The 121,896-nt window shown below is 37.2% G+C and overlaps 2 protein-coding genes and 1 long non-coding RNA gene across 10 annotated transcripts in view; 2 read left to right on the forward strand and 1 right to left on the reverse strand.

Moving 5' to 3' along the window:
- LOC105481352 (uncharacterized) overlaps nucleotides 1-4,405 on the forward strand; it is an 8,008-nt gene extending 3,603 nt beyond the window's left edge. Inside the window, exon 4 of one of the 2 annotated variants that reach the window (XR_011609309.1) lies at nucleotides 3,119-4,405. This is a non-coding gene — a long non-coding RNA (uncharacterized lncRNA). Of the gene's footprint in view, nucleotides 1-2,155 lie in introns of both variants that reach the window. The other variant, XR_011609308.1, reaches the window with a different exon arrangement.
- A 62,238-nt stretch (nucleotides 4,406-66,643) lies between these two features.
- LOC105481385 (capping actin protein of muscle Z-line subunit alpha 3) lies at nucleotides 66,644-67,715 on the reverse strand. The gene has a single exon (XM_011740949.2). It carries the CDS (start codon nucleotides 67,562-67,564, stop codon nucleotides 66,665-66,667), a length of 900 nt encoding a protein of 299 aa, XP_011739251.1. The 5' UTR covers nucleotides 67,565-67,715; the 3' UTR covers nucleotides 66,644-66,664.
- On the forward strand, nucleotides 67,656-121,640 carry LOC105481365 (phospholipase C zeta 1). 7 transcript variants are annotated; one of them, XM_011740940.2, is made up of 15 exons: nucleotides 67,656-67,901; nucleotides 68,327-68,475; nucleotides 69,510-69,633; nucleotides 82,614-82,848; nucleotides 86,499-86,700; nucleotides 93,765-93,909; nucleotides 100,603-100,752; nucleotides 104,310-104,394; nucleotides 104,491-104,558; nucleotides 106,102-106,258; nucleotides 109,750-109,866; nucleotides 110,940-111,109; nucleotides 116,289-116,418; nucleotides 120,540-120,689; nucleotides 121,496-121,640. In XM_011740940.2, exons 4-15 carry the CDS (start codon nucleotides 82,794-82,796, stop codon nucleotides 121,579-121,581), a joined length of 1,515 nt encoding a protein of 504 aa, XP_011739242.2. In that variant the 5' UTR covers nucleotides 67,656-67,901; nucleotides 68,327-68,475; nucleotides 69,510-69,633; nucleotides 82,614-82,793; the 3' UTR covers nucleotides 121,582-121,640. The 7 variants fall into 7 exon arrangements, with proteins under 7 accessions (XP_011739242.2, XP_011739204.2, XP_011739196.2 ...); XM_011740902.3 differs by having other exon boundaries at nucleotides 82,617-82,848; XM_011740894.3 differs by having other exon boundaries at nucleotides 82,617-82,848; nucleotides 104,310-104,558.
- The last annotated feature ends 256 nt before the right edge of the window (nucleotides 121,641-121,896 follow it).

Consider the following 121,896-nt stretch of genomic DNA (forward strand, 5'->3'; position numbering starts at 1 on the left):
GGCATCAGAACACCTCACAACTGGAAGGGCCTTAGATTTTTGCTTTGCCTAAGTTACTGGAAGAACCACTTCTAGCGCTAGGTCTCCAACTCCACTGCCCACACACCACCACTACTCTGTGTCCAAGGATAGTTATTTTTAATACAAATATTTTTCAGTGGAGACATAGGCTGTCATTTATTTATTATTTTCTCAATGAACAAAAGGATTTGAGTCCTTCTGGCTCTTCCTTTTACCAGCTCTGTAAGTTTAATCAAGTTACTAGTCTTCTCTGAGCTTCAGTTTTTTATTTGTTAAATGATATTAGATAATTTCTCAGGTCTCTCCAGACACTCAGATTATCTTTATATGCTACACTTTTCACTACTGAATATGTTACGTTTAGTATCAGAGAAACATTTATTGGACAGTTTTCTGAGTCCATCTTTCTATAAACTGAGTCTTCATAGCTCATAGAGCTGGTTAAAATATCAAAAACCAGAAAAGGTCCATAGTGTTTGGCTTTCCTGGATAAAAACTGAACTTCTATGGATGTTCACCATTTTCTTGGACAATTATGGAAACGTCTTCTTGATATTTGCTAACTGGGAACTAGACGTTTCTCTTCTGCCCAGTAGCATAAGGTTCTTTCCCCATGTGAGTTTCACAGAACCCCTTCTTGCCAGTTAACATCAAGACAGTGGGAGTGCGGTGGATTTAGACTGAGCTCACTGTAGAGAAAAGTTTGTAAATCTAGTGGGTTTAGAAACTGGGCTGAGGTGGTCTCCAGCCTCTGGTGGATATGAACTTCCCTTCCCATTCTCTGCTATCTATTTTTTATTTGGGATAGTCATATTTCAGATTCTGAGACTATAGTCTTTTCCCCCCAATCACATGTGCAGGTGCGAAACACCACGATTCTTGTCTTGAGAAACACACATCTAGATTATGGTAATACATAGATAAATACGCTGTTGTGATTTAACTCTATTAGACATTGTAAATATCTAGACAAAAGGACATGAGCAACATTTGGAATACTGTGCATGTGGGGATCTCCCCATAAGCCATTGAGTTCTAATATTTAGTGAGGGCAGAGGCAGGGAGAGGGAAGTGATTTTTAGGAAAAGGTAGTGTTGGAAAACTGATTCCCAAGTTAGGCAAATACCATCAAAGCATTTGAGCACTATTTGATTTCCTCACTTTTTAAAGATAAGAACAAGGTTAAGGACATTAGGTAATTTATCCAAAGTCATATCATTAATACGTAGCAGTAGGTTGCAATAGTTAAATTCATTACCACATAATTTCAGAAGACATTACTTTCCTAATTTCTTATCCAAATGCCTTGGTGCCACATATATTTTGGGTATCAGAATTTAGAAGACAACAGAGTGCAAATATCATGTACTATATAAAAAGTCCCAGCAAAGTCTGGGGCTCCCTGTAATCAAACAGATTCATATTTTGGCAGAAAAACAATAATGTTCACCTAATGTGAGATAAATAATGTCTATAAACAGCCTCACACCAGTTCAGGTCATATTTTGCAGCCAAATGATTCAGGTCATTTCAGCTTTGCTGCCAAAAGAGTTTGGAGCTTTACAACTTTTTGAATTTTAGGATTTTAGATTTAAGAATTGTGCCCTTGATCATTAGCCTACCTGAGTCTATTCAGGGAGTTTTGAGTAGGCTCTGGACCAAAGCTGAGTTTTCCGACTGGGGAAACTGTTTCTATCCCAGGCCTCCATGCAGCCCTATCTGGACTGGTGAGTGTCAGGACCTGCAGCTCTCACCCTCAGGGGCATAAGGCCCAGGGGCTTTTCCCTCAGCAGCCAGAGCTGAGGGCCTTTGGAAACACACAGCGCTCCATGGCAAGTGCTCCATGGCCTCTGGCGGCCATGTTCTCACCGCACCTGTAACATGCTTTGTGTCCAGAGTTGACAGAATGAACTTTTCAACGAAATCACATGTTCTATTATATTTGGGAGGTCACTGAAAAACATCGGATTTAAATCTGCATAAATTCGCATTGCAGCCAAATTCAATGAAGCATATCTAATTTGAAAAGTGATGGATATCTATAGTTAATGAGCTAAAGCTGTGTTATGCTAAGGTTATTTGAAAATAGAGTGAGATTAGAAGTGGAAGTGACAATGTTTTTTCTTTTCCACAGGCCAGGCTTCTGGGACAGGAAAAAGCTATTATGTACCTGAAATATTTTAAAAACTGATGTACAGTATAATCACTTAAAAAAATACACTATTTGAAATATAACTAGTTGATAGTTTTTTTTGTTGTTGTTCTGTATCTCCAATTGTTTCTATATCTTAACATGGTATAAACATTAATACTTTCTAAATTGTGACCGAACATAAAGTTAATGTTATGAGGATATTAAGAATTCATGCCATGACAGCAGTCTGAAATATAGAGGTACATTATGTTGTACCCAAAATAAATTTGACCTTGGTGCTTGCCATGCATTAATCACTTTCTTCTGGGCACAATAGCAGAACACTAACTGGATATGAATAATGGATGCAAAATTTTTAGACCAATTTTTAGCTCTTTAGTCTTTGTATGAACACAAAATGAGGTTAAATTCAGATTCTCATTCAGTTTCAAGTGCTCAAATTTAAGATATTTATAATTTATTAGGCTTAGAGGTTTTTCATTAGTTTAAACTAAATAGCTGCTACAATAAATATATGGCCGTATGGATTAAAATAGTATTCTATAGGTGTGTTGCCTTCCCTTAGCTCTATAATCAAATTCAGATTGATCAATTTAGGTGATATGAACTGATTTGTGAAACCCCAACAGAGCACAAAGGATAAAGTAGCACACAGGATAGATAAATCTATACCATGATAGGTGAGAGCAAATTCATGTAAATGAGAATAACTGAAGACATATCTGATGATAGAGTTAATCTAATTATGAAGTTTTAAAATCAAATTAAGTCTTTTTCATGAACTTCATGACTGAAAAGTATATATGCTAAGAGTTAATTCTATCTTCCGGCTGGATAAAGACTAGTATCTCAGGTTCTAGAGAACCTGAGATAAAATACAAACTTTGGTCACTTACTCATGTATGATTGAAGATTTATCTTTTGTTGATTTTATTTTAACAGAAATAATCCTCATAAAGAATGAAGAGGCAGCCAAAAGGAGCCATAAAGGAGAACCTGAGATTCTACGGAACCTGAGATACTGGTCTTTATCCATTGTATTCTAAGGCTTAAGAGCATAACTTGAACTTAATTTAACTTTGATGTGCTCAAGAATGCTAGATTTATTTTGTTAATAAACATAAACATTATCAATGATAGTTCCTAAAATACCTTAGTTTTTGTAATCATATCATATACAGCAGCTTCATCATGTGTCTCAACTTCTTTGTAAAACAAAATAATGGGAGGTGAATATAAATATATGAATAAAAATAGAAAAGCTAAGTCAGTTTCTATGATGGAGAAAGAATACTTCTGTATTTATTTTACATTTAGAGAAATAATGTTCAATAGTCAATTCAATTGTTATTGGACATTGCTTTTCCTACTAAAGTTTGATTACATAAAAGTGTTCAAAAGATGTTTACCCATAAATTATATTTTCCTTCCTGCTACCAATATATCTATTTTCAAATTCTCCTTTAAGACTCTTTTTGGCTGCTTCTTCATTCTTTATGAGGATTATTTCTATTAAAATAAAATCAGCAAAAGATAAATCTTCAATCATACATGAGTAAGTGACTAAAGTTTATATTTTGCATTAAAATTAGAGCCTAGAGCTAGTTAACAACTGTTTTATAATTAGGAGATGTTTCAGTTTTCTCAGATACATTTTCTCCTGAAGGAATGTGTGGGTCTATTCTCTCAGGATGGTCTCAGTATCATGCTGGTACCTATTATTTATATACATCTAAGTAGAAAATATTTTTAAAAATCATTGTGGAATGAGAGTGGCATGTCTCAGTATTGTTTTCAGTTTGGGGCTAATCATCATGATTATTACGTTATATGTTAAATTCCACGTAGTCCATAAAATATGACTATTTCCTAATTTAGTCAAAAAATAAAAAATAATGCAGTGCATGATATGGTTTCTAGTGAACTCACTATACTTTCTCAAAACAACATAGTAGTAGTGATTTACTATGTACTTTATTGATGTCATCAGCAGATGAAACAAAATCACAGTCCTTTCTTGTGAGATGATATACCATGCAGACTGGGAAAAGTAATCCAGCTGCAGAGACTGACAATCAAGAGCAATTAGTAAATGGTTGTTTTAAATAAAACGTTTTAAATAAAGACTATGTCAAGTACTTTCAACATGTGCATGTGCATTGATTGCTAAGTCTTGCTTTTAAAAGGGCCTTCTTCTCTGAGACTTTAGCCACTCAGTAGCCAGTACCAAAATTGTGACCATGGATTCTTAAGTAGATCACCACTTTCCAGGGGAAAGATCTTATAAATTGAACTTATTTATATGAACTACACATGAAATGAAGTCACTTTTTTTTTTTCTTTGAGACAGAGTCTCACTCTGGCACCCAGGCTGGAGGACAGTGGTGAAATATTGGCTCACTGCAGCCTCCACCTCCCAGGTTCAAACGATTCTCCTGCCTCAACCTCCCACCTCAACCTCCTGTGTGGCTGGGATTACAGGTGTGCATCTCCATGCCCCGCTAATTTTTATATTTTTTGTAGAGACGGAGTCTCACTGTGTTGCCCAGGCTGTTCTTGAACTCCTGGGCACATATGATCCACCTGCCTCAGCCTCCCAAAGTGCTGGAATTATAGGTGTGAGCCACCGCTCCTGACCTGAAGTCACATTTTTATCAGCTCCTAAGACCTACTATAAAGCTGGCCATATTGCAATAAAATAAGAGCTTTTCTATATCTTAGATAAACCTTGTTCAGAATGTTCATTTGGGAGTATAGATTATCTTGGTCTAGACTTGACTGCCCTGATATGGCATGACAGTAAAATCCTGTAAATTTATATTAAAAATATGAAAGGGGCCGGGCGTGGTGGCTCACGCCTGTAATCCCAGCACTTTGGGAGGCCGAGGTGGGCAGATCACAAGGTCAGGAGATCGAGACCATGGTGAAACCCCGTCTCTACTAAAAATAGAAAAAATTAGCCGGGCGCAGGGGTGGGCGCCTGTAGTCCCAGCTACTCGGGAGGCTGAGGCAGGAGAATGGCGTGAACCCGGGAGGCGGAGCTTGCAGTGAGCCGAGATTGCGCCACTGCACTCCAGCCTGGGCAACACAGCGAGACTCCGTCTCAAAAAAAAAAAAAAAATACGAAAGGAAGAGAGAAACAGGTGACAAGACCACTTTGATTCTCTGGGTAGTTTATTCTCTTTTGCACGCCATTATAATCAGAAAGTTTTAATAACATGCATTCAATATTTTGTTATATATATCTATAGATTTTGTGATATATTGTTTCACGCATTAATTTCCACAATAAGTGGGTTATATACAACTATGGAACAAAGCCGATCCAGTCACTAAGCTGGGGAATTCTTTTGTAGGGGTGTAATGCTAACTCTTGTAACCTTCCTTTTTCTCCACTTCCATTGCTGACAGATGCCTTTTGCAGGTATTCCTTCAGGAGTAACATTTGTTCATCTATTTTTAAGATTTTGAGAGTCCTCATAACATTCCCTACAGATCAGTAACAGAACTTAGAAGTCACCTCCAATGAACTGATGAACTAGGAGCATTATAATATTGAAAAATAGATCACCTTATAAGAAATAAGATAACAGATACCCCAGATTGGCCTAGTTGAGAGCCAAATTCAAGAATTCATAAGGGTAAACAATTGTTAATTATTTGCCAGAGTGGGCTATACACAGTTCTGCAGAATGAGAGTCTTTATTTAATGTAAGCTTTACAATCAACAGTGCTTTAAGAAACCATTGTTGGCCAGGTGAGATGGCTTATGCCTGTAATCTCAGCACTTTGAGAGGCCACGACAGGAGTATACCTTGAGGCCTAGTGTTCGAGACCAGCCTGGGCAACTTTGTGAGACCCCCATCTCTGTAAAAAATTTAAAAAAATAGCCAGATGTTGTGTTGTGCACCTGTAGTCCCAGCCACTCAGGAGGCAGAGGCAGAAGGATCGCTTGAGCCCAGAAATTTGAGGCTGCAGTGAGCTATGATCGCACCACTGCACTGCAGCCTGGGCAACAGAGGAAGACCCTGTGTCTAATGAAAATTTAAAAATCATTGTTAATGGTCAATTAGAAAGAGATGTGGGGTTGCTGAAGTTCATAGCAGTATTTCTTGAATTATTAAATTGAGAAAAATGGGTCTCCTAGATGACAATAGGGGCCTGGTGTGGTGGCTCACACCTGTAATTCCAGCACTTTGGAAGGCTGAGGCAGGAGGATGGCTTGAGCTCAGGAGTTCAAGACCAGCCTGGGCAACATAGTGAGACCCTGTCCCTACTGAAAGGAAATTTAAAAACGATGTTAAATGAGATGTCTTCCATGGACTCAGTTATGACAATTAGGCCATTGGTAGTTATATCCCACAATCTGGCCTCATTCCCTACTTTAATTGCCAAACCCCGATCCTCATACTATAATACTAAGAAGATTATAGTATGATTTACATTACTTAAGATTGTAGTATTTCTGAATTATGTGGATGATGACAGTAATGATTTTGCTTCCCATTATCCCTATCAATATAGCAACTAGCAGGGAGCGTGTCATTTTTACCCAAATGTAAATTAGATATATATATATTTTCATTCACTACTTCTAAAACACAAACTATACGCTCCATTTTTCTCACAGAAAAAATCCCCACACTCAATGATCTTACATGATAGTGGGAAAGGACATGTAAATATAGAAAGAAGTATACAATATGTCAGATGGTGATAAGTTCTATGAAGAAAAATAAACAGGATAAGGGAGACGGAAATACTTAGGCAAGCTAGGGATGGGGTTCCTATTTTTTATAAAGTGGTCAAGAAAGCTAGTATGGTGAAATTTCTGTATCTTAGAAATAGCAGAGACAAGAAAGAGTGACCCTTGTGGCTGTCTGGGGTAAAAGCACTTCAGGGAGCGGGAACAAGAAGGGCCAAAGTACTGAGATGTGGCCTGTTTTAGTGCCCCATGCAAAACACCCGATGTGGTGACTGACAACAGGGAGGAGGGGAGAATCTGTATTCAGAGAGATCATAGAAAACCAGATTATGTAGGTCACTTTAAGAATTTATGAAATTATTTTAAATGATTTGGGAAACCACTAGAGAACTGGGCAAAGGAGTGACCAGATCTAATTATTCTAAAAAGATCAGTGGGCTATTTGTAGAAATCCTACTGACTAACATCCTACTGAGTTGCAAAAGACTGAATGCTGTTCCTTCAAGATGAAGCACAAGGAAAGGATCTCCATGCTAACTACTTCTATCCGACATTGTACTGAAAGGCATAACCAGGGTAATACAATAAGAAAAGGAAATTAAGCGTTCAAAGTTGGAAAGAATCAAAATTATTTATTCTTAGATGACTTTCTTTTTAAAGTGTAGAAATCCTAAGGAATCTGCAAAACAACTAACATAACTAGTTGAATTTAACAAAGGTGTAATTTTCCAGGTCCATATAGGTAAATAAATTATATTTCTATATACCAACAAAACAATTGGAAAATGAGATAAAAAATACAATTCATAATAAAAAAGAACCATGGAATACCCATGGATAAATTTTATTCTACCTTTCCAAAACCTATACACAGAAAACTACAAAACACTGTTGAGTGAAACTGAAGAGGACTTAAGTTGGAGAGCTATATCACATTCATGGATTAGAAGACATACTATTAAGATGGCAAGCCACCATGAAATAACAGCCAGTCTAACACTGAAATGAGACTTCAACTAGGAGAAACAATCTCCTACTTGGGAATCCAGAGTGCTTGGGAAAATTCCTCTGAGATTTACAGATATATGTGTGAGTAGTACTTAGTGAAAGTTTTTTTTTTTTTTTTTTTTTTCTGGGAAAAACAAAAGACTTACGATTGTTTATATGAGGTAAGGAGTTTTTAAAAACCCTGCTTTTTAGCAAACATGTAGTATTAACCTTCATTACAAAGGCCAGTGCCTTGAAAAAGCTTATTTTGAAATTAAATCAGCATAACTTGAAGTAAAAAAAAAAAAAAAAATCTTCCCCACTGAAGCCAGAGTTCAGAGTATCTCATGTTTAAAAACTCAATTTGTTACCTTTCCTAGATTATGGTTTTATTAATTTGTGGTGTATTCCATCCAAATCTGCTACTTGCTTCGAAGTCTGAGATTCTCAGGCCAATATTTTATGTGAGTAACAGTCAGGTTTTATATATGGCCACTCCACACCTAGTAAATCAGGAACAGTATTAGATAATTTGTGGCATATGTAGATATTCAGAATCATTATACTTCTGTGGATTAGAGTGATTAATGAGTACTCCTGGACCAGGGAGTTAGAAATTGCCAACACGTGGTTATGTTTTGCCTGCTCCTCATTCCTTTCCTGCCCCCTTCTTATTTTATGTTTATATTTTCATCTTCTAGTGCCACTTTCAGATGGTCTAGATGCATACACTTGCTATGAAAGACAAAAGGGTATTTTAAAAACTGTCCTGACAGCACAGCCTTGCTAGTTCATTATTGCTAAAAAAGGACATCTGATCCTCTTCCTAAAACAAAAGTGTTGTTTCTTTTTTCTTCTTCTTCTTTTTTTTTTTTTTTTGGTACTGATTCTTTAATTTTCAACTGGGCAATGAATAACAATCCCATATAAAAATGACTGGTTATTCTGTTACATATCTGGCTAATAGTTTATCCTGGAAAGAACACAGGAAAAAAAAAAAAAAAAAGCGGTGTTCAAAGTTAAGGATCTGAGGTTACTTTACTGAGAGTTTATTCTGCCAAGGCCGAATTCTGGTTTTATCTGCCTTCAAAGTTTTACAGGCTAAAATTATTTTGACCATGCTCTTTAGAAGAGAACTTTTAGACTTTGCTCATTCGTTTATCTTAGTGCTGGAGGAGATTGGGAATAATTTTCTGAGAAGAACCTTGGTTCTGCCAGAGGGTGTTCCCTCTGCTCGGAGCAAAGGCAGTTTAAGTTGGGCGTTTTGATTCATATCATTTTTCTTTGTCAAGAAACAGACACCCACTCAAATGAGCTCACATGGATATGCGGTTATAGGGGTCGTATTCATTTTCCAGAGCTGCCATAACAAAGCACCACAAACTGAGTGGCTTAAACAACAGGAATTTTGTATCTCACCGTTCTGGAGGCTTCACGTCTGGGGTCCAGGTGTCAACAGGGTTGGTTCCTTCTGAGGGCTGTGAAGAAGTAACTGTTCCATGCCTTTCCCCAGCTTCTGATGGTTTCTGGCAATCTTTGGTGTTCCTTGGTTTGTAGATGCGGCATCTTTTTTTCTTTCTCTTGAGACGGAGTCTCGCTCTGTGCCCAGGCTGGAGTGCGCTGGCGCGATCTCGGCTCACTGCAAGCTCCGCCTCCCCGGTTCCCGCCATTCTCCTGCCTCAGCCTGCGCAGTAGCTGGGACTACAGGCGCCGCCACCACGCCCGGCTAATTTTTTGTATTTTCAGTAGAGACGGGGTTTCATCGTGTCAGCCAGGATGGTCTCGATCTCCTGACCTCATGATCCGCCCTCCTTGGCCTCCCAAAGTGCTGGGATTACAGGCGTGAGCCACTGCGTCCTGCCGATGCAGCATCTTGATCTCCGCCCTCATCTTCACTGAGTGTTCTCACTGTGTGTACCTATTCCTTAATTTTTAACTGGGCAATGACTAGAAATCCCATATGAAAATGAATGGTTACTCTGTTACATATTTGGCAAATAGTTTATCTTGGAATGATAACTATTCTCCAAACTTCCCCTTTGTATAAGAACTACAATATATTGGATTAGGGGCCCACCCCACTCCAGTAGGAACTTATCTTAACTAACTACACCTGCAGTGACTCTATTTCCAAGTAAGGTCCCATTCTAAGGTCCTGGAGGTTAAAGCTTCAACATATGAATTTCTGGGGAATACAATTCAACCCACAGCAGGGGTTTTCCCCAGAACGCTCTTCTCTGGTGCACAGCAGGACCTCACGGAAACTGGAAATCTGTCTGGCAGCACTGGAATGTCTATCACTTTGTCTCAAGGGTCACGTGGTGCCTCTCTTCTCTTCTTTCTGCATGTGGGTTCTGCTTTTTTCTCTCCAAATCTGCTTCTTCTGCAAGACTTTTGGTTTTTGCTCCTCCATAACTTTGGTTTGGTATGGTACTGACCCTGGTTTCTGGCGGCACACCTCCTTAAAACTGACTGGGGTCTCTGTGACTTTTAATTAACATTCCTTAGAGAGACATGAGCCTGTGGATTGCCTGAATCAGGAATCCACCTGGAGCTCAATCAGCTGAGGCTGGAGGTGGGGGTGCAGCGGTATTGCAGGTGGGGGATCTTCAACTCCAGTTGAAGACAAATACCTTGAGAAGGTTCCAGGCGTGGGACATGGCAAAAGAAATGACGTGGTGATTTAAAATAGCCACAAATTCTTTGACTCTCCTTCCACTGAAAGGCGAAATTTTATATGAGTATGAGTATAATATACTAATTTATATTAGTAGAGTATAATATACTAATTTGAGAATTAGACAGCAAAATAGCAGTAAATAAGCAAGGCTTTTATTACAGGCCATGCCTATGTGACTTGTAGCCAGATTCAAAAAATGCAAATATATATCACCTTGAGGCATTTATAAATCTGGTACAATGTGTTCACCATTGTTACCTTTTTAGGGAAAAAGAAGTGCTAAAACTTTTTGCCTATTCTTTTTATTAAGCTCCACCTACCAATTTTTTGATTTTTATTAAGTAGCCAGGGGGTAGTCATTTAAGTCCAGCCTCTGTCACTTACTACTTATTGATTATACACAAACAACCTCTTTTATCCTCAATTTCTTTGTCTGTAGAGTGAGCATTAGAATATAATTTGTCTCCTAAGACTAGTGATTAAGCAGAAAAGGCAACTAGAGCCCTTTTCATAATAACGGCGTCATGCTAAGTAATAAATGCTATCTGTTTTTTACCATTAATGTGTTATTTATAACAACCATAGATATTGACATCTACCGTTTAATATACCCAATCAGAAATATAATATAGTGCTACAACTATTCATGTCTTTTCTGTTATGCTATTAAAAAAATTCAAACCCTAATGACCTAAATTAAATGAGTATTCTAGCATTTAAATATGTTGACCTATATTATCAGTGGAATTAATTCTTCTTCTCAATTATTCTAGTCAGGTATCATTTTATAAAGAGATGCAATTAAGTTTGGTGGATTCATCTTATAGTTTGGACCTCAGTGGATTATTGTCTCTAGTGATAATTTTATTATTATTATTTTTTTGCTTCTGGCTTTCCAGATACATATTCATGCCATCTGCAAATATGACTCATTTATATTTTCATTTTTATGTTTGTGTGCCTATTTCTCTTTTTGCTTGAATAATATTTCCAATGATTTTAACATACAAATTGCCAGGATTATTAACATATTAAGTAGAAGTACTAAAAAGGAGCATTTGTTGTCTTTTTTTTTGTATGTTTTTTAGAGATAACTTCAATGAATGTATATTAAATATATTAACATGCAACTTGAAATATATATACTCTTTGAAGGTGAGTTAAGGAATTCTCAGTGACTCTAGTTTTAGACTTAAAAGTTGGAATAGATATTGGATTTTTGTCAAATGTGCTCTTGGTGTTTACTGAGAAGCTTAGAAGACTTTAGCTTTTTCTCACCTTGTTAATAGATGAGTCATGTTGATTACTTTCTTTGTGCTACATCAATTTGAAATCCCAGGGTAAATCATTGGCACTTTTTATAATTCTTGAATACATATTATAATGCTTGAGTATTCAAGTATTATAATATATATATAACTTATAAATGATTGTAATTATTATTTATAATTGAGGTTGGCCTAGTAAAACTTTGTTGGTATTTCTCTTTTAGGTTTTGAAATCAAAACAGTTTTTGCCTCATAGAGAAATTTGGGGTACTTTTTCATTTTAAATAAATTTGGATAATTTTATGTATGTATTATTCAAAAATATTTTTACAAAGCTTTGCAATGAATTTATGACAATGGAATATATATATACAGTTATAAATAGCATGTATAAAACTACATATACTATATATTTTTCATTATATAGTATATTTCATATATACTATGTATTTTTCATTATATAGTATATTTCATATATACTATATATTTCATATATAGTTTTATATATACTGTATAGTTTTATATATAGTTTTATATATACTATAGTTTTATATATACTATATATGAAATATACTATATAATGAAAACATATATAGTATATATGAAATATACTATATAATGAAAACATATATAGTATATATGAAATATACTATATAATGAAAACATATATAGTGTATATGAAATATACTATATAATGAGAAGTATATATAGTGTATATGAAATATACTATATAATGAAAAGTATATATAGTATATGTATAGTTTTATATATATAGTAACTAGTTATCAGTGCTACTTGGTTCTTCAGTTTGAATCAATGGTATAGTGAGAATACCAATGCACAGGATTGGATTGGAAAGTCAGCCCCATGTGAATCAGAGAGCTTACCTTATATTATCCAAAGGAAGTTAAGGAACAGGCACTCAGTAGGTTCAGACGCAGTGAGAAGTACTTTCCATGTTGGCTGTGTCCCTCTGGCTCAGGATAGGCTGGTTTGCATGTGAGGTTATGGGAATATCTCCCACAGTGGGAGACACTCCAAGGGAGTTGAATAGCCATGAGGCATTCTCCAAGGGATCATGTCCCATAGATCCTGGATTCTATTTACTATAGGTAATCTGTAGCCAGAGACTTCCCATTAAAGGTAATTCAGAAATAAGTTCTCCTCTTTCTAATAAATTTCTGTAGTATATTTACCCAGAGGTCTAGTTGACAAGGAGGAGGTCACCTGCCTTCTGCCAGGGAGTGGGTTATGAGGATATAGTACCCCCACCCCATGAAGAGAGTGAATCAATTGAAGGCCATCTGCTTCGACCTTTTCCTACCAGTTAATTAGTGTTTCTGGTGATCAATTTTTACTTATTTTTGTCTCCCCTTTCCCAAGCAAGCTTGTTTTTGCTCTTTGTTGTATCATTTCTTTTTTCCAACTTTATTTGGCCTAATTGCTTCTTTCCCAAGTCTTAGGGTGGTGTCAGTTAGTACACATATTCAGAAAAGTACATTTGTTTTTAGATATTACTTTGGCAATATCTTATGAATTTTCATACATTTTACTTACATTTTTACCATTCAAATATTTTGATATCTTATTTCTTCCTTAAATAAGATTTTGAAGTGCTATTTTTAATTTTTAAATTATTAGATCACTTTCATTTTGTCTAATGTATGACAATGAATGCTGTGAGTGTAGCATATCAAGTTCTGCTTTTTGATACCTTCTAAGCAAATGTTTGAGTTTCAAAGTATCATGAATTTATGGTGTCTGTAAACATTTATCAAGCACCTAAAATGAAGTATCACTGGAATGGAAGAAGTGTCTCTGAATCCTCTTTTCTCTCATTTCTTAAAGATTTTGTGGTCATATTTTCTTATGCTGGCATCACTGTATTATCCTTTCTACTAAATTATTCTAACTAGCATACCCCAGTATCTCTCATATTAAATGGGATGGGAAAATTTGGGGAGACTCAGTATGTTTCCTAATTCCCAAACCTGTGAATCTGTTACCTTACTTGACAAAAGGGTCTTTAAAGATGTGACTTGGTTGAAGATCTTAAGATGAAGAGATTATCCTGGATTATTCTGGTGAGCCCAACACAATCAAAAGGGTCCTTCTAAGAGGAAGGCAGGAGGTTCAGGGCCAGAGAAGAAACTGTGATTAGAGAAGCAGAGGCTTTGGAGTGAAGAGAGGCCATGAACCAAGGGATGCAGGTGGCTTCATATGTTAATTTTGTATCCTCCAACTTTACTGAATTTGATCAGTTCCAATAGTTTTTTAATGGAATTTTTAGTTTTTTCCAAGTACAAGATCATATCATTTGAAAACAAGGATAATTTGACTTCTTTTTCAATCTGGATGCCCTTTATTTATTTCTCTTGTCTTATTGCTCTGACTAGGAATTCCAGCACTCTGTTAAATAACAGTGGTAAAAGTGGGCATCCTTGTTATGTTCCCAATATTAGAGGAAAGGATTTCAGTTTTTTCCATTTAATATGATACTAGCTATGAGACTGTTATATATGCCTTTTATTATGTTGAGGTATGTTCCTTCGATACCCAGTGTTTTGAGGGTTTTTATCATAAAGGGTTGTTGAATTTTATCAAATGCTTTTTCAACATCAATTAAAATGATCATATGGATTTTGTCTTTTATTCTATTGATATGATATATTGCATTAATTGGTTTGTACATATTGAACCATCCTTGAATCCCTGGGATAAATCCCACTTGGTCATGATGAATGGTCTTTTAAGTGTGCTCTTGAATTCAGTCTGCTTGTATTTTGTCAAGGATTTTTGCGTCAATATTAATCAGTGATAATTGGCCTGTGGTTTTCTTTTTTTGTGTGTCTTTGTCCAGTTTTCATATCAGGGTAATACTGGCCTCATAGAAAGAGTTTGGAAGTACTCACTCCTCATTTTTTGGAATAGTGTGAGTAGGATTGGTATAAGTTCTTCTTTAACTGTTTGGTAGAATTCAGCAGTGAAGCCATGGGGTTTCTTGCTTTTCTTTACTGGAAGACATTTTATTACAGCTTTGATCTCATTACTTGCTATAGATCTGTTCAGGTTTTGGACTTCTTCATGGCTCAATCTTGGTAGGTTGTACACTTCTAAGGATTTATCCATTTCTTTTAGATTTTCTAGTTGATTAGCCTATAGTTGTTCACAGTAGCACCTAATTATCCTTTGAATTTCTGCAGTATCAGTCGTGATGTCCCCTTTTTCAACTCTAATTTTATTCACTTGAGTCTCCTCTCTTTTTTCTTAGTGAGTTTGGCTAACGGTTTGTAAATTTTGTTTATCTTTTCAAAAAAACAATTTTTTGTTTCACTGATCTTTTGTATTGTTTTCTTCATTTCAATTTTATTTCTGCGCTGATCTTTATTATTTCTTTTCTTCTACTAATTTTGGGTGTGGTTTGCTCTTGCTTTTCTAGCTCTATGTGATGCATTGTTATGTTGTTTATTTGAAGTTTTTCCTCTTTTTTTTTTGATGTGGGTGCTTATAGCTATAAACTTCCTTCATAGTACTGTTTTTGCTTTATCCCATAGGTTTTGTGATGTTGTGTTTCCACTATTATTTGTTTCAAGAAATTTTTAAATTTTCTTCTTAATTTCTTCATGGACCCACTGGTCATTCAGGAGCATATTGGTTAATTTCCATGAGTTTTATACAGTTTCCAACATTTCTCTTCTTAATGATTTCTAGTTATATTCCATTGTGGTCAGTGAAGATACTTAATATTAGGCTGGGCATAGTGGCTCACACCTGTAATCCAAGCTCTTTGGGAGGGTGAGGAGGGTGGATCACTTGAGCCCAGGAGTTTGAGACCAGCCTGGGTAACATGGAGAAACCCTGTCTCTACAAAACACACACACACACACACACGCACACACACACACCCCTTAAAAAAGATGCTTGATGTTATTTCAATTTTTAAAAAATGTTTTAAGACTTATTTTGTGTTCTAATATATGGCTTATCCTAGATAATAATTCATGTGCTGAGGAAAAAATGTGTAGTCAGCAGCCACTGAGTGAAATGTTCTATAAGTATCTATTAGACCCACTTGATCTATAGTGCAGATTAAGTCTGATGCTTCTTTGTTGATTTTCTCTCTGGAAGATCTGCTTAGTACTGAAAGTGGTATACTGAAGTCTCCAGCTATTATTGTATTGGGGCCTATTTTTCTCTTTAGCTCTAATAATATTTGCTTTATACATATGAGTGCTCCACTGTTGGGTGTATATATATTTACAATTGTTTTATCCTTTTGCTGAATTGACTCCTTTATCATTATATAGTGACCTTTACCTCTTCTTATAGTTTTTATCTTGACATTTATTTGGTCTGATAGGATTATAACTATCTCTTTTCTCTGGTTTTCCTTGGCATGGAATATTTTTTTCCATCCCTTCATTTTCAGTTTATGTGTGTCTTTATAGGTAAAGCGTGTTTCTTGTAGGCAATAGATCATTGGGTCTTTTTTAAAAAAACATTTAGGCCAGGCGCGGTGGCTCAAGCCTGTAATCCCAGCACTTTGGGAGGCCAAGACGGGCGGATCAGGAGGTCAGGAAATCGAGACCATCCTGGCTAACACGGTGAAACCCCGTCTCTACTAAAAAATACAAAAAACTAGCCGGGCGAGGTGGCGGGCGCCTGTAGTCCCAGCTACTTGGGAGGCTGAGGCAGGAGAATGGCGTAAACCCGGGAGGCGGAGCTTGCAGTGAGCTGAGATCTGGCCACTGCACTCCAGCCTGGGCGACAAAGCGAGACTCTGTCTCAACAAAACAAACAAACAAACAAACAAAAACATTTAGTCACTCTGTGTCTTTTGACTGAAGAGTTTAGTCCATTTACATTCAATGTTATTACTGATAAGTAAGGACTGCAAACCCAAAAGTATTTGAGACAGGTCTCAATCAATTTATAAAGTTTATTTTGTCAAGGTTAAAGACACGCCAGTGACACAGCCTCAGGAGGTCCTGACAACATATGCCCAAGGTGGTTGTGGTACAGCTCGATACATTTTGGGAGATGTGAGTCATCAATTAATATGTGTAATATGTACATTGGTTCAGTCCGGTAGGAGGGACAATTTGAAATGGGGGCTGCCAGGCAGGTCATAGGTAGTTAAAACACAAATGGTTGCATTCTTTGGAGTCTTTGATCAGGTTTTCACTGAATATATAATTTATATGGGAGGGGTGGGAGAAGGGGATAGTCACTTCTGCCTTAATCTGCCTCAGAGACTCTCCTTTTTTTACATAAACAATTGGACAGAGGAAGAAATCAAATATGCCTTTGTCTCAGGTGAGCAGAGGGATGACTATCAGTACTGTCCTTTGTCCTGAACCTGTGAAGATAAGCTATCAATTTACATTGCCAAGATAAAATTCAGCAGAATTGTTTTAGAGTGCCGATCTTGAGGTCCACAAGGAATTTTCTTCTGGGCAAATCATGAGAGGTATGTATATTTTTTACATTTGTAGCTTTCTTATTTAGGAATAAAATGGGAGGCATGCTTGCCTGACATAGTTCCCAGCTTAAATTTTCCCTTTGGCTTAATGATTTTGGGGTCCCAAGATTTATTTTCCATTTACAGGACTTACTCCTGCCATTTGTTATTTGTTTTCTGGTTGTTTTGTGGTCTTCTCTTCCTTCTTTTTTTTTTTTTCCTTCCTGTCTTCCTTTTAGTGAAGGTGATTTTCTCTGGTGGTATGATTCACTTTCTTGCTTTTTATTTTTAATGTATCCAATGCATTTCTTTGATTTGAGGTTACCATGAGGCTTACAAATCTTATCTTACAACCCATTATTTTAAGCTGATAACCACTTAACATTCTTTGTGTAAATAAACAAGCAAGCAAAAAGAAAATTAATAAAAACTCTACACCATAATTTGGTATCCCTGCTTTTTAATTTTTTGTTGTTTCTATTTATAACTTTTTGTACTGTCTATATCTTGAAAAGTTTTTGTAGTTATTATTTTTGATGGGTTCATCATTTTGTGTTTCTACTTAATATAAGACTAGTTTACACACCACAGTTACAGTTTTATAATATTCGGTGCTTACATGTGTATATACTATTAACAGTGAGTTTTGTACCTTCAGGTAATTTATTAGTGCTCTTTAACATCCTTTTCTTTCTGACTGAAGTACTCTCTGGAACATTTCTTGTAGGACAGGTCTAGTGTTGATAAAATCCCTCAACTTTTGTTTGTCTATGAAAGTCTTTATTTTCTTGATAGATGAAGGGTATTTCCACCAAATGTACTATTCTAGGGTATAAAATTTTTTTTTCCTTGAGCACTTTAAATGCTCGCCTCTCTTGGCCTGTAAGGTTTCCACTGAAAAGTCTGCTGCCAGATATATTGGGTTCCATTGTATGTTATTTGTTTCTTTTCTCTTGATGCTTTTCAAATCCTTTATTTATCTTTGACTTTTGGGAGTTTGATCATTAAATGCCTTGAGATAGTCTTCTTTGGGTTAAATCTGTTTGGCGTTCCATACCCTCTTTATACTTGCATACTGATATCTTTCTCTAGGTTTGAGAAGTTCTCGTTATTATCCCTTTGAACAAACTTTCTAACTCTTTCTCTCTCTCTACCTCCTCTTTAAGGCCAATAACTCTTAGATTTGCCCTTTTGGGGCTATTTTCTAGACCCTGTAGGCATGCTTCCTTGCTTTTTATTCTTTTTTCTTTTGTCTCCTCTGTGTATTTTTGTTTATATATGTATTTTCTTTATTTCTTCTAAAATAAAACCAGGATACATGTGCAGAATGTGCAGGTTTGTTATATAGGTATATGTGTGCCATGGTGCTTTGCTGCACCTATTGACCTGTCCTCTAAGTTTCTTCCTCTCACCCCCCATACCTCAAAAGGCCCTGATGTGTGTTGTTTTCCTTTCTGTGTCCATGTGTTCTGAACATTCAACTCCCACTTATGAGTGAGAATATGTGGTGTTTGGTTTTCTGTTTCTGTGTTAGTTTGTTGAAGATGATAGGTTCCAGCTTCATCCATGTCCCTGCAGAGTACATGATATCATTCCTTTTTATGGCTGTGTAGTATTCCATGGTGTATAGGTACCACATTTTCTTTATCCAATCTATCATTGATGGGCATTTGGGTTGGTTCCATGTCTTTGCTATTGTAAATAGGACTGTAATAAACATATGTGTGTGTGTGTCTTTATAGTAGAATGATCTACAATCATTTGGGTATATACCCAGTAATGAGATTGCTCGGTCAAATGGTATTTCTGGTTCTAGATCCTTGAGGAATCACCATACTGTCTTTCACAATGGTTGTACTAATTTACATTCCCAACCACAGTGTAGAAGCATTCCTATTTCTCCACAGCCTTGCCAATATCTATTGTTTCCTGACTTTTTGACAATTGCCATTCTGATTGGTGTGAGATGGTATCTGATTGTGGTTTTGATTCGCATTTCTCTGATGATCAGTGACTTGGGCTTTTTATTATATGTTTGTTGGCTGTGTAAATGTCTTCTTTTGAGAAGTATCTGTTCATATCCTTTGGCCACTTTTTGATGGGGTTGTTTGTCTTTTTCTTGTAAATATGTTTAAGTTCCTTGCAAATTCTGGACATTAGACTTTTGTAAGATGGGTAGATTTCAAAAATATTCTCCCATTCTGTAGGTTGCCTGTTCACTCTGATGATGTCTTCTTTTGCTGTACAGAAGCTCTTTAGTTTAATTAGATCTCATTTGTCAATTTTGACTTTTGTTGCAATTGCTTTTGGCATTTTCCTCATGAAGACTTTGCCCATGCCTATGCCCTGAATTATGGTATTGCCTAGGTTTTCTTCTAGGGTTTTTATGGTTTTGGGTTTTACATTTAAGTCTTTAATCCATATTGAGTTAATTTTTGTATAACGTGTAAGGAAGGGGTCCAGTTTCAATTTTCTGCATATGGCTAGCCAGTTTTCCCAGAACCATTTACTGAATAGGAGATCCTTTCCCCATTGCTTGTTTTTGTCAGGTTTGTTGAAGATCAGATGGTTGTAGACGTTTGGTGTTATTTCTGAGGTTTCTGTTCTGCTCCACTGGTCTATATATCTGTTTTGGTACCAGTACTATGCTGTTTTATTTGCTGTAGCCTTGTAATATAGTTTGAAGTAAGGTAGCATGATGTCTCCGGCTTTGTTATTTTTGCTTAGGATTGTCTTGACTATACAGGGTCTTCTTTGATTCCATATGAAATTTAAAATAGTTTTTTCTAATTCTGTAAGAAATGTCAATGGTAGTTTGATGGGAATAGCACTGAACGTATAAATTACTTTGGGCAGTGTGGCCATTTTTGCAATATTGATTCTTCCTATCCATGAACATAGAATATTTTTCCATTTGTTTGTGTCCTCTCTTATTTCCTTGAGCGGTGGTTTGTAATTCTCCTTGAAGAGGTCCTTCACATCCCTTGTTAGCTGTATTCCTAGTTATTTTATCCTCTTTGTAGTGATTGTGAATGGGAGTTCATTCATGATTTGGCTCTCTGCTTGCCTACTGTTGGGGTAAAAGAATGCTTGTGATTTTTGCATGCTGATTTTGTGTCCTGAGACTGCTGAAGTTGCTTATCAGTTCAAGAAGTTTTTGCGCTGAGATGATGGACTTTTCTAAATGTAAAATCATGTTATCTGCAAACAGAGACATCTTGACTTTCTCTCTTCTTATTTGAATATGCTTTATTTCTTTCTTTTGCCTGATTGCCCTGGCCAGAACTTTCAATTCTATGTTGAATAGGAGTGGTGAGAGAGGGCATCCTTGTCTTAAACTGGTTCTCAAAGGGAATACTTCCAGCTTTTGCCCATTCAGTATGATATTGGTTGTGGGTTTGTCATAAATAGCTCTTATTATTATGAGATACGTTCCATCAATACCTAGTTTATTGAGAGTTTTTAACACGAAGCGATGTTGAATTTTATTAAAGGACTTTTCTGCATCTATTGAGATAATCATGTAGTTTTTGTCTTTGGTTCTTTTTATGTAATGGACTACGTTTATTGATTTGCATATGTTAAACCAGCTTTTCATCCCAGGGATGAAGCCGACTTGATCATGGTGGATAAATTTTTTGATGTGCTGCTGGATTTGTTTTGCCAGTATTTTACTGAAGGTTTTTGCATTGATATTCATTAGGGACATTGGCCTGAAGTTTTCTTTTTTCTGTTTTGTCTTATCCTTGTTTTGGTATCAGGTTGATGCTGGCTTCATAAAATGAGTCAGGCAGGAGTCCTTCCTTTTCAATTGTTTGGAATAGTTTCAGAAGGAATGATACCAGCTCCTCTTTGTATTTCTAGTAGAATTCAGCTGTGAATCCATCTGGTCCTGGACTTTTTTTTGTGAAGGTTTTAATTACTGCCTGAATTTCAGAGCTTGTTATTGGTCTGTTCAGGGATCCAACTTATTCCTGGCTTAGTCTTCATAGGGTGTATGCATCCAGAAATTTATTAATTTCTGCTTCAATTTCAGAGCTTGTTATTGGTCTATTCAGGGATTTGACTTATTCTTGCTTTAGTCTTGGGAGGGTGTATATGTCCAAGAATTTATCAATTTCTTCTAGATTTTCTAGTTTATTTGCATAGAGGTCTTTATAGTATTCTATGATCGTAGCTTGTATTTCTATGGGGTCAGTGGTGATATCCCCTTTCTTCTTTTTTATTGTGTCTATTTGAGTTTTAGCTCTTTTCTTCTTTATTAGTCTAGCTAGTGCTCCATTTTGTTAATTTTTTCAAAAAACCAGCTCCTGGATTCATTGATTTTTTTTTTTTTTGGAGGGTTTTCATGTCTCTATTTCCTTCAGTACTGCTCTGATCTTAGTTATTTCTTGTCTTCTGCTGGATTTTGGATTAGTTTTCTCCTGCTTCCCTAATGCTTTTAATTGTGTTGTTAGGGTGTTGATTTGAGATCTTTCTAGCTTTCTGATATGGCCATTTAGTGCTATAAATTTCCCTCTTAACACTGCTTTAGCTGTGTCCCAGAGATTCTGGTACGCTATCTTGTTGTTCTCATTGGTTTCAAATAACTTCCTTATTTCTGCCTTAATTTCTTTATTTGCCCAGGAGTCATCCAGGAGCAGGCTGTTCAGTTTCTGTATAATTGTGTGGTTTTTAGTGAGTTTCTTAATCCTGAGTTCTAATTTGATTGCACTGTGGTCTGAGAGACTGTTTGTTATAATTTCAGTTCTTTTTCATTTGCTGAGGAGTATTTTACTTCCAATTATGTGGTTGATTTTAGAATAAGTGCCATGTGGCACTGGGAAGAATGTACATTCTGTTGATTTGGAGAAGAGACTTTGGTAGATGTCTACTAGGTCCACTTGATCCAGAGCTGAGTTCAAGTCTTGAATATCCTTGTTAATTTTCTGTCTCATTGATCTGTCTAATACCGACAATGGGGTGTTAAAGTATCCTACTATTATTGTGTGGAAGTCTACATCTTTTCATAGATCTCTATGAAAGGAGATCTTTTACAAAAGAGAAACTTTAAGAACCTGGGTGCTCCTGTATTGGGTGCATATGTATTCAGAATAGTTAGCTCTTCTGGTTAAACTGTTCCCTTTACCATTTTGTAATGCCCTTCTTTGTCTTTTTTTGATCTTTTTTGTTTTTAAGTCTGTTTTATTAGAGACTAGGATTGCAACCCCTGCTTTTTTGCTTCCCATTTGCTTGGTAAATTTTCCTCGATCCCTTTATTTCGAGCCTGTATGTATCTTTGCATGTAATATGGGTCTCCTGAATACAGCGCACCTATGGGTCTTGACTCCTTATCCAATTTGCCAGTCTGTGTCTTTTAACTGGGGCATTTAGCTCATTAACATTTCAGGTTAGTATTTTTATGTGTGAATTTGATCCTGTCTTCATGATGCTATTTGGTTATTTTGAACACTATTTGATGTAGTTTCTTTGTAGTGTTGTTAGTCTTTATATTTTGGTGTGTTTTTGCAGTGGCTGGTAATAGTTTTTCCTTTCCATATTTAGCACTTGTTTCAGGAGCTCTTGCAGGGCAGGTCTGGTGCTGACAAAATCCCTCAGCATTTGCTTTTCTGGAAAGGATTTTATTTCTCCTTCACTTATGAAGCTCAGTTTGGCTGGATGTGAAATTTGGGGTTGAAAATTCTTTTCTTTAAGAATGTTGAATATTGGCCCCCAATCTCTTCTGGCTTGTAGAGTTTCTGTTGAGAGATCCACTGTTAGTCTGATGGGCTTCCCTTTGTAGGTGCCCTGGTCTTTCCCTCTGGCTGCCCTTAACAGTTTTTCCTTCATTTCAACCTTGAAGAATCTGATGATTATGTGTCCTGGGGTTGATCCTCTTGTGGAGTGTCTTAATGGTGTTCCCTGTATTTCCTGAATTTGAATGCTGGCCTGTTTCACTAGGTTGGGGAAGTTCTTCTGGATAGTATCCTGAATTGTGTTTTCCAGCTTGTTTCCATTCGCCCCGTCTCCTTCTGATACTCCAATCAAGGTTCGGTCTTTTTATGAAGTCGCATATTTCTTGGAGGTTTTGCTCATTCCTTTTCATTTTTTTTTCTCTATTCTTGTCTGCATGTCTTATTTCAGTAAGGCGGTTTTCAAACTCTGGTATCCTTTCTTCTGCTTGGTCAGTTCAGCTGTTGATGCTTGTGTATGCTTTATGAGGTTCTCGTGCTGTGTTTTTCAGCCCCATCAGGTTGTTTATGTTCCTCTCTAACCTGGTTATTCTAGTTAGCATTTCCTCTAACCTTTTTATCAGGGTTCTTAGCTTTGCATTGGATTAGAACATGCTTCTTTAGCTCATTGTAGTTTTTTATTACCCATCTTCTGAAGCCTACTTCTGCCAATTCATCTATCTGATCCTCTGTCCAACTCTGCACGCTTGATGGAGAGGTGTTGTGATCATTTGGAGAAGAGGCACTCTGGCCTTTTGTGTTTTCAGCATTTTTTCATTGATTCTTTCTCATCTTTGTGAGTTTGTCTAGTTTCGGTCTTTGAGGCTGCTGACTCTTGGAAGAGGTTTTTTGGGGGGCCTTTTTTTGGTTGTTGTTGTTGATGCTGTTGTTGTCACTTTCTGCTTGTTTTTCTTTCAATAGTCAGTTCCCTCTTCTGTAGGGCTGTTGCCATTTGCTGGGGGTTCACTTCAGGCCTTATTCATCTGATTCACTCCTTTGCCTGGGCATGTCACTCAAGCAGGCTGGAACGCAGCAAAGATGGGTACCTGTTTCCTCTTCTGGGACCTCTGACCTGGAGAGACACCAAACCTGATACCAGTAGGTTTGCTCCTGTATAGGGTATCTGTCAACCCCTGTTTGAGGGTCTCACCCAGTTGGATGGCACAGGGAGCAGGACCCATTTAATGAAGCACTTTGTCCCTTGATGGAGAGGGTGTTTTTGCTGGGGGAAAACGCACTCATCTGGGCTGCCTGGATTCCTCAGAACTACCAGGAGGAAAGGCTAAGTCTGCTGGTCTGCAAAGACTGTGGTCACTCCTCCCCCTAGGGGCCCAGGCCCCGGGAGATCCAAATTCTGTCCCTGAGCCTCTGGATGGAGTTATTGGAGATCCTGTAGGGAAGCCCTGCCCACTAATGAAGGATGGGTCTGGGTTAGACCTAAAGAGGCAGTCTGGCCACAGACTGCCACAGCTGGTGTGTTGTTCGGCCGTGGGGACAAGTCTTGGGACCAAGCCTTCCTGCCTTCCTGGCTCCAGCAGGGATAAAGCACAGCCTGGAGCTATAGAAATGGATGCCACCCTTCCCCCACCCAGGGAGCTTAGCATGTTAGGCAGTTGTGAGTCCCAGTCCTGGCTGCTGCCTCTCCTCCAAAGAGCTCAAATGGCTTAGACAGCAGGCTGTGGCAGCTGATGCTGGTCGCCTCTCCTTCTAAGAGTTTGGTAGACCTAAGCAGATTCGAGCTGAGAGGCTGTAAGAATCTCTGTGTTCTGGGGTTGACATGCTAAGCCCCAGTGAAATGGATTTATGAGTGGGACCTTCCAATTCGTGGGTTGCACAGTTCCGTGGAAAAAGCACCATTTCCCTGGCTGAGTAGCACACTCAATCACCACCTCCCTTGGCTGGTGGGAGGGGGATTCCCCTTCCTCGTGTGGGACTCAGGTGGGCTGCCACACCACACTTCTGTTCCTTCTCTCCATGGGTCACACCAGCCTTCTAGTCAATTTTGTTTTCTTTTTTTTTGAGACAGAGTCTTACTCTGTTGCTCAGGCTGGAGTTCAGTGGTATGATCTCAGCTCACTGCGACCTCTGCCTTCTGGGTTTAAGTGATTCTCCTGCCGCAGCCTCCCTCCTGGGATTACAGGCATTCACGATGGCACTTGGCTAATTTTTATATTTTTAGTGGAGAGAGGGTTTCACCATGTTGGCCAGGCTGGTCTCGGACTCCTGATCTCAGGTGATCCACCTGCCTTGGCCTCCCAAAGTGCTGGGATTACAGGCGTGAGCCACTATGCCTAGCTTTCTAGTCAATTTTGATGAAAGAACCTGGATACCTTAGTTGACAGTGAAGGATTCACACACTTATGGTTTTCTCTGATGGGAGCCTCTGAACAGCGCTGCTTCTAGTTGGCCATGTTGGCTCCACCCTTGACTGTGTATTTTTAAATAGCTTGTCTTAAACCTCACTAATTCTTTCTTCTGCTTAATTAATTCTGGTATTAAAAGTCTTTGATGCATTATTCAGTATGTTAATTGCATTTTCCAACTCCAGAACTTCTGCTTGATTTTAATTATTTCAATCTCTTCATTGAATTATCTGGTAGAATTCTGAATTCCTTCTCTGTTATTTTTAATTTCTTTGAGTTTCTTCAAAACACCTATTTTCAATTATCTATTTGAAAGGTCACATATCTCTATTTCTCCAGGATTGTTCTGGTGCCTTATTTAGTTCATTTGGTGAGGTCATGTTTTCCCGGGTGGTCTTGATGCTTATAGATGTTTGTCTTTGTCTGGGCGTTGAGGAGTTAGGTATTTATTGTAGTTTTCACTATCTAGGCTTGTTTTTACGCATCCTTCTTGGGAAGGCTTTCCAGTTTTTTCTTTTTTTTTTTTAAAGGACTTGGTTGTTGGAATTTTAGCTGTATCTGCATTAGGGGCTACTCCAAGCCAGTAACACCATGGTCTTTGTAGACTCATGGAGGTATCACCTTGATGGTCTTGGATAAAATCTGGATTACAAGGCAGAGACTCTTGTTCTCTTCCCTTACTTTCTCCCAAAGAAATGGAGTATCTCAGTTCTGCATTGTCTAGAGCTGGAGGTGGGATGACATAAGCACTTCTGTGGCCATCATCAGTGTGGGACTGTGCTAGGCTAGATCTGAAGCCAGCACAGTACAGCACTGGGTCTCACCCAAAGTCTACTGTAACCACTACATGGCTACTGCCTATGTTCCTTTAAGGTATTAGGGGCTCTACAATTAGCAGGTGGCAAAACCATCCAAGCTTGTATCCTCCCCTTCAGGAAGGTGAGTTCCCCTATGCCTTGGGCAGGTCAAGAGATGCCAACTGGGAGCCATGGACTAGAGTAAAAAACCTTAGAAGTCCACCTGATGTTCTATTTTACTGCAACTGAACTGGCACTCAAACCATGAGCCATGATCCTTTGCACTCTTCCTTCCCCTTTTCATAGGTGAAGGAGCCTCACCCCATGGCTACCACCACTACAGGCCTGGGGAAGTACTGTCTGACTGTTGTCAGTGTTCCCTTGAGGCCCAAGGGCTCTTCAGTCAGCTTGTGGTGAACGTTGCCTGCCCTGGGTCTCACCCTTCAGGGAAGTGGGCTCCTCTCTGGCCCAGGGCACGTTCTGAAATGCCCTCCATGAGCCAAATCCTGGAATTAGAGACCCCAGGATCCCACTCAGTTCTCTATTCCTCTCTGGCCAAGCTGCTACCCAAGGTGCGAGACAAAGTCCCCTTGGCTTTTTTGTCCACTTTTCTCAAGAAGAAGGAGTCTCTCCCCATAGACACCATAGCTGGGAATGTGCTGGGTCTTACCTGAAACCAGCAAGTTTCAGAGTCTCACCCAAGCTCCATGGCATGCTACCTTGGTATTGCTGCTCGTTATTCTGAACCCAAGTGCTCTTTACTCAGCAGATGATGGGTCCTGCAGGACTGGCTCCTTCCCTTCAAGGAAGTAGGTTCTCTTTTGTCCTAGGGCATGTTTAGTGATGTCATCTGGGAGCTAGGGCCTGGAGAGGTGGCTTCAGTACTCTGACTGGTGCCCTCATCCTACTGTGGCTGGGCTAGTATTGAAGACAGGGTCCTCTTTACTCTTCCCTTTCCTCTCCTCAAGTGGAAGGAGGGTGTCTTTTGGATTCATGAGCTGTGCAGCCTGGGGTTGGGGGAGGGGTGGCACAAGCAATCTCTTAGCTGCCCTGGCTGGTGTCTCACTAGGTCATGTGCTCCCCAAGTCCACTGGTACCAAGCCCAGCACAGCATTAGGTCTTGCCTAGGAATTTCGGTGTTTGTGACCTAGGCAGCCTTTGCCTTTCAGGTTTATTAGAACCCCAGAGCCCTTTAGTCCATGGCAGCAAGGCTTGCTGAAACTCAGGTTCTGACTGCTGGGATGGGCAATTCGCCTCTGGATAGGGCTGGCTTAAATACTTCCTCCATCAACAGGCATCAGCTGAATTCAGCCCGGTTTTGCTCACTGCTGTGACAGAGTAGCACTGAATTCAATGCAGTATCTCACAATTGCTACACTTTTCCTTTCCCAAAAGCGCAGATTCTCTTTCTGTGTCAGGCAGCTGCTGCCAGGGATGGGGCAAGGATGGTGTGGAAGATTCAAGACTGTCTTTTCTCCCCTCTTCAGTGCATCTTTCAGTGACATGAAGTTAGAACCAGGTATTATGAGTGCTCACATGATTTTTGGTTCTTATGAAGGTGTTTTTTAAAAATGTAGGCACGTTGTTAAGTTGGTGTCCCTTCCAGGGCGACAACTGGTGGAACCTTCTATTCAGCCGTCTTGCTCCACCTCTCCTATACATTGTTTTAAGCAGTGAGTTTATGGTACTTTGTTATAGCAGCAATAGGAAACTAATATGCTAAGGAAACTGCACTCCCAACTGGGAGAGAGTGCTGCCTTATTCCTACTTTGGCAGCCTTCTCTGTGCAGTCAATGTTTCAATACATTTGCCACTATAGGCACTTGATATAAAGTTAACTGTGCCTTTTGAGGTCTTTCTGTCCTATACTGTTCCATTGTAACACCCATTGTAGATAAAGTGATAATAAACTCTGCTCTGTGATCTCAAAGGAATGAATAGAGAGTAGGCCTTAACTTTTAGGTTGCTAATATTTCTGGATATTAAGTGTAACTCTTACAAGCAACAGCTCGTTAAAATTATTTTAAAATTTGGCCAGGCGTGGTGGCTCAAGCCTGTAATCCCAGCACTTTGGGAGGCCGAGGCGGGCGGATCACGAGGTCAGGAGATCGAGACCATCCTGGCTAACATGTTGAAACCCCGTCTCTACTAAAAATACAAAAAGAAATTAGCTGGGCGTGGTGGCAGGCGCCTGTAGTCCCAGCTACTCTGGAGGCTGAGGCAGGAGAATGGTGTGAACCCGGGAGGCGGAGCTTGCAGTGAGCCGAGATCACGCCACTGCACTCCAGTCTGGGCGACAGAGCGAGACTCCGTCTCAAAAAAAAAAAAAAAAAAATTATTTTAAAATTTAATTAAGGACAATTTCTTTTTATAGAAAAGTTTTGCCTCCTTACTTATAGTTCTTTTTCTTTTTTGCTCCAATTGCATTTTCATTATTGGTTCTGTTCATATGTTAAAATTTGATAATGCCATTCATTCTTTTCCCTTTTCATTTACATCATATCTCCATGCATGCTAAACTTTCCAGACAATGCATTCAGTTTATGTCATGATGAGGGATATCAAAGTTAGATGTTTCTCTTAGAATATGCATCTCTCTTTCCAAATTTCCCATTGAAATAAATAATTAAGAGAAAAGCTCAGATTACATACAAGGAGATAAAAATTAAATTGTCCTCAGAATTGTTTTCTTTTTCAGTGAACATTATAAGATAATTCAGAAATGACAGAGTTCTAGGGGAAATTATTTGAAAAGAATAAGACTGAAACCAGACATATTTTCTGTGAGGACACAGAAAGTCCTTCTTAGATATAAAAGAAAACTGGAAAAATGAGTCAAAGATAAGAATGCAGTAATGATGAAATAGCAATTGGAGAAAACTAGTGGTGATTACTAAACTCAATTCATTTCTTCATTTACTCAAAAAATATTTATTTAATGACTCTTATGCCTTGATTACTGTTCTAGGTGCTGGGGATACAGCTGTAAGCAGATTTTCTCCATAAAGTTTAAATTTTAGTGGGGGAGAAGACAAAAACGCAAAATAAATAAATGTGATATATACTATGCTGGATGATGATACATATGATTAAAATAACTGAATCCAAGAGGGGCATATGATGGGAGTTTATGGAGTATTATATTTAAAATATTATAGTCAGGACTGAGAAGATGATACCTGAGTAAATGTATGAAGGAGGTGCTAAACTAAGGGATGTTTTAATAATTTTTTAAATACTCTAAATTGTATACAGTTTTATTCTTTTAAAGTTATATTTTAAGTTATACAATAAAATAGAAATTACACATTGTTAAATTTCAGGGAAGATTTTAGTGTAGAAATTAAATATATGAGCTCTGACTCCAAAGTTTCTGGGTTTAAAGTTCAGCTCTACCATATACTAAGTTTTATGACCATGATTGTGTTAAAGTCTCAGCAACTCAATTTCCCTACTTGTAATTGGAAACAAGAGTAACAGTTGCTTCATAGGGTTGTAGTGAGGGTAAAATGAGTTAACATATAAAGTGCTTAAAACTGACTGGCACATGGTAAGTACTCAATAAATGTTAGGTGTTACTATGGCTATTCTTGTTATAATATTAAATCTACAAGGATAAGAAGGAGAAACACGGATCCAATAGGAATCCCTACTTTTCAAAAAGGTAGGTAAATAATACTGTTCAGTTATTGAATAGATTCACTGGTAGGAACAAATGTGTTTCTTTCTCTTTATAATTTTTGCAGAGAATAATAGCAGAATAATAAAGAAAATCAAGAATAGAATGCAGAGAATAAAGCTGACTGAAACCAAAGCAAACTCAACAATTAGCGATATTTAATGTGAACAGGCCAAATCTCCATATGAACAAATAAATCACCATCTGACTAGTTATTTTTTTTTTTAACAAAGGAATATTCTTCACATGAAAGTACACCTTTGTAAAATAAAACAGGAAAAAAGAGATATATTAGGAAAGATTTCAAAAAATTAAAAAAGCAAGAATGACATTATTCACATCAAACAGGTAGAAATTCAGACAAAACCTTCAGAATAGGACAGTTATTTCATAATGTTAATAACTACTATACACAACTAAGATGAAAAAAATCTTGAAATAATAAAATATTATAATGTTAGAATTAAAACTTGAAATACACAAATAATATTTGTGGGATAATTGAACTAATAATTGATTAATAATTGAACTAATCGTTTAGTATCTGACTTTGTAATCCATAAAGAGAAAATATTCTTTATTTTTAAATGTTAAAGGAACATTTATTCAAAAGAAACTTTGACTAGGCCAAAAAAATTTCAATATACTTCACAAGTAGAATTTCAATATACTTCACAAGTATACAGAGATTGTTACAATCAATGTGAAATGCATTTTGGCAATATCTTGCCAAGTTAAAGATGTGGATAACCCATCACTGGTGGTTACAATCCTAGGTACCCTATAGAATTTTTTCCTCGTGTGGACAAGAAGATCATGCAAGAATGTTTGTTGTACCACCATTCATACTTGCAGAAAGCAGGAGAGACCTTAACTGTCTATCTAAAGAAGAATAGAAGCATGAATTTTGGAGTATACATGCAATTAAAAACCTATAGCAGTTCAAATGAATAAACTATGAGTATATGCAACAGTGGATGGATCTAAAAAATACAAAATTTAGCCAAAAAGAACAAGTTTTAAAATTATACAGTATGGTTCTATTTATATAAACCTAAAAACATACAACAATACATTTTGTTAATGGATATATATGGGAACAATACCACTTTAAGTAATGAAAATAATAATTACTAAGTGCAATACAGAACTTACCTTTGTAAGTTAGAAACCCTACAGGTCAGATTCTTTGGTTACCTGGTTACCTAAAACATAACAAGAATTAATTTTAAAAGTTTAATAACATTTTTTCAATCATTTGTATACTTAAAACATCCCCACGAATTACCATAGGATCAAAAATAAAAAAACAGTTAACAATTTACCAAAGAAAAAATAAATATGTATATCAAAACTCGTGCGATTTGGCCAAAGATAAACTTATTCACAAGTAAATATGTATTTTTTAAGTTTTAACTTTTATTTTAGATACAGGGGATACATTTACACAGGTGTTTTACATGGAAATACTGTCTCATGAGGTGTGGGGTATGGATCCCATCACCCAGTGATACACAGTGTCTGTTAGGTAGTTTTTTGATCCTCTTCCTCTTTCCACCCTCTACCCTCAAGTGGGCCCTGGTGTTTGTTGGTCTCTTCTTTGTGTCCATGTGTACACAATGATTAGCTCCTACTTATAAGGGAGAAAATGTAAAATTTGGTTTTTTGTTCCTGCATTAGTTTGCCTGGGATTATAACCTCCAGCTCCATCCATGTTGCTACAAAGGACATAATTTTGCTCTTTTTTTTTATGGCTGCATAGAATTCCATGTTGTTTAAATGTACCACATTTTCTTTAGCCAATCTGCCATTGATGGGCACCTGAGTTAGCTACATATCTTTGCTACTGTGAATAGCACAGTGATGAACATACAAGTACATGTGTTTTTTGTAGAATGATTTAATTTTCCTTTGGGTATACACCCAGTAATGGGATTGCTGGGTTGAATGGTAGCTCTGTTTTAAGTTGTTTGAGAAAACTCCAGACTGCTTTCCACAGTAGCTGAACTAATTTACATTCCTACCAATAGTTTATAAGCATTCACTTTTCTGTGCAGCTTGGCCAGCATCTGTTGTTTTTTTTGACTTTTTAGTAATAGCCATTCTGATTAGTGTGAAATGGTATCTCACTGTGGTTTCGATTTGCATTTCTTTGATGATTAGTGATGGTGAGCGTTTTTTCATGTTTGTTGGCTGCTTGTGTGCTTTCTTTTGAGAAGTGTCTGTTCATGCCCTTTGCTCTTCTTTTAATGGGGTTATTTGTTTTTCACTCATTGATTTAAGTTCCCTATAGATTCTGGGTATTAGGCCTTTGTCTGATACGTAGCTTGTGATGTCTTTTCCCATTCTGTAGGTTGTCTGTTTACTCTGTTGATAGTTTCTTTTGCTGTGCAGAAGCTCTTTAGTTTAATTGGGTCCTGCTTGTCTAGTTTTGTTTTGTTGCAATTGCTTTTGGGGACTTAGCTAAAAATTCTTTGCCAAGGTCAATGTCAAGAAGAATATTTTCTAGGTTGTCTTCTAGGATTGTTACTATTCCTATCAAACTACCAACATAATTCTTCACAGAATTAGAAAAAGTTATTTTAAAATTCATATGGAATCCGAAAGAAATGCAAATAGCTAAAGCAATCTTATGCAAAAAAAAAAAAAAAAAAAGAAGAAGAAGAAAAGAAAACACCCCCCCCCCAAAAAAGCTGGAGACATAACACTACCCAAGTTCAAACTATACTGTAAAAATACAGTAATCAAAACAGCATGGTACTGGTACAAAATTAGACACATAGACCAATGGAACAGAATAGAAAACTCAGAAATATCGCCACACACATAACAACCGTCTGACCTTTGACAGGACCAACACAAACAAACAATGGGGAGAAGACTTCTTATTTAATAAATGCCATTGGGATAACTGGCTAGTCATATGCAGATGACTGAAGCTGGACCCCTACCTTTCATCATATATAAAAATTAACTTAAAATGAATCAAAGATTCATATAAGTAAATATAAGTAAACATTTTTATATTCTTTGTACATTAATAAAAGAGAAAATGAATTAATCAAGCATTCAATGTAAAAAGATAGAAATAAAACAAAAATGTTAAAGTTAAGGAATCTGAGTGAAAAGAAATAACACATACACACCGACACATGCACACACATATGTAAATTAGAATTAAAATGACATAAAATTTAAAAAGTCACAGATTGATATAGATAAGAATTAGATTTTTTTTTAAAAAACCAAACTAATGGAAAATCTAAAAAAGAACATACACACCATTTGAAATGAGAAAGGATTTAACAATGAACAAAGAATAAATTAAACTCATAAGAGATTTTATGCACATTAAAGCCTACAACTTGAACATTTCAATGACATGAATAACTTGTCTAATGAAAAAAGTATTAAAATTGACTCAAGAGGTAGAAAACCTTTCTAATGTACTCATTGGGAAAAAATTTAAAAACATGCCAGTTATCTAAAAATACATGCTCCAGAGTCACAAAGTGCTTGAAAATTATGCATTTAAGTATTCCAAAAATAGCTCATTTCAACAGTATACACTTTGCTTAGAACATTAAAAACCTGTGTGTGCTTGTACCATTCGTGTTCCCCTCTAGATCCACTCCACCCTTCCCCTCACTGCCCTCTTACCAGATGTACTACTTTGAAGGACTCCCTGCACTCTGTTTTGGACTGGTTTCAGCCAAATGGGAAACCCAGAAGGAGGTTTAAGGGAGGAAAGAAAGTAAACTTGCAGTATTTATATCTTTAGCTCCTTTTCTGAGGAGTTACTTTAGGCTATTTGAGACCGCTACTAAAGATTATAGGTTTTTGCAAGTTGGCCATTTTAATATTATTCTCTCATTCCAAGTTTGGTAACTATTTCTCCCTTTACCCTTTCAGACCTAGGTGTGCTAGCCACCCTAAGATACTGTAGTGTAGCTGGTGGTTAATCTACACTCCCTGCATACCTCTTTGTACACGGTAAATTTATTAAAAGACCTTTCATTGTCATTAAATTATTATTTACACTATATTATACAGTGTATATATTATACTGTATTAACTACTGTTATAGTATTCCAGAAGGTCAATGTAATTAAACATGGAACAATAAAAGCTAGAGTGTTTTGAAAAAAATGAGACAATCTATTACCATTGCAGATAATGTAATTTTTCACATGTAGACAGCCTAGAATTAAGCAACCTCATTAAACTGGCTGAATTCAAGAAAATTATACAAAATTGACCATTATTATCAGTGTAGTGCCCAATTAGATAAAACAACAGGGGAATCTCATTCACAATTACTACAGAAAAAAATCATAATATATTTAGGAATCAACTCATGAAATGTAAAGAAATATAAGAAAACCTATAACATTTTACTTATCCATATGAAGGGGTTCTTGAATGGATGGATACAATATATATACAATATATATTGTAATTGATGAGAAGGTAGTATATCATGATAATTAAGATCATGGGCTTGGAATCAAACTGACCCAGGCTAGGATTCTCGCTCCTCTACTTAGTAGCTGCTTAAAGTTTCTAAGACTCAATTTTACTATCCCTATGTTAGGAATACACTGATATTTCACACGGGTCTTGTGAATACACACGGGTCTTGTGAATACATTGTCACATGTTTTGGTAAAGTTCTCAGCACAATGTCTTGATAATTATAAAGGTTCAAAAATGTTGTAATGAACAATTTTCCTCAAATTGACAGGTTTAACACAATTCTGATCAAATTGAAAAAAATATATATATATTTTAGGGGGAACTTGACAAAAATTCTTAAGTAAATCTAGTGGAAAATAAGCACACAGAAATAGTAAAGAACTTTTTGAAAAGAAAGCAGTTATTACAATGTCCTAACACAACACGGTTGAAAATGTGTGATAAAGATTTAAGGAAAGAAAATTTAAAAATGGAATGAAACACAAGCATATGTAATGAAACAGATACAAGTATATTTATCTCATATATATCATAAGGAAAATCTATGCAATAATGATATAGGCAAGGATATTCACCCAGATGACATTGGCATTCTTAGTGGAGGAGAAAAAATCAGTTTGATTTCAGTTTTACACAAATTGGCAAAATAACATCAAGATAGTTAAAATTTAAGGATATATCATCACACTATCAAATTGCAGGGGAAAATGTGTGTAATTTGATTAAATTCCTTACTGAAATATATCTTGCTGTATATTGTTAAGTGTTCTTTGATCTTATTAAAAGGTTATTCAGGTTCTCTAAATCTTTAAATAATATTTTTCTATCTTTTTTGAGCAAATTTGCTTTCTCGGGCCCTTCTTGGTATTGCATCATTTTTTTTTTTTTTTAAAGATTTGGATACATTTGTCTTCAAACTTGCTACAATAGCTGCATGGTTATATGTAAAGGCATTATTATTTCATGTTTTAGAATGATTTTCTTCATTCTTGACTTACATTAGAATATTGACATCAGGACTTACAAAGTATGTTCTCACCAAGAGGTGAGTTTCTGTAGTCAGATGATTTCTCTACCACTTCCATGTCACACAGACTTTGTAGTTTGACTTTATAACTGGTTGTGTTCCATTCTGATAGTTAGTTAAAGATTATATTTTTTCCCCCACGAAGAAGTTATTTCACAAGTAGTAAGCAAGAGGGATTTTCTTCCTTTAAGAAAATAACCTGCTATTTCTATCTTGCAAGCTGCTTGGGTCAACTGCTTTATAGTAGGATAACTGGGACTCCCTACAGAGCTTTGTTACCATGGTTTAGTTCACTTCTCTAATCAGAGTGCTCTACTTCACTCTCATTATGGTTTTATGAGTGACAACATGTGGTGTTTGACTTTCTGTCCTTGCGATAGTTTGCTCAGAATGATGGTTTCCAGCTTTATCTATGTCCCTACAAAGGACATGAACATATCCTTTTTTATGGCATAGTATTCTATGTTGTATTTGTGACACATTTTCTTTATCCAGTCTATGATTGATGGGCATTTGGGTTGGTTCCAAGTCTTTGCTATTGTGAATAGTGCTGCAATAAACATACATGTGCATGAGTCTTTACAGTAGAATGATTTATATTCCTTTGGGTATATACCCAGGGATTGCTGAGTCAAATGGTATTCCTAGATCGTTGAGGAATCACCACACTGTCTTCCACAATGGTTGGACTAATTGACATTCCCACTAATGGTGTAGGCAACAATGTGCTAGCAGCCCTCACTCTCAGCGCCTCCTCGGCCTCGGCGTCCACTCTGGTGGCACTTGAGGAGCCCTTTAGCCTGCCACGGCACTGTGGGAGCCCCTCTCTGGGCTGGCTGAGGCCGGAGCTGCCTCCCTCTGCTTGTCGAGAGGTGTGGAGGGAGAGATGTGGGTGGGAACTGGAGCTGTGTGCAGTGCTCGTGGGCCAGTGCGAGCTCCGGCAGGCATGGGTGCAGGTTTCATGGCCCCGCACACGGAGCGGCCAGCTGGTGCCACCGGCCCAGGGCAGTGAGGGGCTTAGCACCCGGGCCAGCAACGGCGGAGGTTGCGCTGGGTCCCCCAGCAGTGCTGGTCTGCCAGGGCTGCACTCAAATTCTCCCCAGGCCTTAGCTGCCTCCCCTTGGGGCAGGGTTGGGATCTGCAGCCCACCATGTCTGAGCTCCCCTGCTGTGGTGGGCTCCCACATGGCCCAAGCCTCCCCGATGGGCACTGCCCCAGTTCCGTGGCGCCCGGTCCCATGGACAGCCCAAGGGCTGAGGAGTGCAGGCACGGCGGGGGACTGGCGGGCAGCTCCACCTGCAGCCCTGGTGCAGAATCCACTAGGTGAAGTCAGCTGGGCTCCTGAGCTATATGGGGACTTGGAGAACTTTTATATCTAGCTGGAGGATTCTATATGCACCAATCAGCACTCTGTATCTAGCTAATCTGGTGGGGACTTGGATAACATTTATGTCTAGCTAGAGAATCATAAATACACCAGTCAGCACTCTATATCTAGCTCAAGGTTTGTAAATACACCAATCAGTACTCTGTGTCTAGCTCAAGGTTTGTAAATACACCAATTGGTACTCTGTATCTAGCTAACTCTGTGTCTAGCTAACTCTGTGTCTAGCTAACCTAGTGGGGACTTGGAGAACTTTTCCTTCTAGCACTCTGTGTCTAGCTCAAGGATTGTAAACACACCAATCAGCAATCTGTGTCTAGCTCAAGGTTTGTAAATACACCAATTGGTACTCTGTATCTAGCTAACTCTGTGTCTAGCTAACCTAGTGGGGACTTGGAGAACTTTTCCTTCTAGCACTCTGTGTCTAGCTCAAGGATTGTAAACACACCAATCAGCACTCTGTGTCTAGCTCAGGGTTTGTAAGTACACCAATCAGTACTCTGTGTCTAGCTCAAGGATTGTAAACACACCAATCAGCACTCTGTCAAAATGGACCAATCAGCTCTCTATAAAATAGACCAATCAGCTCTCTGTAAAATGGACCAATCAGCAGGATGTGGGTGGAGTCAGATAAGGGAATAAAAGCAGGCTGCGCCCCTGCCGGCAGTGGCAACCGGCTTGGGTCCCCTTCCACACTGTGGAAATTTTGTTCTTTTGCTCTTTGCAATAAATCTTGCTGCTATTGACTCAGGTCCACGCTGCCTTTATGAGCTGTAACACTCACCATGAAGGTCTGCAGCTTCACTCCTGACAGTGAGACCACGAACTCACCAGAAAGCAGAAGCTCCAGACACATCTGAAGGTCTGAAGGAACGAACTCCAGACACACCATCTTTAAGAACTGGAACACTCACCGCAAGGGTCTGCGGCTTCGTTCTTGAAGTCAGTGAGAACAAGAACGTACCAATTCCAGACACACCACCAATGGTGTAAAAGCATTCCTATTTCTCCACATCCTCTCCAGCATGTGTTGTTTCCTGACTTTTTAATGATTGCCATTCTAACTGGTGTGAGATGGTATCTCATTGTGGTTTTGATTTGCATTTCTCTAATGACCAGTGATGATGAGCTTTTATTATGTTTGTTGGCTGTATAAATGTCTTCTCTTGAGAAGTGTCTGCTCATATCCTTTGCCCACTTTTTGATGGGGTTGTTTTTTTTCCTTGTAAATTTGTTTAAGTTCTTTGTAGATTCTGGATGTTAGCCCTTTGTCAGATGGATAGATTGCAAAAATTTTCTCCCATTCTGTATGTTGCCTGTTCACTCTGATGATAGTTTTTTTTTTGCTGTGTAGAAGCTCTTTAGTTTAACTAGATCCCATTTGTCTATTTTGGCTTTTGTTGCCATTGCTTTTAGTGTTTTAGTTATGAACTTTTTGACCACGCCTATATCCTAAATGGTATTGCCTAGGTTTTCTTCTAGGGTTTTTATGGTTTTAGGTCTTATATTGATGTCTTTATTTATCTTGAGTTAATTTTTGTATAAGGTGTAAGGAAGGCATCCAGTTTTAGTTTTCTGCAAATGGCTAGCCAGTTTTCACAACACCATTTATTAAATAGGGAATCCTTTTCCCATTGCTTGTTTTTGTCAGATTTGTCAAAGATCTGGTTGTTGTAGATGTGTGGTGTTATGTCTGAGGCCTCTGTTCTGCTCCATTAATCTATATATCTGTTTTGGTACCTGTACCATGCTGTTTTTGTTACTGTAGCCTTGTAGTATAGTTTGAAGTCAGGTAGCGTGATGCCTCCAGCTTTGTTCTTTTTGCTTAGGATTATCTTGGCTATACACACTCTTTTTTTGTTCCATATGAAATTCAAAGTAGTGTTTTTTTCTAATTCTATGAAGAAAGTCATTGGTAGCTTGATGGGGATAGCACTGAATCTATAAATTACCTTGGGCAGTATGGTCATTTTCATGATATTAATTCTTCCTATCCATGAGCATGGAATGTTTTTCCATTTGTTTGTGTCCTCTCTTATATCCTTGAGTAGTGGTTTGTGGTTCTTCTTGAAGAGGTCCTTCACATCCCTTGTAAGTTGGATGCCTAGGCATTTTATTCTCTTTTTAACAGTTGTGAATGGGAGTTCACTTATGATTTGGCTCTCTGTTTGTCTATTATTGGTGTATAGGAATGCTTGTGATTTTTGCCCATTGATTTTCTATCCTGAGACTTTGCTGAAGTTGGTTATCAGCTTAAGGAGATTTTAGGCTGAGATTATGGGGTTTTCTAAATATAGAATCATGTTGTCTGCAAACAGAGACAATTTGACTTCCTCTCTTCCTGTTTGAATACCCTTTATTTCTTTCTTTTGCCTGATTTCTCTGGTCAGAACTTCCAATACTATGTTGAATAGGAGTGGTGAGAGAGGGCATCCTTGTCTTGTGCTGGTTTTCAAAGGGCATGCTTCCAGCTTTTATCCATTCAGTATGATATAGGCTGTGGGTTTGTCACAAATAGCTCCTATTATTTTGAGATATATTCCATCAATACCTAGTTTATTGAGAGCTTTTAGCATGAAGGGGTGTTGAATTTTATTGAAGGTCTTTCTGCATCTATTGAGATAATCATGTGGTTTTTGTCATTGCTTCTGTTTATGTGATGCATTAAGTTTATTGGTTTGTGTATGTTGAACCAGCCTTGCATCCCAGGGATGAAGCTGACTTGATCGTGGTGGATAAGCTTTTTGATTTGCTGCTAGATTTGGTTTGCCAGTATTTTATTGAGGATTTTCACATCGATGTTCATCATAGATATTGTCCTGAAATTTTCTTTTTTTGTTGTGTCTCTGTCAGGTTTTGGTATCAGGATTATGCTAGCCTCAGCAAATGAGTTAGGGGGGAGTCCGTCTTATTCTATTGTTTCGAATAGTTTCAGAGGGAAGGGTACCTGCTCCTCTTTGTACCTCTGGTAGAATTCAGCTGTGAATCCATCTGATCCTGGGCTTTTTTTGGTTGATATGCTATTAATTATTGCCTCAATTTCAGAAATTGTTACTGGCCTATTCAGGGATTTTACTTCCTCCTGGTTGAGTCTTGGTAGGGTATATGTGTCCAGGAATTTATGCATTTCTTGTAGATTTTCTAGTTTATTTGTGTAGAGGTGTTTATAGTATTCTCTGATGGTAGTTTGTATTTCTGTGGGATTAGTGGTGATATCCCTTTTATCATTTTTTTTATTGTGTCTATTTGATTCTTCTCTCTTTTCTGTATTAGTCTGGCTAGCAGTCTATCTATTTTATTAATCATTTCAAAAAACCAACTCCTGGAATCATTGATTTTTTGAAGGATTTTTCATGTCTCTATCTCTTTCAGTTATGCTCTAATCTTAGTTATTTCTTGTCTTCTGCTAGATTTTGAATTTGTTTGCTCTTGCTTTCCTAGCTTTTAATTGTGATGTTAAAGTGTTGATTTTAGATCTTTCCTCTTTTCTCCTGTGGGCATTTAGTGCTATAAATTTCCCCCTAAATACTGCTTTAGCTGTGTCCCAGAGATTCTGGTACATTGTGTCTTTGTTCTCATTGGTTTCAAAGGACTTCATTATTTCTGCCTTAATGTCGTTATTTACCCAGTAGTCATTCAGAAGCAGGTTGTTCAGTTTCCATGTATTTGTGTGGTTTTGAGTGAGTTTCTTAATCCTGAGTTCTAATTTGATTGCACTGTGGTCTGAGAGACTGTTATAATTTCAGTTCTTTTGCATTTGCTGAGGAGTTTTACTTCCAATTATATGGTCAATTTTAGAATAAGTGCAGTGTGGTGCTGAGAAGAATGTATATTCTGTTGATCTGAGGTGAAGAGTTCTGTAGATGTGTATTAGGTCTGCTTGGTCTAGAGCTGAGTTCAAGTCCTGAATATCCTTGTTAATTTCATGTCTCATTGATTTGTCTAATATTGACAGTGGGATGTTAAAGTCTCCCACTATTATTGTGTGGGAGTCTAAGTCTGTTTGTATGTCTCTAAGAACTTGCTTTATGAATCTGGGTGCTCCTGTATTGGGTGCATATATATTTAGGATAATTAGTTCTTCTTGTTGCATTGATCCCTTTAATATTATGTAATGCCCTTCTTTGTCTTTTTTGATCTTTGCTTGTTTAAAGTCTGTTTTATCAGAGACTAGGATTACAACCTTGGTTTATTTTGCTTTCTATTTTCTTGGTAAATATTCCTCTATCCCTTTGTTTCGAGCCTATGTGTGTCTTTTCATGTGAGATGGGTATCCTGAATACAGCACACTGATGGAACTTGACTCTTTATCCAATTTGCCAGTCTGTGTCTTTTAATTGGGGCATTTAGCCCATTTACATTTAAGGTTAATATTGTTATGTGTGAATTTGATCCTGTCATTATGATGCTAGCTGGTTATTTTGCCCATTAGTTGATAAAGTTTCTTTATAGTGTTGATGGTCTTTACAATTTGGTATGTTTTTGCAGTGGCTGCTATCAGTTTTTCCTTTCCTTATTGCTTACAAAGCTTAGTTTGGCTGGATATGAAATTCTGGGTTGAAAATTCTTTTCTTTTCTTTTTTTTTTTTTTGAGTCGGAGTCTCGCTCTGTCGCCCAGGCTGGAGTGCAGTGGCCGGATCTCAGCTCACTGCAAGCTCCGCCTCCCGGGTTCGGGCCATTCTCCTGTCTCAGCCTCCTGAGTAGCTGGGACTACAGGCGCCCGCCACCTCGCCCGGCTAGTTTTTTATATTTTTAGTAGAGACGGGGTTTCACCGTGTTAGCCAGGATGGTCTCGATCTCCTGACCTCGTGATCCGCCCACCTCGGCCTCCCAAAGTGCTGGGATTACAGGCTTGAGCCACCGCGCCCGGCCGAAAATTCTTTTCTTTAAAAATGCTGAATATTGGCTCCTACTCTCTTCTGGCTTCTAGCATTTCTGCAGAGAGATCTGCTGTTTGTCTGATGTGCTTCCATTTGTGGGTAACCCAGCCTATCTCTCTGGCTACCCTTGACATTTTTTCCTTCATTTCAACCTTGGTGAATCTGACGATTATGTGTCTTGGGGTTGCTTTTCTTGAGGAGTATCTTTGTGGTGTTCTCTGTATTTCCTGAATTTGAATGTTGACCTGTCTTGCTAGGCTGGGGAAGATCTCCTGGTTAATATCCTGAAAAGTGTTTTCCAACTTGGTTCTATTCTCCCTGTCACTTTCAGGTACACCAATAAAACATAGGCTCGGTCTTTTCACATAGTCCCATATTTCTTGGAGGCTTTTTTCATTCCTTTTCATTCTTTTTTCTCTAATCTTGTCTTCATGCTTTACTTCATTAAGTTGATCTTCAATCTCTGATATCCTTTCTTCTGCGTGATCGATTCGGCTATTGATACTTGTGTGTGCTTCACGAAGTTCTTGTGCTGTGTTTTTCAGCTCCATCAGGTTATTTATGTTCTTTTCTAAACTGGCTATTCTAGTTAGCAATTTCTCTAACCTTTTTTCAAGGTTCTTAGCTTCCTTGCATTGGGTTAGAACATGTTCCTTTAGCTTGGAGGAGTTTGTTATTACCTACCTTCTGAAGCCTACTTCTGTCAATTCCTCAAACTCATTCTCCATCCAGTTTTGTTCCCTTGTTGGTGAGGAGTAGTGATCCTTTGGAGGGGAAGAGGCTTTCTGGTTATTGGAATTTTTAACTTTTTTGTGCTGGTTTTTCCTCATCTTCGTGGATTTATCTAGCTTTGGTCTTTGATGTTTGTGAGCTTCAGATGAGGCTTCTGTGTGGACATCCTTTTTGTTGATGTTGATGCTATTCCTTTCTGTTTGTTAGTTTTCTTTCTAACAGTCAGGCCCCTCTGCTGCAGGTCTGCTGGAGTTTGCTGGAAAGCCACTACAGATCCTGTTTGCCTGGGTATCACCAGGGCAGTCGGCAGAATAGCAAAGATTACTGCCTGTTCCTTACTCTGGAAGCTTTGTCCCAGAGGGCATCTGCCAGATACCAGCTGGAACTCACCTATATGAGTTGTTTGTCTACCCCTGCTGGGAGGTGTCTCCCAGTCAGGAGGCACAGGAGTCAGGGACCCATTTGAGGAGGCAGTCTGTCCCTTAGGACAGGTCGAGCACCATGTTGGGAGATCCACTGCTCTCTTCAGAGCTGGCATGCAGGAAAGTTTAAGTCTGCTGAAGCTGGGTTCACAGCAACCCTTTCCCCCAGGTGCTCCATCCCAGGGAGATGGTAGTTTTATCTGTAAGTCCCTGGCTGGGGCTGCTACCTTTCTTTCAGAGATACCCTGCCCAGAGAGGAGGAATCTAGAGAGGCAGTCTGTCTACAGTGGGTTTGTCGAGCTGTGGTGGGCTCCGCCCAGTTCAAAATTCCTGGAAACTTTGTTTACACTGTATGGGGAAAACTACCTACTCAAGCTTCAGTAATGGCAGATGCCCCTTCCCACACCAACCTCGAGCATCCCTGGTCAACTTCAGACTGCTCTGCTGGTAGCAATTTCAAGCCAGTGGATCTTAGCTTGCTGGGATCCATGGGGGTGGGATCCACTGAGCTAGACCACTTGGCTCCCTGGCTTCAGCTCCCTTTCCAGGAGAGTGTATGGTTCTGTCTCTCTAGCATTCCAGGAGCCACTGGGGTATAAAAAAGAACTCTTGCAGCCAACTTGGTGTCTGCCCAAATGACTGCCCAGTTTTGTGCTTGAAACCCAGGGCCCTGGTGGCGTAGGCACCCAAGCAAATCTCTTGGTCTGTGGGTTGTGAAGACCATGGGAAAAGCGTAGTATCTGGGCTGGAATGCACCATTCCTTAGGGCACTGTCCCTCATGGTTTCCCTTGGCTAGGGGAGGGAGTTCCCCCACCCCTTCCACTTCTCAGGTGAGGCGATGACCCACCCTGCTTTGGCTTGCCCTCTCTTGGCTGCACCCACCACCTAACCGGTCCCAATGAGATGAGCTGGGTACCGCAGTTGGAAATGCGGAAATCACCTGCCTTCTGCATTGATCTTGCTGGGAGCTGCAGACCGGAGCTGTTCCTATTCAGCCATCTTGCCAGCCACCACTAATTTTTTTTAAAATAAAAGATTAGATTCTTTTAAATCTGTTTTAAATGGATTAAGGAATATAAACTAAAATCCAGAGGGTGAAGTAGCATCTTCTTCCATGAAGTCTACAGATCAGAACAGTTAATGCTGTTGACATGACTTTGCATTGACCTTTTGATGATGAGAAAAATGTCGTCAAAAGTTATAATATGCTTAAATGAAAATGAACCTCAAATAGAATCTTAATTACTAAAGCAACTGGACTGGAAAAGACAATGTTAACAGTAACAGTAGTTAATTTTTCAGAAAGTACCACGGAATAAATTTACATTCACTAGTTAGTCAAGGAAAATAATGGCACCAAATATATGAAGACTCTTGGTTTTAACATATTACTTTCTGAGCATGTAGATAGATGAGCAGGAAGGTGACTTTAATACAGATGCACTTGAGGCTTTAATTCATTAGCAATTCAAGAAGGAATAATAAATACTTCAAATAAGCTGTGCTTCTCACATCGGCTCGGTAATGAAATTTTAATTAACTATAGAACCAATTATAAGATTTTGTATAAAATATTGCAAGATTAATTTTTTCAATGGCAATTAAAATGTTCAAGTAGAGATTCTGCTAGGTTTTCTCTAGAAAGATTTTCCTTCTTTCTTTTTTTCATTTTTTATCATAATAGATGTAAAAAATATATAAGAATTCCAATTTTGAAAACCAAATCCCTTTCTTTTGTTTGTTATATGTTTCATATATGGACAGTCCCCAACTTAACGACAGTTTGACTTATATTTTTCAACTCTACAATAGTGTGAAAGCAATGTATCGAACAAGTGCCCATACAACCATTCTGCTTTTCACTTTCAGTAGAAAATTCAATAATTTCCATGAGATATTCAATACTTTATTATGAAATAGGCTTTGTGTTAATTTTGCCCAACTTTAGGCTAACATAAGCATTCTGAACATGTTTAAGGTAGGCTAGGCTAAACTATGATGTTCAGTAGGTTAGGTGTATTAAATGCGTTTTCAACTTATGATACTTTCAACTTATGATGGGCTTTTTAGGACATAACACCATTATAAGCAGAAGAGCATCTGTATATATTTTGTGTATCATATATAAAAATTTAAAGATATAAAATTATATATCATCTAATTTACGTAAAGTGTTAGCCAAAAGAGAGATTCCCTTCTACTTTATAGGCCCTAAAGGAGTTATGGGTTCCTTTACATGGCAGTGAGTGAAATACTCAGAAGTCTAAGATACAGACATAAGCCTAAAGAATTTTTCAAGTCCCTTTTATCTTCCTGCCAAAAATATTAAGTAATAAACAACTATTGGCCAGGCACCATGACTCATGCCTGCAATCCCAACACTTTGGGAGGCTGAGGCGGGCAGATTGCTTGAGCCCAGGAGTTCGAGACCAACCGGGGTGACATTGTGAAAACCCATGTCTATGAAAAATACAAACGTTAGCCAGACATTAGCCTTATGAAACATACTTCTTAAATAATAGGACAAAGTCAAAATTACCTCTTGATTCATGGACTGCAGAATGGATGTTGTGTTAGCAGGCATAAAAACTCTTTGTGCATCTCTCCCAGAGCTCTTGGGTGACTAGGTGCATTGTCAATGAGTAGTAGTACTTTGAAAGGAATCCTTTTTCTGAGCGCTAAGTCTCAACAGAGGGCTTTAAATATTCAGTAAACTATGTTGTAAATAAATATACTGTCATCCAGGCTTTGTTGATGCACTTATAGAGCCAGGCAGAGTTGATTTAACATAATTCTTAAAGGTTCTACAATATTTGGAATGGTCAACGAGCACTGGCTTTCACTTAAAGTCACCAGCTGCATTGAAACTCTGCGTTTGAAACTCTGAAGTCAGACATTGACTTCTTTCTAGGTGTGAATGTTTCAGGGTGCATCTTCTTCCAATAGAAGGCTGTTTTGTCTACACTGAAAATCTGTTGTTGAGTGTAGCTACCTGCATCAATGATCTTAGCTAGATCCTCTGGGTAGCTTGCTGCAGCTTTTCCATCATAACTTGCTGCTTCACTTTGTACTTTTATGTTATGAAGATGGTTTCTTTCCTTAAGCCTCACGAACCAACCTCTGCTAGCTTCCAACCTTTTGCCTGCAGCTTCCTTACTTCTCTCAGTCTTCATAGAATTGAGGAGACTTACAGCCTTGCTCTGGATTAGGCTTTGGCTTAAGGGAATGTTGTGGCTGGCTTGATCTTCTCTCCAGACCACTAAAACTTTCCCCATTTCAGCAATAAGGATTTTTGCTTTCTTATTATTTATATATTGACTGGAGTAGCACTTTTAATTTCCTTCAAGAACTTCTCCTTTGCATTCACAATCTGGCTAACTGTTTGACATAAGAGGCCTAACTCTCAGCCCATCTTGACTTTCAACATGTCTTCCTCATAAACTTAATCATTTCTAGCTCTTGATTTAAAGTAAGAGATATGTGATTCTTCCTTTCACTTGAACACTTAGAGGCTATTTGTAGCTTATTAATTGGCACACTTTCAATATTGTGGTGTCTCAGGGAATAGGAAGGCCCAGGGAGAGGGAGAAACATGGGACAATTGCTGGTCTGTGAAGCAGTCAGAACATACAATATTTATCAATTAAATTTGCCGTCTTGCATGTGTGATTACAGTGTCAATAGTAATATCAAAAATCACTGCAGGGCGTGGTGGCTCACACCTGTAATCCCAGCACTTTGGGAGGCCAAGGTGGGTGCATCACCTGAGGCCAGGAGTTTGAGACGAGCCTGGCTAACCTGGTGAAACCCTGTCTCTACTAAAAATTCCAGAAAAAAAAAAAAAAAAAAAAAAGTAGCCTTATGTGGTGGTGGATGCCTGTAATCCCAGCTACTCGGGAGGCAGAGGCGGAAGAGTCTCTTGAACCCAGGAGATGGAGGTTGCAGTGAACTGAGATTGCACCACTGCACTCCAGCCTGAGAGACAAAGTGAGAGTCTGTCAAAAAAAAAACAAAAAACAAAACACACACACACACACACACACACACATCATCATAAAAGATGTAATAATATCGCAAAATTTGAAATATTGCATGAATTACTAAAATGTGTCACGGAGACATAAAGTGAGCACAGGCTATTGGAAAAATGGCACTGATATGCCTGCTTGACACAGTCAGTTTCAAGCTGTTGTTAGCTTGAAGTAAGGAGGCAAATGACTATAAATTTACATGTAACTGCAAAGTGTTCTGGGACTGTCAAATTCCTTAAGATACTAGATAAAAACTGTGACATGATTTTTTTTTTTTCCAGATTGGAGTTTATCATATGCTAAAGTAGTTAAACTTATTTTCTCAAATAATTTCATAAAGTAATTATTCTGATTTCTGTCAGCCTAATCTTGTTTCATCTCTAAAATATTTAATATTTTCTACTTCCTACCAGGAAAATATAATTGAAACTAACTGCTGGATTAAGTAATTTTTAGTAGTACATATAATTTTAAAAATAAAATACATAGTGAATTTTAATTAGAGATTTGTTTACTATATTTTACACATAGTTCATATACATATATATCAGACTCCTCACTTTATAAATAACTCATAATTTAGTCTTGCAAATTAAGAAATAAAAATGGCATTTGATCATGTTGTCAATTTATTAGAAAATGATAAATTACATTATGTAGATATGAAAAATTATAATTTTGGCTGCTTTTAGTAACTTGTGTTACAAGATATGACCTCTAATTTATTTCACAGTGAATTTTATGTTTCCGAAAATATGTGTATTATCCTTTTATTGGAAGTTAAAACTTGAATTCTGATTTTTTTTTTTTTAAGAGTGGCTGATGGCTGACATTATTAAATGTGGGTTGACTTGCTTAATTAGGTTATATGGTGGATATCTCCCACTAATTAAATGAGCATAACACTGCATTTTGTTCCTGTATGTTGACAGGTTTCAAAGATGCATTGAGTTGAATATTTTAATTTCCCCCTCCCTTCCTGAATATATTGAATTAAACACAACCCCTTTCAGTGAAAGAGTCACTGGTGTAGGCTGGTCTCTGGGGGACTCATGGTAAAGACTTTGTGCTCTTAGCCCTCTTCCTTTCAGAAATTGAGGATGTCAGTGGCTCTAATAATAGAATAACAAGTCCATTTTCAAATATATTGGTTTCTTATTGTTTGCTTTCAATATAACAGAAGGGCAGGCTAACAAATTGTCCATTGACATATTATTAAAAATAATGTTTGATGATAGACTACTTTGATTTTTTTGGTATAAAATTCAGAAGAATTTAAAGAACTGAGTGACACTGTCATAAGAAAACTCTTTCCCATGCACTTTTTTTCTGATCAAGGTTACTCATTGCTCATATCTATGAAGTAAAAATAAAAACAGACTCTATCTTTCTAGTAATAATATTCACTGATAGATAAATAAATTAATCCAAAATAAATGAGCTTGATCCGTGTCAGTATGAATTGTGTTTTCAATCAATTTAATTTTTTATCTTTAATAATTACATTACATTTGTTAATATCTTTATGTTGTTTTGAATAGTTGTTTACAGAAGAAAAATTTTTTAAACCTTTTAGACTCTTGTGGGCACAGGAAAAAATTGTATACATATTTTTGTAGCAAAGATGTATAACAGAATAATCAGCAAAAGACTTTTCAGCATAAAAATGTATTACATTAGTATAAAATGTATTGGTGAAATGAGATAGAAAAGTTCAAAAAGAGAAAGAAACGATATAAAATTAGAAAAGTGTTAGTCTTTTTTTAAAAAAAATGAATAAATCTAGTGTGTTTAGATTCTGCTGCATACTTAAAAAATCTGATAAAAAGATTTTATTTGAAAATGTTGATATTTACAATATGTCTGAAATTACATGTTACTCTTTACTTTTTAAAAGATAAATCTTAAACATCAACTGAAAAATGTACAAGTAGATACCTATTTTTCTAAAATTCTAAAATTTTAGGGATTTGTCAGTTGAAGTTCTCTATCTTAGGGGACCATGTTCTCTTGGTGATCACTTTTAAAGTCTGTCTTTTTCTTCACTGCAGGAATTATTTTTGCCTGGATGGTGGCCAAGACTCTTTATCTTCAAGAAGGGACTGCACCAAGGTCCTCAGGAACATGACCACATTAGGGGTTGAATGCAAGGCCCTTCAGCCTGTTCTAACTTACTATTCCAGCCTTGCACTCTGGCCGCCACCAGAGCTCCACACTCTCCACATCAAATCTCTCAGTCTGTGACAATATCAGATCCTTTTGTACTTTGGTGCTTTGAACCTTATGTTTCTTCTGCCTGCAGCCATCTTCTCACTGTTAAAGACAAAAACTAAAACTCAGAACACGTAGGGAGATTGATTTTATTTGGAATCTTGGAATTGCGAGAGCACCCCAGATCTGAGGATCAAAGCATGTCAGCAGGGCGGTTTTGCCTTGGATTTTATAACAAAGAGCTTGTCTAAGCTATATGTGGGATGACTTCACAGTTAGGATTTTTTTTTTTGTAATCAGGGGGAGACTCAGTCTGTCAGATTGTTACTGAAAAGGGGTTCCGATCCAGACTCCAAGACAGGGTTCTTGGATCTTGTGCAAGAAAGAACCCAGAGCCAGTCGATAGACTAAAGTGAAAGCAGGTTTATTAAGAAAGTATAGGAATAAAAGAATGACTGTTTCATAGGCAAAGCAGCAGCATGGGCTGCTCAAATAAGGTACTTACAGTTATTTCTTGATTATATGCTAAACAAGGGATGGATTATTCATGAGCTTTCCGGGAAAGGGGTGGGCAATACTGGAAACTGAGGGTTCCTCCCCTTTTTAGACCATATAGGGTAACTTCCTGATATTGCCATGGCATTTGTAAACTGTCATGGCACTGGTGGGAGTGTCTTTTTGCATGCTAATGCATTATAATAAGCAGTGAGGACAACCAGAGGTCACTCATGTTACCATCTTGGTTTTGGTGGGTTTTGGCTGACTTCTTTTCTGCAACCTGTTTTATCAGCAAGGTCTTCATGACCTGTATTTTATGCCAACCTCCTATCTCATCCTGTGACTTAGAATGCCTAATCTCCTGGGAATGCAGCCCAGTAGTGATAGGGACAGGCAGCAGAGAAATTCTGGGCAGAAGAGGGAGGGTCCCTGGCAAGGGCCCCAGCCTCAAGCCAAAATGCCAGAGACTGCAGCCCAAAGTGGGAATTTACATCACTGTTTTCCTACTTGAATGTTGCCTTTTTCAAAACAACCCATAGCCCCACCCTGCCCCATTCTGTGCCTATAAACACCCCAAACCCAGCAGGCAGAGATAGGAGAAGCAGCTGGCCATTAGCTACTATGGTTGGATGTTGGAGAGAAGCGGCCTGACTTCAGAGGGACAAATTGACAGCTTCTGTGGTAACTTCAGAGAGGAATCCGGCAGGAGATAGCTGGACTTCGGGGGAAGTTACCTTGTCGCTTTATCTGCTTTTCAGCTCTCCTTCCCATTGAGAGCCACTTTCATCAGCAATAATATCCCCCACATTTACCATCCTTCAATTTGTTCATGCGATCTCCTTTCTCCTGGACACTGGACAAGAGCTCGGGAGCTGTGAGTGCGGATGCAAAAAGGCTGTCACACTGACCCTTTGCCTTTGTTGGCAGAAGGCAGCTGCCTCACATGAAAAGGCAGAGGGTCCACTGAGCTGTTAAGGCTTAAGCTGTCCATGGACGGCAGGGCTAAAAGAGCACTGTAACACTCCCTCTGGGGCTTCAAGGGTCGTGGGCACCCCCACAGTGCTGCCGCTGAGCATGCACAGAGTTTGCTCCTGCCAGCACCCAATAGCACTCACCCTGGCTCCTGCACCCGCTCACCTGTGTGCCCTCTCCCATGAGGGGTGGAAGGCAGCGGGTCTGAGTGAGTGGAGTTCGCTCTTGCCAGCGATGAAGTGGCCGGCTGATTCTAGCACTCGTGTATTCCTATTCCCGCCTTGTTGGCTTGCTCGCTTCCTCCTATGAGGAGTTGAGATCTGTGGGCTGAGTAAACGGGGCACCCCTGTTGCGAGTTCCACAAAGGGGTCAGGGAAGTGTCCTACTTCAGTAGGTCTCAGCCTTATTTTATCCAGCCCCTATTCGAGTTGCTCTGGTTTGAATGCCTCTGACAAGATGAACAAGAAATGTTTATCTCTGTGTCAAACTAGTTTTGGGAGGATAAACAGTTCAGCTAATTATTTATGAAATAAAGACAGTTTTTCAGGGTCTGGCTTTGTTATACAGAAACATTTGTGAGTCTTATGTGAGTTAGGAAAAAGAGTGTATTTTGAGTCTCATGTATCACCTGGAAGGAGGTTTTTCCAGTAAACCCTTTCCCAGAACACAAAAAGGGTGAGGAATTCTGGAAAGCTACTTTTCAGAACGACAGGGCATAGGTAAAGTTCAATGTCACCACCTTGGTTAAACCTTTGGGTCCTAAGTACTTCCTTTGTCAAACTGTAATCCTCAGGCTCCCCAAGAAGTAGAATTGAGACAGAGATTAGCTTGCTGGATGTTTACTGGGAAGTCCTTTTGGGATTAACAGCTGTGGAGAGCAGACGAGAAAAGCTGTTTAGGGTGGAACAAAATTCCACAAACCAAATCCGGTTCATGGCCGGATTGTATTTGGCCCTGAATGGTTTTTACATTTTTAATGGGGTGTTAAAAAAAAAATAGAATACCCGACAGAAATTGACCTTATGTGGCCTGCAAAGCCTAAAACATTTTACTCTCTAAGCCCTTTCAGAAAAATTTGCCTGCTTCTGGGTTGGAAGGGGGATGGTGAACTGCTGATGCAGTCATAACAAAGGCCTTAGTCAATCGTCCTGGGAGCCTGGAAGCTGGGATGATGCTGCAACGTTGTCTTGAACCGGGGCAAAGGGGTAGGATTTCCCATGTGATCTGCTCCTGGAGTGGGGCCTTACCTTGATGAGGCAGCTGGAGGAGGAGTGCTTCAGTCCTCCTAGGGAGGGTAGAGGGTGGTGGCAGCATTCACTATATGAGCCTTTCCTGACTTCCTGAGGGAGAGTTTGTTGCTCTCCTTTGGTCTCCCACAGAGTGAAGTTTCGGCCTAATGAGTCCTTTACATGCCAGTATCCTCCACTCAGCTGGGACCTACCAGGAACAAAAAAGGGTGTCCAATTTCCTTTTGTGCTCCTAGTGCCTAATGCAGAGTCTGGCATAAAGATTGGGCTCAGAAGATATTGACCAAATGAGGAAATATTCTCGCTTTTTATAAGACTGAAATATGGAAAATAATCTGTCTAGGCATTCATAGAATAAGTGGAAAGGCTTTTTAAGAGTCAGATATCTTGCAAACCAGACCTTTGTTTATTCTCATGAAAGGGATGTGAATGGATGTATGACACTTCAATACAAGAAAAGTAGAATGTCCAATTTCAATCACACACTTGGATTTGGGAGAAATTCTCCTCCTGGCTTCATAAGCTGCCATATTAATGTTCCTGACACTTCCTGGCATGTGGTAGGAACAATATGGATTTCTCTGCTGGACTTTCATCAGCTTCATTTATCTCCACCTTCCAAACACAAAACTCACTATCTCCTGCCACTCTTCAGATGAGCCAACTTAACTCGCTTCCTCTGGACCTGAATCAGAAAAAGCTGTTAATTCTAGGACAAGGGATTCCAGACCCTGCTTACCATGAAGGGGAATATTACTTTATTATTCTTCGTATTGATTGAATCTATAGGAACAAAAAGCCAAGGTACTGACTAATTTCTCAATAGTGCTCTCTGTTAAAATTATCATCTCTGAATTGCAGGAAACATAAAGATAGCACGTGAATTTTCAGTAACTATCACTCTTTAAAAGGTCCATAGAAAGACTGTCTCAAAAAAAAAAAAAACAAAAAAAACAAAAAAAAGGCCGGGTGCGGTGGCTCAAGCCTGTAATCCCAGCACTTTGGGAGGCCAAGACGGGCGGATCAGGAGGTCAGGAAATCGAGACCATCCTGGCTAAAACAGTGAAACCCCGTCTCTACTAAAAAATACAAAAAACTAGCCCGGCGAGGTGGCGGGCGCCTGTAGTCCCAGCTACTTGGGAGGCTGAGGCAGGAGAATGGCCTAAACCCGGGAGGCAGAGCTTGCAGTGAGCTGAGATCCGGCCACTGCACTCCAGCCCGGGCGACAGAGCGAGACTCCGTCTCAAAAAAAAAAAAAAAAAAGAGATCTTCAGCTCCTGGAAAGCAGAGATCATTACTCATATTGTTTTTCAAAGTCTACAGTTCCTGTTATAGGGTGTTTTCAGGACAATAACTTTTAGAATTAATTGATGGGAAGTAAATTCTTTGTGATAAGTCCAGTACTATAACACAGTATGGGTTAAAGTTTATGCATTTCTCCACCAACAGTAGACCAACTGTACTTATATTCAGATATTCAAATATTATTCAGATATTTCCACATTCTGTAGACTTTTGGGAAGAATTTACTGTTGGCATCATTTGAAGTTTCTACATGGTCGCTTTGCCAAGAGAAAGCTAATAGAGTGGGAATACAGAAAAAGAGAACTGTTTAATTTGACGGACAGCACACCTGGATTTCTAACTCTGGATGTAGATGGACAGCAATGAAACAGGGATCAGGTGGGACTCTGTTCTATTCTACTGACTCCATATTTTCTCACTGTAGCCATTCCAAATACCTTTTGACTTCAGTGCATATGAGCTGTATTTTTTTTTTTTTTTTGGAGACGGAGTCTCGCTCTGTCGCCCAGGCTGGAGTGCAGTGGCCGGATCTCAGCTCACTGCAAGCTCCGCCTCCCGGGTCTACGCCATTCTCCTGCCTCAGCCTCCCGAGTAGCTGGGACTACAGGCGCCCACCACCTCGCCCGGCTAGTTTTTTGTATTTTTTAGTAAAGACGGGGTTTCACTGTGTTAGCCAGGATGGTCTCCATCTCCTGACCTCGTGATCCGCCCGTCTCGGCCTCCCAAAGTGCTGGGATTACAGGCTTGAGCCACCGCGCCCGGCCATGAGCTGTATTTTATATGCTTAAAATTTAATTGTGTATATTTTGAGTTTGGCTATCATGATGCCTATAGGATTTTCTACTGCCACAGTATGAACTGTAGACATGCACTCTATTTCACAGAATCATATATCTTGGGGTAGATGTAAATTGGCTGTCCAATATTAAGTCTTCGACTGTCTGTCCTTTGTGCCAGAAACTCCAGGGCATCCTGTGAATACAATGTGATTGTGTGTCAAGGGTACCAAACCATCTCCAGTACCTCTTTGAGAAGTGTCAACTCATTTTCTGTTATACTGTCATTTCCTAGGAAAATATCACTAATAATTTTACAGCCAAATTCTTTCTAATTTAACACTCTGTTTAAAGAGAAATGAATTTTATCTTTATAGTTTTGCTTTTTCTGACATATTCATTGAACTATAATAAGTAAAAATTTAAAAAATGAATGGTCCAGCAACTTGTTTTTGTTAATTTTCTTCACCACCAGGAGACCAGACCAGGCAACAAGATAGACACGAACAAAGTTGAGGATTAGAGAGGGCAACTGGAGGGGCAGGACATTTCTGTACTCCTTTCTGAAGTAGTTTTATAGAAGAGAAAATTATTAGAATTTTGAGTGAATCACAGTGAAGTTATGCTATATCTTTATGGTTGGGTTTTCAGAATCTACCGATCTGATAAGAAGAAATACACAACTTTTTCAATTTCCCAGTTAGAATTTGACACTGCTTACAGGTCCTGGCCTCTTTTGATCTCTCCTAAACAATCCTTTGATAACTGTGACAGCCTATGAAGCCAAACTCACTTTTTCCGATCACCTCCTAGGTGAAAACAGAAATAGACTCTTTTTTCGAATTCCAGTTTGTGTTTGTCTTGAGAAATTCAACCCCAGCCAGATGAGTGGCATTTCTTACTTTGTTCGAAGCACACCCTTGCCCAGCACTCAGCCTCATCTGATTACAACAGACCACTCACAGTTACATAAGGTCGGGTTGACGTGTAATGCTCTCTCCCTGACACAAGCAGAGGAGAGGGAAATTGTGGGGACTTATTTCAGTTTAGCTTTGGCAGTTTTAACTTCATGCTATTTCTGAATAAATAAAACAATTTTTTACTTCTGTTTGTTTTCCCTTTAGTTTCCTCCTTTTGTGGTTCTGGTTGTTTATTTTTGGTTTGCTTTTTTGTTTCCCTTGTTCTAGCTTTTTATTCACCTGTTTTCTTTAATTCTCCATAGCTCATTTCTTTTCTCCTCTCTGCACAGGCAACCATTCTAATACATTTAATGTGTATTTTTTTAAAAAGAGCATATATTCTTGAAAAGCATATATTGTAATTTGTAAGCATCTCTTTTCAATTTCTGCATTTGTTATTGTGATATAAGTCGCACTGTGTCTTACTCTTTGTTACCCAGCAGTGTGTTTTTAAGATCCACTCATGTTGCTCTGGGTATGTCTACTCCATTACTTCCAGCTGTCCATGGTACTCCTTGGTGTGTATCTGCCACCTTTACCTTTTCCTTCATCCAAGTTGTAACTAACTTCCTGCCACTGCAGTGAACATCCTTGTACGTGTTTTCTTCCAGAGTAGTGTGAGCATATTGGAAAAAAATAGACCCAGGAATGGAATTGCTAAGTCATAGGACATGCCCGCGATTAATTTGACTAAATAGTGCCGCATTGCTGACAGCAGCCCTTGTCTACCTTCCTGCGAGCAATGTATGAGAGTTCTAAACACACACACACACACACACACACACACACACACACATACATACATACACCCTCTAACCAGAATTTACCTAAACTGGCTTCTAATTTTTGCCTTTTTTAGAAGTGTGATATAAAAGTAATGGCAATTTTAATTTGCATTTCTTTGTTGATTTCATATGCTTTTTTTCTTAGTTCTTCTGGGTTTTCCATTCTGTAAGTTTTTATATACTTCACCCATTTTTCTATTAAGATTGCCATTTTCTGGTTGATTTGAACAGTTTCTTGTGTCAAAGTGTGTGTATACTGCTAGAAGAAAGAAGGGTAAGATTTATTTCTTTATAGCTTCCCACTCAAGGCCTGAGTAATTTTACCATTCATCAGCCATATGAAGATATTTTTCAAAGATTTATTACAACTTATGAGAGCATTAGAGTTACCTTGATTTACTAAGAAATTGTAGATTATTTTCTTTTTAAATACCACCCACTTATCGGCAACTTAGAAATAGAAATGAAAATGGAGCTGTTGAGACTTTCTTTCTTAGGGCAAGTTCCTCCAATTATCAGAGGGTAAAGGGGGAAAAAAATGACATCCAATTCTACCTCTGTCATAATGCACGGCTGGGCTGCCCCCTAGTAATGGAAACGTGAGAAGCTCTTTCCAAGCATCCTCTCTGAAATTAGGTGTTGGTTCAACCGTATCTTTTGTGTCCAAACCTTCACATATATTTCTCCTAAGATCTGCCTGATGGGCTTAGTAATAACAGAGGAAATGGAACAAAATGTGAAAATAATGCTGGACCAGGACTATAGTATTGATTAAAGTTGCAGGGTTGTTTTAAAAAAGCACTCAAATTATCTGAGCCTTGTTTCAGTTTCCCGAACAATAAATGAAGAAACAAAACTGTATGGTGGCTATTGTCTTTTTTTTTTTTTTTTTGATACAGAGTCTGGCTCTGTCGCCCAGGCTGGAGTGCAGTGGCGCAATGTGGGCTCACTGCAAGCTCCGCCTCCCGGGTTCACACCATTCTCCTGCCTCAGCCTCCCGAGTAGCTGGGACTACAGGCGACCGCCACCACGCCTGGCTAATTTTTTTGTATTTTTAGTAGAGGTGGGGTTTCACTGTGTTATTCAAGATGGTATGGATCTCCTGACCTCTGATCCGCCCTCCTCGGCCGCCCAAAGTGCTGGAATTACAGGCGTGAGCCCCCGCGCCCAGCCGCTATTGTCTTTTGGTTAAGAAAGAAAAAAAAAAAACAAAAACCGAAAAACAAAACTACTAAAGTCTTCAAACTGTTTTCAAGCTTATATGTGGCTCATCAGCAGAAGCCTTCAACATGAATTTTTCCAAGGCAAGAATGGAATTAGTCATAAGGAAATTCCCAAAGAAAAGGGAAATTCTTTGTAGAAGGAGACTGTTGATCCAAAAATGAAGTATAAAATGAAATACTGAGGTGAATGTGCAAAATATTTACTAAGAAGCATCGAGAAATTGTTCCAGTATCCCTGCTAAAAAACGTATAATGTATATGGAACTTTCCAGTATATTCAGTAGTAAGCCTTATATGATACTTCACTGTCACTGTGTTTGCAAGTCACAGTGTTGAGATCAGTTTGTTGGCTGCCTAGCTGAGTGGTTTTCCCAGGTTTGATAAGAAAGCAGTCTTACATACCAATAAGTTAACTCACTCTCGCATGCCACAACTGCCTCTGAACTGAGGCTACATTTGCATGCCATTAGGGTCACAGATCACATTCCCAGGGAATGAAAAAAATAAATCTGTCCAATTAGTAAATCCTATTCGCACCATAAATTCTTCTTTATTTGCATGAGTTTGGAGTTGGAACATGGTGTTTGCAAAGCAAGGGCACTTTACATATTCTAAAATAAGAATAAAAAGTGACTAGGGAGATAAGAACAGTATGGTAAGAATTATATTTGTGTAACAAAATTAATTCAGGAAAGCTGTTGCATTTATAACCTAGAAGAGGTTGTCCTTTTCAGGGGAATTAAAATGGACTAAAATATACAGAACAGTTACTTGAAAACCTTCCAAACACATCTTTTATGTAGTGCTACAAAATATATTTATTTACTTAAACAAATGGCATTTCCAAATGAACAAAAGGATAAAATATCTTTAGCGAATGCTAGATGTTCATCTTATCAAACTGAAGCTCTGTACGGTGTCAGAAATAGCATTCGGATGAATGGATGTTTGATATCTGCTATTTGCTCCTCCAGTCTTACTTTCTTCCCTTCACCACCATATTGTGAACCTGGGGAGGCTGATGTGTATGGATTGTACTCACGGGCTCTCTTGTTTGTCCTCTGTTGACTGAGTTAGCTGGAGAGCTCTGTCAGAGCCTGGAGAAAGGAGGAGAACATTTATGCTGTTAGCTCTTTCCCTGAGCAATGTCTTTATACTGTCAGTGTCCTTCCACAGAAGTTTACACCCCTTCTTATGGTGACCCAATAAATAGGCTTCTCCTTCCAGGCTCCAGTAGCCACTCCCTAACCTGGGCCTAAACATATGAACTGCTTTCGTCTTACTTTACTACTCCATGTGTTTCCACATCTTTGTTGATAATTCTTTCATGATACCTTCTTTGAATTATTAGGTTTGTATTTGTCCATCTGTTTCCCGTTGGGATCCAGATTTACTGAATTTGGAAGACAAATCTTGCCCCTTTATTTGGCATATAATAAGACATTAAGAGTGAACTGTCAGGGAAATAACGGAGTGAGGAAATTAAATATTCTCATTACGTGCCAGGTACCACGAAACATTTTTAAATTACAAATCTGTACATCCAACCCAGAGGTATCTGTAAATTGGAATTTCGGAAAGGTAGAGAGCTTGGCTGGACTGGGGAATGATGCTCTCAGAAGCTTTCTCTTATCATTGGGAAATACTGCCTGTGCAGCTCTGGCCAATCTGTGAGACGGATGGAAGTTATCTTCTTTTGGACATTTATCCATTCACCAATCATTTACTGCTCATGCAAGATATATAAACACCGTACGAGGTGCTGCACATTTGCAGCTGCAAAGTGCTGTACAACTAACTCATTGTCTCATTTTAATGTTGCAAAAATCCTCCCCATTTAACAGATGGAACAGTTGAGTATGAAACAAATCGTATGTTTTAACTATGCCTAAAATTACAAAGATAGTAATTGGCAGACTAAAGACTTGAACTTATGTAGTCTGATGCAGTATTTCACAGATTTCCATATACTGCCTACGAATGAAAAAAATTCTTCGTTTAGTCAATTAACTAAATGCAGGACACGCGCTGACACGTTTAATAGTCAACTTAGGGTGAACAGGCCAAGCGCAGTGGCTCACACCTGTAATCCTAGCAACTTGGGAGGCCAGAGCAAGAGGATCCCTTGAGGCCATGAGTTCAAGACCAACCTGGGAAACACTGCAAGTTCCCATCTCTGAAAAACAAACAACAACAAAAAAAATAAGGTGAACAAGTACCAAGGCAGAATTAGAGATACAATGTGTTCACCTTTAGGGAATTTAGAGCACCTCTGGTGAGGCCAGTAGAACAGGCTTTTTAAAAAAGATGCTGGAGTCCAGGCGTGGTGGCTCATGCCTGTAATCCTAGCACTTTGCAAGGCTGAAGCGGGTGGATCACCTGAGGTCAGGAGTTCAAGACCAGCCTGGCCAACATGGTGAAACCCCATCTCTACTAAAAATAGAAAAAATAACCAGGCCTGGTGGTGTATGTCTGTAATCTCAGCTACTTGGGAGACTGAGGCATGAGAATCGCTTGAAACTGGGAGGCGGATGTTGCAATGAGCCGAGAGCCTGCCACAGCACTCTAGCCTGGGCGACAGAGTGAGACTCTGTCTCAAAAAAAAAAAAAAAAAAAAAAAGAAAAGATGCTGGAAAACATAGGGGCACTCGGGTCATGGAGGACATTAGACTGCTAAGCTAGGGAATTTGAAATGTACCCCTTACTTATTAGATATTTCTAAAAAGTGATCAGGATTGTGAGGAGCATCAGTTAATAAGCAATTGAGGTTTATAAAGTTTAATTTGGAAAAAATTCATAGAATAGGTTGGAGATTAAGAGAAAAAAAAAAATGAAAACAGACCGGTTAGACAGCTTGATAAGTGAAAAATAACAAGGATTATTAAGGGGAGTAAGAGAATAAATTTAAAAAATTGCAAAATAGAAATAGACCCAATGATGAATTGAATTTTAATAAATGGATAATTAATAAGTGACAAAGGGAATAAATATGGAAAATGCTTTCTGTCAGGCCTCTGAGCCCAAGCCAAGCCATCACATCCCCTGTGACTGGCACGTATACTCCCAGATGGCCTGAAGTAACTGAAAAATCACAAAAGTGCAAATGCCCTGCCTCGCCTTAACTGATGACATTCCACCACAAAAGAAGTGAAAATGGCCGGTCCTTGCCTTAAGCGATGATATTATCTTGTGAAATTCCTTTTCCTGCCTCATCCCGGCTCAAAAAGCTCCCCCATTGAGCACCTTGTGACCCCCACTCCTGCCCGCCAGAGAACTACCCCCCTTTGACTGTAATTTTCCTTTACCTACCCAAATCCTGTAAAACGGCCCCAGCCTTATCTCCCTTCGCTGACTCTCTTTTCGGGCTCAGCCCGCCTGCACCCAGGTGAAATAAACAGCCATGTTGCTCACACAAAGCCTGTTTGCTGGTCTCTTCACACGGACGCGCATGACACTTTCAAGGATAGAAGCAAAGGAATCCAATGATTTATTGGGTTTTTATTTTATTTTGTGTTGTTTTATTTTATGATTTTGCTTTTTAAAATCTTTGATTGTATGTTCCGGGGTACACATGCAGGTTTGTTACACAGGTGCGTTTTGTGGCATAGGCGTTTGGTATACAGATTGTTTAATCATTCTGCTAATAAGCATAATACTCGATAGGTAATGTTTAAATCCTGTCCCTCCTCTGACCCTCCACCCTCAAGTAAGCCCCCGTGTCTGTTGTTCCTTTCTTCATCCCCAGGTTTAGATCCCACTTATATGGGAGAAATGTATTTGGTTTTCTATTCTATGGCTTAGTTTGTTTATATTTCTATGGGTCAGTGTGTTTAGGATTATGGCCTCCAGCTCCATCCATGTTGCTGCAAAGGACATAATCTTGTTCTTTTCTATAGCTGTATATGGTGTGTATGTACCACATTTTCTTTATCCAGTCTACTGCTGATGGCCATTTAGGTTGATTCTATGACTTTGCTATTGTGAATAGTGCTGCAATGAACGTATGTGTACATGTGTCTTTAAGGTAGAACAATTTATATTCATTTGAGTATATATGCAATAATGGGATTGAGGGGTTGAATGGTACTTCTATTTTAAGTTCTTTCAGAAATCACCAAACGACTTTCCACGAGGCTGGACTAATTTACATTCCCTTTGTGTGTTCCCTTTGGAAAACAAGTTAAGAATGCTTAAAGTCTTGACCTTGAGTTAATGGTAAGATAGTGCTTCTAAGAGCAGAAAATAAGAGAATAATTTGTAGGGGCGGGGGACAAGAAAGAAATAAGTGATTTGGATCTGGGAATGATGATTTTGGATATAGTTTAGCTTGGACCGGTAGACAATATTGGAAATGTATAATCATTGTCAGGAACTGGGGATGGGGAAATGGAAAATTGTTCTTCAGTGGGTATAAAGTTTCTGTTATGCAAGATGAATAAGTTCTAGATGTCTGCTGTACAACATAGTACACATGGTTAACAATACCTTATCGTGTGCTTTAAAAATATGTTAAGAAGATAGATCTCATGTCAAATGTTCTTACAAAAAAACCCCACAAATGAACATAAGGACATTTTTTGAGGTGTTGGATATGCTTAGTACCTTGGTTGTTATGGTATCACGGGTGTATGCATATGTCCAAATTTATCAAGATATATGCATAAACATGTGAAATTTTTGTATCTCAATTATACCTAAATAAAGCTAAAAAAACAAAAGGACAAAGAACTAAAGTTGGAAGAAGCCTGTGTTTGGCTGAGGGGTGGATGAGGAGATATGAAAGAAATAGTGGATGAGGAGATATGGAAGAAATTAGAGAAGAGATTAAGATGCAGGCACAACTGAGGAAATAGGCTTTCAAGATAAAACCACATTCCTGTGATAACTGAGAAAAGGTAATTGGAACAAATAATTGATATTGAAACTTTTGAGAATGGGTGTTAGTTATGCTGATGGACTAGAAGTCAGAGGGTAGACATGGCAAGGTATAGGGGGCATGAATTTTGAAGTGCGACAGGCCTGAGCTGGAATTTCAGTTTTGCCACTCAACAGCTGTGTCAATTAGGCCATGTTACCTAAGAAATGATAAAGGGGGTATTACCACTGACCCCATAGGAGTTTGAGACCAGCCTGGACAACATGGTGAAACCCCATCTCTACAAAATATTAGAAAAATTAGCCAGGTGTGACAGTGCATGCCTGTAGTCCCAGCTGCTTGGGAGGCTGAGGTAGGAGGATCTCTTGAGCCTGGGAGATGGATATTGTAGTGAGCCATGATTGTGCTACTGTACTCCAGCCTGGGTAACACAAACACAATTTTTACCGTGTTTGAGATGCTGTCTCAAACAAAACAAAACAAAACAAAACAAAACAAAACTAACACCCTGATGGATAAAGAGCCTGGATGGCAAAAGATCAAGAATTTAGGATTCAATGCACAGGAGGAAAAGTTAGTCTTAGAAAGGAACATACACTTCTTTGGTGACTATTTGGAAGGAGAAGAGCATAAATGTATTTTTATGTGCCTAGAAAGGAAGCAGTAGCACTTTTGAAAGGATGTGTCTTCTTGGTGAAAGAACAAAGTTGTTTGCTATGTGAAGCAATGATGAAGAAGTGGAGCTTAGTAAAGTAGAAAAATTTGAAAGCATATCATAAAAAAGACTACAGATGTTAGTAGAAAAGAATAAATAGATTGCTCATCAAGAATGAAAGACAAGTGACGGAAGTAGAGTCAAGATAGAATTCACGATAATTTAGGAAAAGGTAGACTGGTAACCCATTTTCTAAGAATAGTAGTGAATCCCAGGGAGCTGCTTCGGTTATCCAAGTAGAGGGGCCAGAATCTAAGGTACATCATGATGAGAAGATTGAGAAGAAGGTGAGATAAATCAGTAACATGGCCAAAAATTGGCTGAGTGGCAGTGAACTGAAATCACTTTTCATATTGACTCACTAAAATTTAATCTACTATGGAGAGGGCCTTTATAAGCTTTTGAACATCAAAAGAGTTGAATAGGAGCTATATTTGATTATTCCCAGAAATGCATGATACGTAGAAGGGAGTAGCTAGGTCTTGTAAAACGTGATAAAAGTGCAAACAAAGAGGAAACGATGAAGCATGCTTTAATCCCAAGGCACACATGAAGCCAGGGCGTGTTCCAGAGCAGCAGGGACGCACCCTAACATGCAGGCATGTTGAAAGATGTAAGTCTCCTCATGGACCTCTGCTTGAGTAGAACATGAAATGGTCATTCCTTTAGCACTCTGAACCCGCCTTCAAGGGTAGAAAATCTTTGACAGAGAATCATGTAAAATGCAATCAATGTAAAATGAAAAGGAATGTATGACTTTTGAAGAACTTGATTTTCTTAAACTTGATAGAGGAGAAATTTCCTACCTTTTGGAGTCAGAAAAAAGCAAAGGTTTTCATCATAGCAGAAGACTAATGGCAGTTTCTGAATGGAATGAACCGCCTTGGAGTAAGGGGTAACAACACCAGCACTGGGAATCTGCGGTGGGCTGCACGCCTCCTAAGGGACAGCAGGTGTTGGTGGGTTATAAAACCTTAAGGCCAGATAAACCTACTGTGCTTCCTATCTTTGTTATCCTTATTCATTTGTTCATTCATTCATTCATTTGAGTACTTACCATATGACAGGCAATAATGGACTAGGTACTCGAGATTGACAAGATCATCATTCTGGTGGAGCTTGTACTCCTGTTGGGAGTGGGATTTGAGGGACAGAACACAGTGACTCCTCAATCTGAAATATTTTTTATGTGTGTATATGCCTAGGCATGTGTGTATGTATGTGTTTTGAGTGTAGGCCTAAGTGTGTGTGTGCGCATGTGTGTGTGTGAGAGAGACAGAAAAGAGAAAGAGAGAGAGAGGTCAGAGAGAAAGAGAGGAAGAGAGGACAGAGAGAGAGAGGTCAGAGAGAAAGAGAGGAAGAGAGGACAGAGAGAGAGAGAGAGAGAGAGAGGTACAGGGAACAGGTAGTGACTGTGCATTTCCTTGGCCCTGCCAATTTCCATACAAGGAAAATAACTACCAAATTAAATATCCTTGTGGGACTACTCTTGACATAATGAAGTATAAGTTCATGAAATAATGTTTCCTGTTTTGTGTTGTCTAAGGTTTCCTTGTTGCTTATCAAAAAAAAGAAAATGATTTTATATGGTCAAGATTACTGTGCTGAACTAGATACTCTCTTAATGCTATTAATGGGATGATAAATTTGCCAAAATCTTTATGGAAAGCAATTTGGCAATATATATTAACTATTAATATGTTCATGTCTTTTTAATATGCAGTTTTAAGGAATTTATGCCAAGGAGAATAACCTATGATGTGGACAAACAAATGTTCATCATAGCATCATTAATAACAGAGATAAAATGCTAAAAATTTAAATTATATATGAATAGAGAAATGATTTGTCTTGTTATGGACATCTACAGTATGAATATTATGTAGATAATTAAAATTACGTGCTCAAGGAGTTTTTAATGACATGGGCAATGTTTTATGATATATATGTTATAAAAAAAGAACAAGATACAAATTTTTATATTTTGCCTATTCTTAATATTTAAAGCAGTTCTATAAAATTAGACAGAAGAAAATGGGCCACAATGCTTTATGCTTTAAGCATTTTCCACAATTTCGTACATGTGACTTTTATATTCAGAATTATCAACAAATATTTCTTTTAAAAAAACCCTATGTTAAAGCAGGAGCTAAATGCCTCTGTAATTATCCCACAAACCATTGGTCCTAATCTGCAATGATCTGGAAAATCAACCCTTACACATATAACCATAATATCAATTCAAATTTTTGCTTATGGATTCACCAGATGGCTGTATTTTAGTGCTATGAGAGCAACTTTCTTTTCTGCTTTTCTTTAGAAAGTTTGTTTCTACCTTTTTTACATGGCAAGGCCCGTCCTTGGTCTGTGCATACCAAATGCAGTAAAGTGGTAGCAATGTCCTTCATGGGGCTATGGTTTTGTGGGAAATGATTTTAATTAAGTAGAGAGAAAGCACAGGATATGCTATTTTAAGATTAGGGAACATTTCTTAAAATGTGGCCCTGAAATCTTTTGCATCAGAGTAACCTCCGATACTTGCTAAAATACAGATTTCCCAGCCTACTAAATCAGAATCCTAGGATGGGCCCTGGTAATGTGTATTTTTAAAGATAAGCCCCAGGTTATTCTCCTGAGATTCTTGAAGAACCACCAGCTGGGGAGGTTAGGTTTAGAAATTCTTGTATGGGATCTGTCGCTCCAGTGTTAATAAGTAAAATTAGAAGTGTTTTTCGATTGTATAAACCCAAAATACAAATCACTTTGCTTCTTAGATAAATCAGAATTGGAGGATGGGGCCTACCTACTGCTCTACTGTAGTCTTGTTAAAGAGATTTACATTTGGAATTTATTGAAAGAGCAGATACCAATGGACGATAACATTGCTAGGAATAGTGGTAGGATGAGTGTATAGGTGATTTGCTCTGGCTAGAAAACAGCTGTCACAGGTTCCATTTCTTCTGGGGTATCCTTTAAGGTGGAATCCGTGGCAAAATCAATGTACATCAGAGTCCATAACTCATAATGAAATAGGCTTCCATGGGGAACTGTTGTACCCTGAAGCATGAGTGTTAAGTCAGATACGCTTGCCACTATGTGGTATGGTCTGATTGTTTGTGTCCCCCAAAGTTTATATGTTGAAACTGAGTGCCCAAGGGGATGGTATGAGGAGGTGAGGACTTTGGGAGGTGATTGGCCAGGAGAGTGGAGCCGTCATGAATGATACTAGTGCCGTTAAAAGAAGTTCTAAAGAGCTGCTTTGTCCCTTTTACCATGTAAGGTCACAGTTAGAAAATCCTATCTATAAGGAAACACGCCTTTACTAGGCACTGAATCTGCTAGCACCTTGGTCTCGGGCTTTGCAGCCTCCATAACTGTGAGCAATAAATTCCTGTTATTTATAAGTGACTCAATGTATGGCATTTTGTTATAGCAGCACAAATGAACTGTGATACTATGTGTCTGGAAGATGTAAACAACTTGAGAACTTAGGTTTTTCTTAGGTACAATGGAGATAATACTAGTACCAGATTAGTGATGAAAAATGTTATGCAAAATATTTAGCACAAGCCATGTTATGCAGTAAGTACTTATAAGTGTTTACAGTGACGACTTCACAAGAGCTTAGCTGTAAAAGTTTGGGAAGTCAGGTTTTTCTAGTTGGCTTGGAAGACCATGTTAGTTGTCAGACAAGCCAGGGATTTTGAGTTACCCCAATTCTTGAGGGGAAGGAAGTAGAGTGGAAGAGGATCCAAAATTACTAACAGTCCTTCATGTGAGCTAGATTTTTGATATCTGTTGGTTTCGTGGAAAATCCAAACCTAATGTCATTTATTGAAATTCACCCTCTCGTGGATGGTCCAGTACTGAATTGAGTTATGTAAAATATCATTTGTGGAGTGATATTCATTTGTATACCTTTTCAGTTCAAAACAAAGTCAAAAGTCTCTCTCTCTCTTTCTCTCTCTCTCTCTCTCACACACACATACACACACACACACACACACATACACACACACAGCCTTAACCCTGGCCACCTCTCTATTATTTCTGGAATCCCATATTCTATAAAACTATTTTAGTTTCTAACAAATGTCTTGGTCTTTATGATGGTCACCACCATGAAACACAGTTACTTTACACTTTCTTGCATTATTCATAAATATTCCCCGAGTAAAATTACTTGTTACACTTTTCCCATTTAAATTTGCATTGGGTAAGTGAGAGACATCTCCACAGATTGCTCAATTTTAGGAAAATAACCATTCCCCAGAAACACAAACGAGTCAAATCAAGATAGTTACCAGGAGCAATTCTTTATATTATCCAGTTGCACAACACACTTCTTGAATAAATGACATATCCTAATTTAGGATACATCACCAGATTCAAGTCAGAGAGTATCCTCTGCCAGTCAATAAGAGTGCGGGTCACTGGAAGATCCCTTCGTAGAATTTTTCTCAGGGCTTCATTGGATAACTCCTGTAATTCTTCCAAGACTGCAGCTTGAAATTTGTTCTCTTGCTCTTCCACAAGCCTTGCAAAACTTAGAGCCAGTTGAGCTTGGTTAACTATTTCCAAGCTTTCTTTCAGGTCCTTGGATATTTCAATATGAAGGTTGACACACCTGAAGAAGTGAGCTTGCACAAATATTCTTCCTGTTACTTGGGTTAGAAATGGGTTAACTTGGAAAATCCATTTAGATTTCCAAAGTCCATTCCAGCACTCTCCTGTTTCATAGTTGTGATCTTCAATGCAAGCTATCAAGTACTCCTTACTTTTGACAGTTTTCCTCAGCACGTTGCAATTTCCTTTTGGATAGTGGTCATTCACATACAGTTTTAAGGCGCACAGAACAACAACTCTCAGATATTCTGTCTCATTCCGAATGATACCGTGACTTTGGATGTCTTTCAGCTGATTTTGAAGCAGGTCATATCTGAAAGAAAGTTTGCTTTGATGGTCAAAAAATCGGTAGTCGCCCATTACATTGTGGTGAGACAAGAGTACTGGATTTCCATCGATGCAGAGTGGTACAGAATATTTTTGGCAGTGTTGGTGGCCTGCACACTCACCTTGATGGTGCATAAGTTTTTCATCACGGATAAGCAGACAGAGATCATCAAAGGCATTTACAAATTCCCCTGGAGGTGCCTGTAATAACAGTCTGCGAATTACTCTTTCCTTGTCCTTCCTGCTGAGCACGCTAAGTGTCATGTTTGGTTGCAACAGAAGCAAAGCTTCTGAAATGAAGAGTGTTCAAAGGATAAGAAAACATTCCATGAGACACCTTTCCCATCAAGGTGTTAACATTGAAGCTGAAGGTTATTGTGTCTACCCATGAAAGCAGGCAGTCTAGGAAGGTCTGAGCCTCCTGATGAGGTCATAAGAAGCTTTCCTTGTGAAGTGTGGAACCTCTGATGATATCACAATGGGTATTCAGACCAAAAGGAAAAAATGACAGTCACCTGACAGTGTGGTGCCCAGCCAACCAGCTATACCTATTTTGAAGATTTTAAGAACTTAGCCTCCTGAACAGTCTTCTTCGAAAGTGGTGTGTCTCTGTGTGCATTATATGTTGTGAGGGATCTAGAGAAGCAGCCCAAAGTTTCAAGAGTGACAGCACTTTGCAACTTCAGGAATCACAATGGTGTTGATTTATACTCAGGCTCTCAGAGCAGCCACCCAAACCCACTGGAAGCACATTACATTGTGATGAAAGCTTCGAGGGGTTTAAACAAAATAGTAAAAAATAAAATGAGATACAATGGCAGTTCCTGGAAAAATGCCAGACATCAGGGAAAGCTGCATTTTCAAATATTGTGGGTTTGGAGATGGTCAGAATGTAAGAAGCCAAACAGTTTCAAGGGCAGGGTAGTGCAGGTACTACATCTTGCTTACTGTTTCTACGGTGAAGTGTGAGCTAGCTTCAAAGAACAAAGGCGACAAACCACTGTGTGTTCTCTGCTTTCTCCCTAGAAAAGTGGTAACAGCTGAGGAGTATCAAGAAATTATTTTCTGCAAAGGGGCAGAGTTAATTGTATTTGGAACCCGTAACAGCACCTATTGGGGAAAGACTTCTAAGTGAGGAGAAACGGCTCTACAGGTCATGAAACTATGGAAATGAAATATCCATTGAGAGCTTCTTTCTGCCCCTCTTCTTTCTCCTGATTATCCTCTTTACTTGATGCTGTTATTCTTTTCGAAGAGTTCTGAATTTAAATCCTCTTCATTTAAGCTGAACTGCTTGTTCGATGTCTGTTCTGAGCTTTTCTAACTTTCCTTACATTCTGGTATCTTTTTCTTACAAGAAAATGAGCTTTATTTATTCTATTAAGTCATAACTATTAAATTTAAGGAGATCTCAATACATTTTAACAATCTGAAACTGAGTAGTTTTGCACAATTTTTACCTATATCTTTTATAATTTTGGTGATAATTGTCATTATCTCATTTCGATCTTAGTTTTTCAAATGGAAGTGTCCTAACTTTTGTAGTTTATCTATGATAAGTAAGCTTTAAAAATTTTTTTTTTTGTTTTCTCTTTCATACCAAATATACACTTACCATGGTATTTTTGATGCTTTTTGATGGTACTTAAAATGTTACTGTCTTGAGTGTGTGTATAGCTGGGCATTTGACTAATGTAGTAATAATAACTTTATCAGTCATGGTTACTATTTATTGAACACTAAGTAGCAGAAACCGTGTTCAGTGACATATTAGGAATTCATCTAATGCTTCCACCTTCCTTAAGATTCAGGGTTAATATGATCACCTTTCTGGATTAGAGAACTAAAACAGAGAGATCAGGTGAGAGATGATCTTGAAGTCTGGTTGCCTCCCAACTTCATGCCTTCAAGCAATAGATTGTAATAATGTTTTAATGTATTTTCTAAGTAATGACTTTAATTCTCAAATTTTAACTTTAATTCTTTTTTTGTATTTTTATTGTGGTATACCCTTTCATACCTTTACTATAGCATAGTAACTACTTAATTTTTTTAAAAAAATATTATTTATCATACAATTATCCTATAACTTACTTTAAGCATATTCTTTAAAAATAAAAGTAAGTACAGTAAATCAAATGTTTCTTTAGGAATTTTAAATACTCAGTGCCTTTCTATGAGAATTTCCTTAACTTTTTGTGCTTTCTACATGGTTTTTGTCGAAGATTCAGGATGACTTTAGAGGTGGAAAAATTAATCTAGAAAAAACTCAGAGGTTACTTGAAAAATTAGATATTCAGTGCAGTTATATTCATGTGAAACGGATATTTAAGGTAAGATGATATCCACCGCCTGCCTATCCTATCCTAGGAGGAACTTAATCCAATGTGAGTAAATGTCATATAAAGGTTAGTCTCTTAAGAAGAAAAACAATTAACTATACTAACTATATTTACAATCAAGATGGAGAGCATTTCGGTAGAAGGTAAAATTAGTTGTTGAGAAAATCTGAAATAATACCAGGAAATCAGTTTAGAATAATTTCCTGAGAATACAGAGATGCTAGCATTAAACCTAGGATTGGATGTCTAACTACATCTAAATAATAACGGTAACTGTATTAGATGTTAGTGATTTATAGAATCAGTGGTGAATAAGCCGAAATTTAGCAGAAGGGAGGAAATAATACAGATTAGCACAGAAATAACTAAAATAGAAAAGAAAAAAATTAGAAGAAATTGAGGAAATTGAGACTTGTTTTTTTGAAAAGTTAAATAAAATTGACAAATACTTAGTAAGAGTATGACAAAAAGAGAGAGGACTCAAATAAATAAAATCAGAAATGAAAGTGGAGACATTACAACAGATTTCACAAAAATGAAAAACACATAGGGACTGTTATGAGCAATCATATACCATAAATTTGAACAATCTAGAAAAAAAGAGAAATTTGAAGAAATATACAACCCATCAAGATTGAACCAAGAAGAACTAGAAAGGTTAAAGAGACCAATAGCAAAAAGGAGATTGAGAGGCTGGGTGCAGTGATTCATGCCTGTAATCCCAGTGCTTTGAGAGGCCAAGGTGGGAGGATCACTTGGGGCTAGGAGTTTGAGATCAGCCTGGGTAACATAGTGACACCCTATTTGAAGACTTAATTAGTAATCAAAAACTGCCCAACGAAGAAAAGTCCAGGACCAAATGACTTCACAGGTGAATTCTACCAAAGATTTCAAGAAGAATTAATACCAATCCTTCTGAAATGCTTCTAAAAAATTGAAAAGGGAACACTTCCAGTTTTATTTATAAGGTCAACATCATCCTGATACCAAAGCTGAACAAAGACACCACAAGAAAACAAAACTTTAGGCCAATATTGCTGATGAACATAGATGCAAAATTGCCTGACAAAATAATAGCAAACCAAATTTATAGCACTTTAAAAGGATCATATTCCATGACCAAATAATATGTGTCCCTGGCATGCAAGGATGGCTCAACATACAGAAATCAATCAATGTAATATACCACCTCAACACAATGGAGTATAAAAATCACATGATTATCTCAAAAACATAGAAAAAGCATTTGACAAAATTTAACTCCCTTTCATGATAATTCTCAATAAATTGAGTATAAAAGGAACTTAACATAATAAAGTCCATATATGAAAAGCCTACAGCTAATATCACATAAAATAAACTGAAAAAAATTTTTCTAAGATCTAGGAAAAGGCAAGGATGCCCACTCTCACCACTTCTGCTCTAGATGGTACTGGAAATCCTAGCCAAAGTAATTAGTCAAGAAATGAAAATAAAAGGCAATTACACTAGAATGGCAAAAGCAAAATTATCTCTATTCACTGATGGCACAATCTTACATGTAGAAACTTCTGAAGATTTTGTCAACAAACAACCAGAAGGCCAGGTGTTGTGGCTCATGCCTGTAATCATAGTACTTTGGGAGGCTGAGGTGGATGGATTACCTGAGGTCAGGAGTTCAAGGCCAGCCTGGCCAATGTGGTGAAACCCCATCTCTACTAAAAATACAAAAATTAGCCAGGCTTGGTGGTGCATGCCTGTAATTCTAGTTACTCAGGAGGCTGAGTCATGAGAATTACTTGAACCTGGGAGGCAGAGGTTTCAGTGAGCTGAGATCGTGCCACTGCACTTCAGCCTGGGCAACAGAGCGAGAGTCCTCAAAACAAAAAAACAAAACAACAACAACAAAAACAACTGCTAGAACTATTAAATTCAGTAAAGTTGCAAGATACAAAATTAGTATGTAAAAATTTGTTGCATTTAAATTCATTAACTCTGAACTATCCAAAAAGAAATCAAGAAAACATTTTCACTTACATTAGCATTAAAAAATATACAATGCTTAAGAATAAATTTAACCAAGGAAGTGAAAAACTGGCACGCCAAAACTGTAAACCATTGATGAAACAAACTTTAAAAGTTACAAATAAACAGAAAAACATCCCATGTTAATATATCCGTACTACCCAAGGTGATCTACAGATTCAATGTAATCCCTACTAAAATCCCAATGACATTTTTGTTTTGTTTTTATAGGAACAGAAGAAACAATCCTAAAATTCCTATTGGAACCAAAAAAGACCCTGAATAAACAAAACCAATCTTTAAAAAAGAAATATAAAGGTGGAGGCATCACAATTTTTGGTTTCCAAATCTGTTTAAAATACTGTAGTAATTGAGGCAGTATGGTAGGGGCATAAAAACAAATATATAGACCAAAGGAACCTAATAGAGGGCCCAGAAATAAACCCCTTTATATATAGTCAACTGATCTTCTGCAAAGGTACTAAAATACACAGTGAGGAAAAGAGTAGTCTTTTCAATAAATGGCACTGGGAAAACTGGATATTTACATATAAAAAATGAAATTGGACTCTGACCTTATCCCATACTCAAAAATCAACTCAAAGTCCATTAAAGAGTTAAACTTAAGACCTGAAACTATGAAACTCATAGAAGAAAATAGGAAAAAAGCTTTTTGACATTGGGCTTGGCAAGAATTTCTTAGATATGACTCCAAAGGGATAGTAACAAAGACAGGTAACAAAAACTTGTCTAAAAATAGAAAAGTGGGATTACATGAAACAAAGTGGCTATTGCACAACAAAAGAAATAATCAACAAAAATGTAAAAGCAATTTACAGAATAAAAGAAAATATTTGCAAACCACATATCTATCTGATAAAGGAATAGTATCCAAAATTGAATCCCAGAACTCAATAGAATAAAAACCCCAAGTAACCTGATTAGAAAACGTGCAAAGAGATTGTATAGACATTTCCCTAAAGAAGCTATACAAATGGCCAACAGGTATATAAATAGGTGCTCAACATCACTAATCATCAGGGAAATGCAAATCAAACCACATGAGATATCACCTCATACCTGTTAGAATGATTATTATAAAAAGTATAATAGAAAAGTGTTGGCAGGAATATGGAGAAAAGGGAACTCTTATATACTATTGGGGTGAATGCAAACTGGTACAACCACTGTGGAAAACAATATGGAGGTTCCACAAAAATTAAAAATAGAACTGCCATATAATCCAGCAATCTTATTTCTGGGTATATACCCAAAGGAATTGAAATCAAGAGATATCTGTACTCCCATATATATTGCAGCATTATTTTACAATAGCCAAGATATGCAAGCAGTCTGTCCATTATGAATGAATAAAGAAAATATGGTACGTACATACAATGAAATATTACTTATCCTGAAAAACTAAAGAATATCTTGTTATTTGTGACAACATGGATGAAACTAGAAGACATTATATTAAGGGAAATAAGCCAGACACAGAAGGACAAATAGTGCATGACACCACTTATGTGAGGAATCTAAAACAGTCAAACTTATAGAAGGAGAGAGTTGAATGATAGTTACCAGGGCTGAGGGAGGGGAAAACAAGGGAGTGTTAGTCAAAGGGTATAGTTTGTCCCAGTGTGCTACTGAACAGCATTGTACCCGTGATAAATAACACTGTGTTGCATATTTAAAAGTGTAAGAGGGTAGATCTTAGATTGAGTATTCTTATCACACACAAAAGTAATAAAGAGGGTCCAGGTGTGGTGGCTCACGCCTGTAATTCCAGCACTTCGGGAAGCTGAGGTGGGCAGATCGCCTGACCTCACGAGTTTGAGACCAGTCTGTACAACGTGGTGAAACCTTGTCTCTACAAAAAATACCAAATATTAGCTGGACCTGGTGGTGTGTGCCTGTGGGCCCAGCTACTTGGGCTACTTGGGATGCTGAGGTGGAGGGATCCTTTGAGCTCAGAAGATAGAGGCTGCAGTGAGCTGTGATGGTGCCGCTGCACTCTAGCCTGGGTGTCAAAGCGAGACCCTATGGGGAAAAAATAATAAAGAGGGCAGAAGGAAACTTTTGGAAGGAATGGATATGTTTGTGGCATAAATTGTGTTGATAAATTCATGGCTGTATACTTATCTCCAAACTCATCAAGTTGTATACGTTAAATATGTATACTTTCTGTGTGTCAATTATACCTCCATAAATAGATTTAAAAAATCAAGAAGGAATATATAATCTGAAAACATCTGTTATTTCACTTATTCCCCAAGAGAAAATCATCCAAAAATTATCTTTGTTTGAAGAACTAGTAGGAGGGAAACCTGGCTCAATTCTGTCACTAGATGACAGAAGGAAGGATCATTAACAAGATTAGGAAAAGCCACGTTAGCTGAATTTTGTACTAGGAAGATGTCAAATTTCTTGGAGAATCAGGCAAGAAATCTAGACTGGCCAATCCAGATCATTAGGAACATTAAAATCCTGAGTATGATTTTGTTTTTTGAACGTGAGTACTCAGATGACACAATCTGTGTTGAAGTTGTTATTGGTTACACAAACTGGGAAAGATCTGACATTTTACCCTCCTTGCAAGCTAACAAATTGGCCTGATGTAGCTCCGTGGAAGTTGGTGGAAGCAGGCTTGTGGGTCAAAAAAAAAAAAAAAGACAGCTTATTACTCACAGAAATGACAGTTGTCAGAGTATTAGCATTTTGATGTTATTTCCCCAAGCCCCAGTTTTTGAGGTGTGGTATGAAGAGGAACAAGTGATGCACAGTGGGTTGGGTTATAGAACAGTTACCTTAAGGTTAAGGAACTCGGGCCTTTTATGGTGGGCAGTAGGCCTACTTGATCTTTGCCCTGTAGATTGTCATCGTCATTATTATAGGGAACAGTAAACAAAACTGCTTTTTTTCTCTGGAAGGGGACACTATCTTTACCAAAGCTGTTCGCTATACAAATGTCCTTGAAAATCTAGTATGGAAGAAAAGCAATCAATACCTCTGCTCAGAAAACACACAGAAACACAAGAGACCTATGGAGAATTGTCTTCCAACAACCACTTCTCTCAATAAGATTTAGCCCTCAAGTTTACAAAGCACAAAGAGGAGGTTAAAAAAGAAAAGCCGTGCTTCTCAGGACACCCCAGTGAAAACAAAAGTTGCAGAACTGTTTCTCTGAATCCAAGCAGTGCGTGTGGCCATAAAGTATCAGAATTTTAATCAATTCATGACTAATACCACATTCAAAGAACACAAGTTTTTATGAAAATCTTTACATGCAGGATTTTTCCTCCGGTAGTATCTTCCAAAGGGAGAAAAGCTATTGCTTCCCGATTTAATAAAATTTGCATTAAAGACAAAATAAAAATAGTAATATATTGAAATCTGTATCACACGTGAAATGTTGTAAATATTATTCAGTGATTATCAGGTTTCTTTATGTTATCTTCAGGGCAGAGATATCTGAAGTGAAATTTAGTAAAATACATGCCATATTTAAAAGCATTACATAGGATGCTCGACCATTGTTAAAGTACAGAAATGGCTCACTAATTGAAATGTATGATTATGGACATGAGCAGGCCTGAAGATCTATTGTTTAGCAAAGCCTTTTTGGAGTGGCTATGAAAATAATATTAATTATAAAAATTAGAGAGGCAGGGTTTGCTAAGAATACTTCAAAACCCTCCTTAAAATAACTGTAAGTACTTTAGAAGCATAAATTACTTATACAAGGCTGATAATCATGATAAACTATTCTTATCTATTAACATAATTCTAGAACCACTAATTTAAAACTTTGTCGCCTTAGGCTAAATTGCCATGTAAGCATTAACATGTTGATTAAGTAGAATCCTTAGGGAAGGTGTATTGGTTAACTGTATTTGATGGATAGTTGAGGATTAAGCTTCTTACACATTCAGCTCACTTACTTCAACTCTTGTTGCTAATTTTTTCTCACTTTATGGATGCACCTTTTCCCAGAGTAAATAAAATGAGTCCTAATCAATCTTTGGTGATCAAAATCTTCTAGTCTCTCAGAGCACTAGAGATTCTTGGCTCAGGCCGGGCGCGGTGGCTCAAGCCTGTAATCCCAGCACTTTGGGAGGCTGAGATGGGTGGATCACGAGGTCAGGAGATGGAGACCATCCTGGCTAACACATTGAAACCCCGTTTCTACTAAAAAAATACAAAAAACTAGCCTGGTGAGGTGGCGGGCGCCTGTAGTCCCAGCTACTCGGAAGGCTGAGGCAGGAGAATGGCGTAAACCTGGGAGGCAGAGCTTGCAGTGAGCTGAGATCTGGCCATTGCACTCCAGCCTGGGCAACAGAGCGAGACTCAGTCTCAAAAAAAAAAAAAAAAAAAAAAAAAAAAAAAGAGATTATTGGCTCAAAGACATCCTAGTTGTTTACTACTTGGCAAATTAAAAGTCTCCCTGTGCAAATTTCTTAATCCATAGAATGGGACTACTAACATAGCTATCTCACATGATTGTTGTGGATATTAAATAAGATATTATATATGAATGTACCTAGTACCAGGCATGAACAAAGTGCTCAATAAATATATGTAGACACTGCATCAGTTAAGTATACACAATTGAATTACATTTGTTCATTTTCTAAGTAGCTGACATAAATTCTGACATGTTTATTTTCTTACAAGGTGACATTTTATTATAAATTTGAGTAAAGAAAATAAAACTTTATGATCCTGGCAATATATTCGAAACTTCTTTCTACAAGATTAATTATTGATTCATGGTTTGAGCAGCAATTCTCTAAGGTTTTTAAAACCCCTTTACTAAAAAAGACTATCGCTTTTATCATACAATAGTGTTTATAGCATTTAAAATATTTTATAGGAAATATATGTTATTTCAATACATAGTATGAGTGTTGGATTACACTTTTGATTGTTGGCTGAGTAAGAAATAGTATCCTTTGTAATTTCAGGAATGTTTTTATAGGATTTGCCCTGAGTCTTCCAATTCTCTAAGGAATTAATAGCCACTATTAAATCTACAGTATGTGCTGACACTCTGTAGGAAACTGTGAATTGTAAAAAGTGAATAAAGTGTTATCTCTCTTTTAAGGGCAGAAAAAGGAATGCAGAAATTACTGTTTTATAAGTAGCTTATAATATATCTCATGGGTAATACTAGCAGGGAATCTGAGAAGGGACTCTATTTAATTTGGGCTTTTATAGAAGATGCCATGATGGAAGTGGCATTCTTGCTGGACCTTAAATAAGAAGCAGTATGTATGGAGTATGTGGAAAGAGTGCATGGAGAATAAAAAGTAATCAAATATGACTGGAGTACAGGATGCATGAAAGGAAGTGGTAAGAAATAGTTGCAAATGACAGTTATAGCCAGACGATGGAAACCTTGAACAGTAGACCATGGAAATTATACTTCCTTTTGTAGGCAAGGGGTACTCACTGAAAATTCTTGAGTAAAGAAATATTACATATTTTAGGATAAATAACACGGCACTAGTTAGAATGGATTGGAAGCTAGTGTTCAGAAAGAGAGAAATTATTTCTCTACTGATTCTGCCCTACCTGGAATCAACTCAGCCCCTTATATTCTGTTTGGTTCCACCTCAAGTTTATGGTTTCTTACCTTAGTTGGTCCTCCACAATGTAAACTTTTAAAAAGTCTCATCTAAAAAATAAATAGCACCATATTCTCTTCTAATGTTACATTCTCTGTTTTAACAGATAAACCAAAAGAATCCTTTACATTTCTTTCTGCACTTGTTCAATGATCCATTGCAATCCGTTTTGCTTTCATACCTATCTCGAAGATCTTTTTAGGTCAAAAATGTTAAATCCACTGGTTAGTTTCTCTGTGCATTTCACTTATCCCTCTTTTTAAAAAATTTCCTTGTTCTAACTTCTATGACATCATTCTCTCCCAATTTTCTCTTAAAATTTGTGACCAGTCCTTCTCCTTCTGTCGTGTGACCATTCCTTCTACTCTCCTCTTAAAGTTGAGCTCTTTATATCCTTTATTTTTACATTACAAACTTTTCCTGAGCTATCTTATTGACTCTCAATGGTTACTTCTTAAATAGGAATAAGTTCCAGGTTTTCTATCCTGAACTTCAAAGAAATGTAAATGGCACCATTTATTCATCATCTGCCATAATGTAGACACTGATTAGGTTTGGCACTCATTTTATTAAAAACATACAAGGAAGTTATTGTTACCTTCTTTTTACACATAAGGATATTGAGCACAAGAATGTTGATATAATTTCTTCATATCTCACATAACAATAGAAACTCATGTCTGGGTCTGTCTAACTCCAAAGTTATTATTGTACTTTCTTCTATAGCTTATTGTTTTCCTCTATCCCTAACCCACAACCATTTGCCTACTGGCTGTCTCTGCTTAGATGTTGTCTCAGATGTACTTCAAATTTAATATGTTTAAAGTGAAACTCATCTTTCCCTTTTAAACTGTCTTTCTTCCTCTATTTCTTTGCTTGGTGATAGCAGCACCGTTCTCTCAGTTATCTAAGCAGAAATTGAAGAGACTTTCAGATTCTTCTTCTGACCCTATCTTTTTAGGTTCATATACTTGCTACACCATGTCAATTGTCTTGAACTACTTACTACTTATTGTGGTCGTCAGACCAGAAATGAAGCTGATTGCATTTCAATAAGTCCCAAGGTGACTCATATGTACATCAAAGTTGGAAAAATCCTACAGATTGGTTTGTTTTAAATCCCAACATCTACCTTCTACACTGCTGCCAGAGTAATTTTTCTAGAACAAAAATCTATGTGATTTCTCTCTTAAAACTAGTCAATAACTCTTTATTCTTTCCAAAGAAGTCTAAGTTTCTCACTGCGGCTTCTGAGGACCCCTAGGATTCAGCTGTGCCTCCTGCCTTATCTGCTCCTGCAGCTTCACTAACATTCTCTCCAATTACACTCTTCTGTTTTGTACTTTGTACCTTCATTTGCTCTGATCTTAACAAATAGAATTAGCCCCTTTCCTCCCTAATTTAGGCAAATATCTTCCTTCTCATCTCTGAAGATTTAGCTCCAGGATCACTTTTTCTATAAAGATTCTCCTTTGACACTCCAGGAAGAATTGTCCAACTTTCCTTATTATGTCTATTATCTATAAAATTTATTTTATTTTTAAAATTAAAAAAAAATTAGAGACAAAGTCTTGCTCTGTCACCCAGGCCAGAGTACAGTGGTGTGATTATAGCTCACTCTAGCCCTGGACTCCTGGGCTCAAGGGATCCTCCTGCCTCAGCCTCCAGAGGAGCTGGGACTACAGGCATGCACAAATGCACCTGGCTAATTTTTTTTTTTTTTTTTTTTTACATTTAGAGACAGGGTCTCATTATGTTGCCCAGGGTGGTCTCAAACTCTTGACCTCAAGTGCTCCTCCCACCTTGACTTCCCAAAGCTTGGGGGTTACAGGTGTGAGCCAGTGTGCTCCGCTACAAAGTTTATATTTCGGCAGCTATACACTTCCATACCTACTTTCTTTTTTTAGACTATCTGCTTCCAGAGGGCACTGACAATATGCTACTTTTGCATCCTTATTACCCAGTATACTATCTGACTCATATATTTGGTAAAGAGGAAAGGGAAGAAGAAAAGGAAAAAGACAAAATTGTCAAACAATTGAAACTAGTGTCAGAGTCTGGGAAAAAAGAAAGTGGCAAGTCCTGTCGTTTCCTGTAATATAATTTGAATGTATTTAGGCTTTATTTTTTGTATAATTTTAGATACAACCAACTTTAAAATGCTGTATCTTACATTAAAAGTCAATTCTGTCTTGATAAATCAGCTTTCTCATCACATTATTTATTTTAAATAACATTTCATATTTTTACTAGCAAACTGAGCATTGGAAATGGAAGATGGTGACAACATGGAAAGCCTTCATTCTGTTTTCTGAAAGTGTACACTCAGAATGACAGTCAATAGAATTATTTTGTATTCTTTTTTCCTTGTTTATTCAATCATTCATTTAAACATATAGTAATTAAGCTCCTACTCTAGGTAGGTCCAGTAGTAAGCATTGGGAATAAAAGGAATAAAATATCTACCTTCATGATGTGCATGGTCTTGAAGTATATGGTGTATTTCTGAATATATAAGACAGTGAATGAATTGTTTGGGAAAGTGCTTTTTGTAATGCTTTGCAAAGAATAACCACTTAAGGAACATTTTTTAAAGAGGAGAAAAATGATTTCTCTTATTATATGTTGTACTTTTAATGATTAATATGAAACATTTTAAAGGTGGTAGTGAACCCTGAGGTGGGAACTGAGATTTTGCATATCTTCTGGAATATGCATTTTTAAATCTCTTTTCCTATCCTCCTTAAGTCTAGGGAGATACTTAACTCCTTTATCTAATTATTGTCTAAATGCACTTATTTCATCAGATTCATAAAACTGGGTGGTAGGCCACATTCTGAATATCTCCAGTCAGGCAGGCACTTTTTTAGGTCCTGAGGATACAAGAAACAAATGACAAACTCACTGTCTGAGGCAATTCTAGAATGAATATAGAAAAGGGCTGTCATTCCAACCTTCTAAGAACTCAGAGAAGGGATATTTTAATGTAACATGGGGAGGAGATACAGAGGACCTAGGAAGATTTCTAGAGTGGGTGACACTTTTTCAAGGATTAGTAGAAATTGGTAATTTAAATAGAAAGAAGGATATTCCAGAAAGAAAAAACAAACAAACAAACAAACAAACAAATATCTGTACCATAGCAAGAGATGGTTTGGTATCTGTGCTAAAACTAATTCAGAGCACCTGAAGTATGAGGTGCAAGGAGGAAAAAGATAAGAGCAGAAATCATCCATGACATTTTAGATAGCCTTGGATGCTACACAATACAGTTGGGGTTTTGTCGTGAAGACAAAGGAGGTGCCATGAGAACTTTAAGAGGGAGTTGAGATGGTCAGATTTGCATGTTACAGAATTTATTTCTGCATATATATTGTTAATCTGTGTAATGGTATACGCACTTTTTTTCTTCCAACTGCTCCTCTGGGTGGTCTTATAGTTAGTTAAAAATCCTGGTCTACCTGTGTGGCTGGGGACAATTTACCTAAGATTTTTGCACTTCATTTTTCTCTTATAGGGGAGTCTAGTACATTGGCAGTCTGAGCTGCTATCACGTGCCTCAGCACTCAAATTGCACCTTCTTTCTTATTGCTTTTCTTCTCCCTGCTTCCCTTGATCATGAGGCTGCTATGTCCTATTTTTCTTCCCCATTGTTACTTGCTCCTTGTTGCTTTCCCTTTCCATTCTCTTTCTACTAAAATTAGATCTTCCCCTCTTCAGTGATACAACTCTCATTATTTTGTGTGGTTTTCATTTTTCTGTATTTGACTTTCAATTCTTCTTTGATTTTGATCAATTATAGTGATTCTTTGGATTCGTGGAATTTTGTTTGGATTTATATCTCCAATTCTTTTTAGTATCAGATGGCAATTTTGACCTTTTAGAAGAACACGAGACAAAACAAATTATCAGAGAACATTTCAGATGACCAAGCTTATACTCTGTTTGAAAGTAATACAACTTTCATTATTCAGTGAATAATGTATATTTTATTTTATGCTGCTATTCTGTAGAACCATAATTATTTATTTATATAACTTTCTATAACCAAAATTGTCAGGAATTACAGGCATCTTATAAATTTTTATTGACTTGCTTAAGATTTTATGACAAATAGGGAGTAGGATAAGGCTAAAATGGAATTAATTCTATAACATCCACTTCCACGGACCTCAAAATCCAGAATTTAAAAACAGTAAGTTGAAGCATGTTAGTTAAGTAAGGTAATGAACAATAAGCACGCGTTACTTTAAGATTATATAATTTTAAGGTGCTATCATTGTTTAATAAGCTCTGGAGACCCGGCATCTGATTTGACAACTACAGACTCCACCATGACACCATGCGCCTTCGACATATGCGTCTTGCATTCAAGCTGTTTACAATGTAACAAGAGAGTTAAGATGTTATAAAAAAGCATTTTTTAAAAAATTAAATCTCCCTCTTAGCTGAAATTCCAATTTCCCAGTTTTTTTATTTGTTGGTGATACTATAATTCTACTAGCTTTTCTTACTCTCCCTGACCCCGGTCATTCCTGAATTATTTCTCCCATTTTTCTAAATTTCACTGTGTCGAATCCTTCTGAATTCTCCCTTCGTCATTGCACTGAGGTCTGTTCTTTAGTGTCTGTTCACCACCTCCCACTTGAATTTCATCTTATCTGCTCTCTTACCTGCAGTTCTCTATCTCTTCCAATTGGAAATGTACAGCTAATCAAACCAGTCTTCTATTTTTGGTATTCATTGTCCTATTCAGAAACTCCCAGTTGTCCTGGTACTTTTAATAGCTTGCCTTTTCTCATAAAGTTCAAATATGACCTTTCGAATCCACTCTTTCTTATTGGAACTCATCTTGTTTGTACCTGCCCCAAATTCTTCAGTGATTACTCACACTCCACTTCCTCAAGGTATTGCATAACTACTACAGCTTCTGCAGTTTACATTGATCTTGAATGTGTCTGACTCACTCTGACATATATAGTCCAGGCTGCACACCAGTGGCATGAGTTTACACACTGCCTGGTATGGTTTTAAGAAGGTATCGAAGTAAAGCAGAATACAAAAATGAAATGTGAAATTGAAAGACAACTTGAAACCCTCATTTTCTCCCACACTCCTTTCTTTATCCCTGTAACCACTGGGTTTCAAGAGTTAACTAACCCTTTCCCAATTTTGACATCACTCCATGCAGTTTTATATATTTTATCTTCAAGAAGAATCCAATGTAAGTTTCATCTTCTTTCAAGTATAAATTACTATGTATTACATAAATACTCTACTATTCATTTTATGTATTTTTTATACTCACAATGTGAGCCCACCAGTCATTTTTTTTAGTAGGACAATGACAGGCTGAAACAAGGAAGAATCACCATAGAAGAATTTAGAGCAATTTATCGAATTCTCACGCACAGAGAAGAAATTGTTGAGATTTTCAACGCATATTCTGAAAACCGGAAAATTCTTTTAGAAAATAATCTGGTTCAATTTCTGACACAAGAACAATATACAACTGAGATGAGTAAAACTATTGCTTTTGAGATCATTCAGAAATATGAACCTATCGAAGAAGGTATGTTTGCATTTCAAAGTTTTATCAGCATATTTATTGTGAAGTATTTTTTTCTTTTTCCAAAAATTATTTTAAAGCAAATTATTTTTATGAATTATGGTTATCAAATTACAGTTTTTGGATGGGTCAAATATCTTTGGGAAAATATATTTTATAGAATTGATACCTTTTAGAATGCTATACTGTGCAACCGTGGCATCCTTTCCTATACATTGTTCAGCTCCTTCTTTCAACTGCTTCCATGTATCTCTCAAGTATTCAGAAATGAGCTTGGAGGTGAAAGTAAGACAACGATTCTATTACATTTACCCTATTAGAAGAAAGTATCTTGATCTCCTGAATAAGATAAAACCCCAGTTATAGGTGGTCTTCCATTTTAATGCATTCTATTATTGAAAATATGTATGAAAATTAAATGTGCTGAATGAAAAAAAATCTAAGAAGAAAATATTATAAAATGATGAATTTTACTTTGTTTATAAATATAATTATCTACAACATTTCATAAATATATAAATATATATCCTTTTTGCTTTCTCTTCATTTTTGAACACATAGTGATTTGGTTTAAATTAAATGACCATTTAGTCTAATGATCTGTCATAGAATTTGTGATCTTTGTTCCATCTTTCAATGGGTAAAAACACTTCACAGTTTTTCATTTATGCTCATTTTGAAATAAAATTATAAACACATAATACAATAAAATATTCATATAATGGCACCAAAACATTGTTAAAGCACAATGTTTGACCTTACAGAAATTATCTGATAGAACAACTCAAAATATTCACCTAGAAGGGGCGTATGAAAGTTCAAGTTTTGCCTCTTTAAGTTGGTTTAGGCTACCAATGTTTGACACATGATAATGTAGGTACTAACAAACCCAAACTTATTTCTGCATTGGATCATACATTCATAATTTATTCAAATATTTATCTGCGTTAATCAAGTATGGTTTTGGGGACTGAAGATATAGTGAAGAACAAGGCAATTAGGTCTTGAATTCCTGATGGGTTGGAGGAAAGTTGACAGTAAATAATGAAGCACGTAAAAGGATAACTTAAGAAAGTGCTATGTGATATGGAAACATAGAGCAGGGAAGGTGATGGAGAGCAGATGACCTGGGAGGCCTAGTTCAGGTTGGGTGTTTAGGAGAACCCTCTCTGAGAGTGTGAGATTTGAGCTGAAACTTAAACGGAAAGAACGGACAAGTTATGTGACACAATGAGAGAAGTGTCTAAGGTACAAGAAAGGGAAACTTTAAACCTGAGTTGAAGAACTGAAGGAACAGGAGGACTGTGTGGTTAGAACTTTGAGAATGAGGGGGAGATGAGTTTGGAGAGACTGGCAGAGGGCCACAATAAAAATTCTGGCTTCATGACTCAGTGCCATGCAAAGATTTTGGAGGGTTCTCAACATTGTAGTGGTGTCATTGAGTTCAGTGTTAGTGACAATTTGGTCTCAGCACCATTAAACTTTTGCAGGTTTGCAGCAAGGTAAAGAGCTTGCACCGGAATATTAAGCAACTGTATCACTAAGCAGAACTGATGAGTTCAGTTTACTTTTTTTTTCATAGCAAGACTTTCTCTAAGGAAGTAGTGAATTGATTTATGTTCTAGCTCAAGCTCTTTATGTCATTGCCAACTGGAAACAACCAGTTTACAGATGAGGACTTTCAGTAGCACTGATCTAGAGAATATTACCAAAAAAATTACTTTGGCACTGTTAACTTCAGGTGGTAAATTAAAAGATACAAATGAGATATTGGGATGGTGGCAGTGACACTTTGGAATTGTGTTTGCATTTTAACTACAATATTATACTGTTCATCCATTTCCTCTTTTGAGCCTTCACCTGCCTCCAATACTCTCCAACACAGCCAAGACCTTGCATTTCATTTACATGATTATTGATCACTTTGGTGTCTTATTAAGGCCCATTTGAATTATGATCTTATAGTTCCAAATGCTGCCAAGTTCCTCAGCCTCATCCCTCATTGGTATGTGACATGTACCAAATGAGGTTTTTAAAAATCCATGTGATTAATCCTCATTTCAAACTGGTAGTTTTTAAGGGAACAAAATGAGTTTATTTTCTATTCCGTTACCGAAGATATTTATTTAATTATTCAGTAGTTCAAAAGGGCTAAGCCAATTACTGCTAATTAAACAGGGAAAAATAATAAATGTATGCAAGTCATTACTGTTACAATGCATGATTCATTTGCTCCATACACTTCTATCTTCCTAAATTTATATGATTTTGAAATAGAGGGTTTGTATACCTATAAAAATTTTATTTATTTTCTTTTAGCTTTTATATTTTAAACCAAAATAGTAATAGCATTTTGAATGCTGTCTTCTTCATTTTTACGATGTCATAAACGTTTACTTACATCACTCTATTTTTATGATACATTATTCTTAATGGCTGCTTAGTATTGCATCACATTTTGAGCTTTAATTTGTTTATTCCCCCGCTTTTATCTTGCTTTCATAAATAATGCTAATGCGAGCATTCTTGTACATCACTGAATCTCTACTTCTATAGGATAAATTCCTGGAAATAAAATTCTCTGTCAAAGATCACACTCTAATCAAATGAATGCTCATGTCACCTTTTCTTTTTGGTTAAAATGAACTATCAATAGCAATAATAGCAACAAAAAATTATAGAGTTAATATATAAGGGTATATCCTATTATTACCTCCATTCCACAGATAGGGAGAGGTTAGCTAACATGCTCAAGGTCATGTAACAAGTTAAATGGATATAAGTCCAGGCTGTCTGTTTCCAGAGCCAGTCTTCTGCTTAAATTGATATTTTGGTACACATTATAGTGAGTAAAAAAGTGCAGAGATTAATTACTAAAGGTGATCATATGCAAATGACCGAGCAATTCGATTCCTAGGCATGCACCATACATAAATGTGTGTATATTTGCACCAAAAGACATTTACTGGTTATTTTTGGCAGCACAATTTGTAACAGCACCAAACAGGAAATTATCTAAATGCCTATCAGAATGAATAAATAAATTGTGGCATACTCATACAATGGAATACTGTAAAGTAATGGGAATGAGCAATGTATAACTACAGGCAACTACAAGAATAAATCTTTGAAATATAATGTTGAGTAAAAGAAACCAGGTACAAAAGATACATACTGTCTGAGTCAATTCATATGAAGCACAACAACCAAAGAAAACTAATCTATTCTTTTAGAAGTCAAATCAGTGGATATACTTGGGTGTGGTGAACAACTGGAAAGTTAGTCGGAGGCAGGCTTCTGGAACACTGCAATGCTTTGTTCTTCGACCTGTGTGCCAGTTATCCAGATATGTAGCTTGTGGAAGTTCATTGATCTATAATATACGTACTTTTCTTGTGTGTATTTTCAAAGCATAAAAAAATCAGAGATAATTAGATAATATATTCTTTACTTGAATGTTAATATGGAAGAACTAAAGATTTTACTACAAAAATTTGTGTCCAAACAACATAAATATAGTATGAATATTAATTCTAAAGGAATATTTTAGAAATATGCTCTACTACTGAATAAGTTTACAAGTGAGATGTAGTGTTTTATCTTGCTAATGGTTTTCTTTGCATCCTTTTAACTTATTTTATTTTTTTTTTTAGTTAGGAAAGCACGCCAAATGTCATTAGAAGGTTTTACAAGATATATGGATTCACGTGAATGTCAACTATTTAAAAATGAATGTAGAAAAGTTTATCAAGATATGACTCATCCATTAAATGATTATTTTATTTCATCTTCACATAACACATATTTGGTATCTGATCAATTAGTGGGACCAAGTGACCTTTGGGGATATGTAAGGTATTTATTTGATTTTTAAATCTATTACATTTAAGAATACGTGGAAGTTCCTGGCAGTGTCTACCTCAGTAGCCAAGAGTGCACAATAAAAAGAAGACTCCCATGTTATCCAAACTCATAGGGAATAGGAATTTTTATTTGTATGTATCTTGAAGATCCAACATTTGGATGAAGTGGCAACATAATTTATTTTATGCATTAGTATTTTTTTTTTTTTTTTTTGAGACGGAGTCTCACGCTGTTGCCCAGGCTGGAGTGCAGTGGCGCGATCTCGGCTCACTGCAAGCTCCGCCTCCCGGGTTCACGCCATTCTCCTGCCTCAGCCTCCTGAGTAGCTAGGACTACAGGCGCCCGCCACCGCGCCCGGCTAATTTTTTGTATTTTTAGTAGAGACGGGGTTTCACTGTGGTCTCGATCTCCTGACCTTGTGATCCGCCCGCCTCGGCCTCCCAAAGTGCTGGGATTACAGGCTTGAGCCACCGCGCCCGGCCTCTATGCATTAGTATTGTATTGCATACATAATCCCACATGTTGAAATCTTCTCCATGGTTATGGCCCCTCCAAAGTTTGCTGAATAACATAGATACCTCTCAAAGGAAAGCATATGAAGAAGACTGTTATTTAGCTAGTCAGAAGATCCTAGATTTTAAAAAGCATGGTTAAAATTAATTCTCAGACATCAGAACACATACTATAACTAAAGCCAACACGTAAATACAGTACATTGTATAACTTTGCATTTATGGATAGTGATTTTTATAGACTTGCATGCTAAGTAGTTTACATAGGTTAAAAATAATCCGCGTTGCATTGCTGATTTTATACCTAACAATGTATCTATCATACTGTTAATACCAGACTTCAGTTTAGTCAGCTCAGATACAGTGGTGAACGAGATTTTTGAAGCTGCTACATATATCTGTGTACAAGCAGATAGACAGATAATAACCAGGTAAAAAAATGTTTTCAAGGATGAATGAATCATACGGGGAAGATAAACTAAGGTAATGTGATGGAAAGTGACTGTGGGGTGGAGGGTGTTACTTAGGGTAAAGTTGTCCGAAAAGTCTTCTCAAGAGGTGAAATGAAATAGTTGTGGCATGAATGATGATACAGGAAGCCTTAGAGAGATTAGTAGGAAGGTCATGTTAAACAGAGCAAGTGCTTGGCATGTTTAATTGAGAGAAAAATGGCAAATGCTGCTGGATACAAGTCAATGATGAATGGAGGGAGGTGAGTTTGAGGAGGTAGGTAGAGTCAGTTAATGAGGATCTTGTAGAGCATGGAGAGGAGAATAGATTTTATTCCAGCTGCACTGGGAAGGATTTTCCTTAAGATAGTGTCATAATTTGATCTATTCAGTAATGTGGAGGAATGACTGATGGGGCCAGAGTGGAGGTAGAATATGATTTGGGAAGATGATGTAGCAGTGCAGGTGATATAGGTGGTGGTGAACTCATGAGGCAGCAGCTGAGATGATAAGTGGTTGAATTTGAGAGACAGATGCTTCTCGACTTACAATGTGATAACATCCCAATACTTGAAAATATCTTAAGTTGAAAATGCATTTAGTACATCTAACCTACCAAACATTATAGCTTAACCTAGCTTACTTTAACACACTTACACTAGCTTACAGTGAGGCTAAATCATATCCCCTCTCTAAAAGCACCCCTCAAAACTGGCAACACAGGACACTGTAGAGTCTTGGTTGCTTACTCTTGTGATCATGTGGCTGAGTAGGATCTGTAGCTCACAGCTGCTGCTCAGCATCTTGCGACGGAGTATCTCATATAGCACATTGCTAGCTTGGGAAATGACCAATATTCAAAATTCGAAGTGTGATTTCCACTGAGTGCATATTTTCTTTGCACTATCATAATGTTGAAAAGTTGTAAGTTGAACCTCCTAAAATTGGGGACCATTTTAGGAGGCAGAGCCAACATGACTTACCAGATGATTTGAAGAGAGATATGAGGGAAAGAGAGGAATCAAGATTTTCATCCCAATTACCAAATTACAGTGATACTGTTGGCTGAGATATTGAAGCCCAAGAGAGAAGCCCATTGTAGGGTGTGAGGCAACATGCAAGGGTTCTGTGGTTTCCATGTTAAGTTTGAGGTACCAATTGGTTACCAAATGGCTGATCAGATAGTCAGTTGGGTATATGTGTGTGGAATTCAGAAGTTATCAGACTGGAAAAACAGAATTGGAAGTCATCAGCATATGTGGGATATTTAAAACCAAATGATTAGATAGTATTACTTAAGGTAAAACCATCAATAGGAAAGACATCTTATAATTCCAAGATAGCAGCAAACATACAACTAAATATTGCTGCTTCTCTAATTTCAAATCTAAGTAAAGACATAAATTCACAAACTTGGAAATGTATTCATTTAGAATTCTGTAAAGATAGCCCAATTTATAGATATAATTTAATTACAGGAATTTCTGTTCATTTTTTGTTATTTTAATTATTTAAAGAGAGAAAATATAAATATTAAAGCAGTTATCTTTAGAAATATATATAATTACTTTTACATTGCAAGAAAAAGTTTCATCTAACTGCAAATTTACATTTAAATGTAATTGTACTTTTCTCTGTTTCTTTATCCACCTTTAGAAGATACATGCTTAGAATGAAAGTATTTCATAATATTTTTCCTTATGACTAGTGGCATAATATAGTGTTTAAATATCAATGTTTAAGTTTCTATTGCTCATATTTCTTCCCTTTCCCTCATCTGTTAATTTTGTGACAGATATAACCATTGTGTATCTCAATTTCCTCATATTTACAAAAGGAAAAATAATATTACTGCTGTATAGCATTCAATATTTTAATGTACCAAAAGATTCTTAAATTTATTTTTATTACCAGTTAAAATTCAACTTCAAATAGAAAATAGTAACATTACACAATGTAAAGAAATTACAATAAAAATTATAATATTTTATACCTTGATAGTTTATAGGAAGTATTTGAAGGAAACTTAAAGATAAACAGATGAAATAAAGTTAAGAGTGGAAATTTCCTACCACAAAGTTCTGTAGTTCTGTACAAATTCTAGAATGCCTGGAGAATATCACCTGTAAGTTTCCTAGCAGTCAAAGTCAAGAGAGAAACAAGATTAGTTATCAGGTTTACAATGATCATAAAAAACAGTAGTGAATGGGGGAGCAATTTTCTCCATTTGTTTCCAAAAAGGAGGATCAAAGTGAAATAGTGGAGTGTCCTCAACATCACCGTTAGAGAGGATAAAACTTTCTCTTATGTGCCTCCGCATGTAAATGGTTGGCATGACATTGCGCAATCACTGAAAACATTTTTGCGGGGCATCAAACCATCTAGTCTGAATATGCAGTTTTGTAAAGGTTGGCCTGATCCATGGATAAAATTAAAACTATCTAGAGAAGTAGCAAGAGCCAATATTATTTATGAAAAGTTTTCTTTCACAATATAGTTCTTGGTGGTTTTTTCCCCACACCACCCAAGTAGAAAGCTCAAGATTGTTCTCTGGCAGCACTCCAGAGAACTCATACTCTGTGTTGATGAAATAGGCAAGACAATTTACTGTCATAATCAAATACGAGTCAGGAAAGCAAGCATTCTTCCATAGAAATTAAGAAACTTTACAAATAAGTATTGCTTCTTCTCCAACCTAAAATCTAAATACATAAATAAATCCATAAGCCAAGAAATATATTCATCTGCAATTCTACAAACGTAGCCGAATTTAGAACTTCTGCCAAGGATTAGGTGACCACCTTATTTGCCCAGAGTATCCATGGGCCAGACAAGATTTCTCTATCAATATTCTAGGTCCATTTCTCCAATACAGAGACAATTAGTTAACAAAACTCTGAAGTTGTACATTATAGTGCATTACCACATGCCTAAATAAAGCATTGTACACTTAAACAAACAAACAAACAAACAAAAAAACAAAGCAAATTACCCAAGTGTGGTAGCATGTGTCTGTAGTCCCAGCTACTTGGGAGGCTGAAGTGGGATGATTACTTGCGCCTAGGACTTCGAGGTTGCACCTTAGTCTGGGCGACAGAAAGAGACCCCATCTTAAAAACAAAAACAAAAACAAAAACACCCCAGATGCATAAAACAAAAACCAGCAAAATTAAAAAACCCTATCGTGGCCGGGTGCGGTGGCTCAAGCCTGTAATCCCAGCACTTTGGGAGGCCGAGACGGGCCGATCACGAGGTCAGGAGATCGAGACCATCCTGGCTAACACGGAGGAACCCCGTCTCTACTAAAAAACACAAAAAACTAGCCGGGCGACCCGGCTGGTGCCTGTAGTCCCAGCTACTCAGGAGGCTGAGGCAGGAGAATGGCGTAAAAAACCCAGGAGGTGGAGCTTGCAGTGAGCTGAGATCGCACCACTGCACTCCAGCCTGGGCGGCAGAGCGAGCCTCCGTCTCAAAAACAAAAAACAAAAAACAAAAAACCCTATGCTGGCTAACACGGTGAAACCTGTCTCTACTAAAAATACAAAAAATTAGCCGGGTGAGGTGTCAGGCACCTGTAGTCCCAGCCACTAGGGAGGCTGAGGCAGGAGAATGGCGTGAACCCGGGAGGTGGAGCTTGCAGTGAGCCGAGATCGTGTCACTGCATTCCAGCCTGGGCGACAGAGCGAGACTCTGTCTCAAAAAACAAAACAAAACAAAAAAAACCAAAAAAAAAAAAAAAAAAAAAAAACCCCAAACACCCCAAAAGAATTTACTAAGAATTTAATTTTTCTTAATAAAAATTTGACTGGTTGGTGAAGCCTCCAAGATAGATGAGATTCACTAATTCTCTTCCTCTTTAATGCCTTACTTCCTCTTACTTCCTCATCAGGTTTCTTCTGTCTTTTATCTCTATTATTTTCAAGGGGGTATATAAGGTTTCTCTCTCTCTCTCTCTCATATTTTAGGCAGTCCTGAATTCAGTACATTGACTTAGTGTCATAATTGTTTTATCTATTCTCAGCTATGCTCCTACCTAAGTACTCCTAGGGTCATCTCCCTAGAAAGGGACTAAATGTGATCTCCAAAGAAGAACTAAATCTAAAAGGTTCATTTTCTTATATGGCCCATTCGGTGCTCTGTGCTTCTGTTTAGAAAAGCTACTGACTTTATATAAGTACTTTGTGCTGGGACCACACTCCCTTCTCCAGGTTGTCACGACTTATGGCAGGGTTTCTCAAACTTTTCAGTTTTTGAGTCAGATAATTTTTTTGTTGTTGGGGACTGTCCTGTGCATTGCAGAATGTTTAGTGGCATTGTGACTGTTACCTGCTAGATGCCAGTTACAAACCTCCCCCACCTCCAGTTGTGGCAGCCGAAAATGTCTCCAGACATTGCCAAATCCCTCCTGAGGCAAAATCGTCCCAGTGGAAAACCAGTAGCTGTAGACAGAGGGGTAATTTAATGTACTTATTGGAAAAGAAGTGTTAACTTGGCTTTCTATGGAAAAATATCTCTATGTATGACAAGGGAGTTTTTTTAACCTCATTCTTAATATGCATCAATTCTAAGATCCTGATGTTTCAAGTCAGCTCTCAGATTCAGTTTTGTCTCTTCCAAGATCACATTTTAGCAGATCACATTTTTCTGTATAAACACAATAAATATTTACTAACAGTCAGTTTATGTCAAACATGCTTTATGGACTGAAATTTCAATCCCTGCTCTTGTAGAACCAGCACTAACCATTGCCTCATGTTACTGTTGCTGACCCTGTCTGTGGTTGGCACATATTACTACCCATGTCAGGCCAGGTTCATAGATAATAGGAACAACTATACAACTCTGTGTATGTGTCTGTGAAATAATTTAAAGAATTATCTTAATGCTATATCTACATTTGCATGAATCAATAAAACAATATCTATACATAAATCAATAAATTTGAGTGAACTCTTGGTAATTTAGGGCAAATGACCTATTTCATGATGACATACAATGGCCTACTCTGGGCTAGGTATGAATATTTTGAGACATCCCTATTTGCTTATATTCATTATTATAAAGTCAGTGAAAAATCTGAATGCAATCAGCTTCAACTGACACAGAGTAAATAAAAGTGTATGTGCTAATAAAGCATCCCATCTCTGCTCTCTTGTAGTATGAACACTGAAAATTAATTTAAACCCAGTGGGTACAACTGATTTAATGAACCTAAGATAGAATTTATGTTTAAATCAAGAAACTGATATTTTTAGGTAGAAAGATCAGACCCAGTTTTAGATATCAGTAGAAGTAGAAATATATTTTCCTCGGTTTTGATAAAGCTGTGAATTTATATTCTGAGGCAAGCAAGTCATACTTTTCTCCCAGTGAAATTGTGAGTCGAATAGACATAGATTAGCAGGTATCCAGGCTTCCTTGGCATAAACCTTAATTTTCTCTAGTGCTTACTTGGATTAAAATTAGAGATGGCCTTATGTAAAATGGTTAGAGAGATAAGGATTATTTGCTGATTCACCAGGCCCTCTAGTTTCCATACCGTCTAGCCAATATTTTTTCCAGGGAGCAAGTATTATCACAGTTTATCTTTTCTTTATCCTTCCCTTTCTACCATATACCTCATTCCCCAAAGCCTGACATGAGGAAAGAATTAGATAAGATTTTATTAATAGATTTTACTTTTCTGAGAGGGCTTTGAATATCATCGCTTTTCACTGGTATGGCATTGAACAGTAAACGCCACCATAAGTAAAATTGTATGGGTTGGGAGTAGGGATGTTTCAGAGCTACAACTATGGAGCAAGTATCTTCATTGCTTACTGAAAACCAAGCATGGTATGGAGAGCACACGAGAGTAAAACATTTGACTAGAAAGAAAGACAGTGTTGTACTACACAGACAGTCTATGTGTTCCTTTATAATGTAAATTTCTAGAGACTCAAAGCTTGTCCTAAAGACAAGTTTTTATAGAGTTTTATGGACTCATTTATGCATTTATTATAAAATCACAAATAGTCTTTGGAATGTTTTGATACTTTGGTATATATTTTTAATGGTCCAGGAGTAACATTTTATTTTGCGGAAATTTTGCTAGTGCCCTTGTGAAAGGATGCCGTTGTTTGGAGATTGATTGCTGGGATGGAGCACAAAATGAACCTGTTGTATATCATGGCTACACACTCACCAGCAAAATTCTGTTTAAAACTGTTATCCAAGCTATACACAAGTACGCATTCATGGTATGTACATATCTTTGTTCAACTGTAGCTATTTAAACAGAAGCAATTCTAATTTACTTGCTTCAAAATCCTATAATGCTTAGCCTTACTTTAGATGATATTTCAAATTGTGGGTTATGATCCATTAGTAGGCAGTGAAATCCATGTTGTATGTAGTTAAAGGTAGATTTATCGAAGTTAGGTTCAGGTGGTAAGGTACAAGTGTTTCATGGAAATTTTTGTTTACTCGTGTGTGTGTGTGTGTGTGTGTGTGTATTGTTTCACAATGTAAAATATATTTATTATTGTGGATGATGGCAGGAAAGTTTGAGAAATACTGGTCTAGGTAATAAGTAGATATTTTACGAATATTCAACTATTTTACTTTCAAGACAAAATAAAATGTGTCAACAATGCATCATTTCAATTGTTAACATTTTAATGACTATAATGACAGCTATTGATATGGTAAGAAATGTTCAGAAGTTTTCTTTGGATTCAATAATTTTTAATTTATTATAGATTCAAAGATATATTTATTCCTAGAATTTAAGCTCAGTATATGAATCCTAACCTATAAATTGAGCAGGTTTTTGCAATCCCTCAATGTTAAGGAGTTCTAAATAGCACTGGTTTCATTTATAAACGTGGCTAATTTTGCACCTTCAGATATTTTAAGTTGTTTTTGTAAACTTAACACACTTGATTTTTTAAGTACTTCAATTATAGTACAATTTTACTGCAGTCAAAATGGCTAAAAGAATTCTTACTATGTACTAAAACTATGTAATGTGTACCTAATACACTAAATTTACAAATGTAACATGCTTAAAGTTCTCCTATGTCAATACATTACATAATCTGTCAACATAAACTTAAAATCACAAATTTATATAAATTTATCTACTATATATTAAAAGACAGTACACAATAAATATTCCAAAGATACAAATGTCATATATGAATAATTTCTATCTTAGTATAAAAACATTGAGAGTATGGCACTGATTCTCCTGAACATGTAGTTTCTATTATTTCAAAATATATTTATCTCTACTTCAGTCTCTCTCCTGAACTCACACCAATGTACACAACTGCCTATTTGACATTACCACTTGGACATGAATAGGCATACTTAACATGTTTAAAATTGAGCTCCCTGATATTTCTCCAGTCCTGTTCTCACCATGATCTTCCCCATCTCATTAATGACAACTTTCATATGCTCTAGCCAAAACCTTTTTTGCCAACTGTAACCTTCTTCTCCTTCTCTCAAGCCCCTCAATCAATTCTTCAGCAAATCATCTTGGCTTTACTTTTAAAATGTATCCTGAATTTAGCTATCTCTGCCCATTCTTACTGTCACTGTCCTAGTCAACCAACATTACCTTTCACTTAAATGATCCCAGTGCCCTCTTCTCTGATATTCTTGTTTCTTTTCTTATTCCCCTGCAATCTCATCTCAACATATCAGCCAGAGTGATTTTTGGTAAGTCAGACTATGTCATTGCCCTTCTCAAAGCCTTCAACCTCACTCAAAAGCTAAAATTTGTACAATGACTCACAAGGTCCTAAGTGGTCAGTTTTTCATTACCTCTTTTAACTCTCCTGCTACTCCATCCCTGTTCACTTGGCCATTCTGGACTCCTTAGTCTTTTTCAGACACATCTCAAGGCCTTTGTACTTGCTGTTCCCTCTTTATATGAAATACTCTTCCCAAATGTTTGTGTGGCTAACTCCCTCACCTAATTCAGAGTGGAAAAATGAATTTAAAAAAATAGCGACAGTCTTAAAATTCAAAGGCCTTGCAAAGATGAAAAGCCTACAGCTTCTAAGATTTCAAAAAGCAAGAAATGGGCAACTAGATCAGAAAAAGAGACAAAATGCAATACTTCCTATTCTTTCCAATAGGAAGAAAAGAAGCAACATTATTTTTATTTGCAGATGACATAATCCTGTCTGTAAAAAAGCCCGACGATTCCACACGAAAACCCTGTTAGAACTCATAAATCAATTCAGTAAAGTTGCAGAATACAAAATCAACATATTTAAATCAGTAGTATTTTTATACGCAAATAGTGACCTAATTGAAAGAAATTAAGAAAATAATCTCATTTACAATAGTATAAAAATGACATATCTAGGAATAAATTTAACCAAAGAAGTGAAAGATCTGTATACTGAAAACTACAAAACATGGATGAAAGAAATTGGAGACACAAATAAGTGAAAAGATATCCTATGCTCCTGAATCAGAAGATATAAAATAATATTGTTAAAATGTTCATACTATCTAAAACAATACACAGGGTTTTTTCCCCTTGGGGTGTGGTATTGGTATGTTGTTGAGGCTGGTGTCAAAGACCCGGCCTCAGAAGATCCTCTCACCTTGGTCTTCCAAAGTGCTGGGATTACAGGTGTGAGCAACTATACTGGGCTACAATATACAGATTTAATGCAATCCTTATCAAAATTCCAATGGCATTATTCATAGAAATAGAAAAAAAAAGTCCTAAAATTTGTAAAGGACTATAAAAGACTTCAAATAGTCAGAATAATTCTAATAAAAACAAAGTTGGAAGTGTCACACTTTCTGATTTAAAATCATATTTCAAAGCTATAGGAATCAGTACAGCATGGTCCTGTGCAGAAAAACAGACATATAGACCAGTGTAACAGAATAGAGAGCCTAGAGATCAACCTAAGCATATATGGTCAACCTAATTTTTGTCAAGTAGACCAAGAAGACAAAATGGTAAAGGATAGTACCTTCAATAAATGGTACTGAAAAAACTTAATTTCAGCATGCTAAAGAATGAAATTAGACCCTTATCTTACACCATACACAACAAATCAAGCTAAAATGGATAAAAAAACTTACATATAAGACTAGAAACTATGAAAATCCTAGAAGGGAACATAGGGGAAAATCTCCTAGACACTGACTTTGGCAATTATTTTTTTGATATTACATCAAAAGCTCAGATCACAAAAGCAAAAATGGGTAACTGGAACTACATCAAACTAATAAGCTTTTGCACAGCAAAGGAAACAATCAACAGAATGAAAGGGCAGCCTATGAATTGGGAAAAAATATTTGCAAACCATGTATCTGATAAGGGATTAATATCCAAAATTTATAAAGAACTCATACAACTCATTAGTGGAAAAAAAAACTTGATTAAAAAATGAACAAAAAACCTGAATACGCATTTCTCCAAAGAAGACATAAAAATGGCCACACAACATTATTAGTTACCAGGGAAATGCAAATCAAAACCACTATGAGATACCACCTCACAGTCTTACCATGTTAGAAGGTCTCATCAGAAAGTCAAAGGATACCAAATGTTGATGAGGGTGTGGCAAAAAGGGAACTCTGTACACTGATGATGGAAATGTAGATTGGTACCACCAATGGGAATACAGCATGGAGGTTTTTAAAGAAATAAAAAATAGAGCCACCATATGACCCAGTAATCCCTCTTCTTGGTACATACCCAAAGGGAATTAAATAACCATCTCATAAAGATATTTGTGCTGCAATGTTCACTGTAGAATTGTTCACAATAGCCATGATACGGAAACAACGTTAAGTGTTCATTGACAGACAAATGGATAAAGAAAATTGGATATATACAATGGAATATGATTCAGTCTTTAAAAAGAATGAGATCTTTCCATTTACCACAACATGGGTAAGGACATTATGTGTTAAGTGAAATAAGTCAGACACAGAAAGAAATAATGCCTGATCTCAGTTACATGTGGGATTAAAAAAAAACCTCTCAAATATACAGAGATAGAGAACAAAACAGTGGTTGACAGGAACGAGGTGTGGGGAGGGAGAAGAAAATAGAGACAGGTAGGTCTGAGGCCACAAAGTAGCACATATGTAGGATGAAAAAGTCTAGACATCTAATGTACCCTATGAAAATTATAGTTAATAAAATTGTACTGTATATGGTATTCATGCTGAATGAGTAGATTTTAGCTGCTCTTGCCATAAAAATTTAAAAAAGGGTAAATGTGAGATGATGGATAGATGGATATGTTAATTTGATTCACTATAATAACCTTTCCACTATCTACGTGTGTCCCATAACATCATGTTGTATATCTTAAGTATACACAACAGAATTTATTTAAAAACTCCCAAAGGAGCAAGAAGTGAGATTTTAAACAAGGCTTTGAGCAATGGAGAGGCAATGAGATTTCCCAGCTGAACAAGGTGACTCAGTTTTGCAGCATAGATCAGATTAAAGTTTAGACCTCCTAGTCAAGGTAGTCACTATTAATTTAGAAAAAGAGGACATGAAATTAAATAGATGATAATTATGACTAGGAAAAAACCTGGGGTCCAGTTGCATGAACTTATGAGAATAAATACATAAGAAATCTAAGTTTTGAGGGACTTAAATTGCCAAAAAAAAAAAAAAAAACCCATAAGTATGACTCTTAGGTGAGCCTTAAAACAGCCTTTGGTAAGGAAATGGGCTGCAAACATTGCTTGGCTTTCAAGAGAGCAAACTCCTCAACATCCACTTTCAATGTGGCCAAGGAAGATAAAAGAAAGCAGATTTTCCCAGAAGATGGAGCCAAGAAGATAGAGAAATGACTCAGTGATATCAGGACCTCATGGAAGAATCCAGCTTTTAGGCCATCAGTTTGCCCCAGTCTCAGAATTACTTATTATATTTGGAAAAAACTGTACACTATTCTGTTGGGGTCAGAGTGAGTCAGTGGACTCACTCTAGTTGAGAAGGTCATTGTATAGGTCAAATAAAGGCTTCCAAAAATATTAAGTTTTAATTCCTGTAACTTGTAAATGTTGTTTTATTTGGAAAAAGTGTCTTTGTAGATGTAATGAAGTTAAAAACCTCTAGATGGGGAGATTATTCTGGATTATCTGAGTGGGCCCTAAACACCATCATATGCACTTTTATAAGAAGGAAGTAGAGAGAGATTTGATACAACAGAGGAGGAGGCAATGGGAAGACAGGGACAGAGATTAGGGAGATGTGGCCACAAGCCGAGGAATGTGGGCAGCCACCCAAACCTGGAAGAGACAAGGAGGATTCTTCCCCAGTGCCTTCCAAGGGAGTGCAGCTTTACCAACACCTTGATTTCAGACCAGAGAAACTGATTTCAAACTTCTGGTGACTAGACGGTGAGAGAATAAACGTTGTTGTTTTAAGCCACAAAGGTTTGTAGTAATTTTTGTCACAGCAGCCACAGAGCAAAACACTCACACATTCAAAAGACATAGTAATAATCTGCCCTGTTCTGAGTGCTGTGAAAATGCAGCAAGACTTGTGATTCCCTGGCTTGTTTACAAATTGGTAAATCTGTGCCCTGATAAGTATATATGAAATCAAAACAAAGAAAAAAATCTTAAATAAGATCCAATGATGTTTTGTTCCCCATTTTATGGCAAGTTTTGAAGTTACGGCAGTGAGAAAGGGCAGAAAATACCGTTGTAGAGCCACCTTCACTTAAAAAAACTCCTTTGCTATTAGAAACTGGAAATATCTTTATCTTTGTTTCTAATTCTAAAACAATGAGTTTTGATTACAGAACTTAAAACTGAAAAAGCAGAATATACATTTCCCCCAACTCATCAGTGTTAATAATGTTTTTGTTCCACGTTTTAAAATCTCAAAATATTTGTATATTAACAATAAAAATATAGCATGCTACTTTTTGGTAACTTGCTTTTCTTCATAAATCCATAGATAACTTTCTATAGCAGTATAGATAGCTCTGTCTTCTTCTTTTTTTATTTTTTATTTTTGAGACAGAGTCTTGTTCCATCACCCAGGCTGGAGTGCAGTGGTGCAATCTCGGCTCACTGCAACCTCCACCTCCCAGTTCAAGCAATTCTGCCTCAGCCTCCCAGGTAACTGGGATTACAGGCACCTGCCATCATGCCAGGCTAATTTTTTTTTTTTTTGCATTTTTAGTAGAAACAGGGTTTCGCCGTGTTGGCCTGCCTGGTCTTGAACTCCTGACCCCAGGTGATCCACCAGCCTCGGTCTCCCAAAGTGCTGGGATTACAGGTGTGAGCCACTGTGCTCATCCTGCCTTCTTCTTTATTGGTCTATATCATTCCTTTATATGGATATGGTATAATTTATTTATTATTATTATTGTTATTTTTGAGATGGAGTCTTGCTCTGTCACCCAGGATGGAATGCAATGAATGGCGTGACCTCGGCTCATTGCAATCTCCACCTCCTGGGTTCAAGTGATTCTCCTGCCTTAGCCTCCTGAGTAGCTGGGATTACAGGCACGCACCACCACACCTGGCTAATTTTTATAATTTTAATAGAGATGGGGTTTCACCATGTTAGCCAGGATGGTCTCAATCTCCTGACCTCGTGATCTGCCCGCCTCAGCCTCCCAAAGTGCTGGGATTACAGGTGTGAGCCACTGAGCCCAGCCAGTATAATTTATTTACATAAGTACTCACTGATGGATGCTTCAGTTGTCCCTATTCTTTTGGTGCAAATAGTAATACATTTTTCTTTTAATACAGTTTTAATGGTCTCTGTTTTGCCAAACTCAAAAGTACTTTCAGTTTAAAGAATACTTATTTTGCAAAGGTACTAAACGTTAGAAGTAAGTTTTAAAATACATTAGGCACTTATATTAATTGCATTACAATTATTTAGAAGTTTTGATGAATAACCATAGTAATGGTTACTTTTTTAGACATCTGACTACCCAGTGGTGCTCTCTTTAGAAAATCACTGCTCCCCTGCCCAGCAAGAAATAATGGCAGACAATTTGCAGACGACTTTTGGAGAGTCCTTGCTTTCTGATATGCTTGCTGATTTTCCTGATACTCTACCATCACCAGAGGTAACATTTTTTTCTGAGTAACTCAGGTTAAGAAAAAAGTCCATGAAAACATGTCACTATTATATTGGCCCATGAAACTGGGCTAGAGACCAGTGAAAATACTTAGTTTTGGTCATGTATAGAGGGTTATCTTTGCAATGTTGCCTAGGGAATGTTCTCATGAACATTTAGGTGAATATATTTCAATAAAAATTATATATATATATGTGTGTGTGTGTGTGTGTGTGTATATATATGTAAAACCCACATTTTGATTGTGTCTCCTACCCCATGGGTCCACAATATCAAAGTAAATAGTATTAGGGACCAGAAATTTAGTATGTTTCACAGGCAAAAGTTCTAGAAAGTGGCAAAAGTTCTAGACTATAAATAGAGTCAGTACCCAATATCTTAACAGCTGGGTAGTAGGTTGCCCTTTAAAAAATCTACTCTTTTCAATTTCCCTGTCTCTATGACCCTTTCCATCTTAATTAGAGCATACTGAAGTATTTGCTTTGAAAAATCACATCCACATCTACCATCAGGACTTCACTTCTCTCTCAGGCTGTCTCTTTATTACTCCCTTTCTATGGCCGGGTATGGCGGCGGCTCATGCCTGTAATCCCAGCACCTTGGGAGGCCGAGGCAGGCAGATACCCTGAGGTCAGGAGTTCGAAACCAGCCTTGAGCAACATGGTGAAACCCTGTCTCTACTAAAAATACAAAAATTAGCTGGATGTCGCGGCATCCACCTGTAATCGCAGCTACTAGGAAGGCTGAGGCAGGAGAATCACTTGAATCCGGGAGGCGGAGGTTACAGTGAGCCAAGATTGAGCTATTGTACTCCAGCCTAGGCAACAAGAGCGAAACTCTGTCTTGTTGAAAAGAAAAGAAAGAAATTACTCCCTCTCACAGCCCAAATTTTTCATTTTCTTGTCTCCTTACAACCTATTCAGTCCCTCTTTCTCTTCTAATTACTTCACAGGAAAGTTCCCATCACATTCATCAAATATTTTCTTACTGATAAATTCTAATGATCCTCTTCTAGTCTTCATCTGGTTGTCCTCTCATTAACATTCAATGCTGTGGACCTCCCCTTCCTTTTCTGAAACACTTTCTGTTATAACACCACATTCTTTAGCCTTCCCTCACTCCTCTTTGACCACTCCTGCTTAGTTTTCTTTGCTGGGCCTTTTTCCCTATCCCAAATTTTATCAGATTATAAATAAACTTTCTTTTTGGTGAATAGTGTTGTCTAACAGCAAATAGTTTGGTTCTGACATGTCTTCATTTTTGCTAGACATAACAATATTTTTGTAATATTTGAGTATTTCCTTCTATATTTTCCTTATTATTATTATTATTTTTGCCAACCTAAAATAATCAAAAGGCTCGGGATTCCGTTAGAAGAATTTATTCCAGTGCAAAGTGTGAGGGTAACTTTCTGGGACACACAGACAGCAAAGAACGGTAATCATTGCTCCTGGTGTGGAAAACAGTGAAAATTGTTTCTGACAGACAAAAACAGATGCGCAGAACAGAAGTACAGTATTTTCCATGCAATGGCTAACATACAGATTTAAGATTTGATTGGCTACTGTTGATTACACTCTAAGGGGTTTACTTAACATTCTATTGTAAAGAGGTAATCACAAGGTTCTCTATCTCTAAGGTCATTTAGTCTAGGTTGGAATAAAGAATGGGGAGTCTGGTCAATGTATAACATCTCAACACAAAGGTCAGAAAGCAATGGTCATGCACCATTGAAGAAAAACAGCTGTATTACATGACTAAGTTTCCAGGCTGAACTTTTCTCCTTGGCATAATAAATCTGGAAGATCCTCAAATTTTACTTCTTTTAACATTTTATTTAAATCAGTGAAAAATTTTCAAGTGGAAGTGTTGTGACACCAGTGACAAGAAATATAGGGCTGATGATAGAACTGAGACAGAAAAAAATGAATTGTGTGATAAATGGAAAGACCACAGTTCTTCTGCCGCATAAGAATGCTTACAGACTCAATGTGTTCAATTGTGGCAGAAAAGAAATAGTAAAGAATTTTGCAAAGTGCTGGAAACACAGCATCAAAGATTAAACCCGAATTATAGCCCAATTCTGGAACTTACAATAATTTTAAACTTTCTTGGAAGAGAATCCCACTTCCTATCATATATGAATCTATTTTTCTAGCATTCCCGTACATAGCTTTTATTCAAATTTTAGCTCCATACTAAAGCAGGGAGGTGCTTTTCAATGAGTAAATGAAGAATTAAAGTTACCATGTAATCCCAGCTACTCAGGAGGCTGAGGCAGGAGAATCTCTTGAACCTGGGAGGTGGAGGTTGCAGTGAGCTGAGATCATGTCACTGCACTCCATCCTGGGTGACAGAGTGAGACTCCATCTCAAAAAAAAAAAAAAAAAAAATTACCTAATCCTACAATATTCAGTCTTTGTGTGTAAAATAATTGCCTAGAGACTTGTTAAGAAGGCCCAATTCCAGCCCACAATTCAAGATTCTGATTCCCTCATTTTGAAGCAGATCCTAGGAATTTGTCTCTTTCCCAAGCGCTTCTGATAATATTCTTGATGCATGGGATTGCAGAATGCATTTGGTAAACTCTGCAGTAGAGAGTATTATAAGGGTCATTGTGAAAGAGGGAAGACCCGAGATGATGGAATAATTTGAATGGATACCTGAGGATGACAAAATGGAAAGGAAAACCAAAGCTCCTTGGAGAAAAGGACTTGACTTTATACCCTAGATTTCAGCATTGTATATAACAGAGCTGGCACTTAAATGTACTTGTTAAATTAAGGAAATTTGGAAAGACCACAGTCCTTTTGCTGCACAAGAATGCCCACAGACTCAATGTGTTCAATTGTGGCGGAAAAGAAATAGTAAAGAATTTTGCAAAGTACTGGAAACATAGCATCAAATATTAAACCCGAATCATTGCCAAGTGAAAGAATGGAACCAGAAGTCTTCAATTTTAGAACAAGTGACACTGTTGGTAAATTTTGCCATGCTTCTAAATTTGATGGACAGAAAATATTAAGTTAATGATGCTTGTGTGTAATACAGAAGAAATTTGAAGAGTCTTTATTATAAATCTTTAATTTAGTCTATACTAGATGCCAGACACTTATGATAGACATTTTAATATACCTAATTTCATTCAATACTTTTTAATGTTGGATAAGAAAATGATGAGCTGAAGCACTTACTACCAGAAGTTGTAACATTTTAATTGCAATATCATGGTAAGTATTTATATATACTTTTCACATATTTCAAATTTTTGGAATAGCACCAACTTGTGAAATATAAAAGAAATGGCATATGGTAAGTCTCAATCATAACAGGCTCATTTTTTGGTGAATTACAATCAATAACATTGTATCACTGTATTCATTCCTTTACTGAGGTGTGAATAGGGATATGGGAAAAAAATGGAGTTCTTACATATCTTTTTACTGTAGGCTAATTGGAAATATAGTGAAACACTTTTCAATGACTGTTACAATGCAAATTGACTTGTAAATGTGTAATTGTTATCTCTCAAATTGTTTCCTTAGGCACTAAAATTCAAAGTATTAGTTAAAAATAAGAAAATAGGAACCTTAAAGGAAACCCATGAAAGAAAAGGTTCTGATAAGCGTGGTAAGGTGGAGGAATGGGAAGAAGAAGTGGCAGATCTGGAGGAGGAGGAGGAGGAGGAGAAATTCAAAGAATCAGAAATATTCGAATCTGTTTTAGGAGAAAATCAAGACAAGGAAACAGGGGTAAAAAAGTTATCTGGAGTAACGCTTTTCAAGAAAAAGAAGGTGAGGTGGTGCTTTGTGAAAATCTTACAAATGATTGGAAAGTTTTCTAATTTTATTCTTGGTGGAGAATTTTTTTAAATTCTGGAGAAAAATAATTTTCCTTCTTATAAAAACTTTAGTCTATCATTTACAATTTACTTCAAAAACATTGATGGTGGAAGATGAATTTTTTAAATTGTCTCTTTTCTTATGTTAGCTACTTAAATTTTTTTTTTCTCTAGGCTGAGCACGGTGGCTGGCTCATGCCTGTAATCCCAGCACTTTGGGAGGTCAAGGCGGGCGGATCATATGAGGTCAGGAGTTTGAGATCAGCCTGGCCCACATGGTGAAACCCCCTCTCTACTAAAAATACAAAAATTAGCCAGGCATGGTGGCTCATGCCTGTAGTTCCAGCTACTTGGGACGCTGAAGCAGGAGAATTGCTTGAACCTGGGACGCGGAGGTTGCAGTGAGCTGAGATGGCACCATTGCACTCCAGCCTGAGCAACAGAATGAGATCCTGTTTCAAAAAAAAAAAAAAAAGTTTTCTATAGTTGATAAATATTATGCACTCTTATGAAGCAGGCTTTGTGCAAAGTGCAACAGATGCAGAGATACACAACATAATTTCCTTGGTCTCAAGTAAAGACAAAGACAAGATTCAATGTTTATAATACATAGTGTTATATGTACACACATTAACATGATGAAACAAAATATATTAGGTTGCATGTGACACAAAAGCAATCCAGCTGGTTTAAATAAAATGATAATTAATTAATTGACCTATATAGAAAAGTTCAGTGAAAGGGATTTTAATTTCAAAAATGACTTGATATAGTGTCTCACATAAAGTCAGCAGAACTTCAGTTCTTTCTCCAGCTTTGCTCCCACTTTCTCTGTGTTGGTGCATGGCTATTGCAAGGATTCAGCTTTATATCATTTCAGCTTCAAATCCAGTGGAATGCCTATCTCTTGGCAGAGCAAGCAATTTTTTTTTTTTTGTACGTTGGCTCTGATCTGGTTATGCGCAGATCCCTGAACCAATTACTGTTGCTAGGGGAATGCACAGCTCTGTTTAGCTGGCCCAATCTGCGTGACTCATACTTGGATTGAGCATGAGCAAGAAATGTTTTCCCAAAACAAAACTTGGGAAATGGCTAAAAAGAAGTGTAAAAGAAATAGACGCCGGGTTGTGAAATGGCAAATGTTTGCTATGTAATAGAAGTCATTTCAGTATAAATTTATTCATGACGAAAATTCCTAAGTTTATAAAATTTATGGGAATACACTGAGATCTTTAGGAAAAAATAAATAGTAATAATTGTGGTCCTCAATACTTATTACATTGATCATGATTTTTAAATTTAAACTAGCTTATATTCACATGAAATATTTTTGTTCCCAAAAATAATCACATTGAGTTAATCCAAATGGTGTTTGAGGAGATAATCTTATGAAAAGATGAAAATCATTTATTTGAAAGTGTATTTTCTTTACCAGAAAAAGATTTTTTTCCCAATGATTAGCATAAAAATGTAAAATTACTGCATTTTATTTTTAGACCAGGAAGCTAAAAATTGCTCTGGCCTTATCTGATCTTGTCATTTATACTAAAGCTGAGAAGTTCAAAAGCTTTCAACATTCAAGATTATATCAGCAATTTAATGAAAATAATTCTATTGGGGAGACACAAGCCCGAAAACTTTCAAAATTGAGAGGTAAATTTTTGTGACTCAAATAGATGAAACGTTTAAATGAGTTAGAGTCACTGCTAGGGTGTTAAGATTGCTCAGTGATATTTATAAAATGTATATTCTCATAAAATTTCAACATATTTAACATAATTTAGAATGGGGTTACATACCTCAGGTCTCATTAAGTTTTATTTCACAGAACTTAGCCATTAATTAACTTTCCTAAGCCAAGACATTTTGATTGAGAATGTCCGATGTGGCCACATTTGTTGAGGGCTGGGGGACTGTGGTGAGCAGTTTGTATAGGAGAGCAGTGGCAGGGCTGCAGAGGGAGGCAGACCCAAATTAGAAGGCTTGAACTTTGTCCTGGAAGCGAAGGTGAGCAGGAGAAAATTGAACTCTCAGGAGCGGCATGATCCACTGTATTTCTAAACGATACCTCTGATAGCAGCCAAAGGGTGAGACTGCAGGTAGGAAGGTGGTAACAAAGATTTATGGCAGTGAGAGCGGAGACAGGATGAACTTTGTGGATTTAATAGGCATTGAAGAGGGTAGGGTTAATCAGACTTGGAGGCTCTATGTCTATGGTGAAAGAGGAAGAAATGGTGCCCAGGCTGGACTACCAGATGGCTGTGCAGAGTGTGCACGCCCCACTGCACACCTTCAGAGGTGCCATCTGTCTCTGCATCTTCTTTTCACTGCCCCTAATTCTAAAACTGAGGTGGTTTGGCAGTGCCCAAAGTAAAATGGGGCCTGAGAAAGAGAATGGGAAGAAGCCTCATTATGTGAGGAATGTCCCAAACTTAAAAGGGAATGAGCAACTAACTTAACAGCCAGGTGACTCTGCTAATTCTCAAAAAATGGCAATTGTTTTTAGTAGTAGAGGTATGGGGGAAGTAGGGACAATAATGGATACAAAACTATAGCTGGATAGAATAAATAAGACATAGTATTTGATAGTGCAACAGGTGACCACAGTCAACAATAGTTTATAGTACATTTAAAAATAACTAAAAGAGTATAATTGGATTGTTTGTTACACAAAGGATAAATGCTTGGGGTGTTGGATATACCACTTACCCTGATGTGTTACTAGACATTGTATGTCTGTATCAAAATATCTCATGTACTGCATAAATATATTTATCTATGTACCCCCAAAAATTAAAAGTTAAAAAAATGCAATCTACCATCTTGTGTAGAAATACCACAGAAGGAAAATAAGCACCCACAATTGACTTGAGAAAAGTTGCTGGCTAGTTGGGATTGCAGATTCTGATAGATTTAATGATTAACCTTATTGGGCTGGTCATAGATATCCAAAGATTTTGAAGTATACTTTAGTTAATGTTCTCTAACTATCTATTAGAGAGATACTGGATTTTTTAAAGGCTCTTTTCCTTTTTTAACCTGTGTGTTGTAACCAAAAATTAATTCAGTAGGTCTGGACTACAGTTAAATAATAGAATAGAATAGGATAGAGTAGTCTAGAGTAGAATGGAATGGGATGGAATGGAATGGAATGGAGTAGAATAGAATAGAATAGAAGTGTATTGCAAGCAGTAATAATAAATATGGTTTTATGAAGCAATTGTGCATGATGCATGTGTGTTGGATTGTAAAATATATTTCTTACTGTAAGGTATGGTTAAGAGTTTGAATGACATGCTTTACTGGTCTCTGTTCCTTTAAATTATTGAACTTTTGTTGTTGTTCATGAGGACAGGACCTGTGGGCACAGCATAAATAAATTATAATTTTATTACTCTCATCAGATTAAATACTTGCAAACATTTTGGAAAGGAATTGGATAGTTCTGAGTAGAGTCAAAGTATAGCATTACCATTTCTTTGAATGGGTATAGGGCATTTTTCTTGTTTAATAGTAAATAATCAATGTTAATAGTAAATAATGATGTCAGCAAAGGTTTAACTTCAAGGATGTCAATTATTATTATAAACATAATAAAAATTAAAAATAATGTAGATGAATATTATTGAAATGAAATGATGTTCACATTATTTTACTAAATAAAAATAGCGGTTTGTGAAAGGGAACAAACATTATCATTCAACTAAAAATTACACACATACAAAAGAATGGGAAGATATATATCAAGGAGTTATCAGTGGTTATCAATTGGATGATGACATATGGTTTTATTTGTTCTTTGATGTCCTCCTATTTTACAGTAAACATGAACTGCATTTGTAATAACAAACATGTTTAATTTCTAAAGGATAATCTCAGAAATAGCAAAATCATTTTATGTTATGAGACCTTAGTCATCATTCACATTTATTACTTCGTAAATGAGAAACATTAAGACTTAGAAGAGTATGTGTTTTGCCTAAGGACAGACATCTGTTAGGACTAGATAAAGGAGCATGAAACTTGGACACCTATGCTGCATTTATACACACATGGTTTCAAAATAAACTTTCTCTCAAGGAATGTATAACTTTTGAAAATAAATATTGATAAAATTAACTGTAATTTTTAATTTGATTGTGCTTCCTAAATAATAGTATTTAGGGTGAGGGGAGAGGTGATTCTATTCTAGTTGGATTAGCAAATGAAGTGAGCCATAAGCAAAAGGCTTTCTCCCATCACGAGTCACTATATCAGCAGGAATGGTTGCAGAAACAGGATCTGTTTAATTAAAAAAGAAAAACTTTGGAGAAGCATGAAATCTGTGTTCAAAAATTTGAAGAAGGTGCCAAATGGTAAAGGGTTTAAGTTAGTTTGAATCTGAAGTGACTTAAATATATAGACAAGAAGAAACACAAAGAATATGTACAGAAACTGTGTATAGATTCTGTACAGACTATGTGTGTATGTTTGTTCTTGTTTGTGTGTATACTTCAAGTACATAGAGATTATCCCAGTAAGAACGACATTTGAAATAATTAAAAGCATTGAGAGTTTTTCAATGGAGAGATGTAAACACAGATTGAATAAACTTTGGGGGAAGATGCTGGAGTGAAGGGATTGGAAGTTGAACTGGACAACTTTGGGGTGCCTTTAAATCCTGAGAACCTGTGAAATGTTCAGTAGGATTAATTTAGCTGGAATCATATAGCTTTGTGTGACTTTGATGTGATTCTGTCCTACTGTGAAAATCAAAGTGGAAAAATAATGAGGGAAAATGCTGCTTTTGTTTTGAAAAATGAATGGATTATATTTTGGAGTTTTATGTATTCTTACAACAAAGTGAAATAATTTGGATATAAAAATTATATAAATTAGTCAATTTTTTCCTTGAATGATCAGTGTATATAAATTTTATGATAAAATTGTCACTAACATCTAAATAATAGTGAATTATACTGTAAACATAAAGGCATGGATTTATTTTGATATTCATGAATTGCAAATTTTTGCCAAGACAATACATACCAAAATTGTTGAAACTATTATAGAATTATATGATATATATATACATATATATAAGAAATAGTGGCTTATTTAATTTATTTGAATTCTTTCACAATGGTTTAATAATTCTTTTTCAGCCCATGAGTTTATTTTTCACACCAGGAAGTTCATTACCAGAATATATCCCAAAGCAACAAGAGCAGACTCTTCTAATTTTAATCCCCAAGAATTTTGGAATATAGGTTGTCAAATGGGTATGTTATATAGGATATTGAGTTGTTTGCAAAAGTAACATAAAATGAATTCATTTTATGAATGTATGAAAAACTTGTGAAAAGGGCTTTCTGTAAAATATTTTTTGGCCTGGGGGTTTTGGGGTCAGGCACTAATGGTGTCATGTGTTTTAAGAGTTGAAGTCATTCCTATCTGGGTTGAAGCGGGGTAAATCTCGGTGATTGTTCGGGGGAATGGTGGTTAAATTCATGAGGAATTAATATGAGGCATGTGAAGTGGAGGAAGGGAACAAGGAAACCCAAATGGACATTGAAGATCAAATTCCTTTGCTTGAGATATGCTCAAGGCCTCTTCAAATCAAGTGACCTCTATCATTTATACTTTACATGAGCTTCTACATTCACAGATTTGAAAAGTGAATAAGATTGCATAACCTGGTTATTTGCCCTCACCAGACCCTTATTCCAAACTGCACAGCTAGTACAGCACTGCACTAACCCATCAGAAAGTACCAGGTGTTACCCTTCTTCTACCGGATTGTGGCAAGGCCTGTAGGTGTGAGGAGAAGTGGGGATATTGGGGCTGGGTGGAGGGCAGAGTGTGGTACTCTCTACGGTGGCTATTTACCAGCCTATATCGAGGTGCTTCCATATTTTAACGACAATTATTGCTTTGCCTGTTTCTCACTTTCTCCTCAAGTGACAACAGCATCTCACGGACTTGAAAATGTGTGACATAGTTGGTGTCTTTACCTCTTGCATTTAATGCACTGATACTCTTTATTCTGATATTTCTTAAGTGTTACCTGACATGAACATTGTTATTCTATAATCTATACTGGATACCATTTTGATTTCTTTACTCAAAGCTGTGTAGTAATTTACTTACAAATTAAACTTTGGAACTTATCAATATACCTTAATATAGACATGGCAGGAGAAAGAGTTTTAAAAATCATGAATTATTAGGCTAATGATGCTTGCTCATAGAACATTTAGGGATATAGAATCCATGATTAGATTTCAGTAAATGGTTTGTGTTCCTTTATTTGTATTCTCTATTACCTGACAATGTCAAAACTTCTTTCTTATAGTGGCTTTAAATTTCCAGACCCCTGGTCTGCCTATGGATCTGCAAAATGGGAAATTTTTGGATAATGGTGGTTCTGGATATATTTTGAAACCACATTTCTTAAGAGAGAGTGAATCATACTTTAACCCAAGTGACATAAAAGAGAGTATGCCAATTACACTCACAATAAGGGTAAGATTAATAACTTTTCTTTTATATTTTTTGGTTATCATATAAACTAGATAGTGTACATTAGTATTTTGAATTCCACTGATTTGCTTTAATTTCTTTTATATTTCTGTTAATCTTTTTAGGTACTATATGTGGGTAGTATTTCAGTATCCTTCTATATCTGAAAAATGTCTTCCTGTTGCAATTTTACATGAATGATTATCTGCCTGTGAATAGACATATTGAGGCTAAAACCTTCCCCTCTCCAAGTTCTACTTAGATGATTTCATTGTATTTAGGCATTTAATATTGCGAGATACAGGTCTCAGTTCAGCCCACTAATTACCTTGTGGGCATGTTACTTTTTCTTGCCTTTGATGAATTTTACCTGGAAATTTTAGGAGCCCTTGTCTTTTCCTCAGTCTCTACGATTAGGCTTTTGTAGGTCAGGATTTCCCCCCCACCCCATATGCCTGTTAATATCATTTGATTACTTAAAAAGAAAAATTACCCATATGTCTTTCTCCAGTATCTGTCTTCTGTGTCTATTAATTTGTGTCAACTTTAACATACTCCCTTTTCCTCTGCATGTTGGGAGAGCTTTTAACATTTTTTCTTTATGTTGATGATTCAAAGTCTGCATTTGATTTTGTTCTTTACTGATTTTAATGTAGAAATGATTTTTTTTATCCTGCATTATTAGTCCTCCTGCCCCATTGTGGTTGACTTCATATTGCTTCCTTTTTATTTCTGTCTGTATCCCACCTAGCACCCTTCCTCCAGACTCTTGTCTTATTATTTTATCTTTTATTTTATTACATCCTGTAAAACCTTACGGAGCATAAAAGCCGTTGTCTAAGATTTGTTTCCATTAGTAAAGACTTTTCAAAACGTCTTTCTTATTCCTCTCCAACCTAAGTGCTATGTTTATTTTCTTTTTAAAATGTCACCAAATCTTTTGAAAAACCTCTAGTTGCTTTTTCTCTCCACTTATGAGCAATTCTGTTTTAGGCTATAACTGTACTTGTTGTTTGCAAATCAATAGAGTGGGTACGGTTTCATTGGTCCCTCTTTCCATTTAACTAGTTACTCCCAGAACTGTATAAATCATCTCAGATCCTACAGGAATTTTGTAAGTACTTGTGTTTCTGTCCCTGGCCAGCACGTCATTACTTAGTGAAGCTCTGCCAGCTGCTGGGCGCTCCCCTGCTCCCCATTACCTGGCTGTTAGAGTGCAGGAAATGCTGGGGCCTCCAGAATGTGTTTCTCCTGCGACTCTTCTTCCTAGCTCAGCTCCTTTTTCCACCATCGTAATACCACAGGATTTGGGAAACTATGCTCCACATTTACTTCAGGCCCTAGCCACTTTATCTCAGCTGAGAATGGGAGGATTGAGAGCTTTTTCCAGAAATTAATGTGGAAAGTATAGCAAAGATGAACAGGACTAGAAAGATCCTGACCATTGCAGGAAACAGTGCCTGTGAAGTATGTAGCTGACTTTTGCATTGTCTGTTAAGGAGTTTGTGACTCTGATGTAGAAGCATTTAGTGGATACGCAGCAATTGCCTACAACACTGGATTGTTAATACTACTTCAAGGTCTGGCAAAGTATTAACCACTGACTTCACTTTACAATGCTATTATAATGTTGGCATCCTTTTTGTAATGATCTGGTAAAAAGAAATGGCAGATCAGCCACTTTGAAGATCCCTTCCATTTGTACACACATCGCTTTTCTGTGCTCTGGGACTGGACTCTCCTTTTACCCCCTACCTTCCAAGTGATTGCCATTTTCATATGTGGCTTCCTCTTTCTCTGCTTTCCCTAAAGACATTTATGTTAATTGAAGTCTTTCCTTAAACCTTGTCTCAAACTATTCTCCTTGGGTTCTGTTACATAAACATTCACAGTTTCACCACCAACAGTGCTCAAGTCTTTAATTGGACCTCATTTTGGGAATCTAAAGGCATATGTTAGCTCACTGAGCATCCTTACCTCCTTAATCACCATTCTGTCAAACTTAAAATATTAAAAGCTTGAACATCCCTTCCTAATCAAATCTACTTCTACTCTTATTTAAATGTCAACAAATGGCCCCATTCTTCCCCTCTGCTCAGACAAGAAAATAGGGAGTCATTCTCATCTTCCACATCTCCTTCATGTCCCGCATCCAGACCAACTTTAAATTCTGCTGATTCTATTCCTAAATGTTTTCCCTCTCCATTCTCTTGATCTGACCTACTTTGGTGCTGTCCTGTATCAGGAATTTACTACCTGTCATCAGGTCTATTTCTTTGGCTTCCTGATGGTTTCAGGTAGCCGGTCTCAGTCCTCCATATCTATTCTCCACAAGTTGACCAGAGAGATTTTGCTACAGTGCTAATGTTATCATGCATGCATAATATTTATTTGTGTCTCTTGACTACTTTCTTGGTTAGGCCTTGGCCTACTTGCATAGTCCTATCTCTCACCACTTCTAGCCTTTCACCCTGTTCTACAACCATGTGGAACTAGGATCCTTCTCGAACCATGACTCACCTCCACGAATTGCGTATGCTCTTCCTGTAACTAGAGCATTCTTTCAGCCTTACCTGCCTATTGCATTTTGACTCACTTTTCAAGACTTAGGAATCATGTCCTTTTGAAAGCATTTTCCTAGGCTAGGTTAGCTGTGCTTCTTTTCGTAGCTTTGCTGTTTTCCGTTAAACTCTCTGCAGGCATATATTACTTGTCTTCTCCATTTGTCTGAGGATTCCTTAAGGATTAGAGATATGGGCATGGCGTGGTGGCTCACGTCTGTAATCCCAGCATTTTGGGAGGCTGAGGTGGGTGGATCACCTGAGTCAGGAGCTCAAGACCAGCCTGGCTAACATGGTGAAACCCCGTTTCTACTCAAAATAAAAAAATTAGCTGGGTGTGGTGATGCGCCACTATAATCCCAGCTACTCAGGAGGCTGAGGCAGGAGAATTGCTTGAGCCCAGGAGGCGGAGGTTGCAGTGAGCCAAGGTCACACCATTGCACTCCAGCTTGGGTAGCAAGAGCCAAAGTTCGTCTCAAAACAACAACCACCACCACCAAAACCAAAAAGAGATGTGTTTTGTTCCATTCTTATTTGTGCCTGATACAAAGTATATTTTCAATATATCTAGGTTCATTGAACAAATACATTATTTTTCCTGTTAAGAATAGTAAAGAGAACATAGGTGCTCTTTTATTGAGAAAGTGAAGGCGGAAGGCAGCTAGTGTGCACAGATGCTCACAAATGCCATGTTTGTATTCTGAGGAGTCTCTTGTTGAGGTGTAAGTGGCATGGAGAGTTAATGATTCTCCAGGAAGCTGCTGCCATGGCCATGTGGGTCTTTCTCTGTTACCTCTATCACTCTGGGGAGTTTTGTGATTATGACTTGCTCAGATAGTAGAGGGCATGATTTGGGGATCAGAGGGCCTAGTTTTATTATAAGCTTCCTTAAGTTTTATTATAAGCTTCCAAATGTTGATGAAGGCATTTGACGTTTCTGCTTTACTCTTTGTCATCTGCAATCTGAGAGTTTTGGTTTAGGGCAGTTATTTTCAAGTTTATAAAAACTACAGGACTGCTTTCTAAATCCAAAATCTTATGGGTAAGGCCAATGGATAACAACAGAGTTGACCATTGAGGGCTTTTTGTTTGACATTCCTTCCTCCACACTGGCTCCTGTACAAACAAATCTGTAAATTTGTTTATAAATTATTTGATCAATACTCCCTAAACCAGGGGTGTCCAATCTTTTGGCTTCCCTGGGCCACGTTGGAGGAAGAGGAATTATCTTGGGCCACACATAAAATACACTAACACTAATGATAGCTGATGAGCTTTAAAAAATGCAAAAAAAAAAAAAAACAATGTTTTAAGAAAGTTTACGAATTTGTGTTGGGCCACATTCAAAGCCACCATGGGCCACATGAGGCCCGCAGGTTGGACAAGCTTGCCCTAAATTCTCATTCAGTTCTCATATTCAATGATGTTTTTCAAAATTAGATAATTTTTTTTCTTCCTGGAATGAGGTACACCGAGCTGAACCTACTCCATTTTGGGAAGCGTCTATTACCTGCAGAATGATATTTAGCAGATCTGTAGTGGTACTGGCACCAGTGTGCTATATGTTTATGGCCATTGTTCTTTCTAATTACTTTGGTGTCTAATTATGCTGATGCCCATTCCATACTGATTGCTAAACAGTTGCACAGGCATACTGGCTTCTAGCTAATGCCATAGTCTGTGGAATTAGGAAAAGTTACACATTAGTGGTTTTTCTTTTCCTTTCTTTTCTCTTCTCCTCCTTCTCTCCCTCCTTCCTTCCCTCTTTTCCTTCCTTTATTCCTTTATAAGGGAAAATTACACATTAGTCATTTTTCTTTTCCTTTCTTTTCTCTTCTCCTCCTTCTTTCCATCCTACCTTCCCTCTTTTTTTCCCTTTATTCCTTTATAATCAAACTTAATTATATATTTGTTTCTCTTTATGCAACCTTCAGAAATTGGAATTATGCCTCAATTTTTATAACTGCATTTTTAGGCTTTTATCTTCTATCTCTTAGTCTAAGTTAGTACATTTCAAATATAGTTTTCTTGTGTGCTCATTTTGTTCCTTAAATTATAACAAATTTTTTTTCAACAATTAGCTTGGCAAATAAAAATTTAAATACAATTATTATTAATTACTTTATTAAGATTTCTTTGACACCCAGTCCCTAATATACGTATGAAATAATTGATTTTGTCAAACTCAGAAAATGCTATCATGGGAAGTTAAATGGTACATTTTTTAAAAAGTAATATTTATATAGTTTTTAATTTTTCCAGCATATATATATATATATGAATTCAAAAACAGTACATGTTATCAGAGTAACTCAACCCGAATTCCCTAAAATGTGATCATAGCAAATGATTTTAAAACAAAAATATGTTAATAAATTGAAAATTGTGGACATCGTGGATTTCACTATAATTTTGTACATATTCTTGGTGTTTACTGATAACTGAGGATAAAAGACTTACATTTTAAAATTTGTATTATATTCATTATATTCCACTTTCAATCTTTGTGGGAACTGACTTAGAGTCCTTCAACTTTTTGTAATACATAATTAAATTTTGAAATAAATGGTGATGCAACTTAATATCTTGCTAAATTCTTATATTCATATATATTTGTGCAGCTCATCAGTGGTATCCAGTTGCCTCTTACTCATTCATCATCTAACAAAGGTGATACATTAGTAATTATAGAAGTTTTTGGTGTTCCAAATGATCAAATGAAGCAGCAGACTCGTGTAATTAAAAAAAATGGTGAGCTTCTAATATACCGTATTGAACTTCCATTAGCCTTCTTGTTGGAAAGCTTACAAATTATATGTTGATAGAGTTTTGATACATATCTATTATTCATAAGACAAGGGTTTTCCATTATGTCCAAAATTAGCAAAATGTTATATGCAGCAAAAGCACTTTTATAATGATTAGGTTGTTTAGCTGTATTTTCAAATTATGAATACAGAAATGTATCTGACCTGCGAAATTATTGCTTAAAAAAATTTACCTCCTTTTTGTTTTTCCTCATGTTACTGAATTAAGGCATTTTGACAGCCTCAGATCTACTTAGCTTCTAGCTTTTGTGTTAAATCAAAAATTTGTGATTTTTGACACCGCATATTATATATTTTTATAATAAATTATTTGAATTATTTTAGATTAAAAGTCTATGGCTTCTGAATCAGGCTAAGGATGCCATAGAAACCTACTGATAGAATATTTGGATAATTCAGTCATTTTTGCCACAAGGGAAGTGAAGAATGAAAGGAAAGAACTTTGGGCCGGGCGCGGTGGCTCAAGCCTGTAATCCCAGCACTTTGGGAGGCCGAGGCGGGCGGATCACAAGGTCAGGAGATCGAGACCACAGTGAAACCCCGTCTCTACTAAAAATACAAAAAATTAGCCGGGCGCGGTGGCGGGCGCCTGTAGTCCCAGCTACTCAGGAGGCTGAGGCAGGAGAATGGCGGGAACCCGGGAGGCGGAGCTTGCAGTGAGCCGAGATCGCGCCAGCGCACTCCAGCCTGGGCAACAGCGTGAGACTCCGTTTCAAAAAAAAAAAAAAAAAAAAAAAAAAAAAAAGAAAGGAAAGAACTTTGGTAAGATTTTCATCATTCTGGCATGCTATGACATCTTACACAGTATAGTACTGGCATTGCCATTTCTTCTCTGAGGTTGAAATGACTAAGGAAATTAGAAAAGAATGGGTTCCTAGGATTGACCCCTGGTCAGGGTCACCTTGAAGGAGACATTGGAACTGATTCTTGAGTCTGGAATCTTCTTCAAGGGATATTCTCAAAGCAAAGTGGACTTCATTCCAGAGTCTAGAAATATGCTTCCGGCCAAATGGTACTGACAGAGGAGCAGGCACAGTTTTCTTTTTCTTTTTCTTCTTGGATAATAATTTCTAACAATGCCCATAGTCTGCCTCCTTGGCACTCCCCTGAATACTTTCAGTGTGGCTTCTAGAGTGAAAGTCATGGAAAAAGATTTGGGAAGATTTTATTGCCTTATCCTATGTTATCAATGGGAAGGGATATTGATGATGACTTCCTGCCTCATTTGACACCCTTTAGAGTTGAAGGCACATTGCTATGGCTGTGTCCAGAGATAGTAACTGCTGATGTCATGTAACTTATAATAATCTATCTCTTGTTCCCTCCATCCTCTACTTGAATCTTCATCACAAAATGCTTAGAAACTTAATTTATTCAATGCACCCCTTATAATACTATGATTCTAGAATTTGTATTACATCCTTGGATTTTATGAAAATATCCTTGGAGAAATTCAATTTGGTTCATCAAACATTACTAAGCCTCTGCTATGCTAAAAGCCTTGTGCTAAGTAGTAAAAGACTTAAAATCTGTTTATTAAACGAATTCTTATATATGGACCAATTAACTATTCTATAGATAGTTTATAGTTCAGTGTGAAAGATGAGCTGTAAGTAAAATAATTATGATTTAGAGTAATTAGTGCTTCAAGGAGAGTACAAAGATTTGTACTGGAAGGGGGCACTTTTGGAGATGGTTCTTGGAGAATGAGTAGAATTTTTTAGAATTTGGGGAAAAGGACATTTAAGGCAGAAGCCATAATATAAGTCCTAAAATATGAAGAAAATACAATTTAAACATGCCAGACAGAACACAAGAGTCCTAAAATATGAAGAAAACACAATTTAAACATGCTAGAGAAAAGCCAAGAAACTCACAATAGGTGGAATGTAGGGTGCTTAAGAAAGATTAGTGAGAGAAAAAATGAGAAAGTTATTTAGGAATGGTCATGGAAAATCTCAAAAGCCTTGCTAAGGTGTCAGGAACTTTCTTTTTTCTAGAAAATGGATAAAATTCAGACTTTTAAATAGGGCTATGACAGAGTTGAGTGTTAGGTTTTTTTCCACAGATTTGAGAAGAAGTATATGAGAGGGCAATGAGAAATACAAAGTAGAGTCAGGATAAAATTTCAGTGGTTAGAGGATATAAAAGTCATGGTGCAAAGGAGGCTATGGCAGTAGGAAAGGAATGGGGGGTGTAAGTGAGAAATACTGTGCAGAAGTCAACGTCCAGATGGCTGGACAAGAAGAATTTTAAGACGATTTAGCTAGACATGAGAGTCTGGGAGGAAAAGGATAACATTTGGATAAAACGTGGAAGTAATTCTTCAGTTTTGGTCATGTCTGGGAGAACTATTTTCATCACTATCAAATTTGGTATCCTGGTTTACTTTTTTTTTATGTTGCCAACTAAAAGTGAGGGCTTTCTCTTATAATTAATCCATATTTGTGTGTGTGTGTGTGTGTGTGTGTGTGTGTGACAGAGATAGATACAGGAGGAGGATGGAAGGGAGGCAGAGGCACATGTGTAATGAAGTAGGATTGGAGGAAGAAAAAATCAGTATAAACACTTCTGCGAGATGTTTTGCAGTGTCTATAAAGAATTGACTCTAAACCTGCCTCTGTACCCCTAAGAAGAGAAATTATTTCTTTTCTTAGGTCAAGGTAATGTGACCATTATTCCATCATGAGCCAATTAGTTTACTATTTCTGTGGGCATAGGCTGCACCCTGGGTTGCTATGTGGTAAATGTGCTCTTGTGACCACAGAAAACATAGATATAGTATAATTAGAAATTCATCAATGCTTCTGGAAATGTAAGTCAAAGAACAAAAGCTATTGTCATAGCAAGTGTAGCATTGCCTTTGTAAATGAAAAATAATACACATAATTCTTCTCCAAACCTTTGAGTCTTTATTAAGTAGAATTTATATTTAATTTGAATGTGAATTTCTTGATTCTGTTAAATTACGCTTTACTTTTTGGATGATTTGGGTCATACTGTGACACAAGGTGGATTTCTTGCTTGGCAAGAAATTGGTTGTTTGGGATGATTTATTTTCCTAGAGATTGAAATTCACCAACTTTGGACTTTGAAAGGAGCACTTAGTCTGAAGAAGGATCAAGAGCTGGCTTTAGTTCGTTATCTAGCTTTCAGTCTAACAACTATGTATGGAACTCTTCCCATAATAAGACTGACTGTATTAGTCCATTTTGACATTGCTCTAAAGATACTACCTGAGACTGGATAACTTACAAAGGAAAGAGATTTAATTGACTCACAGTTCCCTATGGCTGAGGAGGCCTCAGGAGACTTACAATCATGGCAGAAGGTGAAGGGGAAATAAATTTGGATCTTTTCATGTGGCAGCAGGAGATTGCTAGCAAGAGTGGGGAATACTGCCTTATGAAACCATCAGATCTCATGAGTACTCACTCTCTATCATGAGAACAGCATGGGAGAAACCACCCCCTATAAATCCAATCACTTTCCACTAGGTGTCTTCCTAAACACCTGGGGATTACAATTCAAGGTGAGATTTGGGTGAGGGCACAAAGCTTAACCATATCAAGGAGTTAGTATAGAAAAATGATGTTACTTAATTTTCTTCATTTCTCAATTTATTTGCTAAAGAATTGCCTAAGTACATCAGTCATATTCATAATGATTAAAAACTTTTGCTCTGAAGTCAGACTCCCCGTTTTTGAATTCCTGATCTGCCACTTAATGACCACATATGTGAAACTTTTAGGAAATAAGGTAATATCTTTGTGGCTCAGTTTTCCCATCCCATCAGGATAGGGTGGTTATCAGGATTAATTGAGTTGATCCATTCTTAGAACATTGCCCAGCAATAGTGAACACTCAATATTGTCTGATTATTATTCCTCTCACACTGAGTGTGTTAAAAACCTATGTGCTCTAAACACAAGATATTATTATTGTTAAAGGATTCAAAAGAAAAAGTTTGGAGAACAAGTGTTATCTATTTTTTCCTAGATATGGTATCTATTATTCTTTGTATCTTCTTTTTTTGTATTTCAGCTTTTAGTCCAAGATGGAATGAAACATTTACATTTATTATTCATGTCCCAGAATTGGCATTGATACGTTTTGTTGTTGAAAGTCAAGGTTTAATAGCAGGAAATGAATTTCTTGGGCAATATACTTTGCCACTTCTATGCATGAACAAAGGTAATGTCCCTAAAAGTTAGATGATTGTACCAGCATTTAAATATAACTTGTGTATATCAAAGACACATTTGGACACACCAAATAGCTCTATCATAAAGTAGGATGTAAAGGAAATTTTATGTATTGACACATATTTTTTCTCTGTGGAATTATAAAAATGTATTCTCATGTGGAAGGTGGGGTGGGGGTGTGGGACTGACAGGAAGGCTAATTAGACAAACTTGGCATGTATAAGCATTTCTTTACATGCATCATAGTTCTTCTGTTTCAGTGAAGGGTAGTCATGACTACCATAAAGAAATGATGATGGGTGGCAACCAGAAGGGAGAAGCAGTGACTCATTCTTCCTGCCTGATGAGAAGACATTGGGAGCCTGAGACTATCCTTTCCTGACCCCTTTTCAGGGCTGACTGCCTTTATGTTGCAGAGTCACCTTTCCAGGGTGATTTACACTGTGCTCCCAATTACCTCGTCTCAATATGCTTACTTTTCTAACAGCATCTGAGATGTGCCTAGGAAACAGGGTCTTCCTGAAGCAGAAGGGTGGTGGCTAATTTTGGATCATGCGGCACTTTGCGGAAGGAGAAGTATGAGTTGTGTGCTCAGTGTTGGGCAGTTAGGAAGTCAGAATAGAAAATGCAAATATTTAATTTTTGTGGAAGATTAATATACCAGATGGGAATATAACTCTATAGTCATGGTTTTTAATGTATGCTTAGTAAAGAGCTCTTGTGTCTCAGCGAGGCTGTTGGGGCCACCACTGATTAATTGGTTATTGGTCTAATTAGATATAATTCTTTTTGCAGGTTATCGTCGTGTTCCTCTGTTTTCCCGAATGGGTGAGAGCCTTGAGCCTGCTTCACTGTTTGTTTATGTTTGGTACGTCAGATAACAGCTAATGATAAATGACATATCATTAGCTATGCATCGCAATAAAACAGCCAAAATGAATGTCTATATGTTTTCTTTTTTAAACATAAACAACTACTCATAAAACTAGAAATATTGAGCCCATTCACTTAAAAATACACAAAAATAAATCAGTGGAAGAAAGAAAATAGAAACTTCAGAGGGTCCTGACCCAGCACGGTCTCCTGCTCTTCTGCTGCTGAGTTTTTTTCAACTGGCTTGTATCATTTTTAATTACTAGAACTTATAAGCTTTTGAAATACATCTAATTATAAAAGATAAATTGGCAAATATTTAG

The sequence above is a fragment of the Macaca nemestrina genome, chromosome 10, assembly GCF_043159975.1.
Source record: "Macaca nemestrina isolate mMacNem1 chromosome 10, mMacNem.hap1, whole genome shotgun sequence".
In the NCBI taxonomy this organism is placed as follows: Eukaryota; Metazoa; Chordata; class Mammalia; order Primates; family Cercopithecidae; genus Macaca; species Macaca nemestrina.

Bases quoted from the DNA above. Each gene is read 5' to 3' on its own strand.
- LOC105481365 (XM_011740894.3), top strand. The intron at 82,849-86,498 runs GTATGTTTGCAT...TTTTTTTTTTAG, and splicing joins ATATGAACCTATCGAAGAAG to TTAGGAAAGCACGCCAAATG. The intron at 93,910-100,602 runs GTATGTACATAT...TTACTTTTTTAG, and splicing joins TACACAAGTACGCATTCATG to ACATCTGACTACCCAGTGGT.
- LOC105481385 (XM_011740949.2), bottom strand. From the start codon at position 67,564: ATGACACTTAGCGTGCTCAGCAGGAAGGACAAGGAAAGAGTAATTCGC.